The sequence below is a fragment of the Stegostoma tigrinum genome, chromosome 6 (assembly GCF_030684315.1).
Source record: "Stegostoma tigrinum isolate sSteTig4 chromosome 6, sSteTig4.hap1, whole genome shotgun sequence".
In the NCBI taxonomy this organism is placed as follows: domain Eukaryota; kingdom Metazoa; phylum Chordata; class Chondrichthyes; order Orectolobiformes; family Stegostomatidae; genus Stegostoma; species Stegostoma tigrinum.
In genome coordinates this window covers 98,699,775-98,843,953 of record NC_081359.1, presented here as the reverse complement: position 1 = coordinate 98,843,953, position 144,179 = coordinate 98,699,775, and the positions used below count along the sequence as shown (strand labels likewise).

The window sequence follows — 144,179 nt, the reverse complement described above, 5'->3', positions numbered from 1 at the left end:
CCAAGGCAGGCAGGCTGTCGGCCACTTTTATGAGTGCTGGTAAAATGCTTTGGTGCTGGGAAGGTATCGAGTAGATCATCTGTGGCCCTCCCACTCCATTTCACCAGCCCTCCCACCTTGTGACACCAAGTTCGTAGGGCCTGGAAAATCACAGCCACATTGTTTCAAAACAGGAGTCAGACTGGAACAAGTTGGTGGGTTTCCTTTCCTCAAGAATAGGAGTGAAGCAGGTGGATTGTGTGACAATCTGCTCAGTCTGCAGTTACCTTTACCAATAATAGCTTTTCATTTCTTCATTAAAAAAATTCACTTCCCAAGCTGTCATTGTGGAATTTGAACTCATGTCACCATTTGTTTAAGATAACAAGTTGTAGAGCTGAATCAACACAGCAGGCCAAGCAGCATCAGAGGAGCAAGAAGGCTGACATTTCCAGCCTAGACCCTTCTTCAGAAATGGGGGAGGGGAACAGGGTTCTGAAATAAATAGGGAGAGAGTGGGAGGCAGATAGAAGATGGATAGAGGAGAAGATAGGTGGAGAGGAGACAGACAGGTGTGGCAGGGATGGAGCCAGTAAAGGTGAGTGTAGTTGGGGAGGTAGGGAGGATGGACAGGTCAAGGGGGCGGGATGAGGTTAGGAGATGGCGGTGGCTTGAGGTGGGAAGAGGGGATAAGTGGGATGAAGAACAGGTTAGGGAGGCAGGGACGAGCTGGGTTGGTTTTGGGATGTGGTAGGGGGAGGGGAGATTTCCATCAAAGACATTTTTCCCTCCCCACCCTTATCTGCTTTCCGGAGGGACAACTCTCTCCGTCACTCCCTTCTCCGCTCCACACTTCCCTCCAGCCCCAGCTAATCCGACACGTTTCCCTGCAACCACAGGAAATGCTACACCTGACCCTAGACTTAACCCTCACCCCCATCCCAGGCCCCAAAAAGACTTTCCACATCAAGTAGATGTTCACCTGTACAGCTGGTAATGTGGTAAACAATTTCAACGCCCCCCCCCTCCCATTCCTTAGATGACATTTCCATCCTGAGCCTCCTGCAGTGCCATAACAATGCTACCCAAAGATTGCAGGAGCAGCACCTCATATTCCGCTTGGGAACCCTGCAGCCCAATGGTATCAGTGTGGACTTCACAAGCTTCAAAATCTCCCCTCCCTCGACCACATCCCAAAACCAGCCCAGCTCATCCTCGCCTCCCTAACCTGTCCTTCCTCCCACCTATCCCCTCCTCCCACACCAAGCCCCATCGCCATCTCCTACCTACTAATTCATCCCTCCTCCTTGACCTGTCCATCCTCCCTGGACTGACCTACCTCCTCCCCACCTACACTCACCTTTACTGGCTCTTTGACCAGTCTGTCGGGCTTTCCACCTTTCTTCTCCTCTATCTATCTTCTATCCAGCTCCCCCCTCTCTCTATTTATTTCAGAACCCCCTTCCCGTCCATCATTTCTGAAGAAGTGTCTAAGCCCGGAACGTCAGCCTTGCTGGTCCTATGATGCTGCTTGGCCTGCTGTGTTCATCCAGCTCTATACTGTGTTATCTCAGATTCTCCACCATCTGCAGTTCCTACTATCTCTCACCATTTGTTTAGTTCAGTACTACTAGATTATCAATGCATCAAAATGCAGAAATTAGGAGCAGGGGCAGACCATTCAGCCCTTCGAGTCTGCTCTACCATTGAATATGATTACAGCCAATCCTCTATCTCAATGCCTATTTATAATTTCTCTCCATACACCCTGATGACTTTAATTTTTAAAAGGTTGCCCATCACTTTGTTGAAGATAGGCAGTAACGTGGTCTCACAGACTTCTGTGGTGCAGAATTCCACAGCCTGACAACCCAGCAAGTGAAAAAACATTTCCTTATCTTAGTCCTAAATAGCTAATTGTCTGTATCCTGAGACTGAGTCACCTCATTCTAGACTCCCCAAATGGGAAACACGCTCCTTGCATCTAGTCTGTCCAGACCAGTTAGAATTTTATCTATTTCAGACAGATCCCCTCGTAACGTTCTAAACTCTAATCAATACAAGCCCAGTCCAACAAAACTTTCTCATCAGGCAGTCATGCAATCCCTGATATCAACCCAGTGAACATCAGCTGCTCTCCCTTGAAAACAGGTATATCTTCTCTTGGTTCAGGAGACTGAAACTGAGCTAAATAATCCAGGTGTCTTACCAAGGTCCTGTTTAACTGCAGTAGACAGTCGAACTTTAGATTTCAAACCTAGTAACACTTTATTATCAAACCCTTTTCTGGCACATTTCCAAGTATTCCACAGTACTATTAACAACGGGAAAAGGCAACTGAGATAGATTCAACTATTCTTCCTCTCTTCGGAAAATCTCAGCACCTGTTCTCTACTCAATCCCTTCTCTTTCAAAATATCTCCAGTTTTTCCCGTGCGCCTTAAAGCCAGAGTGTTAAAATTTATCTGCCTCCCTTCCTCATTGGCTTCAATCTTCTGGTATTATTTTAATCCGTTTGCCTTAGAGAATGAATTTGCTTGAATTGATTTTCAGTATTCCCTCCTGAATCATAAGGCCTTCAATTAAATGTTTTCTTACGTTTCCACATTTACTTCAAATTAAAAAAGCAATCCTTTAATCTATCCTCATAAATATAATACACACAAAGCCCAGAACCATTCTTTTCTGTGCTGTTAGGGGGCAGTTATATCCTTCATCCGAAGCAGTGGTCAGAACTGCACACAATGCCCCAGATAGAGTCAGATCCAATTGCAAGGAACAATGGTGCGTTCTTTAAAAAAAATGCTCTGTATCCCACTATCTCATTAATTTTAATTTGCTTGAAGGAACAATTTGCAGCATTTGTCCTTGTAATTGCCAATAATCTGAATGTGATAGAGTAATATAATATTTTGATAATGGTTCCTGAGCAAAGGCAAAATTATAGGGATATCGCCTAGCATTTTAAGGGTGCACCATTTTTAGTAACTGCTGGAAGACTTTCTTTTTCTTTCAAGACAGCTGTTTACTGACATTGGTGGGCCACAGTTTTTCAAACTTCAATGTTATTTATGTAGTCCTTATGAGTAGTATTCAATATTGATGCCAGTTTGTACCATTCCCAGCTAATGGTCATGATCTGGATATGCATGGGCTGAAAGTATGGTAAAAGCAGGCGCAGCAGTAGTTTTCAAAAGTGAATTGGATATGTACTTGAAAAAGAAGGATTTGAAAACATATGAAGGACATGTGGGAGTTGTGGTGGCGACATGGTGAAGGAGAGAACTAGCTCTTTTGCAAAGAGCTGACAAATAGACGATGAACTGAATGGTCTCCTTCTCCACTCTACAATTGCATGAAGTATTTGCAGAGGGTAACAAGGCTTTCTCTGCTGTTTGGGGAAATCACAGAATCCCCATAGTCTGGCAGCAGACCATCAGTCCATCAGGACCACAGTGATCCTCCAAAGATCATCCAAGCCAGAACCACCCCATCCCTGTAATCTTGTAATTCCCATGGTTAATGCACCCAGCCTGCACATCCCTGAACTCTATGGGCAATTTAACATGGCCAATCCACCTAAGCTGCACATCTTTGGTCTGTGGGCGGAAATCACAGCACCCAGAGGAAACCCATGCAGACGCGGGGAGAATGTGCAAACTCCACACACTGTCACCCGAAGGTGGAACCGAACACAGATCCCTGGTGCTGTGAGGCTGCAGTGACAACCGTTGACCCACAGTGACTACCGTAGACTCCAGGACTGGCAATAGGCAGCTACAGTTAAGAAAGTCTTCTTTTGGGATGCAGCAAGTGCAGTGACACAATTCTTCCGAAAAAGTAAATATGCAGAGAAATGAAGGAGAAACCAAACTATTGCAGATTAACAGGAGCATAGTCTCAAGGTAGGAGACCAATGATTTAGGGCTGAAATGAAGAGGATTTGCTTCACGTAAAAAGTTGTGAACCTTTGACTTCTCTATCCGAGATGGTCGTAGATAGTTTATTATTGAATCAATTTAAGGATAGGAGATGGACAAAACATTGGTGTCCCATGATGTCAAGAAACACAAGGACTGGGCCAGGAAATAGAGGTGAAGCCAAGATCAGCCATGATATTATAGCTGCCAGTCTCGCTTTGTGAGTGTCTGGAACGAGCTGCCAGAGGAAGTGATGGAGATGAGCACAATTATGACAATTAAAAGGCATCTGGATGAGTGTGTGAATAGGAAGGGTTGAGAGTAATATGGGCCAAGTGCTGGCAAATGGGGGCTAGGTCAGATTGGGATGTCCAGTCAATGCTGATGAGTTGGTCCAAAGAACCTGTTTCCGTGCTGTGTAACTCTATGACTCTATAACACAAGCACACAAAAATTGGGGCAGGAGAATCTCAGAATCCTGGGTTTCCCACAGCGCAAATAGAAGTCATTCAACCTATCGAGACAGTATCGATCCTCCGAAGAGCATGCCACTCACATCCACAGCCCCACCCTATGCCCATACATCCGCATTCCCCATGGCTAATCCTCCTAGGTTGCGCATTCCCGGTCTGTAAGAAAAAATCGGAGCACCCAGCAGAAACCTGTAGATGAGCCTGCTTTCACATTTATTTCTTGTAAATTATTCATCCATTGTCAACTGTTCAATTCAATCTAGGCCATGCACCTAGCCACACATCCCTATCCCATGAATAATTTGAGGAATTCAGTATGGCAGAGCAGACTCATTAGATCCGATGCTAAAAGATACTGATCCTACACAGACTCCTGATCCTAATCTTGAGCAGTCACGTTCTGTTAAAATGAGAGAAAATGGCTACTTTCCATCAATTATGTTTTAGAGCGAAACAGGACACAGTCACATATCCTGGTCCGGGTCGGGAGGTCAAAACATTACGGGGAGACTGTCCCCTACAGGAGCAGGAAAAGATCAAAATCAGCTTCTTGTTTATGAACAATCCAGGCTGAATCCCATTCAAACGTGACTCAGTGTTTCCTTGTGAAGCCTAGTGGAGATCTCCAAGCTCCACAGAAAACTACAAAGTTTTGTGCCTCTTCAAGCTCTGAGATCAGTTCACCAGGTTGATTCCAGGATGAAAGGGCTGTCTTCTGAGGAGCAATTAAATAGCTTAGGCTTGTACTGGCTGGAGTTCAGAAGAATGGGGGGGGGCGGTTGCTGATTGAGGGATATAAAATGCTAATAGGGGATTGAGAAGGTGGAGGTTGAACAGATGCTCCCCCCTGCGAGACAGTCTCAAACAAGAGGTCATAGATATAGAGTGACAGGACGTAGGTTCAAAACTGAGATGAGGAGGAACTATTTCTCTCAGAGGGTTTTGAATCTGTGAAAGTCACTGCCCCAGAGTGTAGTGGAGGCAGAATCAAACAACAGATTAAAGAACGAAATAGATGCGTTTCTGATGAAAAACGGGGTAAGGGGCCATGGATAACACAATGTGGGGCTGGATGAACACAGTAGGCCAGGCAGCATCAGAGGAGTAGGAAAGTTGATGTTTCAGATGGGATAAATTTTTCTGAAAAAGGGTTCCTTCTCTGACTCCAGCATCTGCGGTTCTTGCCATCTCAAAAGGGCTATGGAAGCAGGCAGGAGAGTGGACTTGAGACTCTAATAAGATCAACCATCATCGTGTTAAATGGTGGAGGAGACTTGAAGGGCTGAATTGCCTACATCCGCTCCTAATTCCTATGTTCCTAAATGTTTGCCCTCTAGGCTGACTTGTCGGGAATTTCATAGTCACTTTCTGCTCAGACTGTTGAGTTAAAATTGGAATCAGGTCTTGAGTACGACATGTTAAAGAGGACGCTGCCATGTTTGACCAGGGTAAAATTGTGCTCATTCACCTCACAGCGTCTGCAGGGTAGGCAAGTTATCTACCAGGCTTTAATTGATCAATTCCAGGGCAGGTTGGGTCAGAATCATTACCTCTTTGTAATGCATTCTAAGTTACTATCTGAAAAGGAAGAATGCACAACACCTGCAGTGGGAAGACAAGAGAGTGTTTTCTCATTCGTGAGATGTGGACATGGTTGGCTAGACCAGTACTTATTACCCATCCACAACTGACTTTGAGAAGGTGGTTGTGAGCTGTCTCCTCAATCACCATAGTCCTTCAGATGTAGAGACACCCACAGTGCGCTTAGGGAGGGAGTTCCAGGATTTTGATCCAGTCACAGTGAAGGAATGGCAATATATTTCCAAGTCAGAATGGTGCACAGCTTTGAGGGGAACTTGCAGGAGGTGGTGTTCCCATATATGTGTGATCTCTGTCCTTTTAGGTGGGAGAGGGCACAGGTTCGGAAGGTGCTGTCTGAAGAGCCTGAATGAGTTGCTCCAGTGAATCTTGGAGATGGGGTTTGTTGTGAATTTGTGTAAGTGGGGTGGACTGTCACTTTAAGAGTCTGATCATATGATGTAGTGATGGTGCCATTAACCATTCTGGGTGGGAAACTCTTGCTGCCTGTTACATAAACATCACCTTAAGGAAGAGATCATGAGAACTGCAGATGCTGGAGAATTCCAAGATGATAAAATGTGAGGCTGGATGAACACAGCAGGCCAAGCAGCATCTCAGGAGCACAAAAGGCTCTCTGATGAAGGGTCTAGGTCCAAAATGTCAGCTTTTGTGCTCCTGAGATGCTGCTTGGCCTGCTGTGTTCATCCAGCATCACATTTTATCACCTTAAGGAAGCTGCTGTTTCTTTGAATGTAAAAGTTTCCACACTGGTGGGGAAGGGATTAAAAGTTAAAAGTAGTGGATTTTGTGTTAATCAAGTGGACTCTTTTGTCCTATATATCAAGGTCCTTGAGTGTCTTTGGAGATACAGTCATCCAGGCAAGTTTTCCATTACACTCCTGATATGTGCCTTGCAGATGGTGCACTGTCTGTGGGAAGACAAAATTCCCAGCCTTTGACCAGGAATGATTTGCACACAGGGAATTGTTTCCTTGGAATGGCCTCTTTCTGGGTTTTAACAATTCCATGACTGTGTGGATTGAATTATTTTCACACTGAGATTGTCACTCAGATTCCTACAAATTCAGTGTCATAATCATATTTAAGTCTAATACTAAATATTTTCTAAAGTCTGGCATCACCAGCCTTAGACAGACCATGAGATAGTAAGAACTGCAGATGCTGGAGTCAGAGACAACACAGTGTGGAGGTGGAGGAACACAGCAGACCAGGCAGCATCAGAGGAGCAGGAAAGTTAATGTTTCGGGCCAGGACTCTTCTTCAGAAAATTTTCAGAAGATTTTTCTGAAGAAGGGTCCCAACGCAAAACATAAAACTTCCTGCTCCTCTGATGCTGCCTGGCCTGCTGTGTTCCTCCAGCTCCACACTGTGTTAACCAGGCTTTGCATCCCTTGTGATCCGGAGAATCTTTTAGACTTGACAAGTTGTCACAGGAATCAGTTATGAAGAAGAGTCATACTGAACTCAAAACTCAAACTCACTTTCTCTTCCCACAGACACTGCCTGACCTGCTGAGATTCTTCAGTATTTTCTATGTTTTACACAGGACCCAGGATAGCAACGGCGAGCTTTCGATTATGATGTCTTTTACAGGTGTTCAGCAAGTGCTGCTACGCAGTCCTTTCAAAAAGTGTATATTTGGAGTAATCCATGAACATTGCAGATGCTGGAAAACTGAAATGAAAATGGAAAATGCTCAGAAGTATAATGTTTCAGCTGAATAAGCAATCACTTTCTGCTCACACATAACGGCAATAGCTGTGAACTAAATTTACCTGAGCACTAGCTGCTGGCTTCAGCTGGTTCAGCTCTGAAGGATGACTTAAAGGAGAAGTCCTGATTTGGAGGAAGAGTAATGAGGTCATAATAAAGGCAGCTTTGGAGTGAGCCTGCAGTGGCAAATCACCAGCGATCAAATGAGCTGAGAAGCCAACAAGAACCAAATGCCACAGTTTGGGAAGATAAGGCAAGAGGAGTAAAATGAAGGATTTCACTATGCTAGCAGCAAAAACTTCACCAAGTGTAAAGAAGACCTCCCCCCCGCCTGCCAGACCTAGAAGAAGTGCCTGGCCTGAGTAACCTTCCATCCTCAGGTATTAGCTTTCATTTTGCTGATTGTTCTGGAAATGTCAATCTTAGTGGGCAGTGATAAATTGCATGCTTGCTGTTAACCTTTCTCCAACCAAATGGTGTGAATTGTACATCTACTTTAACTAAACTAATAAAAGTAGTGGTTAGTTGATACAGACTTGATTTTTGTTCTCTTTGTGCTGAGCCAATGACTGTTGCCGAGGGAGGCAACCAGACAACATGCTGAACGGCATTGTAAGTGTCCCTGCACCACAGGGCAGCAGCTGTTTAAGACAGTGGCTCACTACCACCTTCTCAAGGGCAATTAGAGAACGGGCAATATAACATATTTTAGCCAGTGATGCACATATCCCTAAAAGTAATATTCTTAAATATTAAAAGTTTCATATGTAGTCCAAATGTCAAACGAAGAGGCGCCTGAAATTGAAAGAACAAAGTTAACTCTTAGAAAGTGACAATAAATTAGCATTTTACCCATTTGATCAGAGCTGAAAAGCTGGACCAGCTGAAGCCAGCAGCTAGTGCTCAGGTAACTTTAGTTCACAGCTACTGTCATTATGTGTGAGAAGCAAGTGATTGCTTATTCAGCTGAAATGTTACACTTCTGACACATTTCCAGCTTTTGTAGAGCTTTTGTTGATCTCTTGTAGAGGGCAAAGTGGAAGCAGGAGAACGAGGGGGTTGACCTAGACTCAGTTGGATTAAAGATGTCAGAGGACGATTTCAGTGGCTGTGTGAAAATGGGCGAGACAGACAAGCCTTTCATAACCAGGTATACAAGTTGTTCGCAACAAATACAAATCGTTTAGGATTCTTAATAATCATTTTGGAAAGTTGAGATTTTCTTTGAAAACCAATCACTGCTGAAATAAAGAAACATTGAGTGTTTTACAATATGGCAGATGTCAAATCATCTCCTCCTATGATCCATAAGACCATATGACGTAGGAGTGGAAGTAAGGCCATTCGGCCCGTCAAGTCCACTCCGCCATTTAAATCATGGCTGATGGGCATTTCAACTCCACTTCCCTGCACTCTCCCCGTAGCCCTTGATTCCTTCTGAGGTCAAGAATTTGTCGATCTCTGCCTTGAAGGCGTCCAACGTCCCGGCCTCCACTGCACTCCATGACAATGAATTCCACAAGCCCACCACTCTCTGGCTGAAGAAATGTCGTCTCATTTCAGTTTTAAATTTACCCCCTCTAATTTTAAGGCTGTGCCCACGGGTCCTAGTCTCCCCGCCTAATGGAAACAACTTCCTAGCATCCACCCCTTCTAAACCATACATTATCTTGTAAGTTTTATTAGATCTCCCCTCAACATTCTAAACTCTAATGAGTACAATTCCAGGATCCTTAGCCGTTCATCATACATTAAACCTACCATTCCAGAGATCATCTGTGTGAATCTCCGCTGGACATGCTCCAGGGCTAGTATGTCCTTCCTGAGGTGTGGGGCCCAAAATTGGACACAGTATTCTAAATGGGGCCTAACTAGAGCTTTATAAAGCGACAGAAGCACATCACTGCTTTTATATTCCAACCCTCTTGGGATAAACAACAACATTACATTCGCTTTCTTAATCTAGAGACTCTACCTGCAAGTTAACCTTTAGAGAATCCTGGACCAACACTCCTAGATCCCTTTGCACTTCTGATTTACGAATTTTCTCACCATTGAGAAAATAGTCCATGCCTGCATTCTTTCTTCCAAAGTGCAAAGCCTTACATTTACTCACATTGGATTTCATCAGCCATTTCTATCAGCCACTCTCCTAAACTGTCTAAATCTTTCTGCAGCTTCCCCACCTCTTCAGTACTGCCTGCCTGTCCACTGTCTTTGTATCATCAGCAAACTTTGCCAGAATGCCCCCGGTCCCTTCATCCAGATCATTAATATAAAAGGTGAACAGCTGCGGCCCCAACACTGAACCCTGTGGGACACCACTTGTTACGGTTGCCATTCCAAAAAAGAGCCTTTTATCCCACCTCTCTGCCTTCTGTCAGACAGCCAATCCTCAATCCAAGCCAGTAGCTCACCTCGAACACCATGGGCCCTCACCTTGCTCAGCAGCCTCCCGTGAGGCACCGTAACAAAGGCCTTTTGGAAGTCTAGATAGATAACATCTACTGGGTTTCCCTGGTCTACCCTACTTGTTACTTCTTCAAAGAATTCTAACAGGTTTGTCAGGCACGACCTCCCCTTACTAAATCCATGCTGACTTGTTCCCACCTACTGCCCCTGCTTCCTCTGTGCACAGAATGTAGGTGAATTCATAGTTGCAGTGTTTAAAAATGGCTACACCACCACTTGCAAGTTCACCTCCAAACCACATATGATCCTCGCTTGGAAATATATCGCTGTTCTTTCGGTGTCACTGAGTCAAAGCCCTGGTATTCCCTTCCTAATAGTATTGTGGGTCTGTCGACACCCAAAATGTTCAAAGCAGCATCCTCACCACAAGTTTCTTTAGGGTAATCAGGAATGAGCAATAAATGCTGGCCCAGCTTACAACTGCCACAGTCCATGAAAGATTTTTTAAAGGTAAAGAAAGTTAGGCTTGGGCATCATGCACAATGGTTGTTCAACATCAAGCCTCACTCATAACAAAAGGAGCTTTGGTCAAGGTACAAAGTGATTCGATGAGACACCCATACCCCCTTTTGTGTTTATACTTTCAAAAGGAAATTAATTACATTGGGGAGGAAGAAGATGCTCTTGATTATCCTCAGTTATTTTAAGACAATCAGGAATTCCAGCATTGTTCACTGCCCCAGGCTGAGGACTTTGCTCAGAGGCAAGGGTCACAATTTTAAACAATGGCTGAGAAGCCCACTGATAAAGAACAAGGTCTATCAACTGAATTAAATGCCTCTCTGATCGTGAAACAGTGGAGTGTTCAGCAGGCCACAATGATCTTGATTACGTTGTATTAGATTGACTCCCTATTGGCCAAAGCATCTGAATATGCCTTTTAAAGTATCACTTGGTATTCTCCGAGTTATTCTCTGCCTGAGTGAGACTTATTATATCTTGTCAGTTGGTAGGCCTTATCCTTTAGCAGTGGGCTTCTCAAACATTGTTTTAAAATTTAGCCTTTGTCTCTGAGCAGTAAATTGGTCCTTGGCCTGGGGCAGTGAACAATGCTGGAATTCCTGATTGTCTTAAAATGAATGAGTCTTGACAAGTCTCTAGGTATCAGGGATTTACATGTATGATGATGTGCCTGGCATCACACAAGAGTTGAACATTAAGGAAATGAAATCTTTCCGTTGTGCATATTGCTTATTGGACTCTGCACATGTAATCAGGTGTGCTTTGTCAATGGATTCATGGACCAGGGGGCATACCACCCATTCTCTAAAACAGTATCACCTTTTCTGGCTAATAGGCACCACATATTGGACAGGAAAGCAGATGAATCAAAGTTATAGACGCCTTGGAAAAAGTACAAAGGTTTACAAAGATGAAAGTGCAGCAGGGAAGGATTTTCTCATTCAATGCATGTGGGCATCATTGTATAAGCCAATGTTATTGCCTATTCCTATCAACCCTTGAGAAAACTGCCTTCTCAAAGTTCCGCATTCCTTGGGGTGTAGAAAGATCCACAATGCAGTTAAGGAGAAAGTTTTGGGATTTTGACTCAGTGACACTGAAGGGACAGCACTGCATATCCAATATATACAAAGGATGGTGAGTGGCTTCAATGGGAACAACAATCAGGAATGATAGAGTTTCTTTCTTACTCTTTAGGGAAACAACTTTCCTACATTGACCTTATCAAATCCCTTTAAAATTTGTAAGATTTATTTCAGATCATACCTTAGTCTTGTTTTTCCAAGGATAACTTCTCACAGAGGTACAGAATAACTGAGAGAATACAAGTGATATTCTAAAACGATTACTCGGATACTTTGGCCAAGAGAGAGTCAATCTAATACAACCTAATCAAGATAATTGTGGTCAGCTAGAAGATCCACTGTTTCGCTATTAGAGAGGCATTTAATTCCATAGACTATAGTGCAATGTGATGCATGTCCAAGTGTAATCTGGAGCAAAATTAATTTCCACTTGTAAAAACATGGGTTAATCAATGGCAGCCAATATGTACTTATTGAAAGGTAATTAACATCTGAAAACTTGATTGAGCGCTTGTTGAAATATTTGCAACATCTTCAAGGACTTTCTTTCCTTTACTGTTGAAATTTCTCTTCCATTGTCACCAACTTTCTACCAGCAGGAATCCCATTGGTGGACGATGCAGATCATTGTGAATGCTAGTCGAAGGAAGACACCTCATCACCTTTCCTACATCCTTCTCCATAAGGCGATTAAACATTGGAGCATTAGTAGACCATTCAGCCCATCCAATCTGCTCTACTGTGCAATGAGGTCATGGTTGATCTGATCATGCTTAACTTTACTTTCCTGCTTTTCTCCCAATAACGTTTGATTCCCTTACGATTAAAAATCTGTAAATTTCAGCCTTGATCATGTTTAGATTTATTGTTGCACCTGTGTAAAAATATAGCGAAGAGTGTTTTTATTTGCATGTTATATGTAATGTGTCACCACACTGTGGCACGATTTTGAAACTCTGAATATATTGCAAGATTTTATTGCAATAGAGTTTATCTTTCTCTCTCCTTCTTGTTCCTCCTTTGCTGCTCCTCCAGTCACTGTATGACGTTGGCCAGCATCTCTATAGCAAGCTTGGGATCTCATTTATGGGCCTCTACTGCCGCCATCATCGCAACTGCCACACCCGAGCTGGAGCCATGGTCCTGGGAACGCGCGCGTTCTGTACTTCCTGTCCCCCATCCAACGCTCCTCCAGTTGCTACCGCCAGTCGTGGGTCATCTGGGTTCTCCGCCATCCCATTCACCGAGACTTCTGCTCCTACAGGCGCCCAGGCCTAGCCACAGACCCAGATTCTCAGCTCAGCCTGCAGGTCTGGGCCAGGAGAGTCAGCCTGGGACCTGTTTCCTCACTAACCAGGAAACGCCGGGCTCGGGTGGAGCCGCGTCCGGGCTCATCCTGGCTTCTGCCAGAGACTTTCTCGTTCACCCACCACTCTCTAGGCTTTAAAGATGAAAGAAAAAGACCAAAAGCAAAAAGAAAAAAGAAAGAAAAAGGAAAAGAAAGCACACAGGAGAGGACCAGCTCCTGGAGTCAGACCTGCTACTCCTGCCCTATCTTGGAGTGGCTTACTGCCTCAGCCTCTACAATCTTCTAAGAGAGGTTATAAAGATTAAAAAAAACACAAATCTAAAGGCTTTGTGTCTAAATACACAGAACATTTATAACAAGGTCGGTGAGGTAGCAGCACATATAGATGTACACAGTTGTGATGCAGTAGTGATTACAGAGACATGACTACAAGGAAACCAAAGATGGGCACTGGACTTCCAGGGAAAGTTATTAATTAGAAAGGATAAACAAGCAGGGAAAGGAGGTGCAGTTGCATTATTAGTGAGGACGGATATTGGCTTGGAAAATCATGATATGAAATCTGATGGGTGGAGATAAACACCAAGGGACGGAGAATGTTGTTGGGTATTATCTGGAGGCTCTCAAACAGTACTGGACATATAAGGGAAGCATTAAACAAGAATTCAGAGATGTATGACGGAGGGTACATCTTTAACCATGGGTGTCTCTAATTTACAGATATATTGGATAAACCAAACTAGTGGTGGTATGATGGCAAAAGATTTCCCAGGCTGCGTATTGGCTATTGATTTGGATTTAGGTTTTATTGTCACGTATACTCAAGTACAGGAATACAGTGAAAAGTGTATAATGTGCCACACAAAGTGCCACCTTAGATACCAAGATACCTAGGTACAAAAACCTCATGCCCTAAGTAGTAAGAGAAACAGAGTTAGGAAGTTAAGCATTACTTCATAAACTAAGTAGAAACTAAAGAAATAAGTTAATAGTTAACATTAATGGCTTTCTTAACTAAACCAGGAAAATAAAAGAATAAGTTAAAAGTTCAACAGTCTATGTTGAGTCCTCCACTTATCTCACTCTCCAAGAGACTTCAGCTGTCTGTTCTTGATGTCACCACCACAGATACTGTCGCTGCTGATGAAGATGCCACCTCTCCCATCTCCACCAATGTCTCGGAACATGCCCAGGCAGGATCTACTCGCACACTGAGCTGAGACAGCGCCATGAGCCACCAAGAGACCAGCTGACATACTGCCCAGAGACCAAGCCGAGACACTGTAAAGAGACCAGGCCGACTACTGCCCAGAGGCCAGGCCGAGACACCACCTGGAGAACAGGCAACATACTGCCCAGAGACCAGTCTGACATACTGCCCAGAGACCAATCTGACACACTGCTCAGAGACCAGTCTGACATACTGCCCAGAGATCAGGCCGAGACACTGCAAAGAGACCAGGCTGACATACTGCCCAGAGACCAGTCTGACATACTGCCCAGAGACCAATCTGACACACTGCTCAGAGACCAGTCTGACATACTGCCCAGAGATTAGGCCGAGACACTGCAAAGAGACCAGGTCGACATACTGCCCAGAGACCAGGCAAACATACTGCCCAGAGACCAGGCAAATATACTGCCCAGAGACCAGGCCTTCACACCATCCAGAGACCAGGCTGACGTACTGCTCAGAGACGAGGCCGACATACTGCCCAGAGACTAGGCCGAGATACCACCCAGAGACCAGGCCAACAAACCACCCAGAGACCAGGCTGACATACTGCCCAGAGACCAGGCTGACATACTGCCCAGAGACCAGGCAAACATACTGCCCAGAGACCAGGCTGACACACCATCCAGAGACCAGGCCGACATACTGCTCAGAGACCTGTCTGACAAACCATCCAGAGACCAGTCCGACATACAGCTCAGAGACCAGGCTGACACACCATCCGGAGACCAAGCTGACGTACTGCTCAGAGACCAAGCCAACACAACGCCCAGAGACCAGGCCGACATACTGCCCAGGGACCAGGCCGAAACACCGCCATAAGCCATCAAGAGACTGGCTGAAATACCGCCCAGAGACCGGCCAAGACACCACCACAAGCTGTCGCGAGGCTAAGCTGACATACATACCACCAAGAGACTCAAGTGTTGGAAAATATCACAGTCCCATCTTACCCTGGTTGATCATGTCTCCTTGATATCGTTCACCAATCTTCGCATGTACCACCAGTTTCCTCTACTCTATCCATTCCCACCAACCAGTCACTCCACTCTGGTCATATGGAAACTGAGAGAGTCAGTGAGTGAAATTTAGGAGGTGACTGTGGATTGAGATAGCTCACATAAAATAAAGCAGATGGAAAGAAGGAAAATGCAGATATTTTATCATGGATAAAACATTGAGATTGAAAATAATTTATTCCTTTGATCCTGCCACGTCCATTCAAAAAATACAAATTGCCTTTTGCTAGCTGTTTATAACCATTAAAAGTGGTTTAAATCATTTTAAAAATAATTTTAAAAAACCTTCAGTTTTGTATTGTTAATAGGGATCCATTGTCAGCACATTCTACAAAACATTCTGAAAATGTATTATTTCTTATATTGTAACATGACATTTTTAGATCAACGGAATTCTTAATTTTCACAGGGATCTTACACAATTCCATTTTAAATGTTATTGATTTGAAAGGAGAAGTGAATTAGGTTGGCAAAGGTACTTGACAACGGAATTAAACTGCACCTTGGCAATTAAATTTGGTTTTACAGCAAGCAATGGCTTAATGAAGACCTTGGAATATGCTTGAATTTAAACTAATTCCAATTGTATATGCAGAGCTCTAATTTTAATATGTATCTTTTTATTGGCATTCATTCAGCCTAGCACTGTGTCTTATAATTTAAGATAGAAATCTTTGACAGCTTCCCTTGACTTGGGCATTAAATTGTTGCCCCAAGGAATTCTTATCCTTGCCAGTCCTTACTCAAGCACTGTCATCATTCTCTCATATTAGCTATCATTCTTGACATGATTGAATCAAAATTAATCATCACATGCAAACATAAATTCTTAGACAGTGAAGAAGAATAATGAGTTATAACAAAAAATGTCCAAATGTCATAAAAATGGTGTTTCACCAACGCGCCTTCTCACATAATTCTGATTGCAATGATGAGGGGCAGAAGGCATTTATTAAACAACATAATAAGCAGGGCTGAGCACTAAATTCACCCGAAATTCAAATCAGCCCAATTCAAATCTGTTCGGATTACAGTGTGCCTACTGGTCAGGTTTTCAGAATAAGAAAGGAAAATGAAAAGAAGGACTTGCTTTTCACGACCACCAGTCACCTCTCAGTGCTAACAGCCAATGGTCTAGTCTCTGTCATAATGTCAGGGAACAAAACTGGATGACGAAATGTTGTGGGAAACTCACAAAACAACTTGGTCTGCAAATAAAGTTGCAAATCAAAGCAATAATTAGTCCACTTTAGCAGAGAGAGAGTAGTAGTCATCAAGAAAAGGTTATGGAACAGTTGCCAACAATTTTGCGCAATGTCAATATCAACCACTGTCTGATGGACTATGGGCTTGGGTTAGGTGCAAAGTCAAGCTTTCAGTCTTCAACCTGAGCTCCTATCTCAGAACAGCAGCCCTCTACTGTTCCAAAGTGGTATTTCCACTACTGACATCAAGCATTCATGTGACTTTGCTGCGTAATAGACATTAGTGTAAACTTATTGGCAATTCCGTGTTTTTTACCCTAATTACACTAGGAGATGTTTGCCACTTCTTGAAATAGAATTCCCTTGTAATCTTTTTTAGCTTTTTACCCTACTGCCTTTAAGGCACTATTTCAAATCCACCTTCATACAAAACTTTGGTCATACATAATTACGTTTAGTGTAGTATTTAGTTGGCTTCAATCCAACGCAAGTAGGGTGCCATCTTTCTCCAAAATACAAGTAATGGAGTTGCACAAATCAGTGTGATAAACTTGTGAATTATTGTTTTATGTCATGGAATGCAATTCCAATTTGAGCTAATCCTGAATGTAAATAATCGATTTATAGGAAGGGTCAATGCTGGGTCAGGCATGATGTACCGCTGCATCATTTTTATAGGTAAGAATACTTTTAAAACAGTCTGGCTAAATGTTTGTCAGGTCATGAATAGGTTTGATGTTGCGATCTTGAATCGTTGGTGTTGGAATTGATATATTGGTTACCTTGTGGACCGTGATGATCATAGATCTGTGCATACTGAGAGACTAATGATAGAATTCCTAAGGTTTCAGGTGTCCATTCTGATGAGACATATTGATAAAATAGAAGGATGATACCATTCAAGGGCTGTCAGACCCATTGTAAGCAGTTAGCTTATCATATATGGACAGCACCACATTGTACCAGTTTCGCTGATAACAGCTCACCCAGGACACAAATTGCAGTCCAGCCTTTTGCATCAACATCTGCTAATGAATTGGGTGATATTTTCACTTGGCTGTTGGCAGTACATCATGAACTCAAACCTATGTATCCTGAAGTTGATTACGCCCTTAAGTAGAATTTCTAGGATTTAGAATGTCTTGTCTGGATCTTTTTGGCCATCACTCAAAATTCTATTCAACTTAACTCTAATCAACATTTAAAACCCCAAAGTCATAAGAAGTTTGGCAGCAGACTTCATTTTGCCCACAATCTGTTGATCTATTTATTCTTTGCTTGAATCATTTGAATTCTGACAGGATACCAATTGAGCACTAGTCCACGTAGGACTTTGTAAATGTAACTTCAGATCTGGACTGAGACAAATGATGAGCCATAGATGACTGTTAGGAAATCTTTTGACCTTCAGTACCAACTTGCTGTGTCATCAATTACTAGTATCAACTTACTGCCACTGAATTCTAGAATACACTTTCCATTGCCATAATGTGTTTGTGCTTTTTCACATGTTAGTTGCATCACAGATACCACAGAGATATCTCTAAGTTTATTAACAACCAACTAAGTATACTAATGTGACATTTCTGATATGCATCTATAATCTGGTTTATATGCTTACTTAGATTGCTACTATATTACTGTCACACTTCACTGACTGACGAGCAGACTGGCTCTGTTTCATTGCTAACAGGCTAACTGACTACCAACTGCAAAGAGTACGATAGAGACCTCAAATGCAATAGCATTTTATTGTCTAGCCTTCTTAAAGGCGTAGTGGCTTTCTGAGATCTGTGCAATAATGCAAGGTGCAGGCATTATTTACTTCTTGTCAATCCAAAGGGATTTGTGAGTTAAGAATGACATGGGATGAGAGGAGGAGGAGTAGGCAAGGCCATAGTTTCATCTTCAATCCATTCAGTCCTACTGAAGGCCCTGGCCCGCAAACTAGTCTCAGCAGTAGCTGGTGAACACTGCCTCTTCCATGGGGATGAGGGCTTTTAGCTTTACCTCTCCACCACTGGTTAGGTATTCCTACGTCTGTTCATGCAGCACCTTCACTGCAAGTGTGAGGGATAATCAGTGCAGTGATATTGGTGATAAGCCTATCATGGTCGAAGAGATCCCAGCAAGTGCAAGTTCTGAGATGTAAGTGCCAGGTTTATGGGATTGTTGAGAGTGTCAGTTTGAGGTGGAACTGTGAATGTTGGGTACAAGGCCTGGTTAAGAAAGATTGCTTGTTGGTCAAAAATAGGGCTGTGGCATATTGAGGCAATTGGGTACAGTCTGTGGGATTTGAAGATGTGGCCATCGATGTAAGGTCATTAATTTTTGCAATAAATGCTCAGAGTTAAACTCCATGGATATCTGCTCCTAGTGCCTTCACAAAACTCATTCATTAGGCTTCCCAGTGCCTTGTGATAGAGAATATCTCACATCCTCTGCATCTCCTGCATCACAGGCCTCCAGTGCAGCATTACAAAATCTTTGAGACTGCTCTCTCCCATGCTGTGCCACTTTTGTGTCTTTCACAGGTCAGATTCGGTTGTAAAATGACTTCCAGCATCTCCTCCAGGCAAAATGCACCTCCTCTTTTAGAGGTTTGAAGTGGCATTAAGCATTGCAGCCTTGTTTTAACTGGTGTCTGTCTCTTACAATTTTATAGCTCCCTGCTCGGGCCTGCTCAGACATCCCTCCTAATGTTTCCTGCTGCTGCACAGATCTCTGCCGCAGTGGCTTTCGCATTCTGATCAGCATGCACAGACTATCCAAGCAGTTTTGTGGTAGGGCAACTTCGAGGGAACATTGCATGCAGCTCGTCAGTAACACAGTCATCAATTGCTACGTGCTGCAATCACATTAATTAACAGACAGCACCATTCCACTTTTGTAGAATTCAGTAAGATAATGGATGGGATCTGTCAGAAAAGTAACATAACTTCAACACTTAAGCCCCAAGTAACATGTGACATGACATGGAAACTATTGATTGGCACAAAACCAACTTTTTAAGAGTGGCAGATGATGAACCCTTCAGCAATGCCCTTGGCCAGGTTATGTTGGCTGCACAAGGTAGTACTCTGATTTGCAAACAAAAGTAAACGTGAGGATGCCTTCATAAGCATAATTTCATTTTGTAGGGAATCAAGGCAGTCTATCGAGTAAAGCCACAGTGCTGTGTGGAAAACTTTTCTCATTAGAATTATCTTAAAATTTATTCTTGGAATAAGGGGCCTCTCGTAGGATAGGTTAAACAGATTATCAGTTAACGTTTAGAAGAATGAGAGGTGAACTTATTGAAACTTATAGGCATCTGAGAGGACTAGATAGAGTGGGGGCTGGGAGAATTATTGGCCCCTGTGAGAGAGACTAGAACTAGGGGACATAGTTACAGAATAAAATGAAGATCAAGCTTAAAACGTTAACTCTCTCCACAGATGTTGCCACACCTGCTGAGTTTCACCACCACTTTCTGTTTTTATTTAGGATTTCCAGCCTCTGCAGTATTTTGCTTTTCTTTCAGAACAAGAGGTTTCACTTTGCAACTGAGATGAAGAAAATAGTAGGAGGACGCCGCACAAACATCCCCATCCTCAGTCATGGGAGAACACAACCCATCAGACAAAAGATAAGGCAGAAGCTTTCAAAGCAATTTTCAGCCAGAAGCGCCAAGCGGACAATACATCTCAACTTCCTTCAGTGGTCCCCAGCATCACAGATAACAATCTGCAGCCAAGTCGATTCATTCCACATGATATCTAGAAATGGTTGGAGGTACAGGATACTGCAAAGGCTATGGGCCCTGACACTGGACTGTGCTCCAGAACCTGCCTCCCCCCCAGCCAAGCTGTTCCAGTACAATTACAACCACTGGCATCTTCCCAGCAATGTGGAAAATTGCCCAGGTATGTCCCATACATAAAAGAAAACAGGACAAATCCAGACAATTACTGCCCAATTACTCTACCCTCAATTATCAGTAAAGTGGGAAGGAAATTGTCACTAATAGTGCTATCAAGCAGCACCTGCTCAGCAATAACCTGTTCAGTAACTCCCGGTTTGGGATTCGCCAGGGCCACTCAGCTCCTGTTCTCATTACAGCCTTGGTTCAAATGTGGCGCAAAATTCCATTGGTGAATTAATAGTGAGAGCTTTTGACATCAAGGCCACATTCAGCCGAGTGTGGCATTAAAGAACCCTGGCAAAGCTGGAATCAATGGGAATCGGGAGGAAATCTCCCTGCTGGTTGTTCTCATACCTGGTACACAGGAACATGGTTGTGGTTGTTGGAGGTCAGTCACCTCAGCTCCAGGACGTCTCTACAGGTATTCTTCAGGGTAGTGTCGGATGCCCAACCATTTTTAGCTGCTTCATCAATGATCTTTCCTCCATCATAAGGTCAGGAGCGGGGATGTTTGCCAATGTTTGCACAATGTTCAGCACCATTTGCAACTCCTCAGACACTGAAGCCGTCCATGTTCAAGTGCAGCAAGATCTGGACAATATCCAGGCTTGGGCTGACAAGTGGCAAGTAACATTCGTTCACAAAAATGCTAGGCAATGACCATCTCCAACAAGAGACAATCTAACCACCTCCACTTGACATTCAATAGCATTACAATCACTAAATACCCCACTATCAACATCCTGGGAGTTATCATTGATGGGAAAACTGCACTCGCCACATAAAAACAGTGGCCACAAGAGCAGGTCAGAGGCTAGGAATACCACAGTGACTAACTCTCCTCCTGACTCCCCAAAGCCTGACCATCATTCACAAGGCACAAGTCAGGAGTGTGATGCAATGTTCCCCACTTGCCTGGATTGATGCAGCCCCAACAACACTCAAGAAGCTTGACGCCATCCAGGACAAAGCAGTCCACTTGATTGGCACCACATCCTCAAGCGCCCACTCCCTCCACCATTGACGCTCAATAGCAGCAGTGTGTACTATCTGTAAGTTGCACTGCAGCAATTCACCAAATATCCCCAAACAGCACCTTCGAAACTCATAACCACTTCAATCTAGAAGGACAAGGGCTGCAGGGTCATGGGAACACCACTACAAGTTCCCCTCCGAGCCTCTCACCATCCTGACTTAGAAATATTTCACTGTTCCATCACAGTCATTGGGTCAAAATCCTGGAATTTCCCCCCATTGTGGGTCAAACTACAGCATACAGACTGCAGCAGTTCAAGAAGGCAGCTCACCACCACCTTCTCAAGGGCAACTGGCATTAAGAGACGTGCTTTTGGAAGGATTTGTTGTGTCAAGTTTATTTTGAAAACAAGTGTTAAAAACATGGATATGGGCTGTCTGCTCCGAGCCCAGCAATGTAGTTAGTTTTGGGGTTATTTTTAAGCAGCCAAAAGAAGCATGAATGGGTTTGTTCAGGCTCCCACAGAACCAGACTTTTAGTTTTAGCTTGCACTTGGAATTTGGAAGCTGCTACACATCCCTCCCTGCTATAGCGAAACACGTGAATTCTCTCTCTCTCTCTAAGTTTTCACTTAATGTTGTTTCCTCTTGGACTAGAGAACTGCCTGTGAGACAATCAATTTTACTGAATTTTCTTTTGCCAAGGTGATGTTTACAGCGTGTTGCTATCTTGGAATAACTAACCGGTGGTAGTTAACATATATATTATCTTGTTAAGTATTTCGCTAGGATTACAATTAAGCTATTTTTAAAAATTTCTTAGTTTGCCTGTACTTTAACTATAGTGTAAGAATAAAGTGTGTTTTATTCAAACCTGATCAAGTTTGATCAAGCAAATTGCATTTTGAACACAATTCCTTACACTTGCTTTTAAAAGTAAGAAAAAATTAGTGTCTATGCTATCTTCTTAATATATTTTCAGGGAGTTTGGTATGGACCATAAAACTAGGGGCAGACAATAATGATGGCCACCAAGCAAAGCCCACACCCCATGCCTGAATTTTTTTAAAATCTGCTTTTCTCTCAGGGGCTCATTAGAACGTGGATTCTCTTCCACCAGAAAACAGCAGAGGCTGGGTCATTGATTTTAGTCAACACAATTAGATAGATTTGGGGCTAACAAGGAAGTCAAGGATCGTTAACAACCCCTTTGAAATTTGCTTCAGAGATAATGGGAACTGCAGATGCTAGAGAATCCGAGACAAAAAAGTGCAGAGCTAGATGAACACAGCAGGCCAAGCAGCATCCTCGGAGCCGAAGCATCGGCTTTTGTTCTCCTTTGAAATTTGCACTGGTTTTCTGCCTCTGTAAAAAGTATATAAAAAGTTCTGACCCAAACTTCAGTTCTGAAGAAGAATCATGCTGGATTTAAGACAATAACTCTGTTTCTTTCTGCACAGATGCCACCAGAGTTGCTGAGTTTGACCAACATTCTCTGTATCTCCAGCATCTGCACTATTTTGCTTTTATAATGGCTGTCATGGGTTATGGAGATCAATCTGGGAAGCCTGACCAGCTGTGATTTTGTAGAATGCTAGAGCAGAGCAGAATGGCCTATTCCTGCTCCTCAGTCCCATATTCCTAGGTTTGAGCGATGCAGACACTGAGATTGGTAAATTAAATCTTACACGGAAAAATGGATTGAGAGTGCCCTTGAGGTTTAGATTCCCTCAAACTCAAGTCATCTCAGACATTCCAGCCATCAATGAAGGCAAATTTATTTCCTTCTGCCCAAAATAGATTGACTCCGAAAGTAGAGAGATAATAAAAAGAGAGTTCCACAATACATTGTTCCTCAAATTTTCCCTTGAAGCTCAGAAGCAGAGTCCTGTGAGTAGCAATCTCAGAAATTTTATTTTGTGAAAGAGGAAAAGATTCAGCTCAGTGAAACAAATCCGAACAAACGAAAGATACATATTAGGAAACATACAGGAGGAGAGGCAAAATGCTAGCTATCCATGTAGCAGAATTATATCTCGCACATTGTCTTGTCATACCTCTAATAAAAAGCCCTTTTACAACAAAAAAATTTGTGACAGCAACTCTCATTGTTAACCTCAGGGGGCCACAACAGGTAAAGAATATTCAAGAATAAATTGAGGAAACAAAACCTATAGAAGCAGGATTTTTTATTTTCCCAAGGCCCCAATAAACTAATTGAAGTGTGCATTTTATTAACTCTTGAGCAGCTGCTGATTCATAAATTATTAAAAATTGTACTGTAACATTTCCGAAATCTCTTTCATTGCAAGAGTCCTTGCTTTTAAATGTGGCAAGTTAGAAATTTTTGCAAACGGATGTACAGGATATTCAGAAAATACAATTCAATAAAACATCCTTGTGTTGACCCAGTTGCTTGAGTCAAAGTACAAAGCTTTAAAACAGTCTGCAATTGGGTAGTACATTATTACTCACTCTGATTATTGTAGCAGGAAATGAAAATGTCAGACTGGAGGTGATGTGGATCAAAGCACATTATTAGAGTATTACAGAGAAGGATTTACTCTGCATCTACCACGATACAGTGATAACACTCTCACTTCATGTTCAGAAGGCAATTCTTGGAATGTGAGTATCATTACAGAAGCTACTATTTAATACCAGTCCCTGACTGGCCTGCTGAGAGTAAGGACCAGCCACCTCTTCATCTGCTGTAGTCCATCTCTTCTACCTACACCCTGAATCTTGGTGTGCTTGGGGTAGGGTATGGGTTAGGTTTAGGGCTAAGGTTAAGGTTAGTTTGCAGATGTCACTAAGCTTGGAAGAATGGTAAACTGTGAGCAGGACAGTGTGGAACTCCAAAAGGTCATTGACAAGTTGATAGAGTGGGTGCTTTTCCAATGCAAATCTCCTGCCTTCCCCTCATATCCCTGATAAGGTGATGAAATTGGTCAGACAAACGCTAGAAAAGAAAATGGGAGAGTAGGAGCAGAGGGACCTTAGTTGAATGTGACAGGACAGGTAGAAAGAGCAGGAAATAAAGCACAGTGTTCTCTATTTTATTACTAAGGCAGCGAGTATAAGACCGATGAGTTAATGTTGAAGCTGTACAAGACATTTGTCGGACTTCAGCTGGAATATTAAGTACAGCCGAGGGCTCGAGTTTATAGGAAAAACGTGAATGCATTGGAGAGGGTACAGAAATGATTTACAAGAATGGTTTACGGAATGAGAAAGCTCAGTTATGTGGACAGATTGAGAAAGTGGGACTAATCGACAGCTAGTGGTTACAGTATGGAATGCACTGCCTGGAAACATGTTGGAGGCAGGCTCAATTGAAGCATTTAAGAAAGCATTAGATGATTATTTGGATAGAGATGATCTGAAGGGGTATGAGGGAAAAGGCGCGAGATTGGCGTTGGATAGTACAGCCAGTATAGACATCATTGGCTGAATGGCCTCCTTTACAAAAATCAATTTTGTGATTCAGTGATATAAGATTCTGAAGGGGCTTGATAGGTTTTCCCCTGGTAGGAGAATCAAGAATGAGGGCATATTCTCAGAGTAAGGGGTCACCCATTTGAGGCAGAGATATGAAAGTTTTTTTTGTCTCAAGGGTTAATTAATTTTTGGAATTCTTAACCGCAGAGGGCTATAGGCTGAGTCATTAAGCATATTCAAGATTTTTATTCCTTTTCTGAAGTTTGCTCCGAACCCAAAATCAATTCAAGAAAATTGGTCATTCTCTTTTTAAATATTTATGATTGTTTGGTGTGGCCTTGACAAGGGCCAATCATAAATGTTTTCTCTGAAACACTGTAGAACAGAAGGAACTATACGCTAACGGTGAGTCAGGCTCCCAGTTTGAACACAGGCTGTGTGTTAGGTCCTTCTGGGAAGTTGGAATCTCATCCCCTACTTTAAATATTTTAACTATAGGCTGTCACTCTGATCTGGAATGAATTGCTGTAAATCACACAACTCAAAAGCCATCACCAGCATGGAGACTTACGCTATAAACTACTTCATCCACAGAGGAGTGAATCTATGAGATTCTGCGAGGAGTGGTGAGACTCTAAAAGTCACTACCACAGGAACTAGTGAGGGGGAAAATAAATGTATTTAAGAAGAGGCAAGGCAAACACCTGCATGAGAAAGGAATAGAAGGTAATGTTGATAGAGTCAGATGGCGTAAGATGGGAGGACATTCAGCTGGAGCATGGGCTGATTGAGCAGAATGGCCTCATTCTGTATTGTATATGCTGGATCCACAGTTGTTTGTCATTTATATAAATTATTTAGATGAGAATATAGGAGGCAAGATTAGTAAGTTGGTGGATGACACCAAAATTGGTGACATAGTCAACAGTGAAGAAGGATATCTAAGATTGCAAAGAGATGTTGATCAATTGGGTCAATGGGCTAAGGACTGGCAGATGGAGTTTAATTTGAATAAATGTCAGGTAGTGCATTTTGGTAAAACAAGCGAGGGCAGAACTTATACAGTTAATGGTAGGGCCCTGGATAATGTTGTCAAACAGAAAGCCCTAGGGGTTCAGGTACATTGTTCTTTGAAAGTTGCATCACAGGTAGACAGGGTGGTGAAGAAAGCATGTTTGCTGTCATTGCCCAGACCGGTGACTATAAGGGTTGGGATGTCATGTTGTGGTTGTTCAGGATGTTGGTGAGTTACCACTTTTGGAATATTGCATACAATTTTGGTTGCCTTCCTATAGGAAGGGTATTATTAAATTGGAAATTGCAGAAAAGATTTACCAGGATGTTACCGGGACTGAGGTTTTGAGTAATAACGAGAGGCTGGATAGGCGGGGACTTTTTATACTGGAACGTAAGAGGTAGAGCGATGACCATACTGAGGTTTATAACATCGTGAGGGGCATAGATAAGATGATTAGCAAAGGTTTTTTTTTCCCAGGATGGGGAGAGTGCGGGGTAGTGGAGTTGAAATGCCCGTCAACCATGATCAGCCGTGATTTAAATGGCGGAGTGGACTTGATGGGCCTAATGGCCTTACTTCCACTCCTATGCCTTATGGTCTTATGGTCTTATGGTCTAAAACTAGATGGCATACTTTTAAGTTGAGAGGAGACAGATTGAAAAGGTACATGATGGGCAATGTTTTCACAGAGAGGGTTGTGCATATGTGGAATGAGCTGATGGAGGTAGCAGTTGATGTTTGTACAGCTATAACATTTAAAAGACATTTCAACGAGTACATGAAAAGAAAACGTTTACATGGTTATGGGCCAAACACAGGCAAGAGAGTTTAGTTTAGTTTGGAAAACTTGTTCCGCATGGACGAATTGGACCAAAGGGTCTGTTTCTGTGCTGTAAGACTCTGACTGTCTATGCTTTGTAATTCTATGTAAACTTACTTTGTTAGATTTGGACAATATTCTACACAAGTAAAGGGCAATAGACAATGACCTTAAATCACAGAAACCATGTCAATTGATTGAATTCATAACTAGCACAGATTGGGAACAATTGTGAAGTCAATAGAGTAAATTTAAAAAATACAGAAACACCTAGATGATACTCGCAAAGAGATCAAATAGAGACAAATTAATGTGTGCAAGTTTTGCCATGTGGAGGAAGCATTAGGTGTCATGTTGACTTAATAAATCATGCTGAACTAGCTGAAAGGTACCTGGAGATAGTAGTAGACTCAAATATCACCATGGTCTATCTGCGCAGAACAGTAGTTAATGATCAAAACAATGTTGAAATGTAGTGAATGATTAGCAGAGTTCAAACCTGAGGCCAAGGTGCTGATGCTGTGCAATAATTCTGGTCAGGTCAAACCACAAATTTTGCATTCACCTCAGATTACCAAGACAGAAAGGAAATATTCAAATACAGGCCGTGCCCAGTTTATAAATGTCTGACTTAGGAACATTTGTGCTAGTGAATGTGATCCCATGCAGAGGTATTGTTTTAAAGATCCAACATATGAACAGTTCACGTACTTACATATTTTATATTGTCCTGCATTGTGTTCCAACTGCATACAAATTGACTAGCAAACTGAGTTAAGAATGGAACAAGCTCGCAACCTAGGGACTACCTGTGCTGGAATTTGTGTGTGTGTGTGTGTGTGTGTGTGTGTGTGTGTGTGTGTGTGTGTGGGGGGGGGGGGTGAGGGGGGTGCGCATGTGTTATAGCAAAGAAGCATTCGGGGTACTTTGCATGGAGAATAATTTACTTAATCCCGCAGGCTCAATGCTGCCTGCTCTATAGAACATAGAACATAGAACATAGAACAATACAGCGCAGAACAGGCCCTTAGGCCCTCAATGTTGCGCCGACCTGTGAACTAATCTAAGCCCCTCCCCCTACACTATCCCATCATTATCCATATGCTTATCCAAGGACTGTTTAAATGCCCCTAATGAGGCTGAGTTAATTACATTGGCAGGCAGGGCGTTCCACACCCTTACCATTCTCTGAGTAAAGAACCTGCCTCTGACATCTGTCTTAAATCTATCACCCCTCAATTTGTAGCTATGCCCCCTTGTACAAGGTGAAGTCATCATCCTCGGAAAAAGATCCTTACTGTCCTCCCTATCTAATCCTCCGATCATCTTGTATGTCCCTATTAAATCCCCTCTTAGCCTTCATGTGATAGGTATTCTTAGAGTGATACAACTTGTCCAGCTTGGAGTATGGAGCCTTACCATCACAGACCTGTTATAATAAATACTATTTATAAATGAAATCTAGAAATCTGGCTTGTATGCTGAACAGAAGATTCTGACTAAAACAACTAACCCACTGGTTAGAGGGAACAGGTCTTGTTTGCTCTATTGAAACCCCACATAATTTGTTCTCCTCTATCTCTTCTTGACATTCTCTGCTCTAATTAGAATCCTCCCAGTTTTTCCAATCCTTCCAAAAAATTAAAATTACTCTTTGTAGTGATTGTAATGAGGTCAGCCAGATGGACATCATAGAATGTGATTTCCCCGATTTGGGGCTGTTAATCTGGTCCAATCAGGGAGCCCTAGCTGAAAGATTCTGTTCATTCTGGGAGCTAGCTCTGAGGAAGCCAGACCAGTGTCAAGTACTACGTGTGTGTAAATAAAGGGTGACTTGATGACGGGACACTGTCTCTATGGAGTTATTTCACTCATCCCTTGTTTATTAACAGTATTCCCAGATCCGTTCCCAGTGATCCCTTTAACCTGTGCTGAACCTGGCCAGGTGTCACCGTGTAGCGTCACATCTAGGGAGGCACCTCACTCATGACAATGAGAGTCCAATAAATATGGTAGACTTCAAGTCTACCATCAAGTGCTGAACCTCCTATCTCTTTCCCGTGGGAGTGAACACTACCTACACAGAGCCCCACTGGCTAATAATAATGGACAGACTTCAATTACATTCCCACTAATTTCATTTTCTTCTGCATGAACCTCTCAGACCCATGGCCAACAGTTATCTCTAGGAAACAAAAGTCAATGCTGGTAAGAGCACAGACACACCAATCAGCATGCATGGGCCCTCAATGTGACAGCATGGCCTCTTACAGGGAATATTGAGCAACAGTAAGGTTATTTCGCCTAATTATGTCTCACTTCCAGTGCAGGTTGGCAGTGAGACAAAAATGGCCCCCCATTACATTTGAACAGGGCCTTACCGTTCACACCACCTCTACGCACATTTTCTAGTTCTTTTCTTGAATCAATACCACTTCCTTTAAACTTGTACTGTGAATCCTTTTGTCACTAAATTTCACCTATCTTGCAGTTCACCACACACATCCCTTTAGTTCTTCTTCCAATCCACTCTCATACCACCTGCCTTTTTCACAACTTTAAAAACTACTTTTCTAGTTTTAATGAAAGGAAGCAAACCTTAAACATCTGCCTTGATGTCCACTGAGTTGGGAAGACTCAGGAACACTTTAGAAATTCCCAACCCCATTGCTGATGATTCTAATTTTCACAGGGGCTTTTTACGAGCATGGGCTGGTTCAGGTCGTGAGTACACACCTGGGTGTCCCTGTCTGTCTGTTGCAGAGACAGGAATGGCTTACTCTGCCACATGGACTCATGGAATCAGGCCAAGTTTTTAAAGAGTCATATCCCATGGCACATCAGAGCCATTGTGAACCTTAGTCTGTGGAGAGTAACCTTTGGAAAGATAAGTTCAAAAGGTTCTCCTCATGTCTTTCACGCCAAGCTATGTCCCTCTTACTAACACACATGACTCTTCATTCCCCAAAATAAAACGTATACACTGTGTAGAAGCAATGAGTCCTACAGTGAAAGTTGAAAATGTGAAAAAATATTTTTCAAAATGTTTTTTATTGATAATTTTTCACTGTGTTAAACAAGAATCCTTCTTACTTTGGACCAAAATAAAGCGTTAATCAGCCTTTAAGATTTCAATAGTTGACACTCCAGAACAGTTGAAACCATTTAACCCAAAGTTAGGAAGCATTGTGAAATTGGTAACAGAGATTTCAAATAAAGAGGCGCCCAGAGACAAATGGGTGTCCAGACTCTCAGCCAAACTTCATTATATATGAACAGCACAGACATCCATTTGCCTCCTGAATTACATCAACCCCAGCTTTTAAACAACAAGCCATAACCCATGGTGGATCCTGTGGATGCCTCCAGATTCTTGCCAAGGTTGGTTGCCCCAGTTGCTTTTGCCATCTCCCCCCACTAACAATGAGGACTCCATACTTGTGGACACTTGCCCCCAAGGTAAGCTACCCAAAGGGGAAATTTCCCTGCATCCAGACTGAGGATGAATATCTGAGCCATTAATTCTGTTTCCCTCCCTGTAATCAAAACTGGGCATTCTGAGTACTTCCAGCATCTTCATTTTAAATCTAACTGCCCCTCATATGTCTCAGCATCAAATTTACTTTGATACTTGGATCTATGCGATACCCTGGGGCATCTTACAACATTAAACTCACTGTACACTTGCAAGTTTGTGCTGTTGTTATAATGTGTCCACATCTTGCTGTTCTCTCCTGCTTAAACGTTTCTTCATTATGAGCTGCACAAGGACAAATGACAGTTGCTGATAATAGGTTACCAGCTTTTCAGTCACCTATTTCTCAACAATGTCAGCAGCTGAACTCACAAACGTTTCATCACTGGATCAGTGGCTTGTTAACTTCTTAAGAAGTATTATTGCAGGTGCGACATAATTGGTGGCTTTCTTCCCACACATGCAATCGCCCCATTTTACAATTGATCATAGTGACTATTTAGCCAGTTGGCCATAAATAATCAAAGAAGGAGTGATTAACTCTTAAAGGACTGTAGAAGCGGCAAATCCGAGCAAAACATACATATCCAATATAAAAAAGTGTCATAACATGTTCATTAAGTAGAGGTAAGGAAATGTGATCCAAAACATTCTGGCTTATTTTAATTAAATTATATACCTAGGGCTACAAGAGCACAAATTGAAGGCTATTTAACCTTCACCACATCCTGATTATTTAGCCCAGGCCAACTATCTTTAATAGATGTCTCTGTCCCTGAGTGAAAGGCTTCTTTCAGTTGTAAATTCATCAGTATTCACAATTCTCTGTGGTTGCTCAATTAATTAGTTCTTTTTGAAAAAAACTAGGGTTAATAGAAATTTTTTTGGAATTGACAGTTGTTGAGAGGTTAACTGCCATATTAAGAATTGTATCAGAATTACGCACAATGCAGAATTAAAAGACTAATATTTCTATTACTCAATGTATTGCACTGTGGTGCGGTGCTGTATTGTAGTGTTGGCAGAGCCCCCTGAGTCTGAGCGTAAGCATCTTGTTTGGATAATCTTGGATGATCTGGACTCCTTCAGTTTGTATTAGTGTGCAGACTTTACCAGAAGCGTAAATTCTAATGTACTATATATATATATATATATATATATAAAAATTCACAGGCTGTTGTCCTTCAACATTTTTCTTTTGCCCATATCACCGCAGTCATGAACAAATATGATTTCTGATTAAACATCACTCTGTTTGCAGGTTCTGTGGTCTCTTCTCATCTTGTTACACACTTTTCAGGCTTTGTGGTTAAATTATGTATTAAGGTCAATGTCAAAACATGGAAGATGTGTAATCTACAGGGAGCTCCCTTTTATTCGTTAATACAGTGAAGTCTGAGCGCAACTGTCAGCGAACTGAAGATGTGCTCAGCATGCGGGCCTTGCTGCACAGCAGCGCCATGCAAAGTCTATCTCCTTGTTCTCCCAGGGTAGACCCTTGATAGATTTTCCCAGATAGCCCAGCTCACTTAAAAGTTCCGCCGCCTTTGCAGCAATCTGAAAGCTGTCAAACGTACATATATAGTTATGTCATAAATCACAGCTAAAACGCTCACACTGGAGACATCAAACTGTCTTACAGATTTTTGTTGTATTTTGGGATTTTTCTAAAGTAAAATGTTTCTCAAAAACGGAAGCCAAAAGGCACACACTCACTTTGCAAAAGGTATAAATATTTTAATTTGTGATGGTCCTTCTTGGGATATATTCAACAGGAATTTCTTTTATATATATCCACTGTCTCTTTCTTTTCGCTGTGCACGCAGCAAAAGTATATATCATTTTTTTCCAGGCTTTCCATCTTGTCGTTCAGGCACCTTCGTCATCATTAATTTAGCTAAACTTTTGCATTTTCAAAAAATTTTCACCACCCAGATTTCTTTGTGGCCAACAGTAGTAATAAGCATTTTCTTTTTTAAAAACCCATTTGTAGATTAGTGAAGATGGCATCTGACTGCGAAGCCCTAATTACAGACGTGACTCTGACCTCTGCATTCCTGCCCTTATCAAAAACGTTACAGTACAGCTGATTCAACATGAACCGCACACCAGGCAAAACCCGATCCTAATGAATAATAATTACAGGAACCGAGGGCACAGAGACCCTGGTGGAGGAAAATATGCTAATACAGCTTTTCAAAAAAAAAATCCTCACTGAGTTTTCAGCTGCGGCCTCTAATTCGAATGGAGAAGGTGGGTAGAAATTACACAAAAAATCACATAAGGTTGACCAAAGGCATTGCAGTGTCCCTCAAAAAAAGTGTCACTAATTGAGTAATTATTTCAAATTCTCCCAAAATCAACACCTTCCTAATATATGTGAGTCAGTACCAGTAGTCTCATTGATGGAGTCGAACAAGTAAGGTTCATAATAATGCCTTGGAATCGTGCCAACTGCACAGCAAGCAGATTCCTGCTGTCACATTTGCTACACAGACTTGCAAATATTTCTTTCAGAAGTGACATGTTGTGGCCCTGTTAGGTGTACATGTGTTTTTATTATTGCATTTTACAGGATCAGACGCAAAGGTTTGTGAAAATGTTCAAGCATCCTCAATAGTTTGCCAGCGTGCTTTTAGCACTGATCAAAATCCTTGTTTCTTAAATGCTACAAGTCACTGCTTTTTCACATTTACAGCCTTGACTCAGTCTCAGGGCTGCAGTTGGAATATGTTTGCCCCCTCTTTTTCCCTTGAACGATGGCTAATGGTATTTTTCTCCATTAAATATAGTTACATGCTCACAAGAAAGGGTAGTTCCACAGACACCTTATTTGCACACTTAACGACATTGTTCCCAAATCTGAATCTGTCAGCTCTGGAGCAAAGGTTAGAGGCCAGAGGCTAAGTACAAAAAGGAAAAGTGCTCTTCCAAGAACTTAGCCTATTTTATGACAGTGCAACTGCCTTCGTAATGCAAAGAATGTTGGCTCAGCTCTAGAAAATAACTCAGCAACAGTTATGAGCTGATGAATTTCTGTATTTTTATGTTTTTTTTACATTATGTAGAAACTCAGTGCTGTAGTGGAATGGACGCTGTCCTTTCACTTTAGGGTGTTGCATTTGATCTTCACTGTAAGAAAAATGAGTGAGAGCTCTTGATTCTAACAGATATGAGATATAGAATACAGAAAAACCGGCTGTAATTTGACACTGAAAGGCACTAAACTCCCTGTAGGTTATAAGGAGGCAGCCTTTCAAATAGCCCAATCCAAGATGGGAAGACAAGTCCTTCTAGGAATGGAATTTGTGTGTGTGTGTGGATACAAGACAGTCAACTGTAGCACAATATCCAGGCAGCTGGACATCAGCACTGAGAGCAGTTTAGACTCAGATTTAAATAACAAAGGGTGTCAGGGGCACTGCAGGAAGAAGCAAAAACAGAAATTACTGTAAAAGCACAGCACGTATGGCACCAATAAGCCTCATCCTCACATACCACGCCACCAAACTCCGGATCCAACGCATCATCCTCCGACACTTCCTCCACCTGCAATCCAACCGCACCATCAAAGGCATTTTTCCCTCCCCACCCTTATCTGTTTTCCGGAGGGACCACTCTCCCCATGGCTCCCTTGTCCGCTTCAGACTCCCCAACAACCCCACCACACCCAGCACCTTCCCCTGCAACCGCAGAAAGTGCTACACCTGCCCCCATACCTCCTCCCCCGCCATCCCATGCCCCAAGAAGACTTTCCACATCAAGCAGATGTGCACCTGCGTATCTGCCAATGTGGAATACTGCATCCACTGTACACGGTGTGGCCTCCTCTACTTCAGGAAAACAAGCAGAGGCTTGGGGACCGCTTTGCAGAACACCTCCGCTCGGTTTGCAACAAACAATTGCACCTCCCAGGCACGAACCATTTCAACTCCCCCTCCCATTCCTTAATGACATGTCCATCCTGGGCCTCCTGCAGTGCCACAATGATGCCACCCGAAGGTTGCAGGAACAGCAACGCATATTTCACTTGGGAACCCTGCAGCCCAATGGTATCAACGTCGACTTCAAAAGCTTCAAAATCTCCCCTCCCCCAACCACATCCCAAAACCAGCCCAGCCTGTCTCCGCCTCCCAAACCTGTCCTTCCTCCCACCTATCCCCTTCTCCCACCTCAAGCCGCACCCTCATTTCCTACCTACTAGCCCCATCCCGCCCCTTTGACCTATCCGTCCTCCCTGGACTGACCTATCCCCACCCTAAACCCCCACCTACACTCACCTTTACTGGCTCCACCCCCACCCCTTTAACCTGTCTGTCTCCTCTCCACCTATCTTCTCCTTTATCCATCTTCGATCCGCTTCCCCCTCTCTCCCTATTTATTTCAGAATCCCCTTCCCCTCCCCCATTTCTGAGGAACGGTCCAGGCCTGAAACATCAGCTTTCTTGCTCCTCTGATGCTGCTTGGCCTGCTGTGTTCATCCAGCCCCACACCTCGTTACCACAGGTCTGACATCATCTGTTGAAAGAAAGCAGAGCCAACCTTTCAAGTCCAGTGACCCTTCTTCAGAGGTATTAGTAGCTAGGAAAGAGGGGTGTTCATACTGATATCAAGGAATGGAGGGGAAAAGGAGTGAGTTGCCAGATGGAGACAGAAAGAACGTTGGGCAGACAATGGGATGGTTGATAGTAAAACAGGGAAGAAGAAAATCAGAGAGTATGGCAACTAACTCGTGACTTGCTATTGCCACCATCCTATCTAAAATGGAGCAATACCAAGGGAAAATGGGCAAAAGTGCGTCTTTCCATTAGTTTTCTGCAATTTTGGAGCTTTTGGGGCTTACAATAGATAGGGTCCAAAGCAACTCAGATAGATACAATACATAGGCTTCAATCCCTTCCATTGGCTGGATTGTTGAGAGTTGAAAGGATTCACTAGATTGCTCATATGGGCTGAAGCACAGGTTTGTTCTGAATTTATAAGCAGGGAGCAGAGTACTGAGAGGCAACTCCTACCATCTGGGGCAATTGGTGCCCAGGCACAACGAAAGGAGAGTGCAGGAGACAGAAGCACCAGTTATCTCTCTGTCCCCTATCCATTGGATATTGGGATTTGATTTGGGGGTAGGCTGGACACCTACAAACAGATGAAATTTTCAAGAATATTAATACTACTCAAGGTGGAAATCCTGACTCTGTAATCTGTTATTTATCTCCGAGTAAGGAGCAAGGGCCCATTTAAGTATGCACAGTAGGGGGACCATCACAAAATAGAATTTTACTGGGCCAGTAACCTACTGAGGTGGGCTAATCTCCCATGTGCCCTGGTCAGGTTCTCCAAAGAGGTGACACCTTGGTGCCATTTGAGGGCATTTACCAGGTTGGTGTGTTCCTTCCTTTCTCATGATATCACCAAATTATTGCAGCACGGAGCAAGGCCTATCATGGCTGCAACAGTCCTTCAGATAAACATCTCAATTTGTGTCATTCTGTGTTCTTCCTGAATACATTGTTCCTTTTCAAGTAACAGTCTAATTCCGGACTGAACCCATCAGTTGAACTTACCTCCACCACAATCACAACCAGTGCATAGAAACACTTTTAATTACATCTCTTTTGCTTCTTTTGCTAAATTATTTTGCCTCATTATTTTGAATAATTCATTCAGATTTTCTCTCAGTCTTCTCTTCTACAGGGGAAAAAGTTCTAATGTTTTCAATCTACCCTCAGAAGTGAAGTTCCTTATCCCTGGAACAATTCTCATGAATCTCTTCTACACCCTCACCAATACATTGACATTCATCTTCAGGTGCAGCACCAGAAGCGAACATTGTACACAAGCTAAGTCCAAGCTAGTGCCTGGCACAAATTCAATGTAACTTCCTTGCTATTGTACTCCACGGATATCAAATTTAACAAAGCCTTGGATACTGTATTCTTGATTAATCACTCTCCCAATCAGTTCTTTAATGTTTAATGACATATCGATATAATAGGTCTCTCTGCTCCTGCACACTCTTTAGAATTGTACCCGTTATTACTCTTTATTTTGTGTTGTCTTTTTAGGTTCTTCCTACCAATGAGAATCATTTCACATGTCTGCGCATTGATCATTCAAAGTCCCGAATGAGTGAGTAAGAGATGCCAAGACGTTGCAGTTAGATGTCTGGGGGAATTGGGTGGGGAGAGTGAGGGGGATGATCTTGCAGGCAATAGCCATAGAGCTAAAGCCTTGGTGGGAACTGGGTGCAGCAGCAGAGACAGAATGAGTGTGAAATGGTAGAGAGAAGGTGGTGGCACTTTCATTGGCAGAGTGAAGAATGTCCATGATCTTCCTGTAGAATTTCTATGAATTCTTCAGGATGGTTGACTCTGTACTAACTCAGGTGGCCCCCTGAGTTAGTATAGAACCCCCAGAGCTTGGACCAGGCTGGCCAGTTCTGGTTTCATAGTCTCCTCTACACCTCCTCATTCACCAGGACTTCTCGGTCCCTATCTGCAAAATCGGATTGGGTAGCAATTTTCCCTTATCTACCATCTCTGGACCAAGTGTCAGAAAAGACTGCCAGCTCTTAACCAGGAACACTACAACCTTCCTAAAGATGGTGCCAGCATCCAGAACCCTGGGATATCCCAGCATTGGTGAGACCACCAAGCTTTGAGAAGTGGGAGAATCAAGCTTGTATCAGATAAGAAGACTATCGCAGAGACATGGTAGGTCGTTAATGAACTTTTAGGAAAGTTGAGCGAGATAACTCATTAGACCTCACGTTAACCCTTCAGGAAACTTGCTGAAACTGAAACAACCAAAATGTAGGAAGATTCACCCACTGTTTTATGTTTGGACCACAGGCAAATGGTCCTGTATCAAGCAGCCATGCTACCTTGGCCATTCAGGCCCCAACTACATGGTGGGCCTATCCTGGGGGAATTACAATATACTGAATAAAGGGTGTTTTGTATAAAATTGAGATCCACAGTGCAGAACACTATCAAGATTGGAAACGTTTAAAAGGAAGACTAGCTAAAGCAAGAAACAGAAATTTGAAAAATGCCTGAAATTTCAATTTGATCTTTTCAAAGATGGTCGAAAGAAGGAGAAATGAATTGCGGAAGTGTACCACAATTCTGAAGCCCTGAAGAGCAGATTTTTAGCAGGAAACGGCAACGAGTTCCAGTTACAATACAGAGAGAATAAAAAGTGCTTTATGACCTTGGAGGATGAACTGTGTGCAAGAACAAGAGAAGCACTGACTATCTGTAATGGAAATTAAGAATTCAATGCCTGGGCTTTTGGCAATCCATACTAGCTCTAAGCCTGAGTCTTATTGAAATTAATAAATACTGAAATCATAGCAATTCTATCTAGTAAAATATTCCCCTATAGGGATAACTCCAATGATCAGATTTATCTATGGTCACTTGTCTGAAATAGTAGGCAAGTTGTAAGTTTAATGAATGCAGAAGCTTACCCTTCAGACACCAGGAAGAGAACATCTCATCAAATCTGGGTTTTCAATTGATTCTATAACAAGGAAGGAGACACAAAGCTGACAACTGCTCCCAAAATACTAATTAACTACAGCCTCATTCAAATTAAAGATCCACTGCCTGCCCTCAAGTTATAGACATAGAATTTTTTTTTCAAAATGCATTGATTAGTGGGTCACTGAATAGCTTGGGCTGCAGACTGTATATAAATTCCTTATTCTAATGGCACATCGGAAATACTTCCAAACAATAATTAATTTGTTTTCAAAAGACAGCAAAATTTGGTGCTGGTTACTCTCAAATTACATAAGTCAATGCTCATATATGCCTTTGACAGATAGGAATTCAAACAAAGCCTCATTATGGACAAACTCTTCTTCTTCCCAGTCCCAATAGATGTGTCCTTTTCATCAGTCGAGGATCTCAAGCCCAATGAGATGAAAGCTTGATAATTAAGTGGTTTCTTCCTTGTATCACTTTCTTTTGCATCTGCAGAAGAAACGGTACATAATTCTCTTTATTAGCTCTTCTGCGCACCAGTTTTCTCCCTTCATTCCCTGAAGGTATTCTTCAGGAGATCAAAAAATACAGGAGCTGGAGCAGGTCATTGAGACAATAGAACCTTCTCCACTATACGATAAGATCACGGCTGGTCTTTTTGTGGTTTACACTCTCCTGCCTCCTTGTCATCATCCAAAATTTCCTTGTCTAATGGGGACTGTAGTGTCTTTGTGCCAGTGCTCTCCCATACCTGACCTAAATGGTAATTCTCCATGTGGACACCGAAACAATGAATATCAGCAGGCTGTTTGACCACAAAGGATATCATGGCTCAACCGCTTCCTCATCTCATACCCACATGCATGAATTTTCTTCTAAGGTTAGCTTGCTGACAAGTGGGACTTGATAAATCAGATTCCATTTCCTCACTTTACAATAGGCATACAGCTGTTCTGTTCAATGTTCTGTTGTTTTGTGGCTTGTTCTGTTTCAGCGCCAAGGTTCTGAAGCCATAAGGTTTTAAATTCAAGATCTATTCCAGGATTTAAGCTCAAAAGTCAAAGCCTGAGACTCCAGTGCAGAACTGAGAAAGTGCTACACTGCCTTTTAGACGTATTGTGGACCAGATCATAATAAAAGAATTGTCTTAACTGTAATTCTATTAAAATGCTTAACAAAATAATATATATCAACTACTACTAATTACCTGTACCAATATCTTAACATTCCCTGAACACACTCTTGGCAGAGGCAAATTCAATAAAAGAGATTGCCTCATGCCTAACAGCAGGAAGAGCTTTCAGCTGTTACAAAGAGAGGTATTTGAATTTCTACACCCAGAATCAAGGCCTCAGCAACTGCAGAAAGCTAAAACTAAAAATCCAGATTCTGTGGGAGCTTGACTCCACCATTCAGGCTGCTTCTATTGTTCTAACTTTTTAAAAAATGAAGGCCACACAAGCTGTTTACTTTATTGGGTTTGAGCAGACAACTTGGCATCTCTATCTCAACCAGTCTTGATTTTAAAAAAAGGACAAAATACACATCTTAAAAACATAGTATCATCACTGCTACAGAGATAGTGGGAACTGCCGATGCTGGAGAATCTGAGATAACCAGGTGTAGAGCTTGTTGATCCAGCTCCACACCTTGTTATCATAGTATCATCACGAATGTGTTGTTCAACTGAGGCTCTTTCTGCTTGAAGTAAAAACATCTAATAGTACTATTTAAAGAAGAGCGAGGGAGTTCTCTCTGGTAACCTAGCCAAGATTTATCTCTGAATTGACTTTGCAAAAAAACACATTACTTGACATTGTTGGTTGAATATTTGGCTGTTCCGTTTCTAATACTGCAATGGTGACTACACTTCAAAATGTACCTTGTCATGGGCTATTACCAATGGGAAACCAATGCTGGTTTTGCCAACAATGCTCACATTCCATGACTGTGATGACAAATACTCTACAAATACACATTTTTCTTTCATATTATAGACTGTAATTGGAAACAGCCCAAGGATCTTAAATGGAGCATTCCTGGATAGTAACACTGTGTACAACAATAGCTGACCTATGGAAGCTATTTTGCACAGAAAACCACACAGTCAAAAGAAAGTTTTGTTATTAAGTAAGCATAAGCCATGATAATGTTCAGTTTCTCAGTGTGCATTGAAAAGTAAGTTTCCCAACAAAGCACGGAAAGAGACTTGAGGCCACTCAGCCCATTACTGAGATAGGTATTTTTCATACTTTCAAGGAACATCACTGCGAAAGTCAATATTTGTTGCCCATCTCTAATTGTCCTTGAAGTGAATGGCTTACCAAGCCATTTCAAACGATAGTTAAAAGTCAACCACATCACAGTGATCTTAAGTTGCTTTTCCAAGAAACCAACATAAAACTTGCACGAACACAATATTTTTCATTATCTCTAAATGTTGCAAAGCATTTTATGGCCGATGAAGTAGCTCTAAAGTACAGTCAGGATTATATTGTAGGAAATAGTGCAGCCAATTTGCACATGGAAAACATGGAAAAATGTTGGTTGAGAGAAAATATTGGCTAGAGCACTGGTGTAGCTCTTTCATTCTCCTTCAAAATGAAATCTTTATCATCCATCTACTTAAAATCTCATCCAAAGCCAAGAATATTGCAGCATTCCCTCAGTAATTCATGGGGATTATCAATGCAGGTTATGCACTCCAGACTATAGTATAGGACTTGAACATTTGCTTTCCATCTCTGAAGCAAGTGAGCTGCCATCAAACGGTAACTATAACCCAACACTCATGGTAAAACAAATCTGTTTGCAAAAGCCATGTGATAGCAGTCACATAGCAGCTAACAGTTCTAACTCTAGTGCTAGGTGAAAGATGGACAATATCTGGAGCTGGAAGTCCAGAGGATGCTGGTCATGCTACACAGAAGGAAAATTCTAAGGTAAGGAGTCATAAACACCATTAAGGAATTTATAAACAATAGTGAGAATTGTATCATGAGAGTCACTTTTCCTTGTGTTTAAGATTGAACATAAATTCAAGTTGCTGACTGATTGAGGGAAGGGAAACTAATGGACAAAACAGGGATAAAGAACAAAATCTTTTATTGGACAGACACAATAACCATTGCTAAGTCTTGAGTGTAAGGTTACACTGTGAGGTTATTGCCTCTTAAGAGTCTGACAGAATAGTGTAGGTGCACAGCAAACCACAAAAGTTAAGAGAGAGGGTGTGTGGAATATTTTGTGACTAAAAATACTGACCATTTAGAATTTAGTTTAATGTTGATTATAAGACTCCTATCAAATAGAGTGCCTAGAATTCCATCATTTCTGTGATGAAAACCAATAGAGAAGGTACAATGACGTAGGTAGTGGAAATCTCACCTTTTGTTCATCCTACAGCATCTAACGAGGAATACACACAGTCATAGAGTCATACAGCATGAAAGAGACTGTTTGATCCAACCTGTCCATATCAACCAGCAATCCTAAATTAATATGGTCCCATCTGACAACATTTGGCCCATATCCCACTAAATCTTTCTTATTCGTGTACCCATCCAGATGCTTTTTAAATGTTGTAAAGATACCGGCCTCCACCTTTTTATTTGGCTGCTCATTCCACACATGCCTCACGACTTGTGTGACAAAGTTACCCCTTCACAACAGATCACTCTATTTCTAAAAGCTAAGAATGAGAAAAAGCTCTTGTTCACTACCATCAAGGGAATGGCAGGCAAATGTAAAATGAGACGTGGGTAACAGCTAAAATAGGGCAGGGGCCATTCTGGTCACGTAGAGCACTGAAGTCTGGATAGGGAATACATCAGAGTGAGTCAAAGGCAGCTTTGGGTGAATACAGATCCGTGAAAATGATTCCCTCACCAGCTTTCCACCATTGATAGATAGAGAATGGCTCTCAATGGACAGAACACATTGCAAAATCACACGAAGGTTCAGTTCCAGAAAGATAGATCATACCTGAAACACCTCGAATAATGTAATAGAAGAACCTATAATAATTCTCTCAGAACAAATGGTTTTCCAGAGCATCTGGATTGAGACAGATCCTCAAGGGTATCAGTGCTTAATATCAGATGAGCAGGATGCGTCAATGTGTTTTTTTTAAAAGACAAAATCTTGAGGGAATGACTGCTAGACAAAGCAAATGTTCTCAGAAAATCCATAAAGACCACTGCATCCGATCAAAAGCATCCAATGCTGTATTTGATGTTGATACCGAATGTAGCATGTTATCTATGCCAGACTATGGATCAGCCTCAGATAGCTCAAGGCACTTAGTGTGTATGCGTGAAGGCGTTTTTAATTAGGTGTTGTTTCAAATGTTGGTGCTGTTTCTTTGAGGATTTTGCTGATCTTCCTGTGTTTATAACAAATTGTTTGGCAGCAAGCATTGTGGAAACTTCGGTTTTGTGGGTTGCTGTGCACCTATGCTATTCTAATGATCTGTTAGACTCTGAGCAGGAAACAACCTTAAAGTGTAAGCTTACACTCAAACCTAGCAATGGTTGTTGTGTCCATCCAATAAAGGGTTTGCCCTTTCAGAAGTATGATAAATAAACACAATTCAAACCTTTAGATTTACTGCTTTGTTTATTTACACTTTGAGCATTTAACTGGAGACACTTCCTAAAGATTAACATTCTCAGATTAAGGAATACACAAATAAAATGTTATTGAGACTATTTTAATGGAACTTGCTGTGACTCAAGACATTTTGTAGACTTCAAGCTTATCAAGGCTATAATGTGGGAGAGCAACTAGATATGTATTGGAGGAATCAAGCCAAGGGGGAACAAAGGCAGTATTAATAGTATCAAAGGGTCCAGTGGTATTTCTATATTTACTAAATGATTATATCTGACAGATAATCACTATTAACTAAAGATCAAGCTGTCAGTGTTTTTCAATTAGATATGTTTCTATTTAAAGCATTTTAAGATTTATTGACAATTTTTGAGGCCGAACTTTCAAACTTTATTTCTGTGTTGTTCTTGAGCTATTTTGTAATGAATGTATATGGTATGTTAGCTTTCATTAATAGAGGGATTGCGTTCGAGAGCCGTGAAGTTATGCTCCAGCTATACAAAACCCTGGTTCGGCCACATTTGAAGTATTGTTTTGAGTTCTGAGGAAGGGTCACCAGACCCGAACTGCTAACTCTGTTTTCTCCTTCACAGATGCTGCCAGACCTGCTGATCTTTTCCAGCAACTTTGTTTTTGTTCCTAATTTACAGCATCCGCAGGTCTTTTGGTTTTTATTCTGGAGCATTGTGTCCAGTTCTGGTCCCCTCATTACAGGAAAGATGTGGAAGTGTTGGAAAAGGTGCAAAGGAGATTTAACAAAGGATGTTGCCTGGAATGGAGGGAAGGTCTTAGGAGGAAAGGTTGAGAGAGCTAGGGCTTTTCTCTTTAAAATGACAAAGGATGAGAGCTGACTTGATAGAGGTGTACAAAATGATCAGAGTTATAGATAGAGTGGACAGCCAGAGACATTTTCCTAGGGTGGAGATAGATATTACAAGGGGGCATAATTTTAAAGTGAGTGGAGGTAGATATAGGGGAAACATCAGAAGTAGGTTCTTTACTCAGAGAGTGGTCGGGGCATGGAATGCATTGCCAGAGAGGGTAGTGGAGTTGCCCTGATTAGGGGCATTTAAGCAGCTTTTAGATAGGCATATGGATGATAGTATAAGGTAGTGGTAGAGGTTAGATAGATCTTAGGTTTAGAGTAAAAATTTGGCACAACATTGTGGGCCGAAGGGCCTGCCCTGTGCTGTACCGTTCTATGTTCTATGTTCTATGAATGTATATGTTGACATATGTAGTAATTTCCTGAGATTCTTGCTGTGAATATATTGCTCTTTCAGATCAGCCACTGTGAAATGGGATTTGAGATCTGGCATGCATTCAGTTGACCGAATGCTACTATCGAAAAAAGCTGCTACAATGGATTATGCAGAAAAGACAGGAAAGTTAAGAATGATCAGATCAGGAGAGTGGACTTCATAGACCAAATGCTAACTTCTCCTTCTTGTAGTGTTATGACCATTGTCATGGTCACTGGTACTTATTTTGGTTTTATAATTATTATTTATTTATCAATTGGATTTGAATTCCACCAATTAGCCATGGTGAAGTTTGAACCCATGCTGCCAGAGCGTTAGCATGGGCCTTTGGATTATTAACATGGTGACAGTACAACAGTGTCGTTCTCATCATAATTCAGGAGTATGATGGAATTCTTCCTTGGATGGGTGCAGCTCCAAAAGCACTAAAGAAGCTTGACACGATCCAGGACAAAGCAGCCCACTTGCTAACAACACATCCACAAGTATCATTCCTTCCACCACCACTGCTCAGTAACAGAGGTGTATACCATCTACAAGATGCACTGCAAAAATTCACCAAAGCTGTCCTTTGTTGTACTTCATCGAGCAGACCCAGAAATGCATGAGACAGATCTGCTTGTTTCCTACCACAACATCTCCTTTCCTGGCAACAAATAATTAATGTGCTTCATTAACCCTTGATTATTATAACCCTTGATTCCCTTACTAATTAAAAATCTGTGTATTCCTACTAACGCACCTCTGCAGCTCAGTGCAGTGAAGAATTCCACAGTTTCATTACCTTCTAAGAGAAGAAATTCCTCTTCCTCTGTTTCTTAAATTGATGACATCCTTCCCTGAGATTATGCTCTCTGGTCCTACTGGTTAAACCCACTCAAACTCTCTTCATCAGACAGTCCCTCCTTACCTGGCATCAGCCAAGTAAACTTTCTCTGGATGCCTCCACTGCCAGTATATGCCAGCCCGGTAAGGGGATCAAAATTGTTCACAGTATTCTGGCTACGTCTGACTAGTGCCTTTAGCCAAACCTCCCTATTTTTATACACCATTCCTTTTGAATATTTCATTTTTTTTCTCTATTGCCCACTGAACTCAATGATAATGTTTTGTGATTCATGCTTGAGGATCTGTAATCAAACTGTGCTACAGCTTTTACAGTTTTTCCTCATTTAATTAATATCCAGCTCCTATATTCTTGTTCCAAAGCATGTAACCTCACATTTTCCTACATTACATTCCATCTGACAAGTTTTTTGCTGTTATCTTAATGTACCTCGATCCATCTGTAGATTCTTAGTGTAATCCTTACTACTTGCCTTCCCACCTGTTTTATGTGCTCGCAACACTCATTTAACTAATTAATATTTGTTGTATATAACTGTGACCCGAGCATTGATCCCTGGGACTCTTAACTAGGTACAGGTTGACATCATGAAATGTCTCCCTTTAGTCAAACTCTCTGTCTCTCATTAGTTAGTCAATCCACTAACCATGCTAATATACTACCCCAGCACCATGGGCTTTAAAATTATTACCTAGTCTTGTGTGCCATACTGAGCACCCTTTTGGAGATCTGTTATATTTACTTGTTCCCTTACATCTATCCTGCATGTCACCTGCTCAAAGAACTGCAATAAATTTGTCAGGTATGGTTTCCCCCTTCACGAAGCCTTGCTGACTCTGTTTGATTATACTATGGGTATCTAAATGCTCTGCTATTTCATCTTTATAACAGATTTAACATTTTCTAAATGACAGCTAACTCGCCGATAGTTTTCTGGCTCTCTTCCTTTTTGAATAAAGACATTACGTTGATAGTTTTCCAATCCTCTCGGACTTATCCAGAATCTATCCTTAATTTCTTTGGTTAACTGTGGATGGTTTATTCCCTTTCTGGAATCCTTCCTCATCTCTGGGATATATCTTTGTTATGAGCCATGGGCTATTTTTAAACATTCATTGTTGTATTTCATCATGTTGCAAGTGCCTTATCTGGTTCACTCATGTCCTTTAGGTAAAGAAATATGCAACCCTCGTAAATGTGTGACTGTAAATCCATAGGGGTGTGATTGGCTTAATGCTGCCCTTGAGGAAGTCATTCAATTCAAGGGCAATTGCGATATGCAACGCCAATATCCAATGAAAGCATAAAGAAAAAAAAGTGTTTTTGGAACTTTCCAATAGTATTTTAAAATCCAATGAGCTCCATACTAATGGAAGTTAATTTTCAGTGTCAGAGACCCTGTTTGGCAATAACTAATTCCCATCATTCATGAATGCTTACACTAGAATAGACAAGATTTTCATGTGTATCTGTCAAATTAATATAGTAACATTATGCTCTACCAAGTGTCTCTTGGCAAGGCTGTTCTGGAAAGTTGGACAACATGGAAAATTGCCTCATGATTTTTGTGCTTAAATTAACATTGCTTGAAGTTGCAATCAGAGATAATGGGAACTGCAGATGCTGGAGAATCCAAGATAACAAAGTGTGAGGCTGGATGAACACAGCAGGCCAAGCAGCATCTTCGGAGCACAAAAGCTGATGTTTCAGGCCTAGACCCTTCATCAGAGAGAGGGAGATGAGGAGAGGATTCTGAAATAAATAGGGAGAGAGGGGGAGTAGGACCGAAGATGGATAGAGGAGAAAATAGGTGGAGATGAGAGTATGGGTGGGGAGGTAGGGAGGGGATAGATCAGTCCAGGGAGGACGGACAGGTCAAGGAGGCAGGATGAGGTTGGTAGGTGGGAAATGAAGGTGCAGCTTGAGGTGGGAGGAGGGGATAGGTGAGAGGAAGAACAGATTAGGGAGGCAGGGACGAGCTGGGCTGGTTTTGGGATGCAGTGGGGTGAGGGGAGATTTTGAAGCTGATGAAATCCACATTGATACCATTGGGCTGCAGGGTTCCTAAGCGGAATATGAATTGCCGTTCCTGCAACCCTCGGGTGGCATCATTATGGCACTGCAGGAGGCCCAGGATGGACATGTCATCCAAGGAATGGGAGGGGGAGTTGAAATGGTTCGCGACTGGGAGGTGTAGTCGTTTATTGCAAACCAAGCATAGGTGTTCTGCAAAGCGGTCCCCACGCCTCCACTTAGTTTCCCCAATGTAGAGGAAGCCACACCGGGTACAGTGGATGCAATATACCACACTCGCAGATGTGCAGGTGAACATCTGCTTGATGTGGAAAGTCATTTTGGGGCCTGGGATGGGGTGAGGGAGGACGTGTGGGGGCAAGTGTAGCACTTCCTGCGGTTGCAGGGGAAAATGCCAGGTGTGGGGGGGTTGGAGGGGAGTGTGGAGCGGACAAGGGAGTCACGGAGAGAGTGGTCTCTCCCGAAGGCAGATAAGGGTGGGGATGGAAAAATGTCTTTGGTGGTTGGGTCAGATTGTAGATGGCGGAAGTGTCGGAGGATGATGCGTTGTATCCGGAGGTTGGTGGGGTGGTACATGAGGACTAGGGGGATTCTCTTTTGGCGGTTATTGCAGAGGGCGGGGTGTGAGGGATGAGTTATGGGAAATGCAGGAGACACAGTCGAGGGCATTCTCGACCACTGCAGGGGGGGATGTTGCAGTCCTTGAAGAACGAGGACATCTGGGATGTACGGGAGCGGAATACCTCATCCTGGGAGCAGATGCGGCAGAGGCAAAGGAATTGGGAATAAGGGATGGAATTTTTGCAGGAAGGTGGTGGGGGAGGAGGTGTATTCCAGGTAGCTGTGGGAATCGGTGGGCTTGAAATGGACGTCGTTTCTAGGTGGTTGCCTGAGATGGAGACAGAGAGGTCCAGGAAGGTAAGGGATGTGTTGGAGATGGTCCAGGTGAACTTGAGGTTGGGGTGGAAGGTGTTGGTGAAGTGGATGAACTATTCGAGCTCCTCTTGGGAGCAAGAGGCGGCGCCGATACAGTCATCAATACAGTTGCTGGAGGTTACTGTATTACAGTGTTGTAATGGCAAGTGCCAATAGCCTCTCTGTTATTTCTCGCACAAATTTGTATCCAGTATATCTAATAGAGATGTCTGCCTAATCAAAATAGTTGTAATAGCTTTACTATAGATTTAAAATATTGGCATGATCAATGAGAATAAAACAAATTTAGTTTATAACAAGGAAATGTGTCTGTAGTATCACAGTTATGTCTTTGATACTTGACTGTTATTTTTTGCTGTGAGGCTTTTTATGCTCAATAAAGTCACAAATATTAGTGCTGAGGTACAAAATACTGTTTCTACATTTTGTAAACAATGTCTTTACACTTTTTATTTGTGTTTTCTACTTCTCCCTCGACCTTTTCCTGTCTCTTTCTCACTTGCTTTCTTGTCTTTGTTTTATTTTCTATACTTGAGCTGTCATTGAAATAAATATTTTTATTTTCCTGATTCAGATTTTAAATCTACTTTAATAATTCTTTAAAAACAAGGCCGGCACGTAGGGGATTGAGGGGTACCATTGTCGAGGTTTATAAAATCATGAGGGGTATGGATAGGGTAAATAGCAAGGGTCGGGGAGGAGTTCAAATTTCGGGGCATATTTTTAAGGTGAGAGGAGAAAGATTTAGCAAGGTCACAAGGGGCAGCTTTTTTTCACACAGAGAGAGGTTAGTGCGTGGCATGAACTGCCAGAGCAAGTGGTAGATGCAGGTACAGTTACAGCATTTAAAAGGCATTTGGATATGTATATAAATAAGAGAGATGTGGGCCAAACACAGACAAGTGGGACTAGTTTGGTTTGGGAACATGCTTGGAATGGAATAGCTGGACCAAAGGGTCTGTTTCCAAGCTGTGTGACTCTTTGACTTTTCTTGGAGCTCTAACCACCCTTATAAAGGGAGCTGTACAGAAATGCCACGTTTCTGTGCAAAGCTCCACAGAGCATCTTGAGACTAGTTTAATGAAGTACTGATGCTCTTTGTTCACTACCAATTACAAAATCAGGACCAATATGTTGATCAGGATTAATTACATTTAATCAATACTTAACATTGCATTTGGGTTTATCAATCTTAATTTATAATATATTCAACAGTTAACAATTGTTTGTACAATAGACACTTGGCCTGAGTAAGTCTGCACTGTTTAATAATCCTGTCAGGAGAGGTCGTGTAGAATAGGCCGAAACAATCTGGAATTTAGAATGAGAGGTGATTTCTTTGAAAGGCTTGATGTTCAGGCCAGGCAGCATCCAAGGAGCAGGAAAGTTGACGTTTCAGGTTGGGACCCTCCTTCAGAAATGGGGAGGGGGAAGGGAGGTCAGAAATAAATAGAGAGAGGAGGGTGGGGCAGGAGAAGGTAGGTAGGATGGTGAGTGGAGGTAGCGAGTGTTGGGGATTGACTTAGATTGCATCAAACAAGGGTTCACATGCACATCCGTCAATGTGGTCTACTGTATCTACTATTCCCAATGTGGCCTCCTCTACATCAGTGAAACAAGCAGAGGCTCAGAGACTGTTTTGTAGAGCCTCTGCACTCTGTGACAAACGATGACACCTTCCGATCACGAACCACTTCAACTCTCCCTCCCACTCCTTGCGTGACATGTCCATCCTGGCCCTCCTCCAGAGCCACAACGATGCCACGCGGAAATGGGAGGAGCAGCACCTCATATTCTGCCTCAGGAACCCACAGCCCAATGGCCTCAATGTGGATTTTACCAGTTTCAAAATCTCCCCACCCCCAGCATCGTCCCATGACGAACCCTCCCGCTCATCCCCACCTCCTAGACCTAACACAACCTGTCCATCTTCTCTCCTACCTATCCTCACCTCCGACCTCACTGACCAATGCCCACCACTCAGACTAGCACTCACGTATCGCCATCCCACCTACCTTCCCCAACCCCAACTCTCCTGTCTCTATTAATTCCTGATCTCCCTTCCCCCTTCACCATTTCTGAAGAAGGGTCCCGACATGAAACGTCAACTTTCCTGCTCCTCTGACACATCAGATAGGTTGCTTCCCCTACCCAGCCTGAAGTCATCCTTTTTTTGCACAACATTTTTCCTGAAAATCCCAACATTCCAATTCCATTGACTGGTTCCACTATGAATGTAAAGCAGTCCTTCTCTCTCAGTTACTAAACCTGTGCATTTCCATCTTTTCTCAAGTTAAATATCTGACACCCATCATTGCCACATTTTTCTTTCTGCTGCTCTTAAATGTTGATGACATTGGCATTCAAAGGACCTTTGCTGCTTAACTCTTAACTTATTTGGGGAACATCTCTAACAATGCTCCATCATTGCAGTTTTATCCTATGAGCATTCTCCTCATGAAAATACAATATTATTCATACATGGAGATTTTTTATGCAAATGATAAGTAATTGCTTTCATGAGGTAAAGACAACCAACCTGATGCCATAACAGCGGGTGGGGGACAGTTATCTCAAAAGCCTGAATTGCATTTAGAATGGGCCAATTATTCTGTGGAAATTCCTTTTATGTTGTCCTCATTTAAGTTTTCTCTGAAATTCTTCCTCTGTGCTACTTTAAATTGTGTAGTTGTCAGTACTGCAGATCAAAGGAAGGATGCAGCAATTGGCAAATCATGGATAACAGTATTTTAAATAATGAATTGTCACACTAAAGATAATCTGAGACACTGCAATCAAGATTTATCAACCGGCCTCAGTAACGTTCTAAAGTTATATGTCAATGAGGAGAGGAAGTTCAGATCCAATGATGCATATTTGAAGGAGTTTACTGGAGCTTTAAAAGCATGTCAAATAAATATGCAAATTATAAATATTGCACGAGGTAGCATGCACAATTTACCATCTCCATCCAATACACAGCTCCTCTTAAATTTTCAGTTGAGAACATTATGCCCAGTGTTGCTAAGTGGCTTGAGGTTGCAGTCTGTTATAAGCAAGTTATTTTCAATAGGGTTTAGACTTCTGTCAAGGCAATAGAGCACAAAATTTGATAGGAAGACACAAGGTGCATTGGTCCCTAACTGAAAATAAAAAATGCTAGGAATCACAACGGGTCAGGCAGCATCCATGGGGAGAGAGTAATCTAATGTTTCGAGTCTAGATGGAGACTCAAAACATTAGCTTCCTCTTTCCGATGAATGCTGCCTGACCCATTGTGATTTCCAGCTATTTTTGTTTTCAGTACAGATCCCAGCATCTGCAGTAATTTTCTCATACATCGTATCTCAATACTTGGGTAAAGAAGACTCAACCCTGAGAGTCTTTGAGAGACAGGACTAAGTCAAAATGCAGCTTGCGACATGCGTGCTGTAATTGTTGTTTAACTTCCAGCATTGCCCATCAGCCAAGTGACCACACGAACTGTGTGGTCCATACGGCTGCGACAGAAATAATGTAACAATATCTGCTGACAGAGCATCTACAGTCTAATACATCTTGGAAACTTAGCAAAGACTTTTACTTGATGTTTACACAATGGTATAAGCAGTTTGAACAATTTTGGACCCCTTATCTTAGGAAAGATATGCAAAGTTTGAAGGCAGTTCAAAGAAGATTCATTAAGATGATACCAGATCAGATTTGGAGGTCTGTCATATGTGAAGAGGTTCACTCGATTCGACCTATACTCATTTGAATATAGGAAAATGGGAGGAAAACTTATTGAAACAAATAAGATTGCTACAATCTTATTGTAGACACGGAGAGGTCATTTCCCCATGTGCGAGAGCCTAGGACCAAGGAGCGTAATGTCAGAGAAAGGGGTTGCACACTTAAGATAGAGATGAGGAGGAATTCCCTCTCTCTGGAAGCTATGAACCTATTCTTTACCAAAGATGGTCGTCAATTTTGGATCTCTAAGTAAATGCAAAGTTCATTTCTTCTTAATCAATAAGGGAATAAGAGCTATGGGGAAGGGGCAAGAAAATGAAGTTGAGGATTATCAGATCGACCATGATCTTAATGAATGGCAGAGCAGACTTGATGGGCTGAATGGCCTACTTCTGCTGCTATGTCTTATGTGCAATGGCCTTAAAGGCATGGGGGAGAATATACTTGGAGACAAACACTTCAGGCTGACTTGCGAAACACTTCCACTGACAATGCTTTCATAGAATCCGTACAATGTGGAAGGAGGCATTTCGACTTATTGAGTCCACACCGACCCCCTAAAAAGCATCCTGCCCAAACCCAACCTGTAACCCTGCACTTCCCATGGCTAAACCCATCTAGTGTGCACATCCCTGAACACTATGAAACAATGTAGAGTGGCCAGTCCACCTAACCTGCATGTCTTTTAACTGTGGGAGGAAACCAGAGCACCTGGAGGAAATCCACACAGGGAGAACATGCAAACTCCACACAGACTGGAATTCAAGTTTGGAATTCAATCTGGATTCCTGGTGTTGTAAGGCAACGGTGCTAAAAACGGAGCAGACCACCTTTCTCTGAGGGTAGCTGAGTCCAGTGTTAGTGGCCTGCTTGGAGGAGGAAGAATCCATGGTGCTTGGATAATTCTGTGCATAATTGCAAATGTTGGCTGACATGCCATTTTCTCAGTGTTACAGGGCTGCAATTGAATGCCCTTTCCAGGTGCATGCTGGCAATGGGAAACAATGTAAGGGAGATTGTAAAATTAGGCAGGTTGGTGAAAATGAAAAGGCATCAGGGCTAGTACTGGCACTTATGAGTATTTTGCCACTGGCATTGTGGATGCCTGGCACCTTGGTGAACCTTGTGCCAATTGAAGTGGTGAAGTGGCTGGTATTTTACACTGTCCAACAGGCTGTGGGTAGAAGTACTGGTCCAAGTATCCTGTAACCAACAAAAAGAAGAGGCTTTCCCCTCCCCACCAGCAGAAGGAGCTACCCCTGATTAAACCTTCCCACCATTGCCTATCTTTACCTTGCTAGAGCCCTTTCTCACCAAAAGTGACAATCTTGCTCAAGGGCTGATGTTAGTTGAGCAAATGAAGAACCCAAAGATGGAGCAGTGTCAGTTTGGAATGGGCTCTTATTCTATTGCATTTGAAGAACTCACTGTTTGGTGAATATCTAGTTAGTGGGTAAGGTCTATGCTGTTCTATTGAATATTATACAGGAACCAATATTAAGGTTAACAAAATATTTAATAAATGAAACAGTGTCACAGCTGCAGCTTGTCGGGGGTCCTAGATGACAACATGATCCAGGTCAAAAATGCAGATTCATAGACACAGCACGGAGAAAAATCCTTTGGTCAAACTCATCCACGCTGACCAGGTATCCTAAATTAATCTTGTCCCATTTGCCAGCATTTAGTACATATCCCTCTCAACTTTCCCTATTAAGAGTTAAGGCAGGTGGGCAAAATAGTAATATCAGAAATGAAGGTCAAGGAACAGCAGGAATAGGCTGAACAAAATAACCTAAGAATATACCGACAGTCAAGATAAGCTGGTAATGAAGCCAGCAAAAAAAACCTAAAAGTTCTGGATCTGAATGTTCATGGCATTTATAACAAAGTAAACAAATTGCGAGCACATAATAACATAAACAAATATGATCTATAATAATTACAGATTTTTGGCTGCAGGATGACAAGGATTACGTTCTGAATATTTTGTAGTTTATGCTATTCACGATAAATGGGAATGTGACTAAAAAGGGAGGGGATAACATTATCAATCCATGGTGACATTAGCACAACACTTAGAGGTTTGCCTGGTTCAGGAGATCAGAATGTTGAATCAGTTTGGGTAGAGATGAGCAATATTTGGAGAAAGAAGTCAGTAGCAGGAGTGACCTACAGGTGTGGCTTAGTAGTAACTACAATGTAGAACGTTGTTATGAAGGATTTTAATGGAGTATTCCTATTTGGGAAGTTTGGCTCTCAAGTAGATGTGAATTTCTTTCATTCTGTGAAGGCCCTTTTTTTCTAAGGAAGAGTCAGAAAGTTATTTGGAGCAAATATCTAAAGTCAATCATTCCAAAAAAGTCATGTGGCATTAACTAAACAAGGAAGGCAGTGTCATAATATTAATCCCACTGGACTAGTAATTCAGAGTCCAAGCCAATGTTCTGTGGCCAGGTTTCAAATCCCATGATAGTGAAATTTGATTTTAATAAAAAAAAAGCTTTGGAGTTAAAAACCTAATGTAAGGATGATTGTAATGACTGTAATTTAAAAACCCCATGTTGGATGCGAATGCCCTTTGGGGATGAAATCTTTACCTTATCTGACTTACGTGTGACTCTGGGCCACAGCAATGTGATTGATGTTTAACTCCACTCTAAAATGATCTAGCAAGCCAATCAGTTCATGGGCACTAGGGCTGGGCAACATTGCTGACTTTACCAGCAATGCCTGTATCCCATGCATGATTTTTTCGGAAGTGAAATAATTGCTGCTTAATGTTGCCTTGAGTTTTTATAGCCTACAGAAAGACAGATGACCAGAGACCACAAGCAGGTTATGTTCAGTAGAAGTATTAAGTCTAAGCAGACATACAGTTTAGTTTCTGGAATTCTAAGCCATCATGGCTGGAAATAGATGTTTTAGCAGTCTCAAAACAGGAAAAGTCAGAGAAATATCTGTAAGTTAATCAGCCTCTGTGTCTTGGGGAGAGATGAGAGAATCACATCTGATAGATGTGCAGAAAGTTGCTGAACACAAATTCTTGTCACCTAGCCATTTGAATAAGCAATTTTAAAGTGAAGATTGGAGTGATATTTCACTGGGCTTGAGTATCTGTAAAGGATGTTGTGGATAAAAGAGGGATGAATCTTTCTTTTGGCCATTAGGCTACTAGACTAGGTGGGATTGAGGTTCACACAGAAGAGGTATTAGAAATCCTACAGAGTGTGAAGATAGATAAGTCCCCTGGGTCGGATGGGATTTTTGCTTGGATCCTCTGGTCAGCCAGGGAGGAGATTGCTGAGCCTTTGGCATTGATCTTTAACTCGTCATTGTCTACAGGAATAGTGCCAGACAACTGGAAGATAGCAAATGTGGTTCCCCTGTTCAAGAAGGGGAGTAGAGACAACCCTGGTAATTATAGAGCAGTTAGCCTTACCTCAGTTGTTGGTAAAGTGTTGGAAAAGGTTATAAGGGATAGGATATATAATCATCTAGAAAAGAATAAATTGATTAGGGATAGTCAGCACGGTTTTGTGAAGGGAAGGTCGTGCCTCACAAACCTTAATGAGTTCTTTGAGAAGGTGACCAAACAGGTAGATGAGAGTAAACCGGTTGATGTGGTGTATATGGATTTCAGCAAGGCGTTCAATGAGGTTCCCCACAATAGGCTATTATACAAAATGCGGAGGAATGGAATTGTGGGAGATATAGCAGTTTGGATCGGAAATTGGCTTGCTGAAAGAAGACAGAGGGTGATAGTTGATGGGAAATGTTTATCCTGGAGACCAGTTACTAGTGGTGTATTGCAAGGGTTGGTGTTGGGTCCACTGCTGTTTGTCATTTTTATAAATGACCTGGATGAGGGCGTAGAAGGATGGGTTAGTAAATTTGCAGACGACACTAAGGTCGGTGAAGTTGTGGATAGTGACGAAGGATGCTGTAGGTTGCAGAGAGACATAGATAAGCTGCAGAGCTGGGCTGAGAGGTGGCAAATGGAGTTTAATGCAGACAAGTGTGAGGTGATGCACTTTGGTAGGAGTAACCAGAAGGCAAAGTACAGGGCTAATGGTAAGATTCTTAGTAGTGTAGATGAGCAGAGAGATCTCGGTGTCCATGTACACAGATCCTTGAAAGTTGCCACCCAGGTTGACAGGGCTGTTAAGATGGCATACAGTGTTTTAGCTTTTATTAATAGAGGGATCGAGTTCCGGAACCAAGAGGTTATGGTGAAGCTGTACAAAACTCTGGTGCGGCCGCACTTGGAGTATTGTGTACAGTTCTGGTCACCACATTATAAGAAGAATGTGGAAGCTTTGGAAAGGGTGCAGAGGAGATTTACTAGAATGTTGCCTGGTATGGAGGGAAGGTCTTACAAGGAAAGGCTGAGGGACTTGAGGCTGTTTTCATTAGAGAGAAGAAGGTTGAGAGGTGACTTAATTGAAACATATAAAATAATCAGAGGGTTAGATAGGGTGGATAGGGGGAGCCTTTTTCTTAGGATAGTGATGGCGAGCATGAGGGGGCATAGCTTTAAGTTGAGGGGTGAAAGATATAGGACAGATGTCAGAGGTAGTTTCTTTACTCAGAGAGTAGTAAGGGAATGGAACGCTTTGCCTGCAACAGTAGCAGATTCGCCAACTTTAGGTACATTTAAGTCGTCATTGGACAAGCATATGGGCGTACATGGAATAGTGTAGGTTAGATGGGCTTGAGGCCGGTGTGACAGGTCGGCACAACATTGAGGGCCGAAGGGCCTGTACTGTGCTGTAATGTTCTATGTTCTATGTTCATTCATGAAAAGATCTTTCCAAATTAAGTCATTTATATTTACCGCTTTGGTTCTTTTTTTCCCCTTTTTCTGTAATAAACTTATATTCTTTTGTTAACCTCGCCTCATGGGAATACATTGTGCTATGGCAATTAAACTGCGGCACAAAAACCTACGGAGATGAATCTTGCCCTTTTTTTGACTATGTACAAGCTGCATTGAGTTTTTTGTTATGTTTTTCAGCATGAGGCCAGGCATGTTTTCTTTAACTAGCAATAATCTTTCATTCGTCAATTTATTGGCAGCTCGATATTTACTGAGAAACTTGTTGTGCCAGTTGTCAAAAGCAGAAAGCTGGAATAAGGTGATCCTGACTTTGCTAGCCTCCTCATGTAATTCTGCTATACATCTCACTATAACCCACATCTCAAATGCTCCTAAAACTTCCGCCAAGTTACTTAAAGACAAGTTTCTCTGTTGAAACTGAATTGTCTAATATTACCATCTGCAGATATCGGAATAACAACATTTACATTAAGAAATACTGGGCAAAGGCTCAGCAATAATCAAGGGTGATTTTAGTCTGCTTAATCCTGAATAAACTTCATAAGATTGTCAATAATAGCCTGGGTAAGGTGATCATAGAATGATTTCGAGATAGTTTCTTAAGCATGAGCCAACCAGAGAACAAGTCCTATAGAACTTGGCACTGTGTAATGAGGCAGGATTAATTTCATTTCAATGCACTCTGACATAGCATTGACCAAAAATGATTGAATTTTAACACAGAGGTGGATAGGTTCTTGTAAGAGAAAGGAATTGAAGGTTAACAGAAGGGAGATGGGAAAGTAGAATTTGAAATCCAAACAGGTTGGCCCTGATCTTATTGAAATGTGGGGGAGGCACTGTGGGGGAGGTGATGGTCTATTGGTATTACAGCTGGACTGTTAATCTAGAGACCCAGATAACATTCTGGAGAGCTGAGTTCAAATCCTGCCACAGCCAATGGTAGAATTTGAATTCAATAAATATGTTGTATTAGAATCTAACGATGGCCGTGTATCAGTTATCAGGAAGAATCCAGCTGGTTCACTAACGTCCTTGAGGGAAGGAAGCTTCCAATCTTACCTGGTCTTACCCTATCCACCTCTGTGTTAAAATTCAATCATTTGTGGTGTACATGTGACTCCAGACTCACAGAAATATGGTTGACTCTTAACTGGCCTCTGGGCCATAAATACTGCTTAGCCAGTGACACCCCTCATCCTATGAATGAACTTTTAAAAATATTGAAAGGTAAAGAAGGCTCAAGGGGCCGAGAGGTATATATCTGCTCCTAATGAGTATGTTTGTAGTTCCACTGGTGGCTGCACACATGTTCCCCCCACCGCCCCCACCCCCCCCACCCCACCCAACAAAGGCGTCAGGTGTCATCTCTTTGACCAGCAGCTTCTAGAGATGAGATAACCCACCCGAGCAGGGAGGAAACTGCGATCCCAGGAAATTAACATTTTTTTTCTTTTATTCACAGCATGAGGGGCATCACTGGCCGGACAGCATTTATTGTCCATCCCTAATTGCCCAGAGGGCAGGTCAGAGTCAACCACATTGCTGTGGATCTATAGGCCAGACCAGGTAAGGATGGCAGTTTCCTCTCCTGAAGGACATTAGTGAACCAGATGGGTTTTTCCCAACAATCAACAATGGATTCACGGTCATCATTAGATTCTTAACTCCAGAAATTTAATTAATTCAAATGCCGCCATCTGCATTGGTTAGATTTGAACCCAGGTCCTCGGGATGTTACCTGGGTCTCTGAGTTAACAGTCAAGTGATAGTATCACCAGGCCATTGCCAATTGTCTGAGCCAAGCAATATTACAATAACATGCTGCAGTGGTAGCCATTCCAATTGGACTGATTGTGTCCTCTGCCTCCTGGCCACTTGGCTATCAGCAACAATCACACTACAGACACTGTAAAGGCAGCCTGCATTCCCTGCAAGGCAAGCTAACCTGACCTCTCACCTCCCTCTCACCTCCTACAGCCACCCCTGCAAGCTGAGCTATGCAAACCTCCCACCACCTCGAGCCATGATAATGCTCAAGACAGTTTCTTAATTGACCACCTTTCAGAAGATTGAACCAAACATTCCATTATGTGCAGCAAACATGTTCAGGGCCAAATGTGCTACTGTTGGCCCAAAATGTTCCATTCAGAACATTCTGCTTCAAAATTCTCTGCTGTAATGAGAGCATTGAAAGCTTAAATAATAAAAGGAGAGACTGATGGACATAAACACTTCTGTTAAATGTTTCTGTGATGAACTGTGCATGTTTCTTGAAAATTATATACTTAGAAGCTAAGAAATATTGTATTAAGAATATTGTGAAGAAATCCATAGCATATTCTGTTCTTCCAAATCTCCAACTTCATTAGAGGCTAGTTAGAGAGAGAGTCAATACAGTGTGGAGCTGGAGGAACACAGCAGGCCAGGCAGCATCTGAGGAGCAGGAAAGTTTCGGGTTTTTACACCTTTTATCAGGACTGGGAAGGGGTAAGGGGGCTCAGAAATAAATGGGAGGATGGAGTGGGGGGAGGGTGCATGGGATAGTGATAGGTGAATGCAGGTAGGGGGTAGTGGAGATTGGTCAGTGGGAAGGGTGGGCCAGATAAGTGGGACAGAAGTGGACAGCTTGTGTCAGGCCAAGGATGCAGGGATGAGGGGGAGGATTGAACATGGGAAGAGGCCAGGTTTGGGAGATTTTGAAACTGGTGAATTCTATGTTCAGACTCCCAAGGCAGAATATAGTAGAATGTAGTTTCTCCAGTTTGCATATGGCATCATTGTGACACTGGAGGAGGGCCAGGATGGACATGTCACCCAGGGAATGGGAGGGTAGGTTAAATTGGCTGGTGATCGGAAGATGTTGTTGATTATAGCATACAGAGCGCAGATGGTCCATGAATCAGTCACCAAGTCTATGTTAGGTCTCACGATGTAGAGGAGGCTACATCAGGAGAAACAGATACAGTAGACCAGGTTGGAGGAGGTACAGGTGAATCCCTGTCAGATTTGGAAGTTTTCTCTTGGGCCTTGGATGGAGGTGAGGGTGTAGGTGTAGGGGCAGGTGTAGCAGCTCCTGCAGTTGCAGGGAAAGGTGTCAGGGGTGGTGGGTTTGGTGGGTAGTGTAGAGCAGTCGAGGGAATTGCGGAGTGAGCAGTCCCTATGAAAAGCAGATAGGAGTGGGGAGGGAAATATCTCTTTGATGGCGGGGTCGGATTGTGGGTGGTGGAAATAATGGAGGATAATGCGCTGGATGTGGAGGTTGGTAGGTGATATGTGAGGACCAGGGGTCTCTGCCCATATTTTTGTTCAGGAGAGAAGGGTTTTGAGGGCAGAAGTGCAGGGAATACAAGAGATGCTGTTGAGGTATTATGAATCAACAGAGGGCGATGTTGCAGCCCTTGAAGTAGAGGACATCTGGGATTTCCAGGAGTGAAACGCATCACCTTGGGAGCAGATGTGGCAGAGGTGGATCACATTCTTGCAAGAGGGTGGATGAGAGGAGGCGTAGTCATGGTACCTATGGGAGTCAGTAAGCTTTTAAATAGCTGACACAGCTACCAGAGATGGAGACAGAGAGTTCCAGGAAGGGGAGGGAGGTATCAGAGATGGTCCAGGTGAATTTGAGGTTGGGGCGAAAGGTGCCAGTAAAGTTACTGAACTATTCAAGCTCCTCATGGGAGCACGAGGCAGTGCCGATACAGTCATTGATGTGGTGGAAGAAGAGGTGAGGGCTGGTGCCAGTGTAACAGCAAAAGAGGGATTGTTCCACATATCCTACAAAGATGCAGGCATAGCTTGGAGTTAGTTAGAGATATTGTTAGAATCTTGCTCTGGGGCTCCTCTTGGTTCTGAATTAAAAGCAGAACATGCCGGGTGTAAACTTGAAGAATTTTGTTTACTATTGGATTTGAAAATAAGGTGATGTAAATTGCACATAACAACAGTTCATTGAACATCACAACAGTTCAAACATGAAAAGTTGTCACAGATATAAGGATCATTAGGGGCTCTCCTGATCATCCTTCAATGGAAAAGTCAAGAAAACAGTAAAAACCAAAAGAACTGTGGATGCTGTAAATCAGGAACAAAAACAAAGTTGCTGGAAAAGCTCAGCAGGTTTGGCAGCATCTGTGAAGGAGAAAACAGAGTTAACATTTCAGGTCCAGTGACCTTTCCTTAGAACACAATAATAAAGGAAACAGTAATATTGGAATTTGAACCACTTTTCAGCAGGGCTCTTCTCCTGAAGCTACAGAAGATGATTGGGAAAACCCTGCCAGAAGTTCACTCTGACAATATTGAACTCGAGTTAAGCTGGTGAAGAGGAATGCCAAGGGAAAACATTCTTCATGTAAAGGGTTGTGATGATTTGAAATGTGCGGGGCATTCAAGAAAATAGCAGAAAGCACTGAGATTTGAAAGGCAGAACGTACATGAAGGATCAATGGGCTGATTTTCACCTGGTTCCTCATGTCACATCACCATAGAATATACGCATAGGAGACCATTTTGCCCATTGAATGTGTGCCAGCTGTTTTGAAGAGCAGTTAGTTAATTTTATAAAATTTTATAAAAAACAGTTAGTCCCAATCCCTCTGCTGTTTTTTTTTGTATAGCCTCGCGAGAGGGTAGTGGAGTTGACCTCATTAGGGGCATTTGAGCAGCTATTAGATAGGCATATGGATGATAGTATAAGGTAGGGGTGGAGCTTTGATAGACTTTGGGTTTAGGGTAAAAGTTCGGCACAACATCGTGGGCCAAAGGGCCTGATCTATGCTGTACTGTTCTACGTTCTTCTTCGAGTACATATTCAAAAGTTTTTTGTGGGACATTATTGGATCTGTGTCTGCCACCTGACTAGGCAATGCTTCCCCTCACTGCATAAACATATAATAAACATTACATAACTGCTTTTAAGTCAATAGGAAATTTTTCCTATAACAATAGAAAATCTGCATGGATAACTAGTGAAAGACTTTCACTTCCACACAGCTTCCCCCAATCCTATGCACTACCAAAACAATTCACTGTTAAATCACCAGGTACCAGTAAAACATATTTTAAATAAAAATGCATTATCACCAACATTCACAGCTCAAACCTAAGGCTAAGTAACAGTGGTAGATTTGTGGGTGTGGGTTGGACTAGATTTTTTTCTTAAATAAAGCAAAGTCCAGCCAAGGCCCCTGAATGATACCTTTACACATAACTGCAGAATATATAGTAGAATTAAAGTGAGGAGTGAAGTGTTACCTAGGTGGACGCTTGTATTTTCCTGATTAGCCATAATCTTCATTGCACAGACCTTTGAGTTTCGGAGTTAGGGAGTCATATTGATGTAATACAGGGCCTTGGCAAGTATTGTATCGAGTTCTGGTCGCCCTGTTTTAGAAAGGATATTATTAAGTTGGACAGTGTTCAAAAGAGATCTACCAAGATGTTGCCAGGGTTGAAGGAGTTTCAAAGAGGGGCTGGATGGCCTGGGACTTTTTTCACTGGGGTGTAGGAGGTTGAGGGGAGGCCTTAAAGAGGGTTTATAAAATCATGAGGGGTATAGATAGAGTGAAGGTAGTTGTCTTCTCCCTAAGGTGGGAGTTTTCAAGTCTAGGGAGCATATTTTTGGGGTAAGAGGAGAAACATTTAAAAAAGACATAAAGAGCATTTTTTTTTACACAAAGTGTGGTTTGTGTGTAGACTGAGCTTCCAGAGAAAGTGATGGTTGTGGGTACAGTTACAACATTTAAAAGACGTTTTGATAAGTACATGAATAAGAAATGTTTGCAGGAATATGGGCCAAGTGCAGGCAATTGTGGCCAGTTTAGTTTGGGACTATGGTCAGCATAGACTGGTTGGAGCAAAATGTCTGTTCCAGTATTGTGTAACTTCATGAGTATGACTCCACAACTCATTGAATGGCAAGAATAGCTTACATCAAAGCTATCTAACACTTAATGCAGCATGTTTTGAACAAAATCTGGAAGGGTCTTGATGGAATACATGTGGAGATTATATTTTCTCTCACAGAAGAATCTATAACTACAGGCCACTGTTTGAAAATCAAGGATTATCTATTTACAAAGAGATGAAGCAATGTTTTCTCTCTCTCTCAGAAGTTATGGTTGTTTGGCACTCTCGCCCTGAAGAGGTGGTGGAAGCAAAGATCCTAAACTACTTTAAGACAAAGGTAGATAGATTCTTGATGAAAAGAAACAATGAACTGCGGATGTTGGAAATCATAAACAAAAACAGAAGTTGCTGGGCAAACTTAGCAGGACTGCAGCGTCTGTGAAGAGAAAGCTGAGTTAACGAGAACACATGTTCTGAGGAAAGGCCAGTGGACCCGAAACATTGACTCTGCGTTCTCTCTGCTGATGCTGCCAGACCTTTTGAGTTTTCTTAGCAATTTCTGCAGATAGATTCTTGTTGAGAAACAGGGTGAAATGTTATCAGTGTAGATGGGAATCTAGATTTGAGGCTACAATCCAATAAGCCACAATTCTATGGGATGGCAGAACAGGTTCAAGAGGCTGAATGGCCTACTCCTGGGGTCATTCTGGGTCACAAAGCCCCACGCCCAAATGCATGCATTATAAATCAGCAGAAAACTTAATACATTAGATTAACAGAAAGTGGAAAAAACAAGAATTGTATAGTAACATCATCAAAGTGCAACAGGATTCTCTGTTTGTGTAAGTACAATGGGAATGAAAAGCCTTTTTCAACACCAAGCAATATCATAAATGCTTTGCCCTTATGTTCTAATAGTAACTAAAGGAGCTCGTATTCCAGTGATAGAAATCATCAGTAGAGTTATAATGTGGCACTTGCAAGGGAGTAACCTGCTCACATACACATTGTTTGGGTTCACCAGAGCCACTCAACTAATCCCCTCATTCCAACTTTAGTCCGAGCATGGACAAAAGAGCTAATGTCCAGAGGTGAGATAAAAGCAAATACGCTTGACATCTGAGATAATGGGAACTGCAGATGCTGGAGAATCCAAGACAACAAAATGTGAGGCTGGATGAACACAGCAGGCCAAGCAGCATCTCAGGAGCACAAAAGCTATCTCTGATGAAGGGTCTAGGCCCGAAACGTCAGCTTTTGTGCTCCTGAGATGCTGCTTGGCCTGCTGTGTTCATCCAGGTCCACACTTTGTACGCTTGACATCTGACTTGGGTCATAGCATGTATCCAAGCGGCTCTTATCAGATTCTGGTAAATATAATTAAGAGAAGGCTTGTCTAACAGCAATTTGCTTAAATATGAAAGTTTGTTAAGTAATAATAAATGAATACATTGATAACAATAAATAAATAATAAATGGGAGATGAAAGGAAAAAAATCAATAAGTCTCATACCATTTGAGAGAAAGAAACAAGTCTCACGCCCTCCGGCCTGTTGGGGTCCCCTGGACCAATGGCTGGTCTGGAGGCTTAAGTTCATTCCTGGTACCATCCGCAATTCCGAGCCAAGAAGAAATCCAACGAATGGGAACTAAACTCTTGCTCTCTTATAAGGTGCAAGAAACAGCAAGGCACAGAAAATAAACAACTATAGAAGACAAAAGACCTGGCCAGTTCAGGAAACAGCTACAGGAAAGCAAGCAACAGGTGTCAACTTCAGCCCATAAAGGAATATTCACAGGGCTCATTTAAGGTCAAGCAGCTTGTCAAGTATCATCATTTACTTTCCCAGCCTATTTTCCCATGCTGTACAATCTATTGTCCCATGCTGTCAAATATCGTCATTAACTTTTAGCCCTTCCGCCCATCCTATACAACACCAAAGCAGCAGTATTAGCAGACTGAGCACACATCAAAGAGCCCTAGCAAAACTGGAGTCAATGTGAATCCAGAGGAAAAAGTCCTGCTAGTTAGAGTTATACCAAACATAATGGAAGATGGTTGTGCTTGTTGAAGGTTGGGCATCTCAGTTTCAGAACGTTTCTGCAACAGTTCCTCGAGGGTGTGTCCTGGGGCCAACCATCTCCACTTATTTTATCAAAGTCTTCCCCTCTATCATAAGGTCAGAAGTGAGAACAATCGCTGTTGACTGTTGGTCAGTACCATTCATGACTCTTCAGATACAAGGCAGTCTGTATTCATAGATGTAGATAACATCCAGCCTTGGGCTGACAACTGGTGACAAACATTCACACCACACAAGTATCAGGCAATGGCCACATCTACCAAAAGAGAATTGAAGCATCGACCCTTAATGTTCACTAGCATTACAATTGTTGAATTCCCCACAACCAACATTCTATGACCTACTAGTGACTAGAAATTGAACTAGACCAGTCAAATAAATGCTACGACAAGAGCAATTCAGAAACTCGGAATTCAGCTTTGCAAGGGCTGCATTTTTATATTTTTGATTGTGGAGTAAAATGAGAAAAGGACTGTTTCAAAATCAAGAAGAAATTGCTGCAATATTGGTAACAAGTTGCTGGAACTCATTTTGAATTGCGGGGAAATGAGAGCTGATAGCTTGGCACCAGGATGTATGTGCAGAGTGAGATTTGGCCGCTGATTGGTTTGTGCAAGCGTGACCACTTGTGGAGGCCATAGGTCATTGGCCTGATGACAACTCCCTGGACAGCTGAACATCTGGTACATACAATACAGTGGGAAAATGTTTCCAGATTGGAAGAAGCAGGGGATGTCTCTAGGTCTCTGCAATCAAGAAAGTCAAGCATGGAGACAGTCAGTTATTCACTGCCAGCATTTGCTGCAAGCTGCTGCCTCCAACTAGTGAGTACGAATATGATCAATTAATGCACAATTCCCTGTGACTTCAGCAAAAACTGAGAATCTAGAAGAAAGGACTTCAGACAACGTAAGGATTTGAGAACAAACAGAAACACCTGACCAAAACCTGTGAACTGGTTCTACTGAACTGTATTTCCCCAATATTATATTCTTTCAAAAGAACAGCAACATTTTAATTTATTTGGCAATGTTTGCATTGTGTATTTTTGGATTTTAGAAGGGAGTTAGAGTTTCAAATAGTAGAGTTATACATTCTGAAGTTATATATTCTGAAGAAGGGTCCCAACATGAAACGTCAACTTTCTTGCTCTTTTGGTGCTGCCTGGCCTGCTGTGTTCATCCAGCTCCACAAAGTATTGTCTCTGACTCCAGCGTCTACAGCCTTTGCTATCTCTGAATTATATATTAATAATTTATATTGTTTACCTGTGATTAGGATTTACTTGTTTATAATAAAGGCTGCTTTTGTTTAATGCAGAAACCTAGTCAGTGTTTCTGTTAACCTGGGTCTATCAGACATACACATTTGGGACTTTATATATTGAGATTAAAACTTTAACTGTAGTGGTTCTTCCTGCCTGGATGAGCACAGCTCCAACAATAGCCAATAATAAAGTCATAGAGCCATACACTGTGGATAGTGACCCTTCAGCCTAACTAGTCCACATTGATCATGCTCCCAAACTAATATAGACCCACCTACCTGTGTTTGGTCCATATACCTCCAAACCTTTGCTATTCATGAACTTATCCGAATGCCTGTTAAACATTGAATAAATACCTGCAGCCAATACTTTCTCCGGCAGTTCATCCCACACTTGAACCACTGTCTGTGTAAAAAAAGTGGCCCCTCATGTCCTTTTTAAATCCTTCTCCTCTCAGCTTCAAAATGCGCCCAACAGTTTTTAACTCATCCGCCCATCCCAATGAAAAGTCTCTGGTAATTCGCTTTATTCACTTTACCACTTTATTCACTTTATGGCCCCCATGGTATTATAAACCTCAAGAAGGTCATCCCCCACCATTCCATGATCCAGTGAGAAAAAGTCACAATCTCAGCGCCTCCATTCCCAGCAACATCTTGGTAAATCAAACTCGACACCTTCCAGAATGCAACAGCCCACTTGATGGTCATCCCATTCACCGCATTCAACATTCAATCTCTTCACCACTGATAAACGAACGAATGCAGCAAATACAGAGGGAGTTACATAAAACCATCTTGATTTGGAGCAACATTACCGGTCTTTTACTGTTTGCTGAGTCAATATCCTGGAGCTGCTTTCCTAACAGCCCTGTAGGTATACCTGCGTCACATGAGGAACAGTGGTTCAATAAGGTAGATCCCCACCTTAGCGTTTCAACGAAGGCTAGACAGCACAGAAGGCGTCACGTAGAAGGGAGACGAAATATTTGCATGAAAACCAATCAGCTCGGCAGGGCAGGGCAGCAAATCCTGGCCAAGCCAATGAAAGGCTGAACTTGGTTAGGCCATTTTTGTAATTTTGTTCAGTTCTGGTCTCCCTACTGTAGGAAAGTTGTTGTTAAACTTGAAAGGGTTCAGAAGAGATTTACAAGGGTGATACTGGGACTGGAGGGCTTGAGTTATAGTGAGAGGCTGAATAGGCTGGGGCATCTTTTCCCTGCAGTGTCGGAAGCTGAGGGGTGATGTTATAAAGGTTTATAGAATCAAGAGGGCACGGATTAATGGAATAGGCAAAAGTCATTTTTCCCAGGGTAGGGGAGCCCAACACTAGAGGGCATAGGTTCAAGGTGAGAGGGGAAAGATTTGAAAAGGACCTGAGGGGCAACTTTTTCACACAGAGGGCGGTGTATTTATGGAACAAGCTGCCAGAGAAGGTGATAAAAGTGAGTGCAGTTACAACATTTAAAAGGCATCTGAATGGGTACATGGCAGGAAGGATTTAGAGTAATATGGGCCAAATGCTGGCAAGTGGGATATCTGGTTGGCGTGGATGAGTTGAACCAAAGGATCTGTTACCATGCTGTATAACTCTATGACTCTATGACACTCACAGCCCATGAGCAAATGTTAAAAAGTGCAATAAGAATGACAAATATCTTGGCTGGTACTTCAAGAGTTAAGCCCTGCCAGCTCTGCTCACACTGCCTGAAGTGCATTGTCCTTTCCCAGTGCCGCATGTGGTCTAATGACATAAATAAGTCTACAGGGAGTATCCTGAGCTGCTAATGAAGCCCCGGTTGCAGAACTACGTTTAAAAGTGATATCATAAATGAGGAAAGGAAAAATATTTCCAGCATATCAATCTGTTTGGACACTATTTCACTTTCAGACTATGTTTCTTCCAGCGCTGGTCACTATTAATAAAATTGTGTGTGGGGTAAAGGAAAACAAATTAATATTTTTTTATGGTGCACTTAGCGAGTGTTAGGGATTTGCCAGTGAAGTGTTTTAGAGTGCTGTCCCTTTCCCTCTGGGAGCTGAGTTCAAAATAAGTCTCCTTTTGCTCTGACAGCTGTTAGGGGCCCTAAGTGAAATGAATTGAGACAATCGTAAATCAGTTCCCTGTGGACCTGAGTTCACGGTACAAAACTGCCCTCAAATTTGTTGCAATTGGCTTCTCTTCAGCATTCTTAGGACATGAGAATAAACAGCGATGGTGTGAAAACATGAGCAGTGCTACAGGTGATGTAGGGGGCTGTTCTTCTGGGGTGAGAGTGGCTTCATTCAGTTCAAGAGTACCTGAATGCAGCAGCTGAGATCTATTGAGAGCTCAGTTTGAAATAATTATCCCAACTTACAAGGTAACTCATCCCACTGTGACGCATGCAAAGGAGATGAAAATCAGCTGTTAATGAAGCATTGGGATGCCACGATGGCACGCTGAATTTGAACAGAGGATTGTTTGAGACACATCAATTGTTTACCAAGAATACGGGCCCAGATAGCAGAATGGACCAGTGGGATGGACAGCATGGATTGGAGGTGTGTCAATGTGGGAGTTGAGATTCCTGCACCACTTGCTTTCCCAGGCAGAAGAGTGATGCACCCACATTCAGTGATGCATACTAGTTAATGACAGGCCAGGATTCGGGAATCTACCTGCAAGTCAGGCCCAAAGGGGTCATTAAAAGAATCAAAGGAGTCTCAGAGAGCGTGGTGCGCTAGGGACTATGTTTATTCCTGGCATACTTCACCAGTTAGGTTGCCATGAAATATTCCTAGTGATGTAGGCACTTGCCACTGAAATACCAAAGTCATGAGCTAACTGGAAGAAATTCCCAGTCTACACATCCCAGTATTCACGCAAGTGTGCCAGATGTGAGCATTTCAAAACCTTGAGTATATTCATTTTTCGTTGAGTGATAGAATCATGTAGTAATTAAAACACAGATTGTAGCTATTTGGCCCATCAGGACTATGCCAGCTCTTTGTAGTAAAATCCATCCAGATCCATTTCCAAGTTCTTTCCCTATAGATCTGCAAGTTTAGATCATTCAAGGGCCGATGCAATTTCTTTTTACCCTAAACAATGGGCAGAAAGGAATGCATTCAATCCTTAACGTTTCTATTTTGTAATGCATTGAAGTCACGTAAGTAATATTCAGAAAAATTGTGTACCTTTATTCCATTAAGGCTTAAATTGAGTTAAGTTTTGTGTTAATTGATTTACTATCTTTGCTATATTAATAAATATCATATCAATTACTAATCACCAAACATACAAGATGAGTCCACACAGTTTGAAAGCCTCCATCAGTCTTTTAATTGTAAGGGCTTTAAATTGTTTTTTAGTGGAATATGAGCATCGCAGGCTGGACCAGAATTTTTTGGCCATTCTTAGTTGCCTCAATAAGGCAGTGGTTAGATACATTCTTGACCTGCTGCAGTCCATGTGCTGTAAGTAGATCCACAATACAGTAGGGAGGGAGTTCCAGAATTTTGACCTGGTGATGCTAAAGAAATGGCAATATGTTTCCCATTCAGGATAGCAAATGGCTTTGCAAGTGGTGGTGTTCCTGTGTATCCGCTGCCCTTGTCCTTCTCGATGAAAGCGATTGTGAGTCTGGAAGGTGCTGTCTAAAGAGCCTTGGTGAATTTTTGTGGGTGGTGCACACTGCTGCCTCTGAGCCTCAGTGGTGGAGGACATGGATGTTTGCAGATGTGGTACCAATCAAGTGGGCTGCTTTGTACTGGATGGTGCCAAGCTTCTTGAGTATTCCTCATGAAATTTGTATCTGATTGCTACAATAAAGTAATAAAGTGCAATAAAGTATCTCAATTAAAATATGAGCTTCTTCTGTTTGAAATTTTTCATGGTTACTCCTCCACCAGTGTAAACCAAACAGGTTCTTATATCCAATCAAGGAAAAGAGGTTTTGTGGCAGCATTCCAACCGCAAGTCTCGCAGATACCACTGCCAGCCGTGGAGATTAGTCGCTCTGCAGTTATTGGCGATCAAACAAGATTAACCATGAGTTGATTACACTTGAGTGATGGGCAAGCAAAGTCCTTATGCTGTTTGTAGTTTCATTCAAATGTATTTGTCACATCAGCTGACACAGAGAACTCAATCGAAGGGACTCAGATCTCTCCTTGTTCTGAAGCTGGTGGTGACATTTCTTTCACAGATCCAGAAGTGACAGGCAGAGAACATTTGCAATATCTGCATAATCCAGATCCTAAGAGGTTAGTTCAGTAATGATTACGAAAAAGTGGAGGTTTGTAAGCAAAAAATTCAAATGGCTCATTGAAATCCTGACTTGAATAAGTTTAGAATCAATATCGCAAAGAACAGTTTTAAACCATAATTCACACACACAAGAGAATAATCCAGCCAATCTGAACATGACATAGCAGGTCTTTAGTGCTCTGCTAGCTAGTGTAACAAAGGAATGGTGTTAATATGCAGATAGCGTCTCCATCTAGTGGTCATTGGTGTCTACCCAATATTAGATTGCTAACAGATGCATTTATACCTCACATTGCTGTTTTGCTTTGTTGTAAGCTACATTTAATGGAAAAACATGTTGTAAATTGAGATGTCATTATCTTTCGAAACTGTTTGTAGTTTTGAGTGCTTAGTCAAATTACAATGAGTGGGTTTGGGCTCAATATAGAAGACAATAATCCTGGTCATCATTTAGGCTGCTAACTGCTTACAGAAAAGTCTGAAGTACTGAAGTGGCTTTCCCTTTTCTATCATGTTATAGCCCCAGTTGCTCTGCAAACATAAAGTTATTATTTGGAGCTACGTAGAACTTTAGTTAGGCCATATTTGGCATATTGTATACAGTTCTGGTTTCCACACTACCAGAAGGATAAAGAAGCTTTGGACACAGTACAGAAATGGTTTACCAGAATATTGCCTGGTTTGGATGCCATAATGTGGAGTTGCTGGTGTTGAACTGGGGTAGACAAAGTCAGAAGTCACATGACACCAGGTTATAGTCCAACAGGTTTATTTGAAATCAGTTTGATTTACTTGACTTCAGATAAACTTGTTGGACTGTAGCCTGGTGTTATGTGACTTCTGACCTTGGTTTGAATTGTGTTAGCTATGCGGAGAGATTAAACAAACTTTTGCTTTGTTTTCTCTTGAACTTCAAAGGATGAGGGGAGACCTGATAGAAGTTTACAAAATTATGCAAGGTGTGGACGGAATGGATAGTCGAAGTCTTTTTCCCAGGGGAGAAATGTCAATTACAGGGAGACAGTGTTGTAAGGTAAGAGGGAGAAAGTTCAAAGGAGATGTGAGAAGTGAGTTTTTTTACACAGACAGTGGTAAATGTCTGGAATGCATTGTTAGAGGAGGTGGTAGAAGCAGGTAAAATAGCAACATTTAAGAGGCATCTTTTACAGATATATGAATAGGCAGGGATTAGAACGATATCGACCATGTCGAGGCAAAAAGTTTTTAGTTTAGAAAGGCATTACGTGTTGGCATGGTCTCGGTGGGCCAAAGGGCTTGTTCCTGTGTTGTACTGCTCTTTGTTCTTTGTATAGCCCTGAAATTCTTTGAGCTTCCTGGCCACATTTGTGGTTTTATATATGCAGCCCATGTAACAAATGTCACAGATAGTCAGGTCCAGTTGAGTCAGATATCTTGAGGTTTATTTATAACACTAACTATTTCCAAGGCTACCATATCACTGACTGACACTGGGTTCTGCATTTACTGATGTTACTGTATATTACATACACAGCCAACTGATTACACTGACTCCATTACACCGACAGTGAGACTGATGGTGAAGTGTGTACCTTTATTTCAGAATGTCATAAGTCACGATATCATATAAGTGTTGTGAAAGTACAGGTTTGTCTGCAATCAATGCTGTAGTATTACATCACCTCTCTTTCCTTGAATAAATGAACCCTTTTCCAGTATTAGAAAAATAAAGAGATAGTGTTTCTGTACATTCAGCATTTTAAAATGTACAAGGGATCAGATCTAGTCCGTATATAGTTGTGATGACCTGGTATCCTCCCTCTGTTGTTTGTTATTTGTCATTGCATTTGGATTTGGATCATTCATTGTAGGTGTGTCTCTGTTGTCTAACACAGTATCTTCAGCATCCCAATTATCATCCCATGAGTCAGGTGGTTAACAAAGTGCAAACTGGACATGACTTGACCATAGTTCATTACCATATCATACAACTAGACTGGAAACAAGGACGCAGCATGTTTCCACAAAACCATGTGCCCGAATTAAACTCTCAAATTCCGATACTTTAAGTTGGGGTAACATTCTGTATGCTCACTGATCATCTCCTGTACCATTTCTCCCTTCTTTCCAATAATGTATTGTGCATTTGTGGTTGGGTGGTGAGAGTGTGGGAGGGAATATCTGTCTAGATCAGTCTTCCAAACAGAGCTGTGGGTGAGTGTAAACCATTCCCTAGAGGAGAAGCACATGAATGAATGTAGCAATCTGAAAATCTTGGCAGGTCACTTTGATTTAATCATCATGGATTTTACAATGCAGATAGTGCATTCTGAGACTGTTGTAGGACTCCTGTAGCAAGCAGCTCATCAGACTCCCCGAAGCCTGTCCACCCACTACAAGATACAAGTCAGGGATGTGATAGAATACTCCCCATTTGCCTGAATGGGTGCAACTCGAACAATATCCAAGAAGCTTGCATTTGTCATTAAATGCTGGACATTGTCTTGGTGAGTGATGCAAGTGACACCTCCTCAGGCAATGATTTGAATGTGCAACTGAACCTGTTGACAGTTATTCCAGACCCAAACACTTGAAGATGTTGCTGGCCTACTATAAATACTTTGAACTTGTGTCCTTTGTGCAGCAGAATGTCAATGGTGTTTTCTTTGAATTTTTCCAAAAGTACCTTTCAGGAAGATATGATGGTTGCAAAGATTTTTTATTCATTCTTCGGATATTAGCATCACTGGCTGGCCAGCATTTATTGCCCATCCCTAGTTGCCCTTGAGAAGGTGATAGCAAGATAAAATTGAGTAGCTTGCTAGGGCATTTCAGAAGGCAGTTGACAGTCAACTACATTGCTGTGGTTCTGGAGCAATGTAGGCTAGATCTCCTTCCCTGAAGGACATTAGTGAGCCAGATAGGTTTTTCCGACAATGGACAATGGTTTCATTGTCATCAGTCAGTTCTTAATGCCAGATTTTTTCTTCTGGAATTCAAATTCCTCCATCTGCTGTGGTGGAATTCAAACCTAGGTCCCCAGAACATTAGCTAAGTTTCTGGATTAATAGGGTAGCGATAATACCACTAGGCCATCACCTTCCCACTAATGCAATAGCCAGCTGAATAAGCCATTCACCTCAGTTAGCTTCTGTAAAATCACATCCTGTACCTTTGTGTCAGCACAGCATGCAAATTAATCAATTATTTCATCTAATTGTATGACGTGCACTGAAATCTGTTACATTTTATGTTGACTTTCTAACTCCAAGAAAAAGCACTGTCAAAATCTTTGCAATCATTGTCAGAAATGCTGGAACACTTTATTCTTCTTAAACTTTCTCTGTTCAAAGTGAGAAATTTGACTGCCTGCTGACCTTTGTCAATTGTCTCATGACCCATAAAGATTGATGCTGTCTTTAAATAATTGATATTCTGAGAGAATGTCAGTGAAATGCCAACCCAAACATTATGTTTTTGCTTTCCATCATTTTGTGGTTTAAAATTCTCAGTGAAAGAGACTAAATTGAAGTGAAGTGGTTTTCTGTGTTTTCTTGGCTTCTCTACCTCTATTTGTTTTGTTTGTTTCTGTCCCTTTAAAATTGCTGACTTGCTGAGGCAGACTTTTATCTGTAGGTAGCATTTATATCAGAAAAAGATATGGTGACCGCTTTTTTTAAATATTTGCACTGACTTGGAAAAAAAATTAAAATGGAAGAATCAATTGACATCTGTATATAGGTAATATTTTTTTAATGTAGAAAACTGCTTTTTCATGTTTTTAATCTTAGTTTGTTCTCATGGAATTTTTAAGTTATCCTTTCCAGACAATTTAAAACTCCTCAGTTTTTGCTTAAGTTGCACCAGCAGCAGCATTTCATGTTTTCTCTTTTCTTAAGCAGAGAGAGGGGTAAATGACTCTATGTTTCTGTAGTGATTGGAACCAGGTGGACTTCATTAACTATAAGGTATTGGTTGGGGTTGTTAATCTAGGCCTATCACAAAAGCCTTGGCTGACCAATGTAACCAGGAGAATAGAAGCTCCTCAGTTGAGGACAGATTCCAAGCTGAATGGCCACTGTACACGAGTAAACAACGGGTGATTTAGTGACAGGACCCAGCCTCTATGCAGTCATTTCAGTGGCGACAGGGGAAAACAGGACATGCCTGAAGAACATTCACTTGCAACTGTCATTGTGGAGTTAGAGTAAACATTTCTGGCTTCCATTTGGGGAGCTTGACCTGTTTGACCTGCTGTCAAAGACTGGACGCAATGCGTGGAAAGAATACAATATCTTCTTCTGGCAAATGACATTGGGGCAGATGAAAAGCAATGAGCAATCCTTCTAACTGCATGTGGACCTGAAGCATTTTGGTTATTAGGGGCTGAACTTTCCAAGAGGCACCAGACACTAAAACCTTCCAAGACTTGGCAGAGTTGGTTAAGGAATGTTACAACCCCAAATCTCCAATAGTTCCCAGATTCTTTCACTTTTATTCAGCTGTTAGAGAACTGGGGGAATCTGTATGGAGATTTTGAACAAGGTTATAGTGACTGGCAGAGACTTGTGATTTTGGGTTAACACTGAATGAGCTGCTGAGAGACTGTTTGATATGCGGGATTAAGACATAACCATACGGAAGCACCAACTAGCTGAAGCCAAACTGGACTTCAAACAGGCACTACAACTGATCTTGTCATTAGAAAATGAGGCAAGTAGAACATGGGAACTACAGGGCATCCCAATGGAAGTGCCCACCCTCGCCTGTTCAAATGAGCTGGGGGGACACCACTTGAGTGTAGGCAATCGCAGAGCCTCACTCCGGGCATATCATGAGCAGAGGGACCGTAAGACCACCCAACATGCAACATCAGGGATTGCTCCAGCAGAGATACTGATGGGGAGAAGACTCCACACCAGGTTAAACCTGACATTTTCAGACCTGGGAGGAGGGTGAAACAGCAGCAGGAATGCCAATGCCAGCCAAATACCTCCTCAAAACGAGAGAGACCATTTCTGATGAAGGGTCTAGGCCCGAAACGTCAGCTTTTGTGCTCCTATGATGCTGCTTGGCCTGCTGTGTTCATCCAGCTTCACACTTTGTTATCTCAGATTATCCAGCATCTGCAATTCCCATCATCTCTAATGTTCAGTGTCTAGTTTCTCCACACTTCCTGTTTTTGTTTTAGATTTCCAGCATCCTCAGTTTTGTTTTTATTTTAGCTCTTCCCTGAGGCTTTGGTGTTTGTAAGGAAGAATTTTATATAGGATGAAAGGAATGGTGTGATTTTGAAACTTTTTCTGACATCAGTAAAGAAATGTTTCCAACCTTTTGTCCAGGGTAACATAGTTCAAGTTTGTTTTTTTGTTATAAGTGAGTTGTCAACTTGTGAATGTGCTCAGTAACTGACTTTCACAGTTAACCAAAAAAAAACTAAATGATGGGCAAGCCAGGTCTCACTTTGGGATCTGACTTGATCAGTATTAACATCAGAGATAATAGGAACTGCAGATGCTGGAGAATCTGAGAGAACAAGGTGTAGAGCTGGAAGAATACAGCAGGCCAAGCAGCATCAGAGCAGCAGGAAATCTGCCGTTTCGGGCCTCGACCCTTCTTCAGACCCATTTCTACGTCTTGTTATCTCAGTATTAACATCAACATCCTTACCAGGTAAGGACAGAAACAGCATTTATAAAATCCTGCAGGAAGAAAAGTGAAGGATTCACTTAAATTGGGATAGAAGCATTCAGTTACATTCTAAAGTAGCAGCATAATTTAGAAAGAACAAACCTGAACAGAAAGCAAAATCAAAAAATGCCAAAATAAAACTTTTATCTTTTACAAATCTGGTGTGCTGTCAGAGTGGGTGGAGTAAATTGTGGATTATAAACTGGTTCCATCAGGTCTTCACTGAGCAATATCCCTCAAGTAAGCTTATATGAAACTCATGAACTCCAATGCAGTCTGGAAGGGACTATCAGTCATAGTGTTTTAGCTAGTTCAGAGCATGGCTCTAATGAGCCAATTAAGGGATCATCAACAGATGATGGAATTAAACAATTCCAAACCTTGTGCTTACTCATGATATTCTCTCAGGCCAGTGGAGCTGGTGACACTGGGTATGATGCATAAGTTTTTATGCTCAGGAGTGTGCCCAATATTTCATCTTATTTCAATATTTGATGCCAGGCATAACCCAGAGATTAACAGTATGATACGAAGAGTGATCTTTCATGTCTGCCTTCAATCATTTGAGAAAGATTACCTGTGCATAAGCTTTTAGATTGAGCTTGCAAACCTGAAGCCTTGAGTTCAAATCCTACCACGACAGATTGCAATGTGAGGATCTTTTTGGGGAGTTGAACTGTGTGGATGATAAGGGTAAAAAAGACATCTGGCTTCCTCAGAGACATCAGTGCATTTTAAGTCAGTGTAAGGGGTAAATAATGATAGGACTTCATGTTTGCTGTCAGAAGGGTGGACTGCAACATAACTTACATTGAAAAATGTATATAATAGACAAAGTAAATACGTTAAAACATGCAAGCATGTATTATGTAGTTACAAAATAGACAAACAAATTCAGCAGGTGATAGGTAAGCGGTGGTCAGAATATTAAGGGAAGAATAATGTTCAATTGAAATTGCATTAAAGCTACTTAAACCATTCTTCCGTACAAATTTAATCATTGACATGTTCACTAAGGATCTGATCCATTTAAGTATGGATCAGATAATTAATGAATCTGCTAGGTTGCAGAAGAATATTGAAAGTAGTACATTTCCCTCCTGCAATTTATGGTGTTGAGCTTAGCCCAACTTCTGAATTGCTTTGATTGTCCCAAGTGTGATTGGATAAATGATTCTGAAACTGAAACATAACAGATATTCTGAACTTAGCAGCAAATCAATTCTTCTTGTCTTAAGTAGCAGGCTGGCACATGCTTTATGTTCATGGAAGACAACCGCCATAGAGGGATTACAGCGGTGGCTCTCTAGACTGATACCGGGGAGAGTAATACTGTTGTAAGAGGAAAAGTTGGTTCAATGGGGCCTGTAGTCATTCAGATTTAGAAGAATGAGGGGTTGAAAAAGATAATATTCTAACAAGACTAGACAAACCAGATGCAACGATAGTTCCCTGGTTTGGAGAGTCAAAAATCAGAGGGTCACAGTTTCAGGATCTGGGGTAGGCCATTTTAGCCTGAGATGAAGGAAATGTTTTTCACTCAGATAGTGGCCAACCTGTGGAATTTGCGAACACAAACAGCTGTGGAAGGTAGATTATGAGGTTATGCCAGAAATAGATTGACTAATTTTTAAATATTAAAGGCATCAAAACATATGGAGAGAAAGCGGAATAGTGGGATTTTGAGATAGCAGGTTAGCCATGATCATACTGAGGGACTGAATGGCCTACTCCTGTTACTATTTATTTGTTTCAACAAACATTTAGATGTCAATTGTTACTACTTTGTTCTATATTTTCTAACTTCACAACCAATAGCTTTGTTACATTGTTATTTAATCTTAATGTTAGCACATCTTTATTCTTCCTTGATATCTACAATCCCAGTGAGTCACAAAGTTTGAACTTTAATCTAGTCCCGTGGCCCGATTTTAAAATCCGAAGGGATTAAAGTATTAATTACTAAAGTGTTGGGTTGGAAATTAATTTTGCAAGCTGGTCCTAAATAATTAACTTGAATTATTTTTCCTACTTTCAATATTCTTCTGCAACCTAACAGAGTCATTAGCAAGGCAGAAACAATAATAACTTATAATTACTGCATATAGCACTTTCAACAAAGCTAACAATCCTAAGCAAAGCACAGGAGCATTACAAGACAAAAGTTGAAATGGAGCCAAAAAAAAGGTGATGCTACGTCTATGTAACTATTGGGAACTGAACTGTCAATCCAGAGACCCAGATAATGTTCTGGGGACCTGGATTCGAACCCTGCCATGGCAGATGATGGAATTTGAATTCAATAAATATCTAGGATTAAGAGTCGAATGATGACTGCTGGAAAACCAGTCTGGTTCACTAATGTCCTTCAGGGAAGGAAACTGCCATCCTTACCTGGTCTGGCCTACACGTGACTCCAGGCCCACAGCAATGTGGTTGACTCTTAACTACCCTCTGGGCAATTTGTGATGGGCAATAAATGCTGCTGGGAAGTGACACCCTCATCCCTTGAGTGAATAAAAAAACAAACGTCAGTGCATTGAGTATAAGAGTTGGGAGGCTCTGTTGCAGCAGTACATAACATTGGTTATGCCACATTGTGTGTGCAATTCAGGTCTCCCTGCTACAGGAAGGATGTTGTTAAACTTGAAGGAATTCAGTAAAGAGTTTCAAGGATATAACCAGGGTTGGAGGGTTTGAGCTACAGGAAGAGGCTGAATAGGCTGGGGCCATTTTCCCTGGAGTGTCAGAGGCTGAGGGGTGACCTTATAGAAGTTTATACCATCATGAGGGGCATGGATAGGATGAATAGTCAAGATCTTATCTCCAGGGTAGGGGAGTCCAAAACTAGAGGGTACAGGTTGAAGGCGAGCGGGAAAGATTTAAAAGGGATCCGAGAGTCCAACTTACTCACACAGAGGGTGGAGCATCTATGGAATGAGCTGCCAGAGAAAGTGGTAGAGGCTGGTACAATTACAACATTTAAAAGGCATCTGGATGGGTCTGTGAATAGGAAGGGTTTTGAGGCACATGGGCCAAATGCTCATAAATTGGATAATATTAATGAAGAAATGATGGTCGACATGGAAGAATTGGACCAAAGGGTCTGTTTCCATGCTGTACATCTGTGTGACTATGGCTCTGAATGTTTGTCCCAAGTGTTGGATTTTAAAGAAAGATATTGAGCAGGGGAGAAAGGGAGAGAGGCAAAGAGATTTGGGCAGAGAATTCTAGAGCATACAGCCTAAACAAGTGAAGCTGAAGATACCAGTGGCTTAACGGAAAGGATGAATAGTCAGATTTGGAAGAACACAGAGATTACAGGCTGAGGATCCATTGAAAAACAAGGTAGAGGTCCTGGTTGGTTGGAACAATGAAGAGATTTTGGGAAAAAGAGTTCAAGAGCATTATATGACGGGTCTTGCTGTGACTTTTGCATGAACCAAAATTTATGGAACATGGAAGATAAGAAGTCAGCATACAAGAATGCTCAATTGAGAAAGATAAATCCTGATTATAGTCCTCATTTCACTTATAATTTACAGTAAAGTGTTCCTTAATGAAGCAAAATATTTTCTGTTAGATTTGGAAATCTCAAGTTCATGATATCCCAAATGGATTGAATCCTGCTGGTGCTTCTCCTCTTGTTTTCACCCAGAAACACCAAGTTAATACAGGCCACTTGCCAGTGTGGACTCTGGCTCACCTCCCACTCAGGCTACTGCTGTGAGAGTTCAGCTGCCAATGGAAGTGGTCACAGCTGCTATATACTGTACTGTAGGTCTGACCTCCCAGGAGAATCAAATTTCCTGACTGTGGTTTACAGTGGCCAGAATTCTGCCCTTTAGTAGCAAGATTCACAGAGGTGAAGCACTTAGAAGTGGATAAAGGGAATGGCAAGAGTGGTGTGATGAATGCCAGGCAAAACTAAAGGAAAGGCAGAGTGGATGACAAGGAAGTGTGCAATAGACAATGAAGGGGAAAGGAAAGCGGATGCCATTGAAGAGATAAGGGAATGAGAAGAAGAGTCATGTGTACAGTCAGTCAGTAAAGTAATTGCCAATCTCATTACTCTACACACCCACTCACCTTCAATAACCTTTCATCCCTTCACTTATCAAGAATCTATTTACCTTTGCTTTTACAATACTCAAAGGCCCTGCTTCTTCCATCTTTTAATGGAGAAAGTTTCAAAGTCTCATGACCTTCTGTGAGGAAAAGAAAAGTCTCCTCATCAGTCTGAAATGGATGAGCCCTTGTTTTTTTCAGTGACCTCTATTTCTGGAGTCTACCACAACAGGAAGCATACGTGACCCATCCACCCTGTCAAGATTGCTCAGATTTGTAAATGGTTCAATCAAGCCACCTCTTACGCTTTAAAGTCAAACAGGGACAGTGCAGTGGGTGTTTCACTTCATTGTACATGCCCCTGAAAGTTGTTTGACGCAACAGTTGTAGCTTTGCTCTTAGAGAATCTGAAAGATTTCAAACGCTATCTCGTTAATCGTCAACTTCCTTTGCTGGCACCAGTTCATCCGTAATGTGTTGCTATTTCCCATGTTTGTACATCACTTTCAGAGGATACTTTTGCAAATGAAGGAGCATCCTTTGCAGACACCTTGAAAAAGTGGTTTGAGGAAGAAGATTTGACGTGGTTTGTAGTTGCTGCCACTTTGTTTCTGATTAAAATGCTTTCAAGCAAAGGCATTAGCCAGTCCCTCTTTCTCTCTCTGAGCACAGCACTGTTCAGTTTGTGTTAACACCCTGGATGTAACTGGTTGGCCTTACTATATAAATGTCTTGCTGGCACCATGCTGCAAGATGCTTTCGTTATTATTATGTAATACCTCAGGACTAGACTGGTCATCACTAGTTTTTGATTCTAATGGAAGGCGTTTCGTGTTCTGTGCCCCAATGCCACAGCAAATCCTTAGCAGTGGGCTTCAATAGAGGTTCACACTCATACATATATTAGAAAATATCTCACAAATCCAGCAAATCATTGCATTTACAGATCTGTTAGTCTCTGCGGACAAAATCTTATAGGAGTTTGACTGATGTAGGCTATGGCAAGGGTAGTGTCATAGACCTAAGAGGTCCAGAATGTCCGTCTTGATGTCAGGAGCATCTCATTCCATTTCTTATGCTTTTGCTGGCCCCTGAGGCAAGTTTCAGCAAATTATCAATCAAGGCCCTACCAACAGCTTGAGTTGAATCATAGTATCCCTACAGAGCAGCAACAGATCCCAGTTGGCCCATCGAGTGTGTATCAACCTCCGAAGAGCTTACCATCCACCCCATTCCTGTAACCCTATATTTCCCATGGCAAATCCACCTAACCTGCACATCATTTGACTGTGGGAGGAAACTGGAACACCCAGAGGAAACCCACAAAGACAGAGGGAGAACGTGCAAACTCCACACAGGCAATAACCCAAGGCTAGAATTGAACCCAGATTCCTGGTGTGGTAGCAATGATAACCTCTGAGTCAACACACCACCATCAACCACCTCATTAACATTCAGGTCTGTATCTTGCCAAACACACCAACCAAGGGAGACATTGTGAAATCATGACATGGAAATCAAAGTGGGTGTCAAGCAACTTCAGCTCACCACTTACTCTGAAGAACATTCCAGTCCCTTCAACCCAAGCAGCATGTCAGGTTATGAGCCAGGGGCACCAGCTACATGCAGCCCATGCCCATTAACATTAGCATCTGGTATTTGCAAGCCCTCACAAACATCATAGTATCTCAGCGATGTAGAGGTCAGTGCGCCATACCACCACTGCGCCTCCCTTGTCTGCAGGTTTGACGGTGAGGTTGGGGTTGGAGCAGAGGGAGCGGAGGGCTGCCCGATCTGCTCTAATTCACCGGAGGTCTGTTGACAAAGCCCAGACTTGCATTGTAGGATGTACTGGCAACTAGCAGCAAAAAGTTGGAACAGGGACGCACTGGGATTGCATTCAGCCACAACAGGTCACAGATTGAACCAGACTGTATCTCACAGCTGCTCACTTGGTCTCTAAGCATTTGTTTACTTAACACCTACCTGCTTGCTCACACCATTACTACCTTGATGTGCCAGGTCTATCAGTGAATGGGGATAGGGGTGAAGGTGGGCAAGTGCAGGCTCATGTAGATGGATGGGAGGCGTCCCAGGGGTGGGGGTGTTGGTGGGTGTGGTGGGGGCGAAACCTACGGTGAAGGAAATCAGGAATGGAATCTGGATGCCTGATGTGTCATCGACATGTCGACTCAGAGGCTGGAAGCCACTGGCCCAGGAACATTCATTGTCTCCTTCCATCGCACTGGGAATGGAAATTGTGCAATGGGGAACAAAATGGTTGTAACCATACTCAGAGTGGGCAGAGTAGGCGAATTAAACTATGAGGCAGAGGGCCGCAAGTGCCAATGATGTGAGGACCTTTAAAGGAAAACACAAGGTCATGTCTGGTACAGGGCACAGCTTAATTCCTGACCATTCTAATGCACTGGGCCTCATTTATTATTGAGTTTTTATTATTACTCTTTCATTGTTTTTACACACCTCAGTGTGTTGTCTACATATCTGCATTCTGTTTGAGTCTATAGTGACTGCCCCTGTTTTTTATTCCTGAGCTGTATCCAAAATATTTCATTTGAAGAATCTTCCAAGATATTGTCCCCTTTATTACAGTAGCTGAATCTTTAATTAATAATGTGAGACTCCTTCATCTATACATGCTCCTCATCCTGCCTGAAAAGCATACAGCCCACAATATAGTCTGTCTTCACCCTCAACCATGTCTCTGTGATAGCAACAAGATCAGAATTCCATCTCAATCCATGTCTTTTACTTATCTGCCTATCCCCTAATACTTAGAGTATGGGCTTAAAGTACTTAAAGCAAACCATTATCGCAGACGTTATGCAGCTTGCCTTGTTCCCTTGAAATTGCACAGAGCTGATTACTTTACAAAAGCACATTGTATCCCTGTTGTACTAACACTTTATGTCCTCTCCCACTGTTGGACTAGTTTAATTCTTCCCACCAGCACTAGCAAAGCCACCCACAAGGATGTTGGTCCCATTCTGGTTCAGGTGAAGACCATCGCATTTGCAGAGATCCTACATTCCCCAGAAACGGTCCCAATGATCCATGAATCTAAACTCCTCCCTCCTGCACAAACCCTTGAGCCATACATTCATCTGCTCTATTCTCCTATTTCTGTACTCATAGCCAATGGCAATAGGAATGATCCAGCAATTACAACCCTTGAGGTCCTGCTCTTTTGTTTACTGCCTTGCTCCTAAAATTCTTGATGCAAGATCTCAACCCTCATTCTATCTATACCATTGTTACAAATACTTAACCTTGATGACTCCCCTACTATTCAAATAATATTCTACTTTTCTGTTTTTCACAATCAAGTGTCTCAATGTACATTTATCCATATTATACAGCAGCTGTTGTGTGTTTGTCCCCACATAAATTGTCTAAATTGCCCTGAATCCTTTTTGTATCTCTTCACAACTCACAATCCCATGTAGTTTTAAGTCAAGAGCAAACTTGGAAATATTTTGTTTGGTTGCCTCATCCAGGTAATTTTATATGTGTGTGTGTGTGTGTGTGTGTGTGTGTGTGTGTGTGTGTGTGTGTGTGTGTGTGTGTAAATGTATATAATATGCATATGTGCGTGACTCTGTGTGTCTGTGTGTAAATATGTGCTTGTGTATTTGTATATATATATTATATATCAAGAGAATAGCTAAGGCCAATTCCCGCTAAGGGAATGGCTAAGGCACTATTCCCTGCACCATCTCACAAGTTACTGCCTACAACAGGAGTAACGACCCATTTATTCCCACTCTATATTTCTTTTCAGCCAACCGATTCTCAACCCGTGTTAATACATTATTAATCCTGCGTTCTTTAATTCTGGCCAATAATTTCTTCAGTGGGACATCATCAAAAGCCTTTTTGAAATCCAAATACACCACATTCACTGGTTCTCCCTGTCTACTGTACTTAGTTATATCCTCAAAAAGCTCCAGCAGGCTAGTTAAGCATGATTTCATAAACCTTTAATAAACCCATGCTGAGTTTCTCCAATCCTGTTAATGCCTTCCAATTGTTCTGTTAGTATGTATTTTATAACAAATGCTAACATTCCCAGGCAATGGTTGAGCAATAGTGTTCCCTGCTCAGCATACAGCCATGGCATTTGACATTTTGTTGACTTTTTTAATGGACTGTAACAGGAGCCATGCAAAACCAGTGCCTAGAGTGCAAAAATATTTCATCCTCACTGATACAATCTCTAAAATTTTGAAATAGAAGTTAGAAACAAAGTTTGGTTATTTTTAAACCATCTACCAATGCTACAAAGAAGTAAACAGGATCTTAGAAAATGGATTTTCCTTGTCGATGTATGTGTGTTCTCCGAGCTGGGAGGTTTGATAGCAGACATTTCATCCCCCTACTGAGTGACATGCTCAGTGGCCTGGAGCCTCCAGTGAAGCGCTGTTGTCTTGTCCTGGTTTGAATTCTATATGGCCTGGTTGTTGCTGCTTCTGGTAGGTACTGGTTCCAGCTGTGCATTGTAATGGTCAGTATATTGGGTCTAATTCAATGTGGATTTTCCTTTAAAAATCACTTCAGACTTGCTTCAGTATATTTTACATTAAAATATTAATTTAGACAAATGTCAATGAAAAGTGATATGCACTTTAAAATATTGTAAAAGCTTTTCAAGTTGAAATATCAAAGTCATATAAGTGTTATTAAAAAGTTACAAACACTAAAGTTACTTCAAACTTATCAAAAGGTTTGATAGATAAAATATATTTAAGTCAAATCAAAATGTTATATTAACAACTAACAATTAACAACAAATTCATCAGATCAGTACTTCTTGCTGAAGATTCCCATGTGTTGCTGGCAACCTGTCTTTTTGTACAGAATTAACCCTGTTGAGCATGCTGTGTGTCTGATAATACTGGTTCCAAGTAAGAATATGTGAACTTCACATTAGTTTCAGGGCAATTAGCCCAAATAGACAAACTATGAATCCCTAATCCAAAAACAGTTCTGAGGAAGGGTCACCAGACCCAGAACGTTAGCTCTGATTCCTCTTCACAGATGCCACCAGACCTGCTGAGCTTTTCCAGCAATTTCTGTTTTTATTTCTGATTTACAGCATCTGCAGTTCTTTCAGTTTTTGTTGTGAATCCCTAATGTTTTACAAAGGAGCATGGCTTTAAAAGGTGTGTTTTGTCCTTTTTTTTGAAGAGGGGCTTTAAGACAGAGGTGACCAGCTGCCTATTTGAATCCAATAAAGTAGACAGCTTGTGAGACCAGAGGTTTTCGTTAAAGTTGGAACAATGGAAACAGCCTGAATGGGTGGGGTCAAGCTCCCCCAGAAGCAGGACTTTTAGTTTTGGTTACTTTAGTGGCAAATGCTAGGGCATTGAGACTAGATCTGGGAGCTGTTTTTCCTCTCTCAGTTACAGCTAAAAGCTGGGGTTCTCTTCTTGCTGTTAGAATTGCATCTGAGACAATCTATTGAACTAAGTTTGCCATCGCTAAAGGTGTGTTTATGGGATGTTATGATATTAAACAGTTACTGTTTAGAACATAGAACATAGAACATTACAGCACAGTACAGGCCCTTCGGCCCTCGATGTTGTGCCGACCTGTCATACTGATCTGAAGCCCGTCTAACCTACACTATTCCATGTACGTCCATATGCTTATCCAATGACGACTTAATTGTACCTAAAGTTGGCTAATCTACTACCGTTGCAGGCAAAGTGTTCCATTCCCTTACTACTCTGAGTAAAGAAACTACCTCTGACATCTGTCCCATATCTTTCACCCCTCAATTTAAAGCTGTGCCCCCTCGTGCTTGCCGTCACCATCCTAGGACAAAGGTTCTCCCTATCCACCCGCTACCTCACCAAAGAATTCTAATAGATTTGTCAAGCTTGAACTCCCCTTGATAGCGAGGTGCTGACTCCACCCTATTTACTATGCATTTCCAAGTACTCTGCAATCTCATCGTTCATAATGGACTCTAATATCTTACCTCGACTGAGGGCAGACTAACAGGCCTATAGTTTCCTGTCTTCTGCTTCCGGCCCTTCTTAAACAGGGGTGTTCCGTTAGCTCTTTTCCAATCCTCTAGGACCTCCCTGACTCCACCTTATCCTGAAAGATCACCGCCAATCCTTCTACAATCTACTCAGCTATCTCCTTCAGAACTCTGGTGCGTGGTCTATCTGGTCCACGTGATTTATCCGCCTTCTGACTTTTCAGCTTCCCCAGCGCCTCTCCTTAGTGATGCCCACTGCACTCACTTCTGCCCCCGGACTCTCTTGAAGTTCTGGCACATAGTTGGTATCCTCCACTGTGAAAACTGATACAAAGCACCTGTTCTGTTCCACTGCCATTTCTTTGTTTCCCATTACTACTTGTCTAGCCTTAGTTTCCAGTGGTCAGAGATAATGTGAACTGCAGATGCTTCAGAATCCAAGATAACAAAGTGTGAAGCTGGATGAACACAGCAGGCCAAGCAGCATCTCAGGAGCACAAAAGCTGATGTTTCGGGCCTAGACCCTTCATCAGAGAGGGGTATGGGGAGAGGGTTCTGGAATAAATAGGGAGAGAAGGGGAGGCGGACCGAAGATGGAGAGAAAAGAAGATAGGTGGAGAGGAGAGTATAGGTGGGGAGGTAGGGAGGGGATAGGTCAGTCCGTGAGGACGGACAGGTCAAGGAGGTGGGATGAGGTTGGTGGGGGGAAATGGAGATGCAGCTTGAGGTGGGAGGAGGGGATGGGTGAGAGAAGGAACAGGTAGGGAGGCGGGGACAGGCTGGGCTGGTTTTGGGATGCAGTGGGGGAGGGGGAGATTTTCAAGCTTGTGAAGTCCACATTGATTCCATTGGGCTGCAGGGTTCCCAAGCATTTAAATGATCTATAATTCTGTTAAGTTTTTGAATAGAGTTGTTATTCCAATTCTCTTTTTTGTGGTACTTTAACTACAGTGTATGAATAAAGTGTATTTTGTTTCAAGACTTGTAGCTTGACCAATCGAAATGCATTTGGAATGCAATACCCGGCACGTGTCTATAACATAAGAAAAAGTGAAGGTTCAGGCTAAGTCCTTCATATATTTTGAGAGGTTTTGATCTGGTCTATAAAACATGTGTATAGGCTTAAAGTTGTGATGTGGTTGAGACCCTTATATCTCAGCATTCACAACTACTGGGAGTGCAAAACCCAGATTGATCACTGATAATGACAAACAAAGTTTTCCAAACATCAAAATTACATGAAACATTGAGCTTCCCAAACCTATGGGTTGATTTTAGCTTCTAAAAAGAAAAGTGGGTGTTTTGGTTTCATGCCACAGGTTAAATTGAAATATTTTGGGGCTCAAATTCATTTTGAACTCAACACCTTTGGTTTCAACAGGGCATGAAAGGAAAGGCAGGAGACCCTGATATGTTTGCAAGCAGCAACACATCTTCACTTTAATGTCCTTTCTATTTTAAATCACAAGTGGACTTGCCATTCTTCAGAAAATTTGGTAAAAGAGGACAAAAGGTACAGAATCATTAAGTTAAGTTCTTTTGCAGCACTGTTTCTGGGTCAAGAGGAACCAAGTTTCCTTCAGATTCATCAATTGCACAGATCATACCTCCTATATCCCATCCCCTAAATGGAATACCCCTAACCCCACAGCATGACCATCTAAGCTTGCAACCCCCATCAACCAAGCACTTATTCCCTACACACCAAACCCTGCATTCTGAGCCACTCCCAGACCATCTCCCCAGGATTTCCCACCCTTCTGCTCTTGTAGGCTTCAATGTTGTGATATAGACATCCCGTCTGTCAGCCTCAGGAAGGGGATTAATTTAGCCCTCCTTTGGGGAGAGAATGGCCTAGTGGTATTATCACTGGACTGTTAATGCAGGCACCCACGTAATATGCTTGGGACTTGAACTCAAATCCTACCATGACAGTTGTGGAATTTAAATTCAGTTTAAAAATACAGAATATGATGATGACCAGGAAGCCATTGCTGATTGTCAGGAGAAAAAAAAAATCTGGCTCACTACAAAAGGAAACTACCATCCTTACCTGGTCTGGATGACATGTAACTCCAGACCCACAGCAATGTGGTTGAATCTTAACTGGTCTCTGGGATGGGCAGTGTATGCTGCTCCAGCCAGCGATGCCCTCATCCCATGATTGAATTTTTAAAAATCTTGCAACCAAACCCTAAGGACATTTGGGAAATCTAGGTCTTCCAAGGATCCCTACCTCTCAACAGCCCCTCAGTTGGCACCGACATACTCCTGCACCCCCACCATCCCCAGGCTGAAAATTCTTCTTCCCCAAATAGAGAGCAACAAAAAAAATTACACTCTTCACTCAAAGTTTGCCCAAACACAAGTTCTCATTAAAACTGTCAAACCTCTGAGGGAGTAAAAAATGCAATCTAACTTCCTGTTAATGTATAAACCATGATGAATGATTAAGTCAAGACCAGTCTGTCCTCTTGGAATAATTGAATAGCTCCTTAAAAGAGTCTGTGCAGGTACAGTGGGCCAAATGGCCTCTTCTGTATTTACAACTCAGAAAGAGCAAAGGACTCAAATTATGACATTACAGCAAAGGGCACTAACTGCATTTTCACTTTTTCCAGCGTGTAGAACAGTGAACCCAACAAAATACCGACCAGAGAAATCAATATACAAAAGTAACAGTCAAGCAGAAGAAATGTATTCATTGCAAAATTATCCTTTTGTCATTCATTGGCTGAAGATCCTTCCATTGTCCTGTTGCTGCAGTCAGATGTCCAGTATGTCCAAGTACTCACGTTCGCCCAGTGCATCTACAGAAGAAAAAAACCATTAATATTGTATAACACTATGGTTCAAAGAATTAAGCATTAAAGGGCCTATTGATAGAGTAAGTAGGGGGAAAATGTTTCTGTTGTGTTGGCAACCACAGAAAGCAGATTGACAGCATTTAATTGATGAAATAATCAGAGGCAAGATGAGGCATTTTTCCACATTGTGAGACATCTTCATTTTGAATATATGGTCAGAAAGGCTGGTAGGAGAAAATTCAATATTAACTCTCAATGAGAATGGAACATGCATATGACAAAGGAATGTTTGCAGGGCTTTGGGGAAAGAGCAAGGGTGTGAGATTAATCAGAAAACTCTTTCAAAGAGTTAATGTGGGCAAGATCGGCAAAATAGCTTTTTTTGGGGGGGGGACAAGATTATACAATTTGGGATACCACAACTCACCAAAGGTACTCGCTGTGAAATTAAACACATTACTTAAAAAAGTTGGGAGGAAACCTTCCTGTTTTACTCATGTTGCTGCAATGATTGATAGAAGGGAAAGTGGTAACAAAGCCAAGATGAGGAATCTTTATAGGAGCAGTGAGATCTGTGTGTCATGCAGTAATCAGTGTGGGAAAATAGTATCAGAGATAATGGGAACTACAGATGCTGGAGAATCCAAGATAACAAAGTGTGGAGCTGGATGAACACAGCCGGCCAAGCAGCATCTCAGGAGCACAAAAGCTGACGTTTTGGGCCTAGACCCTTCATCAGAGAAGGGGATAGGGAGAGGGTTCTGGAATAAATAGGGAGAGAGGGGGAGGCGGACCGAAGATGGAGAGAAAAGAAGATAGGTGGAGAGGAGAGTATAGGTGGGGAGGTAGGGAGGGGATAGGTCAGTCCAGGGAAGACGGACAGGTCAAGGAGGTGGGATGAGGTGGTAGGTAGGAAATGGAGGTGCGGCTTGAGGTGGGAGGAAGGGACGGGTGAGAGGAAGAACAGGTTAGGGAGGCAGAGACAGGCTGTTCTTCCTCTCACCCGTCCCTTCCTCCCACCTCAAGCCGCACCTCCATTTCCTACCTACTAACCTCATCCCACATCTTTGACCTGTCCGTCTTCCCTGGACTGATCTATCCCCTCCCTACCTCCCCACCTATACTCTCCTCTCCACCTATCTTCTTTTCTCTCCATCTTCGGTCCGCCTCCCCCTCTCTCCCTATTTATTCCAGAACCCTCTCCCCATCCCCTTCTCTGATGAAGGGTCTAGGCCCAAAACGTCAGCTTTTGTGCTCCTGAGATGCTGCTTGGCCTGCTGTGTTCATCCAGCTCCACACTTTGTTATCTTAGTGTGGAAAAATATTTTAGTTTCAAGTTCCCAGTTTTACTTTATTCCCAACCAAAGGCTGGACAATGGACAGTGTGCAAACAGAAATCTCATGGGTACACGGAAGGTGAGCAGTACACTGCCAGTTAAGCATCCAGATGCTAAGCGTGAAAATTCTCCCTCATTGTGTTTGCCCTGTGTAATGATTGTACCGAGGTCACCCAGGTGGACCTCACAGAATGTGAGTTCACTGACTGGGAATGTTAACCTGGTCCAATTAGGGAGGCCTGACTGATAGATAAGAACAGCAGTGTTGGACATCCTGTTCACTCTGAGAACTGGCACTGAGGGAGCTGGATCAGTGTCAAGGACTCTCCATTGTAAATAAAGGGTGACTTGATGATGGGATACTGGCCTCTGTGGAGTTATTTCACCATGGAAATGTATTCCTGATGTGCAGTAATATGGAGTAACTTTCTGAATGCAAGTTGTTAGAACAGGCACAATGGTAGAGCTAAACACAAATATCCCAGCGGAATTCTATTTGTATGCACAACAGTCTCTCTTGTGGAGGCTTAATCTTGCAGAGTGCTCTTTCTACTTGCAATTGTCTCCAGCACTACTTTGTTCTGCTACTTTCTTTGCTGGTTAAACATAAGATTTCACAAACACCTCCCAAATCTGTGGTCTCCACTATCTAGCAGGACAAGAGTGAAAGGTGCAACGGGAACACCATCACCATCTAGTCATACACCATCTCGGTTTGATTATCACTGTTCTTTCACCATAGTAGGGGTCAGATTATCGTAACCTTGGATCTAACAGCACATGGGAGTACCTGTGCTTCAAAAGGCAGCTCACTCCTGCCTTCTCAAGAACATTGCTATATGCATATCATAAGAGCACTTTAAGAAAAATATGTCAGCCAATTTTCTTCATTCTCCTCTGTCTGAATTGCTGCACATTTTCTGTTTCCCTAACTAAAACTTTTGTTCTTTCCTGGGGAGGGAAAATTCTATTAAGCACAAAGCAAAAAATAAATAGGTGGGGTGTTAGGAGGCAGAATAATCACATAGATCACTACCATCTCAGTTGCTGGGAATTCACATACTGATGTAATTCATAATAACAAATGAAAATCGATATAATAGAAAAATATTGACAAATTAAATTGATCTGACTGACACCGACTGTTGCAGAGTGTAGGCATCCTAACAGATATAAATGAAATGTAATCAAATATACTCTCTAGATGAAACATAAAATGTGTAAGTTATCTGACAATTATAAAAACAAGACGAGCAAGAAAGCACAACTGCGGACTGTCTTGATATATGAACTTAAACCGCGGTCTATTGGATTTGTTTTATTTATTTTTTAAGACCAGTACTTGAATGCTAGCGTAATAAAGACAGCAGCATCTGTGCTAAATGAATCAGCTAAGTTGATAAGAGAAATTGGTTTGAGACACGAATTGAAGAATATTTTTTCTGGAAAAGCCAAGATCAATCAGAAAACCAGTTCTGCATCTGTTCGGCATGGGAACTAGTGTATTTTGATTTACCTGCAAACTATTTACTTGGATTGCCACACACTAAACTTGTTGCATATCATCAAGAAGAACTCTTCTATGGTACAGACTAGTAAAGTCACCATATCCAGATCGAATGAAGTTGTGGCATAAAATTAATAGGGCTTCGCCAGCTTTTACTCTTCCAAATTAGATACCTAATGTTATTTTTCAACCCGTTACCTTGCAACAGTTGATATTGCTGTTCTTTCCAGGATAAAGAGCTAATCGTTGAACCTCATACCAATAAATGTTGAAGAGCCTTGAAAGAGCAAGGAGCTTTCCCAGTAGCATAGCCAATAATCAATGCCAAACAAAATAGCATAACCAGCCATTCACTTCACTTCGAACTGTGGGACACACTCCAATGAAACAGGCTAACAGTCACTCCACTCTGAAAAATGATTCTGGATTGTTAAGCCTTCTAATTTAGAAAAGATACAGGATTGTTTGTGTTTCATGGGACATGGGCATTACTGGCTGACCAGCATTTATTGCTTATTCCGAGTTGCCTTCGAGAAGGTGTTGGTGGGCTGCCTTCTCGAACAGCTGTAGACCACATGCAGTAGGTTGACCCGCAATGCCCTTAGGGAGGGAATTCTTGGAATTTTACACAATGGAAGTGAAGAAACAGCAATATATTTCCAAGTCAGGATGGTGAGTGCCTTTGAGAGGGACTTGCAGAAGGCGGTATTCCCATATGCCTGCTGCTCGTGTCCTTCTTGATGGAAGTGGCCGTAGGTTTGTAAGGCGCTGTCTAAGAAGCTTTGGCGAATTTCTGCAGTACTTCTTGTAGATAGCGTACACTGCTGCTACTGAGCATCGGTGGGGGGGGAGGGGTGGTGAAAGGAGAGGATGCTCGTGGATGTGGTGTCAATCAAGCAGGCTGTTTGGATCTGGATGATATCAAGCTTCTTGAGTGTTGTTGGAGCTTCACCCATCCTGGCAAGTGGGGAATCAGATTATGACTAAGGTAAATTATTCAAGGTGACGGAAGGTTCTTGTGAGCAATGAGTCACAAGGAAAATATTAAAGAAGGATGTCACATCAGGGATTTTTTAGAAATATAATAATGTTGAGGAAAGATTAATCAGAGAAAGAATTTGAAATGCGAGGTATAAATGGATTCAAGAGTCAAATGAATGGGGGAAGAAGGAATTGAGAGAAATGGGGAAAACACAAGCATACGGAGTAAATATGAGGTTATCTAAACTCTTCTGCCTTCGTCTTAACACAGAGAAGCTGCAATCAAATTACCACCATTAGTTTATTCACATACATTGGCTCCCAGACAAGAAATATTTTGACCTTAAAGTTTACATTCTTTTTTATCAAATACCTCCATGATTAAATACCTCTCATTCTCTGTGATCTCCTTGAGCTTCACAACTCTGAGATATCTGCGCCCCTCAATTCTGGTCTCTTGAGCATTCCTGATTTAATTATTCCATCAGTCGCTTAAGCACAGAAGTCTGATATACTCTCCTTCCAGCTTCCATATCTCAACCTCATTCTCATCCATCACGCCACTCCTTAAAATTCATCTCTTGACATAGCTTATAGTAAGTTGATCCAATATATCTCTAAGTGACTTAGCGTCAAATTTCTTTAATAACTTTGTTGCGTTATACTTTTGACATTATTACATTAAAGATGCAATATTGATATAAGGTGTTTCTGTTATGACTAAAAAAATTAATTTGTCTATTCATTAAAACAATTGTCAAAGCTTTTCATCCTCCAATCATCAGGACAATTTGCAAGAAATGTCAAAATAAAGCAAAAACAGCATTTATACTGTATGAAGGGAACATATTTATTTCATTAGGATAGGTGACAGATATTCATTGGTGTGCTTCTCAGGGCCGTGTCTTGACCAATCAGAATCAACCTGCCTGGTTTAAAATTTAAACAAAGCCTGGTGGCTAACTGGGAGAAAGAAAGAACTGCAGCTGCCGGAGTCAGAGGCAACAGTGTGGAACTGAAGGAACACAACAGGCCAGGAAGCATCAGAGGAGTAGAAAAGTCAAGATTATGAAGACTTTGATAGACAGCAGGAGAGAAGATATGGAAAAATCCAAAATTAGATCTCACAAAAACAAAGTAAATCCAATATTGGGAGTTACTTCTTCAATCAGGGTTATTGGAATATGGAATAAAAACCGAAAGAACTGCAGATGTTATAAATTAGGTACAAATACAAAGTTGCTGGAGAAACTCAGCAAGTCTGGCAGCATCTGTGAACAGAAAAACAGAGGTAAAATTTGTTGTTGTTGCTATTGTTATTGGAATATAGAACTTGTACTACATGCAGCAGTTGAAATAAAGAACACGGGTGGATTTCAGGGAAGTTAGGTAAGCACATGAAGGAGCACCACAGAATTATCAGTACAAAACAAAGCCATCCAATGTCCTCTTTAATGCCTCAATTGAATCTACCTTCATCAGATTTCCAGGCAGTATTCCAATCACTAGCTATGAACACAACACGCCAAGCAGCATCTTAGGAGCAGGGAGGCTGACATTTCGGGCCTAGACTCTTCATCAGAAATGGGGGAGGGGAAGAGGGCTCTGAAATAAATAGGGAGAGAGCGGGAGGTGGATAGAAGATGGATAGAGGAGAAGATAGGTGGAGAGGAGACAAACAGGTTAAAGAGGCGGTAATGGAGTCTCTAAAGGTGAGTGTAGGTGGGGAGGTAGGGAGGGAATAGGTCAGTCCGGGGAGGACGGACAGGTCAAGGGGGTGGGATGAGGTTAGTCGAGAAGGAAATGGGGGTGCAGCTTGAGGTGGGAGGAGGGGATAGGTGAGAGGAAGAACAGGTTAGGGAGGCGGGGACGAGCTGGGCTGGTTTTGGGATGCATTGGGGGGAGGGGAGATTTTGAAGCTGGTGAAATCCACATTGATACCATTGGGCTGCAGGGTTCCCAAGCGGAATATGAGTTGCTGTTCCTGTAACCTTCCGGTGGCATCATTGTGGCACGGAGGGAGGCCCAAGACGGACATGTCATCTGAGGAATGGGTGGGTGAGTTGAAATGGTTCGCGCCTGGAATGTGCAGTTGTTTATTGCAAACCAAGCAGAGGTGTTCTGCAAAGCGGTCCCCAAGCCTCCGCTTGGTTTCCCCGATGTAGATGTAGCCACACCGGGTACAACGGATGCAGTACACCATATTGGCAGATGTGCAGGTGAACATCTGCTTGATGTGGAAAGTCATCTTGGGGCCTGGGATGGGGGTGAGGGAGGTGGTGTGGGGCAAGTGTAGCACTTCCTGCGGTTGCAGGGGAAGGTGCTGGGTGTGGTGGGGTTGGAGGGGAGTGTGGAGCGAACAAGGGAGTCACGGAGAGAGTGGTCTCTCCGGAAAGCAGACAAGGTTGGGGAGGGAAAATGTCTTTGGTGGTGGGGTTGGGTTGTAGATGGCTGAAGTGTCGGAGGATGGTGCATTGGATCCAGAGGTTGGTGGGGTGGTACAAGAGGATGAGGGGGATTCTTTTTTGGTCGTTATTGTAGGGACGAGGTGTGAGTGATGAGTTGCTGGAAATGTGGGAGACACGGTCGAGAGCGTTCTCGACCACTGCGGGGGGGATGTTGCGGTCCTTGAAAAACAAGGACATCTGAGATGTACGGGAGTGGAATGTCTCATCCTGGGAGCAGATGTGGCGGAGGCGAAGGAATTGAGAATAGGGGATGGCATTTTTGCAGGAAGGTGGTTGGGAGTTCGCCCACTTCACCAACACCTCCCACCCCAACCTTAAGTTCACCTGGACTATCTCTAACACCTCCCTCACCTTACTGGACCTCTCTGTCTCCATTTTAGGCAACCACCTAGAAACTGATACCCATTTCAAGCCCACCAACTCCCACAGCTACCTAGAATACACCTCCTCCCACCCAACCTCCTGCCAAAACGCCTCTTTAACTTGACTGTCTCCTCTCCACCTATGTTCTCTTCTATCCATCTTCGATCCACCTCCCCCTCTCTCCCTATTTATTTCAGAACCCTCTTCCCCTCCCCTGTTTCTGATGAAGGGTCTAGGCTCAAAACACCGGCCTTCCTGCTCCTAAGATGCAGCTTGGCCTGCTGTGTTCATCCAGCTCCACACCTTGTTATCTTGGATTCTCCAGCATCTGCTGTTCCTATTATCCCTAGCTATGAAACTATCCACTAGCCTGAGAAATATCCATTGACCATTACTCTGTATTTTCTATCGCTCAGCCAACTTTTATCCATGTTGCCTCTATCCTTTTGTAACCATGAGCTACAAGTCTGTATCAAATGTTTTCTGGAAGTTAATGTGTATCATCTCAATAGTGTTATCCTTATCTACCCTTTCCATTACTTGTTCAAAAAAACTCCAGCAAGTTAATTGAACTCAACTTCCCCGTACGTTCTTTCCCATCAACTCATCCTGCTCCATGTGATTACTGATTCTATCCTGAATAATTGTTCCCAAAGGTTTCCCACTAGTGAAGTTAAATTAACTTGTCTATAATTGCTGAAATTATCTTTACAGCCTTTTTTAAAAGACCATAATTTTGGCAATTTCCTGGTCTTCTGGCTCCTCCGCGGAGTCCAGGAAAGGCTCAAATATTAACATTGTGTTATTAGAAAGGAACAGGATGATGAAATAAGATGAGAGAAGGCTTGTCAGATGCACAAACACCAGCATAGACAAGCTGACCCAAATGACCTGTAATTGCATTGTAAATTCCATGCAATTTTACCTTTGCTGATACAATCATTAACAAAATTCCTCAGGAGAAAACACCCTTTTTATGGGAAACAAACATCTAAGACTTGGGAAGAAACAAGAAAGAAAAACAAAGTCATTCCTATGCCAAGCACATTTAAATTGCACTACAGTCTGAGCTGGAAATGATCAGAAACGAAAACAGAGATGGCTAGAAAATCTCAGCAGGTCTAGCAGCACCTCTGGAAAGAAATCAGAGTTAAGGTTTCACGACCCAAAATGTTAACTCTGATTTCTCTTCACAAATGCTGCCAGATGCTGGTTTTGTTTCTGATTTACAGCATCCATAATTCTTTTATCTGGAAATTATCAGGCTGGGTATAAATCTGCTTTTCTGTATTTTTTATTCCTTTACTCATGCACAGGATGAGGGCATCACTGGCCAGGCCAAAATTTATTGCCCAGAGGGCAGTTAAGAGTCTGTGGGTCTGGAGTCACATCTAGGACAGGCCAGGTAAGGATGGCAGTTTCCTTCCCTAAAGGACATTAGTAAGCTTCAAAATCTCCCCTCCCCACAACCGCATTCCAAAACCAGTCCCAACTCGTCCCCGCATCCCTACCCTGTCCTTCCTCCTACCTATCCATTCCTCCCACCTCAAGCCCCACCCCCGTCTCCTACCTACCAGCCTCATTCTGCCTTCTTGACCTGTCCATCCTCCCTGGACTGACCTATCTCCTCCCTAACTCCCCATCTACACTGACCTTTACTGGCTCCAACCCTGCCTCTTTGATCTGCCTGTCTCCTCACCACCTATCTTCTCTTTTATCCATCTTCTATCCTTCTCTCCCTATTTATTTCAGAATCCCCTTCCCCTCCCCCATTTCTAAAGAAGGGCCCAGGCCCGAAACATCAGTTTTCCTGTTCCTATGATGCTGCTTTGCCTGCTGTGTTCATCCAGCTCTACACTTTGTTATCTCAGATTCTCCAGCATCAACAGTTCCTACTGTCTTAGTAAATCACATGGGTTTTTCCAACAACTGGCAATGGATTCATAGTCTTCATTTGTTTCTTAATTTCAGAGTTTTATAGAACTCAAATTCCATCATCTGCCGTCGCAGGATTCAAACCTGCATTCCCAAAACATTATTGGGGTCTCCGGTTAACATTACAGTGATAATACCACTAGGGTCCACTTGAGACGTGTGGAGAAGATAAGAATTAAAAGAAATAACTGAGAGAGGATCTGTCATGTTATTAAATGAAGGGAACTGCAGATGCTGGAGAATCCGAGATAACAAAGTGTGGAGCTGGATAAGCACGGCAGGCCAAGCAGTATCTTCAGAGCTCTAGGCCCGAAACATCCTTTTCTGATGTAGGATCTAGACCCGAAACATCAGCTTTTGTGCTCCTAAGATGCTGCTTGGCCTGCTGTGTTCATCCAGCTCCACACTTTGTTATCTATGTTGTTAAATGAATCTCTTTTTAACAGATGCTCTGAGAGTTTATTACTCTTCTGCGATTATTGTGTCCAGTTGAAGGGGTATAAAGAAATTATATCTTCTAAATATTGAAACGGTGTTGCCCTACTGAAAGATAACAAAGTGTGAAGCTGGATGAACACAGTAGGCCAAGCAGCATCTCAGGACCACAAAAGCTGACGTTTCGGGCCTCGACCCTTCATCAGAGAGGGGGATGGGGAGAGGGTTCTGAAATAAATAGGGAGAGAGGGGGAGACGGACTGAAGATGGATAGAGGAGAAGATAGGTGGAGAGGAGAATATAGGAGGGGAGGTGGGGAGGGGATAGGTCAGTCCGGGGAGGATGGACAGGTCAAGGGGGTGGGATGAGGTTGGTAGATGGGAAATGGAGGTGCGGCTTGAGATGGGAGAAGGGGACAGGTGAGAGGAAGAACAGGTTCTCATCTCCACCTATCTTCTCCTCTATCCATCTTCAGTCCGTCTCCCCCTCTCTCCCTATTTATTTCAGAACCCTCTCCCCATCCCCTTCTGTGATGAAGGGTCTAGGCCCGAAACGTCAGCTTTTGTGCTCCTGAGATGCTGCTTGGCCTGCTGTGTAGCTACACACTTTGTTATATTGGATTCTGCAGTTCCCATTATCTCTGCCCTACTGAAAGAGCCTGGAGAATGCACTTCAGAAATTATGTGTGCAATGATTTTGAAATAAATTTACAAATTAAGAGGCTGTTCATCAGCAAAAGGATGAGTTGGATAGAATGACAACTGCAGAAGTTTATTTGTTTGGAGAAGGAATACAGTGAAAGAGTCCTAGAAGGTGCGAACCTGATTGTAAGCTATCTCCACAATGCAGTGCGGCTTATTAGGAAATCAAAAAGTAAGATGCAACAGTTTATATAAAGTTCACAGGAAATACAAATGTGATTAATATCTAATTTGTTGACAGCCTACAAATTCAGACCACAAATGTTTTGCAGATTACTTAAAATCTACTCTCTCCACTACCGCTGCTCAGTAGTAGCAGTGTATACAAGGTAAAGTCACCAAAGTGGGCAGCTACCATCTCAATCACCAGCTAGAAAAGCAAAATTACAACGTGAAAACATAGATTAATGACTTAGTTGTTGGTTTTCTGTCAGAGTTAGTTTAAACACATTTCAAGCATTCCAGCTACTTATTCCCAGCTTTTTCTCATGCTTCTATATGGAAAAGAAATGAAAAAATTGGCAGATACAGTTATACCAGAATGACTGCCAGCTGCTGAGAGATGGGCACCATTTGGGATTGTTTGGCGGCCAACATTATGTTTGTGTTAACAATGAAAAGTGAACCAAGTGCAGAACTAGCCTGGGATGTCCCAGTCTCCAATGTTCCCTACCTTTATCGGAAAGGCAACATGGGGATGGGGAGAGAAGTGGCTCTATTAAATGCAGGAACAAAAACAAAGTTGCTGGAGATGCTCAGCAGGTCTGGCAGCATCTGTGAAGGAAAAAAACAGAGTTAACATTCTGAAGAAGGGTCACCAGACCCGAGACATTAACTCTGTTTTTTCCTTCACAGATGCTGCCAGGCCTACTGAGCTTCTCCAGCAATGTTGTTTTTGTTCCTGATTTACAGCATCTGCAGTTCTTACGGTTTTTATTTAGCTCTATTAAATGCTTTATTTCACTATCATTTATGAAAAATAGCCATTTCTCAACAGCTAGCTTTAAGCCTACGACATCCTACACCAGGAAACTGCTACAGTTCAAACACTGCTTACTATATCCAAACATCTTTCATCATGTAATTTCATGTTCGCAGTGCCATCTGATAAAGCGAGCTTATAATCTTACAATGAGTCAGAAATTCTGAATGACTCACTTTAAAGGGAAAATAAACCCTTCTGTCATAACTGAATGTTTCACTCTTATTGTGGCAGGTAGTATCTTCAATGTAAAAAGTATCACCACTTCATTAAAAGTTTGTTAATTGCTTGATCAGTTATGAAAGAAAAAGCTGAACTTTTTGTCATCATATGCGAAGTGCAGAATATTCAAGACTCATGACTTGACTGTGGCAACAGCACAAATGATTAAATCATTGATTGCCGTATGGAATGAGACAATTCGACACATCAAGTCCATACCCCACTACCTTGCCCTTCCCCCTCCAGCCCAGCAAATCTTTTTTATCAAATACATATCTAATTCCGTTTTGAAACACATGCACCTGCATTGAAATATGGAGGGGGTGGAATGATTCTTGAGCATTAAAAACAAAATGGATGATGGTACTCTGTAGATCATGTTAAATCCCAGCCCCTAATTAGGACAGGTTTCACCTATCACTGCTCAAGTGAAGGATGCCGTGTAGAGGTGCCAGTGTTGGACTGGGGTGGACAAAGTCAGAAGTCACATGACACTAGGTTATAGTCCAAAAGGTTTATTTGAAATCACAAACTTTCAGAATGCTGTTCCTTCATCAGGTGAAGTGAAGTGAAGAGGAACGCTCCAAAAGCTTGTGGTTTCACATGTGGTGTCATGTGACTTCTGACCAAGTGAAGGAACAGATGGTTAAGCAGGAACAAGCACAGGGAATGCTGAAGAAACTCGGTAGGTCTGGCAGCATCTGTGGAGAGTGAGAGAAAGAACCTTTAAAGGGGAAAAGCCTTAGATACATGGAGCTGCCAGTGAAACTAAGAGATGAGCATTGATTTAAATGGATCTTCCATCCAATTTACTGAGCCAACACAGTAGAGGAAAGGCATGTGCACCTTTGATATATTGACAATTTAGCAAAAATATTCTTTTACTGTTTACTTGCCCAGTTTAACTCTACAAGATAGTGAGTACACCTATAGCAGGTAGTCAGAAAACAACTTCAAACGCAATAAACTGAACAGGGCTGGATGTTGCTTGGAGGGTCAATACACAAATATGCTTGATGGCACAGAAATTGCATGCTCATCTCTTTGCACCTGAAAACATGAAAACCAACAATACCTTGAGTAAGAAGGACAAAAACAAATATTTAACAGGGAAAACAAACTTCCTGATGCCACAACTTCATAGAGACGTGGCTACATCAGAAACAAATTGAAAATAGGGCATGACTTATGGCTTTCATTTGTCAAACTATATTGAGCAAAAGGGTGCTTATATAATTTGGATATCAGGGTGGCTCGATGGTTAGCACTGCTGCTTCATAGTGACAGGGACCCAGGTTTGATTCCACCCTCGGGTGTCTGTCTGTGTGGAGTTGGCACATTGTCTGCATGGGTTTCCTCCGGGTGCTGTAGTTTCTTCTCACAGTTGAAAGATGTGCCGGTTAGATGAATTAGCTATGGTAAATGCAGAGATAGGTAGTGAGGTGCTGGGTCTGGGTGGGATGCTCTTCGGAGGTTGGTACAGACTCAATGGGCCAAGTGCCTACAGGGATTCTATGATGTAGGGAGAAATTATACTGACTGTGAAAGATTGAATAGGCTTAAGGTCTTTCTTCGATAGAAGGTAGAGAGGTGACTTTAAAGAGGCTTTAGTAAGTGTATTGAGTCTGCTTCCATCACACTTTCAGAGCATCCAGTCGGGGGAAAAAAGTTGCAAAATTCTTCCAGCCTAGATTATTTTGCCATTTATCTTAAATCTCTGTCCTCTTGTAACAATCCCTCCTACCAGTGGAAACAATTTCCCCCTATCAACTCCACCACACACCTCATCATTTTAAACATTTCTCTTACATTTCCTGATTCATGTCTACTGCAAAACATCAGAGACACCTGCACTTCTAGTCCCTTCACCTAACTTAAATCATCAAACATGGTACTACATTGGTATATCTCCTTTGTGGCCTTGACATCCCCTTGAAGTGCAGTGCCCAGAATTAAACAAAATCCTTTAGCTGAAGCTTAACAAGTGATTTAGAAACTTTTGTCATAACTTCCTTGATCCTGTGCTCCATGTCTTTGCTAATAAAGCCCAGGATCTTGTATTCTATCTTAAAAACTTTTCCTGTCATCTTCAAAGATCTGCACATGACCCCAGGTTTCTTTGTTCCTACACCCATTTTTGTTTTTACAGTGGTCAAAAGTCACTAAGAGAAACTATACAATTATATTAATGAGCATATACAAAGGACAGTTCGAAGTTATCCATCTGAGCATAATAGCCTAAAGGCTGAAATCAAATAAAAGAAAATTACAATATGTCATTAAGCAGTCTGATATTTGATTTCTTTTGTGGCCATTAGTTTTTTTTTGCTCTCTTTTGAACATCTCATTCGTGTGCTCATCTAAGTGTATGATATCAATGATCAGAATGAAGCCCTTCTCTATTTTCAGCATTCAATTTCAACTAGGCTCAGGGCATAAACTAGGGTATAACTAGGCTTATCAATGTAAAAAGTGTAGGAATAATGGGAGATAAGCCAAAACATCAGGTAGATCACAACAAGTTTAAGCTTTAAAAGTCTTTACAGAATGGAAAGTAGTGCAAATTATTTAATGGAGAATTACTGCTCCAAACGGTTAGACGCACATCTGGAAATATTCCAGTGTAACATGTTAAATATGTCCAATTCAGCACTCCTTCATCATTCAGAACTTCCAGGAGGGTGCTTCACTTGATCCATTTGGGGTGGGTATGTGCTAAGAAGGGGGAATGGTTGTGTAGACAGAGAGTTGCTGTCCGTAATAATTTAAAGAAGTGGAATTGGCCTCACAGCAGGTACAACTCCTTGCCTTTAAGCCTTTCACTGATGATCTAGATTGAGCAGCCTTGAACTCGGGCATCTACAGCATCAAGCTAAAGACGGGCATCCATCATACTCATAGAATCCCTACAGTATGGACACAGGCCATTCATGTCCACACTGATCCTTCAAAGGGCATCCCATAAAGACCCACCCCCTACCCTATAACTCTGCATTCCCCGTGCCACATAGCCTACACACTACAAGCCAATTCAGTATGGCCAATTCACCTAACCTGCATATCTTTGGACTGCGGGAAGAAACTGGAGCACCCGAAAGAAACTCACACAGGCACAGGGAAAACATGCAAACTCCTCGCAGACAATCACCTGAGGGTAGAGTTGAGCCCAGGTCCCTGGCACTGTGAGGTAGCAGTGTTAATCACTGAGCCACCATGCTACCCCTAACACAACTAATCAGTGGGCTAACATTTCAATGACAACTGCTGAAACTGTGTATCCTTGCATCCAGGGATTGGTGCTATGGAGAAACAATCAGTTGTGCTAAATCCTTGAATTAAAATTTTCAGGCCATTAAGTGAAACAGATGAAGTTGATAGCAATGATTTCCATTCATTGAGGAGACTAGGACCCGAGAGCATAGTTTAAAAGTTCTGTTCATTAGTCTCTTCAGCTTGTGCAAAAACAAGAAAGTTTCAGAAATGTTAGAGCACCATATAGTTATGAATTGTCTTGTGAGATTCTTAAACATGATACTGTAGTCAATGGTTCATCAAAACAAATATTGCACTAACCTCTAGATGACTGAGTAAATTATATTGAAACGAACACACATGTATCACTCTTCTCACCTTCATCATGGCTTCCTATTTTGTATGCATTACGTTCCACTGAATGCAGTAATGGTACAACAGTGCCTTGGTCTGGTTTTGTGTAAATTAAAATGAGTTCCTCAATGCTGCTGAAAAACCGAGGCAGAATTCCTTTTGACGTCTGTTGAGAGAAAGGGCAAAATAAAAATAACGTATATACAAAAACTGACACTGAAATATAAGTTAGTTGAGATGTTCAATCTCTCCAGGTTTGACTGTGTACTAACAAAACTCAACAGCTCCCAAATCAATTACATTTTAACATCCAGAAATACAGGAATAAATAATTACATGAGAAGATAAACTCCACATATCCTTCCAAGTCATATATCACTGCAATTTGGATACAGTGTGCAAACAGGCCATTTGGTCCATCGAGTCCTCATTGATCCATCCAGACCCATCTCCCTACCCCATCCCTGTAACCCTACATATTACATGGTTATTCCACATAGATGGCACATCCCTGGACACTATGGGCAATTTAGCACAGCCAATCCACCTAAAATGCACATCTTAGGACCATGGGAGGAAAGCAGAGAACCCAGAAGAAACCCATGCAAATGCAGGGAGAATGTGGAAACTCCACATGTACAGTCTCCTGAGAGTGTAATTGAACACCCATCACTGTGAGGAGGCAGCGCTAACCACTCATGCCACCGAAACATGTAATTGTTCTTTCATACCCTGAGACTCAAAATCCCAGAACGCTCTACATAACGAGTCATCAACCCAAGACAGCTGTGAGAGCTCAGTCATTGTGTGTTTGAAGTTGTGACTGACAGATCCCTAAATACCAACAATATAAAGGAATATGGGGAAAAGATATGAAGTGGATGATCACCAGTGATTGTTTTGAACGGCAGAGCAGGCTCAACAGGCTGAATAGCCTACTTCTGCTTCTATGTTCCCCTGGAATGTATCTTCAACATCACATGCCACAATGGTTCAAACAGGAGGCCCACCACCACTTTCTTAAGCATAATGGTGATGGGTAAGAGAGGGCCGATTTACCAGCAATTCTGATATAACTAGGGATTATTTTAAATATCAGAAAGACGACCAAGATGCATGCAATATTTATTATAAATCATAAAGTAAATCAACGTGGTCCATCATCTTGCAATGCCCCGAGATATTGTACTCTACGTAGTGTTTGGTAACTTGCCAATTCCTTATAGCAAGCAAATGAAATAAACACATTGTGCCAGAACACAATCTGCTATTTACCTTTGGAAGATATCCCAGCCACTTTGGATTTAACAGGAGTTTTAATGACTTAATCACTTTTAATTCAAAACAGGAAATGAATCTGCAGATCTATTCTCAGGTTGCGCTATTGAAAAGGTATTTAACTTTCCTCTGGAACCAGCTGCCGTGGAATTCAGGTTTTATTTCTGCTTGTCTGAATCTATCCTCATATGCACTCACAATCACTTAAGATTTCTGCACTGTACCAATTCAAGCCTTCTACACGCCCCTGAACTTCATCACTTTACCTTTGGTGGCCATTCCTTCAGACTCCTTTCCCTAATTTCTGGAATCCCATCTCTTGGCCTCTTCATGTCTCTGCCTCCCTCTCCTCTTCATGTTTGACAAAGCTTTTGGTCACTAATCTAATGTCTCTTTCTGTGCCATACCCAGCTTAATTCTGGCTGAGCTCCTTACTGAAGTGAGTGTTAGTTGCAAGTCGTGTGCATCTATTTCTCCTGTTATCTGGGATCTTACCTTTAAAAGGTATACCTGTTAAATGGAAATGAATGGATTAGTCTGGAACTGACAGCAACCATGGCTGCTTTATAGCGTAGAGTGGAATTTAATGGGGCCTTCTCAACTGTGTTGGGAGGTAAATGAGCAGAGAATCAGGAAGGCAGGCGGGGGATGGGGTGCCCATCATCTTCCCAGTTTCCCAGAATTTTATCAGGGGTGTAGAAGACAAAGGATCACCCACCTACCCAGGGACCAATAGAGTCTCAAGCTGCCAAAGCCTTTTCCTATTGTCAGTGGCACTTGAGCAGCAGTGCAGAGGGTAGTGGGATAGACCACTCAGAACAATATGATCCATGGGCAATACACTCGACTCTTGCCCATCCAACCATATACCCACGCCCAGCCCTTCCCCCATACCCCATCACCCACCCCTGCATTTGAAGGCCCGATTTGTCCCAACAATCTCTAACTGAACTACCATGTTCTCAGGACAGTATCGTCCCCAAGAAAGGTGGAGTCCCAGCAGCGACCCTTGATCTTGATGGTACTGTTGAGACTGAAGGGCTGCCAGCCTTTTAATGGCCCTGCTTTCTGGCCAACACTATCCTGACAAAGTGCAATCCACAATCGCATCAAATCAGCAACATTTCCACCCTTTTTTGTTCATCTCTGCTAGAAATGCTGAACATTGCCAAATGTTCTCATCACCCTGTCAGTCACCATTAACCCTCTTCTTCAGTTTAAAAGTTACTTCCACACAATGTGCGGCTAGCGGCAAGAATGTTTCTCTCTACCCATCCACAGAGTTCTAGGTTCAATTCTCACAAAGAGACTTGAGCACAGAGTTTCAGCTGACATTTCCATGCAATGCTTGCAGAGCGCTAAACTGTTCCGGTTTTCAAATGAGGCTCTAAATCAAGACCCCACTTGCTCTTTTAGATGGGCCCAAAATATTTCAAGCCACTGTTTGAAGAAGAATGGCAAAGTTCAGGTCACCACTTCACCTTCTACCATTACCTTAAAACAGATGATCCGGCTACATATGTAATTGCTATTCAGGGACCTTGCTCTGTGTAAATGGGCTGCCAACTTTTGTACATTACAACAAATATCCTCATTTAAAAATGATTCCATTGATTATGAAGTGCTTCAGGAGACCCTAGCTGAAGAGCACAATGTGACTGCAATTCTTCCTTTCTTCTTTCGACATGTGCACAGAATCTTTAGGAGAGTCCACAGTAACCACTTAATAAATGTTGGATACTAGCACATGGGCAAGATTTTGTCAGGCAATGGCTCTGATAATAAGGACAACTCCTTCCCAGCCAACTGGGGATTCTAAGGTAATCTACTAGCTGATGATCTATTGTTTGTGCTCCCATCCCTTTAAGAAATGGGATCTCACCTCCAACAGTTCTTGATTAATTGTTCAGGCAAGCAACCCTGTAGTCTCAGCAGTGCTACGGGGAGCAGCACCCAAGAGAGCACCCAAAGACACAACCTCCAGACTGGGATAAAGGGGGTCGTAGTCATGGGGTTAATTGGGCAGGTTCAGGCTGTTGGTGGACGCAATAGGTTGTTTCTGCACGCAGAGTGCCTGTGCCCCAAATTCGGAGAGAATTACCAGCTTTCACCAGCTGGTCTCCCCTAAACAGCACAAACCCACCCACTGCTGGAAGCGAACACGAACTAGCCAAGCAAGTGGGGAGTCAAGAACCAGGGGTCACAGTCTGAGGACATGGGGTAGGCCATTTCAGACTGAGATGAGGAGAAATCCCTTCACCCAGAGAGTGTGGAGTTCTCTGGTACAGAAAGCAGTTGAGGCCAAAACATTAAATGCTTTCAACACGGAGTTAGATATAGTTATTAGAATCAAAGGGATCAAGGGATATAGGAAGGAAGCAAGTACAGGGGTCTGAGTGGATGACCAGCCATGATCATATTGAATGGTGGAGCAGGGTTGCAGGGCTGAATGGCCTACTCCAGCTCCTATTTCTATAACTTTCTCCAGCCCTATGAACCTCATGAATATTTACAGATCTTGGCTTAGAGAGAAACTGCATTTGTTGTCCTTGTCCTTCTGGGAGGTAGAGGTCAAAGGTTTGGATGGTTCTGTCCAAGGAGCCTTAGCCAGTTGTTACAGTGCATCTTGTAACTGGCATACATTGCTGCCACGTGTATATACCAATCTATTGTTTGACTAGTGTCGAGGACAAGTCTTCCAGTTTTGGCTCAAGGTCCCAATGCTAGCATGGAGGTCATCACAAGATTGTCAAGTTTGGGTTTGCCATTGTGGCTGCAACATTCAGGCCAGCGCCGGGTTTTTTTTAAAATCTGGTTTCACTCCTTTGAGATTTGATACAATCAAATAGCTTGCTAAGCAATTTCAGAGGTCATGTGACTCTCAACCACATTTCTGTGGGTTCTAGTCACTTGTTGGTCAAAGCAAGTGAGTACAGTAAATGCCTTTCCCTACAGGACACTAGCTTTTTACAACAGTCATTTCATTATCAACATTAAACTAGCTTTCAATTCATTTAGAGATAGTAAGAACTGCCGATGCTGGAGTCAGAGGTAACAGAGGAAAGTTGCCATTCTTCAGAAATGCCCATTTCTGAAGAAGGGTCCCGACCCAAAATGTCAGCTTTCTTGCTCCTCTGATGCTACCTGGCCTGCTGTGTTCCTCCTGCTCCACACTGTGTTACTTGAATTCATTTAGTTTTTATGAAAGAAATTTTAAGTTCCAACAGTTGCCACAGTGGGATTTAACCACATAGAGTCACACAGCATGGAAACAGACCCTTTGGTCTTACCAGTCCACACAGACATGTTCCCAAACTAAACTAGTCTCACCTGCCTGCGCTTGGCCTGCATCCCTCCATACCATTCCTAATCATGAACTCGTTGTAACTGTACCTGCATCCATCACTTTCTCTGGCAGTTCATTCCATGTATGAACCACACTCTGTAAAAATGTTGTCCCCCCATGCCCTTTTTAAATCTTTCTCCTCTCACCTTAAAAATGGCCCCCAGTTTTGAACTCCACAATCCTAGGGAAAAGACCCTAGTCATCTACCACGTCTACATCCCTCATGATTTTATAAACCTCAATAAGGTCACCCTCAATCTCCGATGCTCCAGTGAAACAAGTTCCAGTCTTCCCAGACTATTTCTATATCTCAAACCCTCCATTCCCAGCAATATCCTGGTACATATTTTCTGAGCCTTCTCCAGTTTAACAATATCCTTCCTATAACAGGATGGTCAGAACCACGCACAGAACTCCAGGATGTCCTGTACAACCTCAACATGATGTCTCAACTCCCACACTCAAAGGCCTGGTATTAAAGGCAAGCATGCTAAATGCCTTCTTAACCACCCTGTCTACTGTGTTGCAAATTTCAAAGAATTATGTACTGGAACCCCTATGACTCTCCATTCTGCAACACTACTTAGTGCTCTACCAATAACTGTATACAACCTCCCCTTGTTTGTTTTACCAAAATACAATACCTCACATTTATTCAAATTAAACTCCTTCTGCCACTCCTCAGCCCATTGACCCAATTGATCAAGATCTCTTTGTAATCTTAGATAACCTTCTTCACTGTTGACTATACCAACAATTCTGGTGTCATCTGCAAACTTACTAACCGTGCCTCCTAAATTTTCATCCTTCCCCATGCATTTGGTTTGCTAGACCAGTCTCATTGTCACATCATTGTACAGTGCAACCAATCCAAACCACCCAGGTGAGTGAGTACACCCTTGAGCAATTGGCCCAAATTGTGAGATGCTAGCACTAGTTAAAGCTAAATTGCACTGCTAAGGGACAGCTTGAGCCTCCTAGGGGAAGTCATTTGATTCTGATCAGGAAAAGTCAGACGAATCGCACAACATAAAAAAGAGTATGCTCCAAATTTTCTGTCTCTACGCTGAAGCAGGACCAAACAAAAATCACGGACTACCACCAGAACCAACTGCTTCCTCATCCCCCAGGCTCCAGTGTGAGACTTAAGCACAGCAGTCTCACCCCTGTCCAAACTCAGCAGTCCCTCTCGCTCTTGATGGAGAGTCATCTAGATTTGAAATGTTAGCTTGCTCTCTCTCTGCGGATGCTTCCTGACCCACTGTGATTTCTGGCATTTTTTGTTTGCAGTCCCTCTAGAGCCCCAGGTCCCAGTTATTAGCCCCCTGTGGAGTTCAGTGACAGCAGTCAACCCCAGGGACTTTCGAAAAGTGCTGCCAAAACTACAATGACTTCGCATGAGTTTAACAATTAGTGTTCACATATATTGTTTTGTGCAGATTTCTTGAAGTCAAGATAAGATCATTTAACACCATAACACCACATCCTGTAGACACTGGAGGCTTTAACAATTACTATCAAATATAAATACTTGTACAAAGACAGCAACAGTCAGTAGAAATCAACCAGAAACTAGCCGATAAGTAATTGACAATGAACCCTTTATATAGCAATGGTTGGGCTTGTATTTTGATTTATTTGATTTCTTTAATGACACGTGTATTTGTTACAAGTATAATGAAAAATGTTGTACAATGTCGTCACTTTCTGGCACATCTTAAAATACAGAAAATAAACCAAGGCAGGCAATATAAAGGTAGAAATTTAAGGGAATATACAGTTGTTTAGTCATGCACCTGGATCCTGGCTCTTCAACCCCAATGCTGAGACTGATACCAGCTCGAATCAGTTGGCCAGCCTCCAGTCCTTTTGCCACACTGTCGCCAAGTGAGACACCATTCTTTGGCGCCATCTTGCCTCCACTAATGTCACCACTGCCAAAGGCCACACTGGGCCAATCTTGGCAACGCAGCTGTTGTTGATGCTGCCAAGTCCTGAACTGGGCTCAAACTTGCTGCTGGGCCCACCACGACCAAGCTGCCTCCCAGGTCCCCTGGAGAACGTGGTGATGAGCTGCTTTCCCGAAATGCTATAATCATTTGGTTTAGGCAGACTCACAATGCCTTTAGGGAGGGAGTTCCAGGATTTTGATCCAGCAAAATCAAAGGAACAGTGACATTTTACAAGTCAGGTTGGTGAGTGCCTTGGAGAGGAACTTGCAGGTGATGGCTTTCCATGTATTTTATGCCATTGTCCTTCTGGATGGTAGGGGCTGTAGGCTTGGAAGGTGCTGTCTAAGTAGCCCTGGTGAATTTCTGCTGTTGATCTTGTAGATAGTACACACTGCTGCGATCACTGTAAGCGTCAGTGATGGAGGGAGTGAATGTTTGAAGATGTGGTGCTAATTAAGCAGACTGCTTTGTCCTGGATGGTGTCAAGTTTTGTGTTGTTGAAACTGTACTCATCCAGGCAAGAGTATTTCATCAATCTCCAGACTTGTGCCTTATATATTGTGTACACGTTTTGGCCTCACTGCAATATACCTAACCTCTGATTTGCTTTCGTAACTAGAGTATTTAAATAGCTTTATTTTACTTTATTCATTCACGGGATAAGGGCATGGCAGCATTCATTGCCCATCCCTAATTTCCCAGAGGGCAGATCAGAGCCAACCACATTTGTTGTGGGTCTGGAAACACATGTAGGCCAGATCAGGTAAGGATGGCAGTTTCCTTTCCTAAAGGACGAGTGAATGGGATGGGTTTTTCCGACAATCGGCAATGAACAAAGAACAAAGAGCAAAGAAAATTACAGCACAGGAACAGGCCCTTCGGCCCTCCAAGCCTGCACCGATCGAGATCCTCTGTCTAACTTGTCATCTATTTTCTAACGGTCTGTGTCCATTTGCTCCCTGCCCATCCATGTACCTGTCCAAATATATCTTAAAAGGCGCTAACGTGTCTGTGTCTACCACCTCTGCTGGCAACGCCTTACAGGCACCCACCACCTTCTGTATAAAGAACTTTCCACGCATATCTCCCTTAAACTTTCCTTTTCTCACTTTGAACTCATGACGCCTAGTAATTGAGTCCCCCACTCTGGGAAAAAGCTTCTTGCTATCCACCCTGTCTATACCCCTCATGATTTTGTAGACCTCAGTCAGGTCCCCCCTCAATCTCCGTCTTTCTAATGAAAATAATCCTAATCTATTCAGCCTTTCTTCATAGCTAGCACCCTCCATACCAGGCAACATCCTGGTGAACCTCCTCTGCACCTTCTCCAAAGCATCCACATCCTTTTGGTAATGTGGCGACCAGAACTGTACACAGTACTCCAAATGTGGCCGAACCAAAGTCCTATACAACTGCAACATTACCTGCCAATTCTTGTACTCAATACCCTGTCCAATGAAGGAAAGCATTCCATATGCCTTCTTGACCACCCTATTGGCCTACGTTGTCACCTTCAGGGAACAATGGACCTGAACACCCAGATCTCTCTGTTCATCAATTTTCCCTAGGACTTTTCCATTTACTGTATAGTTCGCCCTTGAATTTGATCTTCCAAAATGCATCACCTCGCATTTGCCCGGATTGAACTCCATCTGCCATTTATCTGCCCAACTCTCCAATCTATCTATATTCTGCTGTAATCTCTGACAGTCCCCTTCACTATCTGCTACTCCACCAATCAATGCATTCATGGTCATCATTAGATTCTTAATTGAAGATATTTATTGAATTCAATTTCCACCATCTGCCATGGCAGGATTCAAACCCAGGTCCCTCAAATGTTATCTGGGTTTCTGGATTAGTAGTCCAGCAATAATACCACTAGGCCATCACCTCCCCAATAAGCTACTCAGAGACAGTAAGAACTGCTGATGCTGGAATCAGAGATAACACCATGTGGAGCTCGAGAAACACAGCAAGCCACGCAATATCAGAGGACCAGGAAAGTTAACATTTTGGGTTTCAGGTTACAAAGAACAAAGAAAATTACAGCACAGGAACCGGTACTTCGGCCCTTCAAGCCTGTGCCAATCGAGATCGTCTGTCTAAACCTGTCATCTATTTTCTAAGGGTCTGTATCCATTTGCTCCCTGCCCATCCATGTACCTGTCCAGATACATCTTAAAAGACACTATCGTGTCTGCGTCCTCCATATTGCTAGATTTTCTGTTGTTAGAGATAGTCATTATATGGCACTTATGTCACACAACTGTTACTTGCCATTTGTCAGCCTAAACCTGGATATTGTCCGGGTCTTGCTGTATTTCAGCAAAGAGCTATGAATGGCACTGCACCTCATGCAATCACAACACTATCTGACTTCTGAACCTATGGTCGAGGGAAGGTCATAAACTATAAGCTTAGGGCAATCTTCTGAGGAACTCCTGCAGAAATAGCCTGAAGCTGACATGACTAACCTCCAACAACCAGAGCCATCTCTCTTTATGACTCTACCAGGCATTGAGCTTTCTCCTTGATTCCTATTGACTCCAGTTTTGCTACGGCTACTTGAAGGCACATTCAGTCAATCTCATCTCACCTCCGGGATTCAGCTCTTTTGTCTATGTTTGAACTTAAGACTCTAAGGAGGTCAAGAGCTGAGTGGCCCTGGCAGAACCCAACTGAGCAAGTTGAGTTGGTTATTGCTAAGTATGTGCTGCTTGATAGCACTGTTGATGACACATTCCATAATTTTACCATTGATTGACATTAGGTTGACAACAAGGTAACTGGCTGGAGTGGATTTGGTGGACATATGTGCATGATTAAGAGAGGGCATTAGCTGCAGCATTGAGCACTGAAATAGCAGCATTGTTGTCAGAACAGTATTACACACTAATTGATTTAATGGTCTGCCTATTATACACTTATGCACTGAGTACAGCCTAACCCCTCAGGAAAATGACATTGAGTGGAAATCACACCAAATACATGAGCATGGCTCTCCCACTGGCACTAAACTTTCAAACTTTTCAGCGACAGAGTATAATGAAGGGACTGAATTAAAGTTCCAAAATTAATTTGTTCTGGTCTGAACAGAGCTTGACTTCCTCTGAATAACAACAGAAAGTAAAATTAATCTCTGCCCCCTCCACATTTTAGAAAGCCTTTCCAGCAAATGATTGACCCTGTTGTCACTGCTGAGAAATTAAATTCAACGAAAGCATAAAATATATTTCTGGGACATTGACTGTAATTCAGGAGGGTGATCACTAGAGCAGTTGTGTCCTAGATGAATAAACTAGACTATGAAACAGAAATGAATTCTTTGAGATAATAAGTTTTTTATAAATTCATAGGATGTGGATATCACTGGCTGGACCAGCATTTATTACCGTATTGCTATTGGTCTGGAGTCACATCTAGACCAGACCAGGTAAAGCGAATGAGTGAACCAGTTGGATTTTTTCCAGACAATTGGCAACAGATACACAGTCATCATCAAACTCTTAATTCCAGACTATTATTAAATTCAAATTCTGCCTTGGTGGAATTTGAACCCATGTTTCTCTGGATGTTTCTCCAATGTTCTGGCATTACCTCAGTCTCTGGATTAACAGTCATCCAATGGTAATACCACCGGGCCAATACATACCCAGTAAATTTGAGATTCAATTGAGCAGAATGATGGAAAGGACTTTACACAACGCCATTTCGAATGTTTTGGCTTTGAAATTAAACTGTGAAGACAATAATAATTGTTATAGCATTAATTTCAGTTCACACCTAACAGAATCTTTAACAAGTCATTTAAAGGCTTTTTTTCAGTTTTAATTGGATCTGTTTTTCTTTCTTAAAAATTGCTCACAGTACAAAAAGACTAAAGGCTGGACAGATATAAGTTGAGACAGTATTTACTACTGAGGTATATCTTAAAACTACAAAATTCCAACAATATCACTGATACACTTCTAAATTTATTATTCAAAAAAAGCAACAAATGCAAATTTGAACAAGAAATGAACATGTGAATTTATGAGTCACGCACCAAAAACAAAGGCATGAAATGAGAGTTTTTAAAATTTCTGATGTTTAGTGATTTATGATATGAATCAGTGTGACTTTATGAGATTGCACTGTGCTGGGTTCATGCATTCAGACTGTGGTAATTAAGTTTTTAATGCCTTTCGCCAAATTATAGCAAGCCAAAGATTAAATTGTACATTGAGACAGTAAATCATTGCGTGAATCTGGTAAGAAATAGACAAGGCACTTTGTATTTATTTTTCTTCCTAGAATTAGATGCAAAATTTTTGTATGCAGCATGAAGCTCTGCTGGTGGGGTTTGAGAGACGGAACTCACATTGGGCAAATTTGATATTTAGCCGTTGTTTTTTAAGAAAGACTGGATAGGCTTGGGCTTTTTTCATTGGAGCGTAGGAGGTTGAGAAGTGACCTTATAGAAGTTTACAAAATCATGAGGGGTATAGACAGGGTTAATAGTAGGTGTCTTTTCCCTCAGATGGGAGATTTCAAGACTAGGAGACATATTTTTAAAGTGAGAGGAGAGAGATTTCAAAAAAGACATGAGGGGTTTTTTTTATGCAGAGGGTGGTTTGCAAGTGCAATGAACTTCCTGCGGAAGTGTTCGATGCAGGCACAGTTACAAAAGGACACTTAGATAAGTACATGAATGGGAAGGGTTTGGAGGGGTATGGGCCAAGAATAGGCAAGTGGGTCTTCTGTAGTTTGGAATTGTGCTTGGCATGGACAGGTTGTCTGAAGGCTGTGTTTCTGTGCTGTATGACTCCATATCGGTAACATGATGCTCGTGTTTGGTAGGATTTTACATTTTATAAAAGAAAGACAAACTTATGTTGAGACACTTAAAAAAGACATGGAGGGAAAATGTTTTACATAGAGAGTGGTTCATGTGTGGAATGAACTTCCTGAGGAAGTGGTAGATGTGGGTACAATTACAATGTTTAAAAGACATTTGGATAAGCACATGAATGGGAGACGTTTGGAAGGATATGGCGAGTAGCAGGCATGTGGGACTAGTTTAGTTCGGGATTATGTTCAACATGGACTGGTTGGCCCGAAGGGTCTGTTTCTGTGACGCATGACTCTATGACTCTATGATAATGAAGGATATGATCTCCCTGAATGGTTGAACAAATTCAATGGGCTGAATGGCCTACTTCTGATCCTATGTTTCATGGTCTCATGAAGGAAATAAATTTGAATGTCTCCAAAATATGAACATGGACAAAGTGCTGTGGTATCAGTCTCCATTCATTGCTTCTGGTGCAAGCAAATCACAAAGCTTGTGCTGCCTGATAATTTGCATGATAAGGTTTGGCTTAGCAATCAATAGGTGCTCAATACTAAATTGTAAGATTTTAGAGAGTATGCTCCGGCTCCCAGAGAGCTGCTCAGTGCAGCTATTATACATTCAGGGTATCGATCACATTAGTGAGCTTAGCTACCATGCTACTCAGTGTACCTGTACTATGACTTAGTCTATCAAGTGGCTCGATGTATGTAACACACTATTCCTGTCAACACACAAACTGTAACTGGAATCCTGCACAGAACATCCACTCCTCTGACTCTCTGGCCCTTCAAACATAGCTCCCTCACACATGCACCAATGCACCAATGGATGGAAACCCACAACTGGTTGAAACCATGTCACTTACCCATTCTACGGTGACCTGCTCAACCCACCCACTGTCTGCCTTCCAACTCAGCACAACACCCAAAGACGAACTTCCATCAGCAAGACCGACCAACAGAATTCTTTTGAATTAAAAGAATGTGAAATACAAGAAGTCACAAATGAGTTCCTGTGCCAAACCTAGTGAATGGTCAACTCACCTTTTAGCTAGCACAGTGATACTGGTCCTTGCTAAACAGGTTCAGGATGCCACAGCCCCTGTATAGCCAGCTTCCATAGTTAGGGCATCAGTATAAGCCCCTTATGTGGGGGTCTGTCCACTCTATAGACCAACAGAGAGCTAATATATATGGGAAGGCAGTGGCATATCACTGGACTAGTAGGTCCCAGAGCCCTAGGCAGTACTGTACTTCAATTCTAAAGTTAGAATCATATAATCCCTACAGCAAGAAGCAAGCCATTCAGCCCATCAAGTCCACACCAACCTTCCAAAGAGCATCTCACCCAGACCCACTCCATCCCTGTAACCTCATATCTACCATGGTTATTCCAACTAGCCTGCACATTCCTTAACCCAATGGAAATTTTAGCATGGCCAGTCCACCTAACATGCTCATCTTTAGACTGTGGGAAGAAATCGGAAACGCGAGGCCAGGATGAATCCCAGGTCCCTGATGCAGTAAGGCAGCAGTGCCAACCACTGAGCCGCCATGCCAGCCTTACTTCTTCGGTTCTGTAGAAGAATCATATCAGACGCAAAATGTTAACTCTGTTTCTACCTCCACAGATGATGCCAGACCAGTTCATTATGTCCAACACTGTCTGTGTTTGTTTCAGAAGTCACCTACTGTCCGTTTGCTGAAGTGGAAGCTCAGAGTCACGCAAAACAAGGACTGCTTTACGCCATTTACATTCAAACTGCTGCCACGATGGCCTCTGATACCATTCAGTCCAGCAACTTTAGACTCCAGCGGTTTGTTAAAATTGCTGAGGCACCAGCTCTGAGGAGTCATAGTGACTCTGTGAAGTCCAAACCTGCTAACTTCTATCATAATGACAGCATTCCCACTCTCACCACACCGACTTTTGAAGCAGAGTCACTGGTCTGGAAACATTAAACTTGTTTTCTCTCTACCAGATCTGCTAAGTTTCACCAGCAATTTCTGTTTCTGTTTGTTTCAGATCTCCAGCAACCACAGCTCTTTGCTTCATGAAAGTGACTGATGATGTGGGTTATTATCAAATTATGCCAGTAGAAGACTGAGATGGGCTGCAGTTTATGCTGGGAATACAGGAACACCCCACAAGCCTGTTCTATTACTCTATGAGATCATGATTCAACTCTATATAGTCACATTGGCCCCATACCATTTATAACATTTTATTTAGCAATATTAGTTTGGTCTTCATGCATGATAATTCAAAAGAGTTCATCAGAAAGGAATGAGTAACCGGTCATCTATCTTATGGGCATCTGTGGCATCTTGCTGCGCCACTTTAGGTGCAAATGGGCCTGCGTAGAAACAATTGCACTTAAAAAGTACACGTTGAAATGAAACATCTTAGAAGGCACAGGAGAATTTAGAAGTATCTACAGAATGCTTTCTTCCTGTTACTATCAGCCATCCTCAGTCGAGTATAAACATCCTGCAGCAGAGTTTGTGGCTAACTCTTGTTTTAACTGTAGGCTTATATTAAAAATCCTCACCCACCACCATGATGAGAGCACTGTGCACAATAAAACACCCAAGTGTGAGACATCTGACATGAATACAGTGACAGCAAAGTTTGCTACAATTGTCAACATCAACCTGCTACGATGAAGTGGAGTTGCCGGTGTTGGACAGGGGTGGACAAAGTCAGAAATCATACGACACCAGGTTATAATCCAACAGATTTAACACAAGTTTTCAGAGCCTCACTCCTTCTTCAGGTGTTAGTGAGAGAGGTAGCATCAGACACAGAATTTATAAGTAAAGCATCAAAGGGTCATGCCACTGATGAGCATACATTAAACAAACCTAAGATGCTGTTCAATCTTTAATCAGTTGGAAGATTTTAGTTGGTGTAAACATTTACATGTTTATGTAAATCTCCAAATTCCTTTCAAGACAATCCTGAGAGAACTAAAGGTTTTATCAGTGTAAGGAGGTGACATTTTATGTCAGACAATGCATGTTATGTGTGAAGCCTTGTTTAGAATCTGTTTCTGTTTTGGTTTGGAGTCAGACTCTATTTCTAAAGTAGGAATTTATAAAATGCTACATTGTCTGACTGTCTATAAATTGTGTGCTTTTTGAACAAAATAGAATGTATCTGCAAATACAAATTCACCCCATAGATTTACGTGCGTGCGTGTGTGTGTGTGTGTGTGTGTGTGTGTGTGTGTGTGTGTGTGTGTGTGTGTGAGAGAGAGAGAGAGAGAGAGAGAGAGAGAGACAGAGTGAGAGACAAAAGATGAATGCTAAGCTTGCAAGACAGCGGGAACCTTTAAATTGGGTAAAAAGGTGCAGAGAGTCAAACAGGTGTTAAACACAGCCCGTCGGTACTAACAGGTGAAGTCTTGTAGCTCAATTGGTAGTGTTCTTGTCTCTTAGCCAGTGGGGCTCTGGGTTTAACTCCAGGATTTGATGGCTAATGAAGGGATGTTCACACCATGTCGATTATCAGAGAATATCAGCTTGTAAACTATTTCAATATATACCAATGGCAGGCAGTAAAAGTGGGAGAGGTCCCTGGTCAGCTACACAAATGGAAAGACATTGGGACCTCTACCATCACTATCGATAGCCCCAGGCTCCAACATATATGTAAAAGTGCACATTGCCACAACATCTCAGACTCACAGAAACATAGGAAATAGGCCCTTTGGCCCTTTATGCACCATTATTCAATATGATCACAGCTGATCATCCAACTCAGCACCCTGTTCTCCATTTCTCCCCCATTTCCCCTCAAAGAACTATACCTAATGCTTTCTTGAAAATATTCAATGTTTTGGCCTCAACAAATTTCTGCAGCAGAGAATTCCACAGGCTCATCGTGGGAAAGATACTACAATGATACATGTAACATCCTTAGAAGTATGAAAGTTCCAAAATGAAAGGTTGATCAATGGGATGTACTGAATATCAAAACTTTTCTGAAGAGGCTACTGCCCCCTTCAATTGAAGTAAAATCTGCACATCTTTCCGAATCAGAACCCAGTCTATTCAAACAGCATCAACTCTGACAGAACATCATTATACAAGTACATTTAATTAAAGCAAATTCCGGAAATTTGCCTGAATTTTGTTTTTTTTTGGGGGGGAAAGTATCTGCTCCTAGGAACTGTCTTCATTGTTTCATGTTAAAGAGTCACAACATGATGACTTACTTCAAAAAACAAAGAAATTTCTCCTCATCTCAGTGCTGAGTGGCCAACCCTGGATCTTTAAACTGTGACCCTTTGTTGTGGAATACCCAGTCAATGGGAACACCCTTCCTGCATTTATCCTGCCTAGTCCTGTGCAAATTTCATAGCTTTTTTTGGGAATCCCCCCCTCTCGTTCTTCTGAACTGCAGTGAATATAATTCTAACCGGTCCAGGCTCTCTTCATACATTAACCCTGCCATCCCAGGAATCTGTCTGATAAACTTCCATTGCACTCCCAGAGCATGACCTGAACATCCTTCCCAAGATGAGGAGACCAAGCCCTGCACACACTACTCAAAATATATCTCTTGAAGGGGGTGCTGTTTGGTTCATTTGACTGGATGGCTGGTGTGGATCAGATTGGTGCATAGGTTTCTATCTCCATTCCAGCCACAGTGGACTTGGGACCTGCCTCCTTGCCCTGCCTAATGATGGAATCTTTTCCACTACGAGTAAGAGGGGGGAGAGATCTCAAGAAGTACTATTAGAAATCTACACAGCAGTTACATATAACACACATGCTGAGCAGATTATTGCATGTGGAGTACTGCAAGATGATGCTACAAACAATAATTAAACATACGGTTCTCTTTCCCCAATAAAATGTAAAATCCTACCAAACATGAGTGTCATATTACCAACATAGAGCCATAGAGTCATTCAGCACAGAAACGAAATCTTCAATTCAAACTGTCCATGCCAAACATAATTCCAAACTACAGAAGACCCACCTGCCTATTCTTGGCCCATATCCCTCCAAACCCTTCCAATTCATGTACTTATCTAAGTGTCCTTTTGTAACTGTGCCCACATCGAACACTTCCGCAGGAAGTTCAATCCACATGCAAACTATCCTCTGCATAAAAAAACTGTCCTCATGTCTTTTTTGAAATCTCTCTCCTCTCACCTTAAAAATATGTCCCCTAATCTTGAAATCTCCCAACCTAGGGAAAAGACACCTACTATAACACAATCTGTACCCCTCATGATTATCTGTAAGGTCACTTCTCAACCTCCTATGCTCCATTGAAAGAGGTCCCAGCTTATCCAGTCTTTCTTTATAACTCAAACCTTCCATACCTGGCAACATCCTGGTAAATCCCTTCTGAACCCTCACCAGCTAAATAATACCCTTCACTCCATATCAAATGTTAGCGTTGATTAATTACACAGATAACATCAATATTTGAAACTTTGATAACAAAGTGTAGAGCTGGATGAACACAGCAGGCCAAGCAGCATCTCAGGAGCACAAAAGCTGACGTTTCAGACCCAGGCCCTTCATCAGAGAGCTGATGAAGGGTCTGGGCCCGAAACGTCAGCTTTTGTGCTCCTGAGATGCTGCTTGGCCTGCTATGTTCATCCAGCTCCACACTTTGTTATCTTGGATTCTCCAGCATCTGCAGTTCCCATTATCACTGATACAATATTTGAAACTTTGCCTTGTTGTACGTTTTTCAACAAGCAACATTTTTGGAAATAGTAAGAACTGCCGATGCTGGAGTCAAAGATAACACAGTGTAGAGCTGGAGCAACGCAGCAGGCCGGGCAGCATCAAGGAGCAGAAAAGTTGACATTTCAGGTCGGGACCCTTCTTCAGAAAAACAGACTGTTCTGAAGAAGGGCTCCAACCTGAAATGTCAGCTTTCCTGCTCTTCTGACACTGCTGAGCCTGCTGCATTCCCCCAACATTTTTTGGAAGTGTATTTGCACTTTGGCCCTTTATAAAGCCTGTCCTGCTTTATAAGTCCTGTTTTTCTGACATTCTTCATTTGCCTTGGCAGCTCACAGGTTACGCACTTCCTCTGTCTGTTATTTAATTCCAAGGTCCCTTCTTTCTGACTACACATCACCCAATCCGCAGGTTGAGTCTATTGAATAGGCAGGCTCCTTCAGGTCTGGGTATAAGGGAATTGCAATTGCTTATTAAAACAAGCTGTAGATCCTTACCTGAACATGCCACATTCCAGAATTTTCAAAAACCCGATAAGTATGAACAAATGCTTGATTCCTGAAGATGAAAAGAAATACCCAATTAGGTTAAAACCCAATCAAATGTGCTCTCCTGCCAAGATGGGAGCAGGGTAAGTCACTCCACTCAGAGCTACACTATGCTCCCCAGTTCCTTTTCCCTTTCTCTTCTTCTTTTCTCTCTCCTCTCTGTAGTACATCTTTACACCCCAATCCTCACCCTTTTAACTACCTAACCCAAGGAGTTGGGTTAGGACTGGGAACCATGTGGTGGGGGCTGAACACACAGGCAGTGTCCTGCAGCGACAGTGGATCAAGCTTGGGCCGGAGCAACGGCCACTGATCAAGAGTGGGCCAGTTTGGCCGCAAGAGCAGGCCAGTGAGCTGGCAGCAATGGGGGGTGAGAATGGGGTCAGCGATGGGGCAGCAGTCAGCGGTGAAAGCAGGCGAGAGAGGCAGGAGAAGTCAGCAAGAATGGGGCCGGTTGAGGGGATAGCAGTCAGCGGTTGGCGGCGAGTACAGGCATTTTGCCTGGGAGTGGTGGTCTCCTGGGTGTCCTAGCACTTGGGGCAGCACTCGTACCATTGTGGAGATCTGGGCTTTTCTTCTTCTTCTTGCTTACCTTTTGGCACTGTTAAATCTTTTAATTCTGGCTTTTCAAAGATCATAGATTCCCTAAGGTGTGGAAACCGCCCCTTTGGCCCAACAAATCCACACCTGCCCTCACAGCACCCAACCTCCCCCTCCCAATAACCCCCCTAAGCTACACATCCCTGAACACTACAGGCAATTTAGCATGGCCGCTCCACCTAGCCTGCGCACCTTTGGACTTTGGAAGGAAACCGGATCACTTAGAGGAAACCCATGCATACATGGGGAGAATGTGCAAACTCAACACAGATAGTCGCCTGAGGGTGGAATTGAACCATGGTCCCTGTCGCTGTGAGGCAGCAGTTCTAATCCACTGACCCACCGTGCCACCCTGTAACTAAGTGGACACCAGTGAATGGTGACTTTGTGCAAATTTCGCTGTGCTTGTGTATTCCTATACTTAGTACATGTGACAAATAAATATATTTAAGCCTAAGTAATGGGATATGATGCATCTTCAAAGCCCTGGGGCATGTAATTGAGACAATGTTATTACCTTGAGATTTCATACCTATATGGAGCAGAGATAAGCTATCTAGCACTTCAAGCCTGCTCCACCATTCAATAAGATCATGGCAGTTCTGTGTTTAGAATCGCACATTCCCATCTATCTTCCTTGATTCCCTTGTACGAGAATCTGAACAAGAACCAATCTAACTGCACCATTAAAATGTTCAGTGTCCCACCTCTGAGGCAGGCAGTTCCAAAGTTGCATAATCATTCGAAAGAAAATAATTCCCCTCATCTCTGTCCTGTAAGAGGGAGCCTAATCATAAATCAGTGTCCCCCTGTTCTCAGCTGACCCTCAACAGGAAACATCCTTCCCACATTGACCACGTCTAATTCATTAACCATTATAAATTTAAGTTCAGATCTTTGAATCCACTGTGAAAACAGATTGAGTCCATTCTGCTTATCTTCATAAGACAACCTATTCATTGCAGGTGACAATCTGGTAAACCTTTGGTGAGCCACTTCCAGCATATTTGCATCCCTCCTTAAACAAGGAGACCAAAATTGCACACAACATTTTATGATGTGATCTCACCAGTGCCCTATCCACTGAGCCACAGTGTCACCGTGTTGTTACTGGCAATCACTCTGGGAATCTGTTGTACATCTTACATCTTTCCCATTGTGTAGGTTTAACATTTCCAGCATTTTTGCAAATTGATACTGTTAGTATGAATTTCGCCTCCACGTCTTTTCTCTGGCCTTCTGTATTTTTGTTTTTTGACTTTTGACTAATAAAGAAGCAACATGCACCCGAAATTGAAATTGTTTGCAGCAGTTCCTGTGTGTAACATGCAGAAGCAACAGCTCTCCTGAGCTGAAGAACTTACTGATGGCTGTGGTTCACACCTTGCTGCGTCTTGTTCCCGCCCTTAACTCTACCCCAAGTTACATGTCGGAACAACTCGCTCTCTGACACAGTGCTGCAGTCGCTCAGAAGAACACTGAGGAGCAAGCATTTCCCACAGCCGTCTGTGCATTCTTTCAACTGCATTACATTCACCCGCTGGCTTAGGGGAAAATGAGGGATTAAGGAGGGTTGGTGATCTAAAGGGTAAGCCATGCAACCAGCTCTTCACAATCATGCATACAATTTATACAAGGTTTATTATACAAGTGTCCACTATTCAATTCATACAAGCTCATTGGGCTGACTTTCTCTGGGTCTGAATGCTTCAAGCAGATTCATGAATGGACAGTCTAAGCCTTAAACTAAATCACACCAGAGCAGCACACTCTTTATTAATTCCTGCCCCCGACTTTTCTTTGACAATGAACATGCTGTCCCACAATAGTTTAAATAGATTTGTTCTTCAGGCTTACCCCAGCACAAACACAGCATGGTTGGAATATTAGGCCAAATAGATTATACAAATATTTGCTAGAGTTACATGTAGAACAGACCAGGGGCAAGGATGGCAGATTCCCTTCCTAAAATCATAAGAGGTATAGAAAGGGTTAATGGTAGGTTTCTTAGTACGGTGGATTTCAAGTCATGAGGTGCAAATTTATCACACAGAGAGTGGTTCATGTGTAGAATGAACTTCCTGAGGAAGTGGTGAATGTGGATACAATTACAATATTTAAAAGACATTTGGATAAATACATGAATAAGAAAGTTTTGGATGGATGTGGGCCAGGAGCTTGTAGGTGGAACTAGTTTAGTTTAGGTTTCTGATCGGCATTGACTCGTTGGATCGAAGATTCTATTTCCATGCTGCATGACCCTATAACTCCAAAAGACATTACTAAACCCTTTTCTTTCTACAACTGATTCATGGTCACCATTACAGCACCTCTCAATCCCAGAGTTGAGTAAAGATGAAAGCAAAGTTTTAAGAAGTGTTATACTAGAGTGGAGAGTTAACTCTGTTTCTTCCTTCAGGGCTGTTGATTTTCTCCAGCATTTCCTGTTCTTTTTTTTTCCTAAGAAAATATATTCTGGCACTGGAGTCAGTTCAGAAAAGGTTCACTAGGTTGATTCCAATTATAGAGGAACTTTCTTAGGGGGGAGATTAGATAGGTTTGGCTTATACTTATTGGAGTTTAGGAGAATGAGTTCAGACCTTATTGAAACATTTGGTTTGATTTTTTATTGTCACATGTATCTAAGTACAGTGAAAAGTTTTGTTTTGCACACAGGACAGGCAGATCATACCATACAAAGATCGTAGGGTGATGAACAGAGCAAAGAATACAAAGTTATGGCTGCAAAGAATGTTCACAGAAGTAAGAACAACACTACATTTGAAATTTGAGAGGTCCATTCAGCAGTCTAATAACAGAAGGGAAGAAGCTGTTCTTGAACATGTTGGTACATGTGTTTAAGCTTTAATATCTTCTGCCTGACTGAAGAGGTTAGAAAAGATTATAACTGGGGTAGGAAGGGTCTTTGTTAGCTGCCTTTTGAAGGCAGTGAGAAGTGTAGATGGAGTCAATGGATGGGAGGCTTGAGTGATGGATTGGGCTATGTCCACAACTTTCTATAGTTTTCTTATAATCCTGGCCTTCTTGGAGTCAACAATCAGCTCTTTAGTTTTGCTGACATGAGGGAGAGATTGTTATCTTTACATCATGCCATGAAGCATTCTATCTCTTTCCTATGTTTTGTCTTGTCATTGTTTGATTTCAATCCTACGAGGTGCTGTCATCAGTGAACTTGTAGTTGGAGTTCAGATCAAATTTGGCCACACGGTCATAGGTGTACAGGGAATACTTCTTAGCTGTATTGTTGCTTCCCCTTGTGGAAAAGTCTAGAACCAAATGGCATTAATCTCAGTGTAAGGAACTGCCCATTTAAGGCATAGATGAGGAATTTTTTTCTCCCTCTGAGGGTTATGAATCTGTGTAATTCTTTACTGTAGAGGGCTGTCAATGCTGAATCCATGGGTATATTCAAGCCTAAAATTGACCTTTTTTAATCAGTAAGACAATTGAGTAATGAGGAAAAGACAGGAAAGTGGAACTGAGGATTATCAGATCAGCCATGTACTTAGTGATGGGCTGAATGGCCTACGGCAGAGCCTACGTCTTATGGCCTCATTTATGTTGAAATTCCATCAGCTGCTGCAAAGTGATTTGATGCCAAAACCATTAAACCGGGATCTGGGGATTACCAGTCCAGTAGTAATCATGCCACCATTTCCTGGGTACATTTGCCCCAGGATTGTCCAGACTCCATGGGCCGAGTGGCCTGCACCTGTACCGTAGGGATTCAATGATTGCCGTGCATAAGGTGTTATATTCAGGCCAGTGATATCTGTTCCGATAACCCGTGTGTGCAACCGAGTGCATATATATTTTGGGGAAGAAACCCCCAGTTCACGAGAGCGGCTGTCTCTCTATCCACCCCCCCCCCCCCCCCCGCCCACTCAACCCAAAACACACTCAAATCTTCCTCTATTCTCCCCTCTTGTAAATGAAGGTAGTGGAAACTTTTTTTTCCGAAAGAACGCCTTGGACCACGAGCTGAAATATTTTGAAACTGGCACATCGTTTAGTCCTGTAGAAGGGTAATACCCGAAACATTGACTGCTCCTTTCCTCCAGATGCTGCCTGGCTCGCTGGGTCCTTCCAGCCTCCTGCTGGTTTTTCTTTTGTCTCGAACAGCTTACTTTAACAGCTCCTCTTTAACTAACTGTCGCTCAGACAAGTTTGGCCTTTTGCCATTCGACCCGCCGCTCAAGGGAAGGAGGTAGGGAAGCGAATTAAAAGCGTTTCCGGAGTCCACATCAAAGGATCCCTTAAGACGTTCTATAAACTTCTAAACGTAAAATCCACCTTTTTTTATCATTAGTTAGATCTTCGCGTTTTATTTCGAGCGGTATCTCGGAGAAATAGAGAGCTGCAAGTGATTTAGCCTTTGAGCATGTGTGCAATCCCCACCTTGCGCGCAGGCATGCAATAGATTTGATCGAATAAGCGTGGCAATTGTTTACGGGCACAACAAGGTGTGGAGCTGATTGTTTTCAGAGATAATGGGAACTGCAGATGCTGGAGAATCCGAGATAACAAGGTGTACAGCTGGATGAACACAGCAGGCCAAGCAGCATCTTAGGAGCAGGAAAGCTGACATTTCGGGCCTAGACCCTTCATCAGAAATGGGGAGGGGAAGGGGGTTCTGAAATAAATAGGGGGAGGGAGGAGACAGACCAGTTAAAGAGGCGGGGATGGAGCCTGTAGAGGTGAGTGTAGGTGGGGAGATAGGGAGGGGATAGGTCAGTCCGAGGAGGACGGATAGGTCAAGGCGGCGGGATGAGGTTAATAGGTAGGAATTGGAGATGCGGCTTGAGGTGGGAGGAGGGGATAGGTGAGAGGAAGAACAGGTTAGAGAGGCGGGGATGAGCTGGGTTAGTTTTGGGATGCGGTAGGAGGAGGGGAGATTTTGAAGCTTGTGAAATCCACATTGATATCATTGGGCTGCAGGGTTCCCAAGCGGAATATGAGTTGCTGTTCCTGCAACCTTCGGGTGGCATCGTTGTGGCACTGCAGAAGGCCCAGGATGGGCATGTCGTCTAAGGAATGGGAGGGCGAGTTGAAATGGTTCGCGATTAGGAGGTGCGGTTGTTTGGTGCGAACCGAGCGTCGGTGTTCTGCAAAGCGGTCCCCAAGCCTCAGATTCTCCAGCATCCTCAGTTCCTACTATCTCTGACCGAATGAATTGTTCTGCCATCCTCACATTCCGATCACTTCATCTGAACTATCACCATCCTTTCCTCTCCTGGCACTCCAACAGCTCCACACCCCTACAAGTGCATAGATTCTGCTCCCTTCAAACTCCACTTCAGGTCTGAAGAGTCTGCTAGATGCCAAACGTTAGTTTGCGATCTCTCTCTCTCTGATGCTGCCTGACCCCGCTGTGATCTCCAGCACTTTCTGTTTCCAGTCCCGAATGAATTGTTCGTTCTGTTCACGTTTACCAGTTTTCAACATACAGACCCTGAGATGCGCTTAAAATCAAAATAAAAATCTGCCCTTGTCAAATTGAGGGGGGAGTCTAATTCACAGGATTTTAAATCAGAGCCGAAGTCAAAGGTTTTTTTTTGAAAGAAAAGATGCTTAAACCACGAGCAACAGATCCGATCTGAACAACTTCACAGACTCACAAATGAATCGAGTATTTCGATGGTGGGGTGACTAAAAAAAATCCGGAACACCCCCGCAGGATACTGTCTCATTTCTCCGTGTAACCACCACTTTTCTCGACACCTGAAATCATTTCAACTCCAGTCCTAAGCCCCCATGTTATTATTTTCAACCAGTTCTGAAGATATTTAGCGTCTTGGGTTTTTTTTCCCCAGAGCTCCGTGATCGCTGGTTAAACCAGGTCGCGAATTGTGAAAAGTGCAGTTTTGTTATCGTGATTTCAACGTCGATTAAAATTATCTCTCGAATCCTCCAACATCACCCCCACCCCGTGCCGTCCCAAAGTCGGGGAAAACAAAAGCTTGTTATTTCTGATAATGCCATTTCAATGACTCCCCCCTCTGAGGTTCAGTTTCCACTTAACTGCAAAGGGACAATTCTGACTCACAGCCAAATAATCTTTTCTCGCTGGCGCGTGGTCTGAATGGTTTGACTCGTGTGCACCGAAATGGAGACGATTTAACCATTTATTTGCATTGTTTTTGTTTATTGGCGGCAGTTCTACTCTGGCCAAGTACGGCATTGATTGTATTTGCACCTCAATCAGTTCGTCTTCTCGGTTTAATCGTAACTTCAGAAAATGGGTTTCCACTCTCCCCGTCCGGATCCTGCACGTTAATTTCGTTAAATGGTTTCCAAAATGGAAACTTTTCATGAATGCGAGTAGTTTGCCTTCAGTATTAATTTCATTCATTTATGATTTAAATCTATCCTGTGATGCTGGTGACAGAATTACAAATTAATGGAAAATAGTGATGGTAAAAAGGAAGTCAAAATCGGGAAGGACGGCAAGTTTAATCGAATCATTTAACAAATTTGGGGACAGTTCATAGGCACACTGCCAGCAAAAGACTTAGATACAACAGTTAAGCGTTAACATTTCTTCCAAATATTTATCTCATCAAGCCTATTTTTATCGCATTGGCTTCCTAATAATCCGGGAGCCGAAAACGACATTCACATATTTCAGGATAATCAATTTCCCAAGAGTTATTCTTCAGTTCTGAGAAAGGATCATTGGACCCGAAACGTTAACTCTGCTTTCTCTGCGCAGACGCTGCCAGACCCGCTGAGCTTTTCCAGCAATTTCTGTTTTTGTTTCTGATTTACAGCTTCCGCTGTTCTTTCTGCTTTTATTGACATATTTTGACTGTTTGGGATGAGTGCATGTTTCTTTCCGCGGGTTTCTTTCCACTGCAGACAGACCTGCTTTCTGGACCGTAATGGACAAATCGTATTGGATTCCACTGCCGAAGAGAGAAATACAATCTAATTGTTTCGTCTGGAGTGGGCAGGTTGCAATTAAATTTGGCTTCTTAATATATAAAACAAAACGTTTTTGTTTACATATACAAAGAGCGGAACGAGACTGGAAAACGAAACAGATTCCTCACAAATACTGTGTGCACTAAACGTGCATTTGATAGGTCAGTGACTTGATGCACAAACAGCCTAATATAATCGGGAGCGAGCAGTGTTATCGGTTTAGTCAATAACACTTGGGAAATACAGATTGACCGATTCGCATCCACATGGCTCAGATTGTTTGCAAACAAGCGTTTTCCAGGTGCACTTCATCCATTCAATATTGCAGGACTGACCTCGGCCGACTAGGTCATTCAACATTCAACAGCTTTATCCAGTTTATAATGGTGACTATACTTCAGAACGTGGTTCAGTGGAGGTAAAGGCGCTTTGGGGAGGGTGACGGATGAAAGATGCCATACAAATTCACTACTGTTCCTTCCCAGTGCGCCAGCCCAATGGTACCGCCCAGGTTAAACCAAACAACTTGCGGGTGCTGAAGATCTGAAGCGGACAGAAATTGCTGAGAAAAACTCAGCAGGTCCGGCATGGTCTATGGAGAGGGAAAACACGCTGTTTTCTTCCCCAGACCTGCCGAGTTTCTGTGCGAACGTTTCGTGCCCATTCACGGAATGGCAAAACGTTAAGTTAGCACCGGCCCAAATCTTTTGCACTCCCTTATTTGCTTGTGTCAAAGTGGTCGAATTTTAATAGGCAATTCACAGTGACAACAAAAAAAAGCGGGAGATCACAGCAGGTCAGGCAGAACCCATGGGGAACAAAAAACAAACTAACGCCCTCTCTCCATGGATGCTGCCTGACTCACTGTGATCTCCAGCACTTTTTTTCGTTTCCAGTACAGATTCCAGCGTCTGCAGTAATTTGCTCCTAATTCATATTGACGTCAACTTTAATTTGCCACCAGTTTATCCTTTATCTATCAAGTTGTTGCTCAGTTTCCTTACTTACAAAACACACAGGCAATAGCTCCCAGGTACGGTCTCGCTGTCTCGGATCAAGTAGCTGCCGTTTTTGCCTGAAGATGCCAATAAATCCTCTGTCTGTGCCTTGCTGATTTTCCCGTGGTAGAAAGGCAATCTCACGGTTTCCGTTACGGCCTTCTGAGCCGCGGGTTTGCCCTCTCCCTGTCTCCCCCCCGTTTCAAAGCTAGCAGAAACTGGGGAGGCGGTTGGAAGAGTTTGGGAATGTTTTCCCTTGTGTGCTGCATATTCCAAGCAGCCCAAACTCTTGAGTGAAAGCAGGACCGAGGCCAGGGAAATGCATGGGCGCTTCCCCATACCGTCAGGCTGCACCCCACTTTGTTTCTCTTCAATCTCCTCACGCTCAGTTTGCAGCATCCGGCTGCTCTCCTATTCAACAGGAAATACACACGTCGATAATTTACAGCTTGCTCATTCCGTGGTTTTAAATGGTTTAGTTTTAAATGTGCAGCGTCCTGACTAAGAAAAATATGCTTAGGGATAGGAATTGATCATTCAACCTCTCTCTCCTATCGTGCTATCTGTAAAGGTCATTGCTGATCTGCCTGTGACTTCAACTGGACTTTCCCCCGGACCTCCAAAGACCAGGGTCTGCTGAGAGAGAGAGAAAAATAAATCTCCTCATCTCTATCTTAAATGGGAAATCTGTCGCTTTCATGCTTTGCCTCTTAGTTCTTCTCTCTCCCACTAAAGGAAACATTCTCTCAGTATCCACCCTATTTTAGCTCTCCTAAGGATTTAATGATGCGATAAGATCACTTCCCATTTCCAAACTCCAATCAATATAGGCCCAACATTTTGTTATGAGATCACTCTCTGCTCCCAGGAATCAGTCGAGTAAACCTTGTTTGAACTGCTTCTGATACAATTATATCCTTTAGAAGACCAAAAACGTACACAGTCCTCAGATGCAGCGTCCCCGTTCCCTCAATTTGTACTCCATTCCCCTCATAATAAATGATAACATTCCATTTGTAGAAGTGGCATGAGTTGGATGTTAGGATTCAGTGACGAATTCATAGAATTAGCATGTGGATAAAGCACAGAAGGAGAGTATTCAGTCCGTACTGCCTGTGTTAGCTAATTGAAAGAACTATCCACTCCCCTGCTGTCCCCAACTATGAATATTGCATTAAAATTGTTTGACCATGCTATTCCAGTGAGTTGCTATCCAGTATTGAAAGCACCAACAGATTTCCAGATTTCTGAGCCATTTGTCAACAACAATGCCTGGTAATAATGCCTACTCACATCCTTTCCATATTTGAAGTTCCACTAGTAATGCTTTCACAAGATCTTCCAGATTTGGTGGCCCAGACAGGTAGCCCAAAATCAGTGTCCTCTTCCAAGTCAACTTGCCTTGCATGAAGGTTCTAATCAGTCAAAACCAGCTGTGCTGGGAAGTTGCAACATTCAGATGCCTGACACCACAATCCCAAAGCAATTGCTGTATCCAGAACATGGTCGCAGCAGGAGACACCCAGCAGGACCTCATAAACACTTTGGAGGTCTCCTCCAAACATCACTGAAGAGGTTAAATGTACCAAACAAAAAAAAACCAAAGAACTGCAGATGCTTGAAATTAGAAACAAAATCAGAAATTGCTGGAAAAACTCAGCAGGCCCAGCAGCATCCGTGGAGATCAATCAGAGTTAACATTTTAGGTCCAGTTTCTTTAGAATGGATTGTGGCAAGGAATAGGTTAGTATATATGCTAAAGATGGTGTGGGCAGAAGGGGAAGGAGTAAACAATTGGTGGAGATGAAGCCCAGAGAGAGAGAATAACAGTTGGGCACACAAAAGAATGGGTAAAGTTCAGTCTGGGGGAATGAATAGCTGTTAATGGGGAATATTAGTGGCTGACAGTGGGTTGTCTGTGATAGCAGCCCATGTGTTGACAAGGTCTGGTGTGTGAAGTTAGGAATAGGGTATATAGAGAAGGTGATCAAGCCCTAAAATGGTTGTATTCAATACGAAGAGATAGCAAGAACTACAGATGCTGGAGGCAGAGGCAACACAGTATGGAGCTGGAGGAACGCGGCAGGCCATGGTTTCAAGAAGGATCCTGATCTGAAATGTCAACTTTCCTGTTCCTCTGATGCTGCCTGGCCTGCTGTCTTCCTCTCACTCCACACTGTCTACTCAATACTGAGTCCAGAGGCTGCAGTGTTGTCAAGTGACAAATGAGTTGCTGATCTTCCAGCTTGCACTGAGATTTACTGGAGCACTGAAATAGGCTAGAGACAAAGCAGCTGGCCAGGAAACACAGTAGTGTGTTGTAGTGGCAGGCAACAGGAAGCTTGGGGTCATTTTGGCTGAGAGAAAGTAGGTGTTCTGCAAAGCAGTCACCCAGCCTGCGCTTCACCATCTCAAGGTAGAACAGATCACATGGTGAACAGTGAATACAGTAGATGAAATTGAGTGAAGCATAGATAAAGCTTTACTTCACCTGGACGATGTGTCTGTCGGATAGTGAAGAGGGAGGAAATAAGCAGGTAGGTGATACACCTTCTGCAATTGCAGATAAATATTAATACAGATTAATATTAATTGATAAATTGATTAATTTTTAAAAGTTAAGAAGTCAAATATACCCACTACCTTATGAGTAAGCCTGGCTCGTAACCAATAAAAATTAAGAAGATTCGACCTGGAAATTACTGAAGTCACAGAGAGGCTTCATTGGGAATATGCAGAGGTGAAGTCAAGGCATTGGAGGGAATGCACAAATCCACAATCAACCAGTCCAGCTGAAAGGCAGGTGTCCTTTCCTTAGGCTGAGGAATTTCAAAGACTAGAGTCATATTTTTAAGGTGAGAGGAAAAAGATTTAAACAAGACATGAGAGGCAACTTTTCCACACAGAGAAGAGTTTGTGTGTGAAATGAACTTTCATAGGAAGTGATGGATGGGGGTACAGTTACAACTTTTAAAAGACATTTGGATAAGTACATGAATAAGAAACGTTTGGAGGGATTTGGGCTAAGAGCAGGCAGATAGGAACAGTTTTGTTTGGGAGCATGGTGAGAATGGACTCATGGGACTGAACAGGCTGTGTCTGTGCAGTGTGACTCTGTGGCTCTAAGAGGCTATGATCCTTCAGGCAGTTTACAAATTGCACACTGGATTTTAGCAGCCATTTCACGCCTCCCCACCCCCCCTCCCCCCCCCCCCCCGCCAGATTAGAGTGGCAGCAGATCATTTTCAATCCAGCGGATTGCTTGGGAGCAAGGAGTATTTAACACACCGCTCTCCTTGAGAATTGACTAATCACCTCAAAGCTGATCGTCTGGTGTCTGTGTCATCATTGGTGTTGACTGAGCCAATGCAGACAGCATAGAGTACGAGGACCTCTAGTGGGCACAATCCAGATTTTCAAAGCCCGTCAACTGAATCTGTAATCATGCACAGCAGGCCAAGCAGCATCAGAGGAGCCGGAAGGCTGACCTTCAGAAAATGGGGAAGGGGAAGGGGGTTCTGAAATAAATAGGGAGAGAGGGGAGGCGGATTGAAGATGGATAGAGGAGAAGCTAGGTGGAGAGGAGACAAACAAGCCAAAGAAGTGGGGATGGAGCCAGTAGAGGTGAGTGTGGGTTGGGAGGTAGGGAGGGGAAAGGTCAGTCCGGGGAGGACGGATAGGTCAAGGGAGCGGAATGAGGTTAGTAGGTAGGAAATGGCAGTGCGGCTTGAAGTAGGAGGTGGGGATAGGCGAGAGGAAGAACAGGTTAGGGAGGTGGGGACGAGCTGGGCTGGCTTTGGGATGCAGTGGGGGGAGGGGAGATTTTGAAACCTGTGAAGTCCACATTGATACCATTGGGCTACAGGGTTCCCAAGCGGAATATGAGTTGCTGTTCTTGCAACCTTTGGGTGGCATCATTGTGGCACTGCAGGAGGCCCATGACGGACATGTCATCTGAGGAATGGGAAGGGGAGTTGAAATGGTTCGCGATTGGGAGGTGCAGTTGTTTGGTGCGAACCGAGCACAGGTGTTCTGCAAAGTGGTCCCCACGCCTCCACTTGGTTTCCCCAATGTAGAGGAAGCCACGACGGGAACAGTGGATGCAGTATACCACATTGGCAGATGTGCAGGTGAACATCTACTTAATGTGGAAAGCCTTCCTGGTGCCTGGGATGGGGGTGAGGGAGGAGGTGTGGGGGCAGGTGTAGCACTTCCTGAGGTTGCAGGGGAAAGTTCCGGGTGTGATGGGGTTGGAGGGGAGTGTGGAGTGGACAAGGGAGTCACAGAGAGAGTCACGCAGACAAGGTTGGGGAGGGAAAATTGTCTTTGGTGGTGGGGTCGGATTGTAGATGGCGCAAGTGTTGGAGGATGATGCATTGGATCTAGAGGTTGGTGGGGTGGTATGTGAGGATGAGGGGGATTCTTTTTGGTTGTTATTGCAGGGATGGGATGTGAAGTATGAGTAGTGGGAAACACAGTCAAGGGCGTTCTTGACCACTGCGGGGGGGACGTTGCGGTCCTTGAAAAACGAGGACATCTGAGATGTGCGGGAGTGGAATGCCTCATCCTGGGAGCAGATGCAGCGGAGGCAAAGGAATTCGGAATAGGGGATGGCATTTTTGCAGGAAGGTGGGTGGGAGGAGGTGTATTCTAGGTAGCTGTGGAAGTCGGTGGGTTTGAAATGGATATCGGTTTCTCGCTGGTTCTTTGAGATGGAATCAGAGAGGTCCAGGAAGGTGAGAGAGGTGTTAAAGATGGTCCAAGTGAATGTAAAGGTTGGAGTGGAAGGTGTTGGTGAAGTGGATGAACTGTTTGAGCTCCTCATGGGAGCACAAGGTGGAGCTGATGCAATCATCAATGTAACAGAGGAAAAGGTGGGGTTTAGGGCCAGTGTAGGTACAGAATAGGGATTGTTCCAGAGGACCGCAACTTCCCCCCACCACTGTGGTCGAGAACACCCTCAACCATGTCTCTCTCGTCTCCCCCAACTCATCCCTCACATCCCATCCCTGCAATAACAGCCAAAAAATATCCCCCTCGACCTCATGTACCTCCCCACCAATCTCCGGATCCAATGCATCATCCTCCGACATTTTTGCCATCTGCAATCCGACCCCACCACCAAAGACATTTTTCCCTCCCCACCCTTGTCTGCGTGACTCTCTCCGTGACTCCCTTGTCCGCTCCACACTGCCCTCCAGCCCCACCACACCCGGCGCTTTTCCCTGCAAGCGCAGGAAGTGCTACACCTGACCCCACGCCTCCTCCCTCGCCCCTATCTCAGGCCCCAAGAAGGCTTTCCACATCAAGCAGATGTTCACCTGCACATCTGCTAATGTGGTATGCTGTATCCGCTGTTCCCAGTGTGGCCTCCTCTACATCGGGGAAACCAAGCTGAAGATTGAGGACCACTTTGCAGAACACCTATGCTCAGTTTGCACTAAACAACTGTATCTCCCAGTCGTGAACCATTTCAACTCCCCCTCCCATTCCTCAGACAATATGTCCATCCTGGGCCTCCTGCAGTGCCACAATGATGCCACCTGAAGGTTGCAGGAACAGCAACTCATATTCCGCCTGGGAACCCTGCAGCCCAATGGTATCAATGTGGACTCCACAAGCTTCAAAATCTCCCCTCCCCCTACCACATCACTAAACCAGCCCAGCTCCTTGCCGCCTCCCTAACCTGTTCTTCCTCACTGCCCCTCAGAGCATCCCACCCAGACCCATTCCCTATAACCCAACTAATTTACACACCCCTGAATACTACGGGCAATTTAGCATGGCCAATCCACCTAGTCTGCACATCTTTTGGACTGTGGTAAGAAACCAGAGCACCCGGAGGAAACCCACGCAGAATGTGCAAACCCCACACAGACAGTGGCCCGAGGAAGGAATTGAACCTGGGTCCCTGATGCTGTGAGGCTGCAGTGCTAACCACTGAGCCACAGCACCGCCCATAAATTGTTAGAGATGTCCTATCACTTTATGTCTCTGAATTCATGAAGAGGCTCAATTTCGGCTCTTTGTTCCAGTGAGAAATTGTCAATGAGGAACGCGGCAAACTCAGGATCCAGTGTCAAAGTGTAGATTCAGCTCTGGCATCAATGATCAGATGGATTGACCATCTCTTGATGTTCTCTAGATATCTCTGCTTTAGTGTCTGATGCATGGCTGCCACTGTTTCCCTTACTATTGTATCATTATACTATGGACTAATCAGTGGCTAAACTTCTCTATTGCTCCACAGTATGTCAATTTTCTTTGATGAGTGGCACTAAAACATTCAAATCTTGCAACCACACCAGTAGGCTGTGTTTACCTTCAGATTTTCGCGTAAATAGTATTTAGGTGTCAACATTCACCTGAACTGTAATCACAAAATCAAGCAGTACACTCAGCAATACAAAATAGTCTGGCCACCAAGGCTCTCAACACAAGAGGGAGATTGCATATATTGACATTATGATTTTCGTAATCGATGGAGGTGAAAATTAACATGGATAATAGAGTCCTAGAGCTCAAAACGTCAAAGTAGCATAAAGCAAAAGATTCCATTCTTGTAAGTATCATTGATTACTGAAATGAGACATTAGAAAAATTACAGGTTTAAACCCTTCTTAATATTAAACACTGACTCTCCAACTTATTGCAAGTACAAACACTAATTACTGTTACAGCTGGCCTATGAGGATGAAAGAGATAACTTACAGGAATATTGAGTGCATTAAAAAAAAATTTAGCTTTATGAGGTAATCCTGTAAGCTAGGTCTCCTAACCCAGAGATTTATGGAATGTGAGCCTATATTGGCAATTGAGGCTTGGTGCTCATTTTTATCATGGTTGGCATGATTATCCATCTAGAATTTACCATAAAACATCAGGGACATCTGAGAGATACAAAAGCAGAAGTTTTGTAAATGCAACCTAACTATTCTGGTTGGATATTTTTAATGCAAAAACATCAAACTCTAATGTCAGAGTTTCCATTCAGGTTAAGAAGAAGGGCAATCTGTTAAGAAACGCATTCAGACTTGAATTATATATTGATGTTGTCATAAATTGGTGCAATTTGACATATCCATTGAATGTTTAAAGCACACGTTACAGCGTGATAATACTCATAAGGTTTGTAATTCTTGTCAAAAGTCTACATTGTATGAGAAGACATAGTTAGACTTTGATGTAAGTTTTGACTAAGCATGTTTGCAGTAATTCTTCTTTGAATGTATGTGCACACAGGAGTCGTATGCATGCTGTAGCTCAACAACAGGTTGGGATGGTCTTGATTCTGGATTGTATGCAGTATAGGATAAACGTCCTGCTCATCCTGTGAATTAGCTCCATTCCAGTGGGGAGCTGATACAGAGTGGAGTGTTACAGCAAGTTAGATGAAGAAGAAAATAACAAAGTATGGAGCTGGATGAACACAGCAGGCCAAGCAGCATCTCAGGAGCACAAAAGCTGACGTTTTGGGCTTAGACCCTTCATCAGAGAGGGGGATGAAGGGTCTAGGCCTGAAACGTCAGCTTTTATGCTCCTGGGATGCTGCTTGGCCTGCTGTGTTCATCCAGCTCCACACTTTGCTATCTTGGATTCTCCAGCATCTGCAGTTCCCATTATCACTAGATGAAGAAGAATATTGGTGTGATGCCAGAGCTTTGCTTGACCCTAGTTTGCACACGAATTAGAGTCTGTATGGAATCCATTGGTGAGGATTGCAGCTTGCGTGTCATTGTGCAATAGTTTCAGAGAATGGTGAGGTGCTCCAATGTCAAGTCAATATCACCAGCACAGAGGCAGTGGTGATGGTCAACCAATTGTTCTAATGGGCCACATCATCTGCATGGTTTGTTCAAGACTTTCAAAACAACTTCTCCATTCTGAGCTTTGGCATGGACAGCAGTTGCCAAGAGAGCAGTATGAGCATTTCAAGGACTTCTGGATCAAATGTGACATTCCCACTGCCTCCTGAGAATCTGTTGCCTAAGAGCACCCAAAATGGAGACGTAACATTCATGAAGATGCCATCCATTTCAAGCATCTCCAACTAGTGCAGATTGAAGCCCAGTATAAAGGACTGTGTTAAAGTTTGAATATCCCAAACTCCTGTCTCATCAACACCAACCTGCCCCATCTGTGGCAGAGAATAAAGGTTCAAACTCAGGAGCCACAACTTTTGAGAGAAAGAAAGCCACCTTCGGTATCAGAGGATTGCCTAAGATAAAGAAGAAGAAGGACTTTCACTGAGATCTTGGAAAATGTCCTCTTCAAAACTGAGTAGGACCACTCCTATGTGTAACTAAAAAGAAAGCTTGTCCCACAGACAGTTCTAAGATGTTTCCAGATGTTGCCCATGCACTATGCATCTGATTGTATATTATTAAGAGAATTAATGTTAAATAACCCAGCAGCAAACTTTTTCTAGATAAGCAGATAGGTTAGTTTATTTTCACAATTTGCCTGGAAGCTCCTAAGAAACTATGTCATATTTTCTTTCTCTGTCTCTCTGTTTCTCTCTCACATGTGCACATGCACACACATTACACAGACACGCACACACATTACACAGACACAGACACACACACACACACACAATAGATCAAAATAAATGTAAACATTTAATTGAACATTTTACTTTGATTTTTGGTCAGTTGTTTTAAAGTAGAGATAGGCGGGGAATAGAGAGATACAGACAACATAGAGGCTGAATGTTTTTAGTTTAGTAGGCATCATCTATCAGGCAAGTCTTGGTGGGCCAAGTGGCGTGTTCCTAAGCTGTACCTTCCTTTGTTCTTAAGTTTCAAGTTGACAGAAGTTGCCTTGGGTGTGCAGAAATAGCTCAGCAACTGCGATGGTTTCTACAGTTGGTCTGTTGGAGATTATTTGTGTGGCTTTAAGAGATGTATTTTGCCTTGGTGTTTTAGGAAGAAAGGTTGAGACAGAGGTGTCAGGCAGTCTGCTCAAAGCCAATAAACACTTCATGTTGGGCTCTTCTTAAAGCTAGAACAATAGAAGCATCCTGAATGGGTTGAGTCAAGCTTCCGTAGAAGCAGGCTTATTAGTTTTAGCTTTCAGCAGTTGCTGGAGTCTTGAAGCTGAATATGGAAGCTCTTGGTCTTCTCGCTGTTACAGCTAAAAGCTGGGGTACTCTTCCTACTGCTAGAACTGCATGTGAGACAATCTAGTTAACTGAATTTGCCTTTACCAAGCGTGTGTTTCCGGGATATTACTATGTTGGAACAGTTAATGTATGTTATTTTATTAAGCATTTTGCTGGTTACAGTTCAGCAAATTCTTTTCTTTTAGCTTTATTTTGTCTTTATTTTAACTGTCGTGTAAAAATAAAATGTGTTTTGCTTAAAGTTGAATAGTTTGACCAATCAAATTACACCTGGAACACAACCCGGTACACTTACCTTTAAAGCAGGAAAATGTTGGGGTCTAGGCTATCTCCTTATCTATTTTGAGGGAATTTAGTCTTGCCCATAACAGTTTGCATTAGGGGGAGGCGATTGCCTGTTAATCCAGAGACCAGGGTAATGTTCTGGGGACATAGGTTTGAATCCTGCCATGGCAGATGGTGGAATTTGAATTCAATTTTTAAAAATCTGGAATTAAGAGTCTGATGATGACCATGAAACCATTGCTGATTGTTGGGAGAATCCCATCTGGTTCATTAATGTCCTTTAAGGAAGGAAACTATCATCTTTACTCAGTGTAGCCTACAAGTAACTCCAGGCCCCAGCAACGCAGTTGACTCTTAACAGCTGTCTGGGCAATTGGGAATGGGCAATAAATGCTGGACTATCCAGTGATGCCCGCATCCTGTGAATGAATGAAAAAAAGGGTAGCTAGTCGATGGAATGAGGTAGGGAAGAGAGAATGGTCCTTAATTGCTCTCTCATGGATTCAAAGCTGTAGCCCTTTGACAGTTTAGCCGGTTACAGCAGTCTAATGACAGGGCTTGTTGGTCCCTCTGTCTGTGTGGTGGAGTTCTGTCTGCTTAGACGACATTCACAGCCAAATCACATATTTATAATATGACTCTGTAAAAAATAAGCATCACTTTATAAACAAAGCATTGTGGTATTTTATTTCAGATTTCTGAAGACTTTCTGTCTTCATCTTTTGGTGTTGGCTTTTCACACTATAAATTTTCTTAACAATTAAACATCGCTTTGCTTGAATGAAGACTACCAAAGCCAGTGGGGTCAATTTGGATTTGTGGACATGTGTAAGAACATAAGAACATAACATATATAAGAACAGACATTAGTCCATAACATAAGAACATAAGAACAGTTCTGATGAAGAGCCACCAGACTCAAAATGTTAACTCAACATTCTCCCCACATTTGCTGCCAGACTTGCTGAGTTTCTCCAGCAATTTCTGCTTTTGTTTCGGATCACCAGCATCTGCAGTTCTTCATTTTATAATACAAATTCCCACACCCCAGGACCAGTGTGCTTGTGTTTAGTTGTGATGTGTGTAGCTAGTTGTGATGTGTGTAGCTACTGGCCTGTAGAATACTACCTCCTTCCGTTCTTTCTGCCAGTTTACACAAAGTCTCTAAAGGAGCATTTCATTACCCACTCCTGTGCATCATTGCAAAATCTCTCCAACAGGCTCTGCTCGTGAAAGAGTGCGGAGAGGTAGGTCAGTTAAGGAGTCTCGATAATGCAAACTATCAAGCATTCATGCTTAAACATTTAAAATTAAAAATTCTAGGAAAGATGCAGAGGATCAAATGTGAAGATGCTGGTATTGGACTGGGGTGGACAAAGTCAGAAGTCACACAACAGCAGATTGTAGCCCAATACATTTATGTAAAATCACAAGCTGTTCAGAGCACTGCTTCATGGTCAGGTGAAGCCGGGGGAAGTGCACAGACACAAAATATACAGGCAGAGAGATAATGGCAAGATAATTAAACATGTCAACAGATAAGTAGAAATGTTGTGAGTAGAGTGTTGACAGGCAGAATAACAAGTTTTTGCAGGTGATCAAGAGTGTCAAACAGCGCAAGTAAAGTGTAAACGTCTGAATACAGCCAGATTTTCCAAACAGTGACAAGCTCATACAGATGGCCTCTCCAGTCCCATTTTGATGAAAGAAGGGAGATTAGCATTTCTGCCAGGAGATGTCGCTCAATAATCCCTCATAATTGTGGAGGCATATTTCCATTCTAACAGTTCTTCTGTAGTGTAGAACTGTCAAGGGAAGGCAAAACATGTTCTCTTTTCATAGCGTCAGCTGCTGTACTCTGGAATTTAAAGCTGCTGACAGCGACTTTCACACCTGCTGTCAGACCATAAGTACATAAGTTAAGTGTGATGTTCAGATGCTAGGAGGCCATGGTGCTAAATGGGTAGGGGGTTACAGTGCTAAGTCAGTAGATGCCAGCTGAAAAGATGCCCGATGAGTAGAGGATAGGGTGTCAGGCTAGTAGTGTGCTCATTGACTATTGTACCAAGTATATAGATTTCCAGCTGAGGACTGGTAGGATGCCAGATGGGTACCGATTTAGTAGGTAGGCCCAGCTGGATAGGATGCCAAGGTGCAAGGTGACAAAGCAAGTGATGCAGTGTTTAGAGTATGTTGGTATGGCTGTTGGTGGAAGGTGAGGGGAGGTAAGGGAAGGAGTTGCAGATTTTGTCAGATTGCGTGTGGTTGGGTTATTGGGTATTGGAAGTAAGTGAGATCAGGGGCATTGAATTAGGTATGATAAGGTGGATGTTAGGTCGGGCTAGCAGATGGGGGTGAAGTGGAGGTACAGGTATCGGATCATATTCAGGATAGGAGGTTCAGAGTCCATCAAAGGGGCCTGGGGGAGAAGGGGGTGTCAGATTTAATCCGTGGCTGGTTTTGATGTCAGGTCAAGGTCCACTGTTTCACAACCCTCTGATTAAATAAACATTCCCCTCAACTCAGACCTAAGTCGCATCTCTCCTACTTTTAGATTGTGCTCCCAAGTTCTAGACTTACCTCACCAGGAGAAACATCTTTTCTGTATCTATCCTGTTTATCCTTTTAAGTATTTTGTAAGTCTCACTTAATCACTTCTCATCCATCAAAACTCTCAAGAATACAGACCTTGCTTGCTCAATCTCTCTTCATTGAGACTTCACTGCACTCCTTCAATGGCTGCAACACATTTCCTGAGACAAAGAGACCAAACCTGCACACAATACTCTAAATGCAGTCTAACCAAGCTGCATCCCACCAATACTGGTATTAACACACATACGGTTCTTACTTCCAGTCCTTGAATTGGATTTCTGCAGAGAAACTCAGGAGTGCCCTTCTTATTCCGACAAAAGATGTCACGGAAAGTGTAAGTGCCATATTATGCAACAGGCAAAACAATGGCCGTGTTCTGAATTTAATCTGGTGAAGAATTCCATCTCAAGTGCTCATGTGCTCTTTCTCTTCTGGATCCAACTGATCTGCTGGGCAGTTCCAACAATTCCAATTGTTTATTTTAGAGCTGGTATTTACAGGCTTTCTTTTTACTTGAAGCTGGGGAACCTATTTTTGTTGTAATTGATCATGATGAACTTTGGAATGCCCTGAGAGTGCAGATGATGCTATATAAATGCAATCCATTTCTATTCGTTCTAAGAATGCATTCTGCTGTTTTCTGTTACATCAGAGTTTTTTTAACCACTGGATCTAAGATTTTGTTAGATGTAGCACATGGGGAAGATCTATGTGTACTTCATATCCCTTCCCTGATCAGCAAATTGGTGGAACTGAATAGGATACTGGTTAAATCCTGCAAATGGATACAAAATGCAAAACGTAACTAAGCATTATTAGGTCCTGGGAATGCTAAGCAATCCAATCCATTGAGCACTGTCAGGAATGAAGCAAAGCAGGAATTTAAATGTTACAGGGAAAATAATATTAGAAAAACTCAGCAGGTGAGGAAGGAAACAGAGTTAATATTTTAGTTTTTTTTGCCTTTGTATTTAAATGATGCAGTTTTTGTGTCACAGATTTCATGAGACTTCTTTTCGCAGTACACCTGCCTGGGAAAAATTGACTTCAGTGGGAGCAAGGAGGGATTTGGAATACTACAGTCACAAAAGAGATATGAGCACATGAGATTATTTCAGCCAGGAAATACAGGAAGAGCTTCATGAGCTGCCTTAACACGTGGTGAGATCATGATCGATTAACATTATGTAAATAACTACAAGGAAACCCACAAAGGAGTGACTTTTCTTAAACTTAGAGGTTTATCTGTCTTCAAGGGAACCCTTGCTGCATAAATGATGGTTCTGAAGGAGCTAATATTTATGTTGCATTGAGCTCCACCCAATCTGATGATATCACACATTCGTTGGTTGGAGACAGATGAGATCTGTCAAAATATTCAGAAGGGAGTGCGTGCATTCTGTACAGCTCTTGAGAATCCTGATAATCAAACCTCACTGATGAGATAGCAAAGTTTGGAGCTGGATGAACACAGCAGGCCAAGCAGCATCTCAGGTGCTTTTGTGCTCCTGAGATGCTGCTTGGCCTGCTGTGTTCATCCAGCTCCAAACTTTGCTATCTTGGATTATCCAGCATCTGCAGTGCCCATTATCTCTGCTCACTGATGAGATAGCTGTGCTTACTCCTATCATCCAGTTACCCATTGTTAACTGAGACAGGCATCAGTGGTCTATTCTTTACCACTGATCATTAAAGTGGCCCTGGGCACAACATAGATAAAGGAAGATTGGTGGCAGCAAACTATCTCAAAACCCCTTTCCCATTGCCACATAATGGTAGAGGTGGCAGAGACTTTTATGCCAGCTGTCTCAATCTGGGAAGATAGCATATAATAAGCAGCAGTGCCACTTCAAATTCCACATAGAAGACACCAGCATAAGGATAGGAAATCCAGTAGAAAAGTTGAAGCCAAGAAAGTTAATCATTTTAAGATCATTACCACTTTAAGAATACACAAACAGTCGACCAGCAACTGCGACATGATTACTGATAGGAGGGGGCTGCAATAACTGTGGAAATAACAATAGCGGAAACTTGGCACTCCAAAGACAACTCTTCACCAAAGAAACTTCTAAGAGGCGCAGAGAAAAGAGTGTGAGCTATGGAAAGAGAAAAGCCAGCCATACTTAGAAAAAGACAAAATCCTTCATGAAGGAGGCCTGGTAGGGACAAAGTTAAAGGTCCTGCAGCAAAGTTAGATATACCTGAAGAAGGGGGAAAACCTCTACAGAAACTGTAAGAGCTAGAAAGGAAAGCAAAAGGATGGAAATAGGTATTCTCCCTCTCACAACAAGCTTTGCTGCCATCAAGATTAAGCTCAGTGAGGCACAATTGCAAAGGACATTACATGAATACAAAAGAATTTTATAACAAGGCTGTAGATTGGACTAGTCAAATTGGGAAAGATGGCATGAGAAAGAATGAGGTTATTCAGTGTCGTCGTGAGAGTATGAAAGTAGGATTTTTTTTAAATCTTGGGATTTGTAAATATTGATGTTCAGAGTGTTTTGGGTAGACTCATAAAAGGAACACAAAAGGAGTTAACATGCAGGGACAACAAGCAACTCATATATCACAAGGGGACTAGAGTACAGGAATAAAGAAATGTTGCTACAGTGCATTAGCACATAAGACAATGGATAGGGGAGCAGAATTAAACCATTCAGCCTATCTAGTCTGATCTGCTAGTCAGTCTTCTAAGATTGGGTGTGCACAGAGCTGTCTGAAGAAGTGGAGTTGTCACAACAACATAATAAGTAGAAACAGGAGAATACCATACAGCCCATTGAACCTGATCTGTTATTCAATATGATCGTAGTTGATCTTGAACTTCATCAACAATTTCTTCCCCACTTCCCACTTCCCTTGATTTCTTGATAGAAAATACGTGAAATTGTACAATTGTGGTCTCTATTTTGATGGAAGGATCTATTGGCTTTAGACACTAGAAAAATATTCACTAATTCAGTCTGTAAATTAAAGGGTTTTCTAATGAAAGCCTGAATAAATTTAGTTTATATTCTCTAGAGTTTGGAAGCTTGGGAGGTGATCTCTTAAGATATTCAAGATTATGAATGTACTAGAAAGTGTAGATACCCCTGCCAGAAACATCTAGGAGACAGAGTCCAGTTTCACACACTGATTGTTGGATCTGTGATGAAGGGAAATTTGGAATCCTCCACCCCAGAGTGTTTTGGATGCCCATTATTGAATATATTTAAGGCTGAGACAGACAGATGACAGGTCTATCACACTCTCACGGAATTTGGGGTGCAGCCAGGATACAGCAGTTGAAGCCAAGGTTTAGCAGAGATCACATTGAGTGCTGGAAGCTACATATATTAATAGAAAAGGCTGTGTTCCTTGCTGACAGAAATAACACTTTGCCTGTTTCAATTCAGTAAGTATAGGCGGCAGACATTCTCTGGTTAATTTCTTAGTGCAATACATGACACATCAAAGTGAATTTATCTGGTTTAGAGTTTAAAAAGGCTTGGCAGTAAACTGTCCGTCATCATCTATCCAATCAATTCTCCATGACAATGCCACTATCAATCA

At 42.4% G+C, this 144,179-nt stretch overlaps 1 protein-coding gene across 3 annotated transcripts; it reads right to left on the bottom strand.

Annotated features, from left to right (window-relative positions):
- Positions 1-83,888: 83,888 nt before the first annotated feature.
- Positions 83,889-129,115, bottom strand: LOC125453522 (SH2 domain-containing protein 1A-like). 3 transcript variants are annotated; one of them, XM_048533235.2, is made up of 4 exons: positions 128,628-129,115; positions 120,024-120,084; positions 102,427-102,568; positions 83,889-87,868 (listed from the first exon to the last, which is right to left on the bottom strand). In XM_048533235.2, the coding sequence occupies exons 1-4, from the start codon at positions 129,014-129,016 to the stop codon at positions 87,825-87,827; spliced, it is 636 nt and encodes a 211-aa protein (XP_048389192.2). In that variant the 5' UTR covers positions 129,017-129,115; the 3' UTR covers positions 83,889-87,824. The 3 variants fall into 3 exon arrangements, with proteins under 3 accessions (XP_048389192.2, XP_048389193.1, XP_048389191.1); XM_048533236.1 differs by lacking the exon at positions 83,889-87,868 and adding an exon at positions 112,634-112,718 and having other exon boundaries at positions 102,481-102,568; XM_048533234.1 differs by lacking the exons at positions 83,889-87,868; positions 102,427-102,568; positions 120,024-120,084 and adding an exon at positions 127,178-127,600.
- Positions 129,116-144,179: the final 15,064 nt, after the last annotated feature.

What these genes read in the sequence shown, in the direction of transcription:
- LOC125453522 (XM_048533234.1), bottom strand. Translation starts at nt 129,016, where the DNA reads ATGCTGCAAACTGAGCGTGAGGAGATTGAAGAGAAACAAAGTGGGGTG. An exon ending in AGCTATTGCCTGTGTGTTTT is followed by an intron (nt 127,601 to 128,627) that starts GTAAGTAAGGAA and finishes TCTCTTCGGCAG; the next exon opens with TGGAATCCAATACGATTTGT.